Source organism: Molossus molossus, unplaced genomic scaffold (assembly GCF_014108415.1).
Source record: "Molossus molossus isolate mMolMol1 unplaced genomic scaffold, mMolMol1.p scaffold_m16_p_16, whole genome shotgun sequence".
Classification (NCBI taxonomy): domain Eukaryota; kingdom Metazoa; phylum Chordata; class Mammalia; order Chiroptera; family Molossidae; genus Molossus; species Molossus molossus.
This window is the reverse complement of record NW_023425351.1, coordinates 37,658,315-37,802,493: the sequence shown is the minus strand read 5'-3', so window position 1 is coordinate 37,802,493 and position 144,179 is coordinate 37,658,315. Positions and strand designations below refer to the sequence as shown.

Genomic DNA, 144,179 nt, shown 5'->3' with positions numbered 1-144,179 from the left:
GGTAACTGGAGCCAGATTAAGGACCTTGCCTACTGGGCAGTTACCTGGAGCAACCATCTACAGATAGAGTTAAAACATTCCCGGAATAAGCAACTGTAAACTGGGTCTACTTATGTTAAATAAATAATTGCTGGGGTGGGAGACCCTTTATTAGCCTCAAACTATCTTGATTGAACGTTTTTAGGTGGTTGTCAGATAAGATTTTGCAACAGATTTATGTGTGGTTCTAGTGGTTAATTTTGTTGCCTAAGTCATAAATCATTTAATGATTTTTTAAAGAGTTCCGGTTTGGAAAATTGCCCCCAACTCACCCTAAACAACAGAAACATGAAAGCACAAACTCAAACAAACCCAGAGACAAGGATAAGAGCTATATAAAAGTGGGAACTGCTTTTGCTTAAATTTATCGGAAAGTGGACACTGTCCTGGACACTGAAAGTAATTAGGGAAAATTCTGCTTCAGCCTAAAGTGTTCACCAGTACACAGTTTTACCACATTTCGCTAAATAAATACAAAACAAAAGATGTAAAATATTGGTTTAAGGGGATGCAAGATTATTCTCTTGTGTGGGTTCCCATCAGCCTTGGTTGAGCCTGCATGTAATTCTGACTATTTGGAATTAATGAGTTAAAGAACTGAAAGGAGTTTACTTCTAAAAAGTATTTACTGAGTGCCAATAGAAGACATAGTTTCTGCTGTTATCAAGTTAACAAGATCAAAGACAGATATTAAATTTTATTAAAATATTGTTATATAATTCTGTTAGGTGAGGCTTTAGTGTTAATACACTCATGATAAATGTTCTCAAATTACATGATATGTATAGCACACAAATAAAGTACATATTATTATGCAAGGCCATGAGAAATGGAAAAGTTTAGCATTCTTTTTTTTTTTTTTTTATCCTCACCCAAGGACATTTTTCTATTTTTTGTTCAGATAGAGTAGGAGGGAGAGAGAGGAAGAGAGGAAGAGAGAAACATCGACGTGAAGGGACACATCGAGTGGCTGCCACCCGCACGACCCATCCAGGGCCGGGGACAAACTGCAACAGAGGTACATGCCCTTAGCGGGAACTGAACCCAGGTCTCTCTGGACCGCAGGTTGATGCTCTAACCGCTGAGCCAAACCGGCCAGGGCAAGTTTAGCATTCTTAAACAGATTGTATTTACTTTGAGTTTTAAAGAATAAAAATATTATAAATGTAACATACTCTGAATTTTAAGAACAATTCCAAATTTTCATACGGTTTATCTGGGAGACCATCCAAACTTTATTTCTAACTAGCATTGTCCATAAATTAAACATTACTTATAGATTTTTCTAGGGTCAATGTTGGAGGAATGGTCAAAACATTACTATAGACAAAAGTGCTAAAATGTATTTAACACCATGAAGCTGTTAGTCAGAAGTATTTGCCCAAATCCTTTCAATTGTTCACTTGTTTGTATCATATAAATTATTTACATTACTTTTGTTCTGATAAAAGGAACCAGTAATTTTTATCAATTAAATTTTCCTTATTATTCCTGAGTCAGTATTAAACTATTGAACTACCATTAAGATGAATTACTAAAACGCAGTGGTGTTCACTCTGAAACAAGGCAGAATATACATGTGCTTAATCTTTGCATTTAATCTGGAGGAATGTATAAAGGGTGCAACATAGCCCTGGCCGGTTTGGCTCAGCAGTTAGAGCGTCGGCCTGTGGTCCAGAGAGACCCGGGTTCAGTTCCCGCTAAGGGCACGCACCTTGGTTGCAGTTTGTCCCCGGCCCCAGTTGGGATTGTGTGGGTGGCAACCAGTTGATGTGGCTCTCTCACATCGATTTTTCTCTCTCTCTCTTCCTCCCTCTCTCCCTCCTGCTCAGTCTGAAGATAAATGCAAAAATGTCCCCGGGTAAGGATAAAAAAATAAAAATAAAAATAAACGGTGCAACATAGCTCTAAGAACCATGCTACCCTATTATCCTGGAAAGCATAGAAAAGCCTTTATAATTCAGAGATGCAATCACCTGTTAATTTCTCTGGTGGGTGGTTCTGGGTTTTCTGGAGTTAATCAATCTAATTCTCTGACTTGGAAGCTAGAGGCTAGAAGTAGCATGAAATGTACAAGGAAGCCTGGTTTAGGAACTTGGCCATTTCCCATTAGGAATGGACTCACTCAGAGAGATTCCTAAGGATTTTTTATTACTCACATGGAGCTGGAAGGAGAATAATCAGGCAACTTTTGTAGTTGTGAATGGTAAGTTGGGCTTTGAATTAGACCAGGGCTGGAATCCCGATTCTGTACCCAGAGGCTGTGTGAGTTGGGCAATAGTTCCAACATCTTTGTGCCTTTGTGCATATGAATATGTTGTAGAGGTTAAATGAGAAAACATATTTTTAAACCAATATGCCATTAATGTAGTTGTATATTTTTGCTGAAAAACAATGCCTAAAAGTGATAAATATATACACTTAAAAACTTTATTAATTTAAAACGCTTTTTGCATAAGTTATTAAAAAGTTTCCAGGTTAATGTTTCGGCCTTACATCCTTTTCTGGGCCCCTGGAGTTAGTCCCAATTTTCTTCTATTTTTTCACAGAAAGCTCCTGGAGAGCCAGCCCCCTGCCCCTCCCCCTCCCAACACTTCCTCTTTTTTCCCCACTATACACAGAGCCTCCTCAGAGCGGCTGGCTGCCCCCACAGGCCCAGCTGACATGGGCATGGTTGGAGCAATGAGCTGTGCTGGGTGAACCTCAGTTCCCTCCTGCTCCAAAGCCACAACTCCCAGCCCACGACAACGCAGCCCTCTAGTCCTTGGGCTGCTTCTGAGAAGACCATGGATGATCACTCCCGGTCCCAGCCACCGCAGCGCAAATCAGGATTTGGCACAGGTGTCCCAAGCAGTAGCAACAGTGGTAGCAGCAGAAGCAGAGATACCTCTCAAAATGTTACTCCCAAATCCACCACCACAAGCCTGAGGACAGGAGAAGACTCCACCATTCTGCCCAGCCCTACATCAGAGACGGTGCTCACCGTGGCTGCATTTGGTATTACCAGCTTCATTGTCATCCTGGTGGTTGTGGTGATCATCCTGGTCAGTGTGGTCAGTCTAAGGTTTAAGTGTCGGAAGAACAAGGAATCTGAAGATCCCCAGAAACCTGGGAGTTCAGGGCTGTGTGAAAGCTCCTCCACAGCCAGTGGACAGAAAGCATCACCCTCATCTCCGTGAAAAATATCAACATGAGTAAACGTGAAGGAGGCTGCTCAGCAGAGAAGATTCTTTAAAAGCAACCTTGGATCCCTATGAGTCTGAGGATGATATGACTGCCCTGTGACTGGAAGGAGGAAGGCAATGGGATTGGTAGAGACAATAAACCACATATAAATTATTTTATTGTTTCATATCTACTCCCAGTTCTAAAGGATCCTAACATTCCTCTAGATCTGGCAAGCTACCAATATGAGAGACTTTCCCGTATGGACAGCCACTCCAGGAGCTTGGCCAGCTCCTCCCACCTTCTCAAAGTCATAGGAAGGAGAAGTCTATAGAGCAAAAGCAAGGGAAATGCCAAAGTGGATTGGTCCATTCTACTTGGCTTTAAAGTTATTTTCTGGCAAAAAAAAAAAAAGTTTTCAAACAAGAAGCGAACTCCTTTTAAAGCTGTGGCATGAGATGTTTGTCAGTGATTCCAGGATATGAAATACACAGGTGGAAGCTATTTGATTTTACAGAACAAGGTCATTTTATTCAGCAAATGGGAAGACAGGTGTTAAGAACTTGAAAATTGCTTGGCCTACTGACCTCATTTCGCTAAACAGTAATGTTGGCAGTAAGACAGAGGAAGAAGGCTCCTTCCTGGACCTGCTGGTCTACCGAGTGTGTTGACCACTGACGTGCCACTGGATGGTTTCACTTTCAGGATCCCCAAATAAATGAGGCTTAGATTAATCATGAAGTCTCCTCAAGGAATCTGGGAAGGAGTAAGCCCATCTAGACAGTGGGCTGTGCTCTTGTGCTTTTATTACGCTAGATGCACACCTAGAGACAGATCAGGAGGAGCCCAGAAATAAGTATCAGAAGGTAAACAGAAACATGGTCAAATGTAACACGTTTGACACAAAAATCACATTGATTCCCAGAATGACTGAGGGATGCGAGTCAGAAATCAGTCTGAAAGAGGCCTTGACTTAAGCCAGCTGTTCTCAACCTGTGGGTCGCGACCCCTTTGGGGGTCGAACGACCCTTTCACAGGGGTCGCCTAAGACCATCGGAAAACACAATATTTCCGATGGTGATTCATAACAGTAGCAAAATTACAGTTATGAAGTAGCAACGAAAATAATTTTATGGTTGGGTGTCACCACAACATGAGGAACTGTATCAAAGGGTCACGGCATTAGGAAAGTTGAGAACCACTGTAAGCAATCTGGAGCAATTGGCTTTTATTGTTTAATCAGAAATCTTATTTTGAGTGGAAAAAATAATTTACGGTTACATAAATCCATTCTCAGAATTGTGAGAAAAAGGATATTTGTACACTCAGACCTAGGGAAAAATCCTGAGACTGAAAGTCTGTCTCTGTCAGAAGATGGCAGGTAAAGACTGAAGAAAGAGGCTGCCCAGTCTGATAATTAATAGAGTTTATAAAGGGAAATTTGCATAGAAGGCATGTCTTGCATGGTTGCAAGATGAAATAGATCCCTACACAGCCTGGCGGGTGCCAAATAATTATATGGGGTAAAGTAGGGGATAGTCATGGGTACAAGTACATGAATGCTACCGGTTACGGGAAATTATTTGAAATTTGATTGAAATTATCTGAATTTTTTCTCTGTGGATTTATTTTTATTGGGAGATGGGTGTTGGGTAACTGGGAGGTTATGCCCCACCAGGGTGCTGTCCATTCTAATCTTCCTGGAATAGCTTTTGGAGCTTTTTCTTTTTCTTGGAGCTGCTGCTCTTGCTACCAGCAGCCTCTTCAGGTGCACTGCTGAGAGGCTCCTCCTCTGCAGAGAATTTCCTCTTTTTCTTGGGGACACCTCTGTTTCCTGCCTCTTCAGGGTCACTCACTGGTCCCTCTTTGGGAAAAGATTTCTTCCTCTTGAGAAGATTTCTGCTGCCAGTTGTCTCTTCACGATCACTACTAACCAGCCCTTCCTGGGAAAAGATTTCTTTTTCTTGGTTCTCGATAAAGAGACAGGTGGGTCTTCCATTCCATTCTCCTGGAGCTTTTTTCCTTCTCTTTGGGTTTTTCACTTGTCTCCTCACTCCTCTGGTGTCCTACTGCTGTTTCCTGAAGATGCGAGGGCACTGCAGCTAGCCGTGTCTCCTCCAAGCATTTCTTCTCCTGTTTCTCCAGCGTCCTAGCAATCTAAGCAGCCCTTTCTCTGCCGGAACCACTGCCTCCTTCAGTGTCTGAAATCTGATTGACTTTACATCATTGACCAGGTCAGGACAGCAACCTGTTCTAGGAACCAGTTCATAATGGAGGCAAGGAAGGAGAGCTGATTTATGTCAGAACGGACATCAGTTACAATCAGTCTCTAAGGGGGGTTTGCTGAAAGCAATGTCTGTTCTGGCCTGAGTCCAGCCTGCAGGACAGATAGCGGTCATGTCATGAAACAGTTTCTCCTCCACAAAGAACTTTGTGTTGTCATCGAAGGCTACTCCTGGCTGCTTCATGCAGACTTTGAAGGTAACCCTAGGATCTCAGAAATAGGTGCAGCTAGATTGTGTCTTTGGTTGTGTTTTCTGAGTCATTTCCTACGTCTCTTGCGGCTGGTTATCAATGAACTGCATCATTGCTCAGACATGGCATCCTTCAGTCTGTGTTTGAAATGGAATCTACTCAAATATTTGTCCATTGAGTTTTCTGTGACAACACTGTTAAGTGTTGGGGCGGTGGTGCAGAAGATGGATAAAACTCTGTCTTTGATGTCATGGAGCTCATACTCTAGAGATAGTTGAGTACACAGAAAGTTTTTACACTTTAACTTCTCCTTGTCTTCTGATTTACTGTCTACATTCAAAAATTAAGAAACATGTTTTGAGATGTATTACTTGTGAATTAACTTCTTTTGGTACAAATCAATTTCTTTTCCTGGAGTGAATGTAATAATACCTTTTATGACATCTGATGGTTCCTGAAAAATCAATAAAACCAGTCAATGGTTAATGTTTGACTGAAGGTGAAGGGAGAGGCTTCGGAGAAGCAGAGCAGTCAGACGGAGTGCCCTCTGGGGAGATGCTTAAGTCCCAGCAAGAGTCTCAACAGCTGAATGGAAGAAAATAACTTTTAACAAACATTTTGTTATTTACTTACAGAAAGGTAAGGGTTGACACGTCTTAACTGTGTTGATAACCTATTTCTTCAAGAAGGACAAAATAGATCATAGTGCAAGTTACTTAAGCAGTCTCTGGACAAATTTATTCTTTGAGGGGTGCTATGTAGTATTTATGGGAAGGGAAGTTTATTCCTGTATGACAAGTTTTGCTTGCAGAACATAATTTCTTAAGTAGTTTATTTTCATTCATCTATCTTTCATAAATTCATTTGATGAAGTGGCTTTGGTTGAATCGAACTTGATAGTGGAATTGAGGAAAGGTTGAGTTTTGGGAGGTTTAAATGAGTATTACAACCATTCTTTGTGATTCTAGTACGAAAGTACCTAGCCTTAAGATGCTCTGGCTCTTGTATCCTAGAAATTGGGTTTGGAATCTCATTCTCACATAGTGTGTTCTCTCAGATGTGGTCTTCAAAAACAGAGCGTTTATTTCTCAGAGAAGGAGATTCAGATGAGAATTCTTAGGACTGTCTGGGATACGGCAGCGGAGGAGAAATGTATGAGAGGAAAGAAGTCTTTCTTAAAAGTACTAGAATAAGAATTGAAAACAGCGAGAGACCTGCTTTCTTCTTTGGGAAAGCGAGGTGTGATGTGTTTGCCAGTTTCTGGTTCTTCTTTCAGCCTCACTGGTGGATGCACCATCTGCTAATGAGTGATTATTTTGAGATGTCAAGTGACATGCAGCCTATCCGTGCCTTCAAAGGTCCAGTCCCTACCTCTATTTCAGTTTTTTCTTTATTATGGTGACTTTCTGGGAACAGATGCCCTCTGTGATGGGGGATGTGGAGCAGAAGATTGGAAGGACAGTGCATTCTCTGATATTTGCTTGTCTTTATTTTTCTTCAGACACTGAGATAGGAAGTGAGAAATAGTTGGGAAGAAGAACATACACGTTAAGATGACAAGGAAAATGGACGCATTCGGCTTTCATCAGGAAGCAGACTGAGTGTTTTGCTGAGTGAGGGTTTATCATGGTTTACAGTGTACGTAGTTTGTGAGTCTTTAGGGTTGGGCAGTGGGTTAGGCCAGTTTTATTATTTACCAGCTGGCAGGCACTGAGCAGATTGCTTGAACTCTCTGGACCTTAATTTACTCATTTATAAAATGAGATGCTTGCCTAACCACATAGTTGTGAGAGTAAATTAGACGAGCGTGTACAGGAACTCACTGCTGTTCGATTTCCTTTCTATGAGAAAGTTCAAGTAGATGACTCAGGCCGAATTGAAAAGTTGCTGTTTCATTCTCTAGGGGGAAAAAGAACCCAACACCCTATCATGCTGCAATAATTATATCTTTCATTGTACAAGTGAGCTACTAATTCTACTCTGAGGCAGTGGGGTCCAGCAATATAAGAGAATGATAAAACAATTGGGATTTACTTTTTTTTTTTTTAAAAAAGTTTCATTTGTACGTCTTTTGGTGAGGTGTGGTGTGGCATCGGTTGAAACTTGCGAAGATGATCCCTGGGAAAAGTCATTGTTGTTCAAGGTGAAGGTTACATTTTTGGTACCTCCTTATTTTAAATTTTTACAAAAGGCCAACTATATCCTGGCAGCAACTCGACTTCCTGCTCCACTCTCTGGAAAAGAGAGTGTGCACACACTTTTTTTTCCATGTCAAGAGATGACTCTGAGAAGGAAAGTTGAGCATCATCATGCTCCTTTCTCCAAAGGACCACAGATTCGTGCTTTTATGGGTGATAGTTTATTGGGTAGAAATATATAGATTTATTCATTGGCATAAAATCACATTTGCTTAAAAATCCCTGGTTTCATATAGAGCGGGGCTAGTTGTTCTGTAGCCTATTCCTTGATTAGACAAGGAAAGATGTACAGAAGTTTGTTAGAGGAACATCTATCTAACAATGTTCCTTGTGAGAACAAACAGGAATATCTACTTAGGTATAAGAAATATTAATAAAGGTAGTCACTCAAGTGGTTGAGGTGTTGAGGTATTAATTATACTAAAGTTGATTTTTCACTGAAGCATGTGTAACAGACCAAGCTGTGCTTGGTTATTTTGTATGTGGCACGAAGAAAACGTAATTTTTCTTAAAATATTCTGTGAAATGGACATATTCAACTTTCTTTCTTTTTTTTTAATCCTCACCTGAGGCTATTTTTCTATTCAGATAGAGTGGGAGAGAGGGGGCGAAAGGGAAAGAGAGAAACATCGACATGAGAGAGGCACATCGACTGGTTGCCCCCTGCAGGACCCCAACCGGGGCCAGGCATGAACTGCAACTGAGGTATGTGCGCTTGACCAGAATCGAACCCAGGACTCATTGGTCCATGGGCTGATGCTCTAACTGCTGAGCCAAACCGGCTAGGGCTCTGCCTCCCTCCCTTCTTCTTTTCTTTTTTGTTAATCCTCACCCAAAGATATTTTTTCCATTGATTTGAGAGAGACACATCAATTGGTTACATCTCTTATGCGCCCCAAGTGGAGCCAGTGATCAAACCTGCAACCCAAGTACATGCCCTTGACTGGTAATCAAACCTTCAACCCTTGGGTGGGTGTGGGGTGTGGGGAAAGTGTGTGTGTGTGTGTGTGTGTGTGTGTGTGTATGCGCGCGCACGCTCTAACCACCGAGCCACCGGCCAGAGGTCCTTTTTGAAAAATTACCTTTATTGTTGAAAATATTACAGATGTCCCTACTTTTTTCCCCCACTGACACCCTCTTCCCTGCTCTTGCCCCCCCCCCCTCCCCTGCCTTCACCACATTGTTGTTTGTGCCCATTGGTTAAGCATATATGCATATAAGGTCTTTGGTTCATCTCTTCCTGCCCCTCACCCCTCTTCCCTCTGAGGTTTGTCATTATGTTCCCTGCTTCCATGTCTCTTAAAGAACGTATAAGCTAAAGCTGAACACATCTTCCTCTTGTGGAGGGTCCTGTACTTGATCTTAGCAGTTACATCTTCCTCACCTCTCTGAGTTGGGTTCCCTGCACTGTGGGATGACAGTAGGACCTACTTTATAGAATTTTTATGATATTTATAATGAACAAAATAAGCTGACGATCAAAATAGATTCAGAGACGTGAAAGTAGGGAACAGACTGACAAACCTCAGAGGAAAGAAGGATGGGGGAGATGGGAAGAGATAAACCAAAAAACTTATATGCATATATGCATAACCAATGGACACAGACAATAGTGTGGGAAAGGCAGGAGGGGGTAGGGTGGGGAGCAGGAAGGAGGGGTTCAATGGGGGAAAAAGGGGGGAACATCTTTCAACAATAATACTTTATTATTTATACTTATTTATATATATACTTTCAACAATAATAATAATACTTTCAACAATAAAAATAAAAAATTAAAGTTTAAAACAAGAATTGTGATATTTAAATAAAATAAATTGTCCAAAGTGCTTAATTTAAATGCTTACAAATGCTAGCTATTTTTGACATGTTAATTATAAAAAACTAACTCATGCATGAGATTTTGTATGGTATGGTATCTCTTAATAAACTAGAATTCATTTTATTTTTCCCTTTCTCTCTTGCCCATCCCAGTTGTCAGTTTTGATTTAATTATAGAAATCAGAAAATTAACCTGCCATACTTGAGCATGATTGTACATTTTTATCATTAGAATCTTGTCTCAGGGTCACCTTATAAAGGAACTAGTATTATAGAAAGTGTTTGTTTTTGTTTTTTTCCCCTTTAAATCTCAGCCCAGTAGGATGGTATCTAATTTGGATTTACCTCATACTAAATTTCTAGGACCAGAATGTGACAAAATGCTCATCCATACACTTTATAATACATGAAGAAATGCTATGTAATACATGAAGAAACACTGTCAAAAATAATTAAGCCACCTTTTATGAGAAACAGTGGTTCCTACCCTCTTTAGTTCAGGGAGGCCCTTGTGATGTTCTGCTAGACAGGAAGGAAAGAAATTCCGTGGCCGCCTCCTTCCTAGGGTTTCTGAGGTACAAGCCCGCACACCTCAGGGAATTCAGTGCCAACCCAGAGATCTGTAAGACCAAAAGGGGCGTGACGGTCTGAACATTACTTGATGAACAACGGTGTGAGTGCTTTTAATCTTATCTTTATCCATATCTGGTCTTGCTTTATAGTTTATGCTGCTCTTGGCAAATTTTATAGTCCTCTCTTCCTGTACCTTTGCTGTTCTTTGGAAATGCATGGGTCAACTTTAGAAAAGGATGAATTAATTTAATTCTAAGCCCTTAATGGATTTTTTTTTAAAGACAAAAAGGATGAGAGATAACTGACTCAATTTAAGGCTTGCTTTGCTTTTTATAAGGGGGGGGGGGGGAGGGAATCAATGCTTGTGTATTGAGTTACTTGTAAGTTTTGAGACCTGGGACATAAGGATTCCCTGTTCTCACTCAGACAAATGGGAAATGACAGAACTGTCTAAAAATGCCTCTTGGGAGTGTTGGAGCCCACCGGGAGGATCAATCAACCTTCGAGTGGACCCCCTGGGATGCTGTGGGTGCTGCATGTATAATAGCTGAATAAAGCTTGGCCGGCGTAGCTCAGTGGTTGCCAATCCATGCACTAAGAGGTCACTAGTTCAATTCCTGGTCAGGGCACATGCCCAGGTTGTGGGCCAAGTCCCCAGTGTGGGGTGTACAGGAGGTGGCCAATCAATGTCCTCTCTCATCGATGTTTCTCTCTCACCCTTTCCCTTCCTCTCTCTCTAAAAATCATTAAAGAAAAAATAATCCAATAGCTGAATAAAGCTCCATTGAGACGAACTGGGATGGCAACAAATTTCTCAGTGAAAACTAGTTTCTTGGTGTATTAGTTTGCCAGGGCTGCTCTAACAAAGTACCATGGATGAAGTGATTTAAACAACAAAAATTTATTAGCTCATACATCTGGAGGCTGGAATTCTAAAATCAAGGTATCAGCGGGGTTGGTTCCTTCTGGGGCCATGAGGATCTTTTTCAGGCTTCTCCTCCAGGCCTGTCGCTGGCCATCTCCCCCTATGTCTCTCCCCCTATGACTCTTCACACTGTCTTCACTCTGTGCCTGTTTCTGTACCCACATTTTCCTTTTTTTAAAAAAATTAATTAATTTATTTTTGTTACAGATGATTCTTCTTTTTCCCCCACTGATTCCCCCCTCTCCCTCCCTCCCTGCCCTGTCCCCAGCTTTGTTGTCCAGGTCCATTGTTCATGCACACATGCATATGAGTTCTGTGGTTTATCTCTCCCCTCCAACCCCTCTTCTGGGGATTGTCAGTCTGTACCCCACTTCCACGTCTCTGGGACTACCCCATTCTTCAGACTGTTATGTTCATTATATCCCACAAATAAGAGAGATCATATGATACTTGTTTTTCTCTGTTTGGCTTGTTTCACTTAGGATAATACTTTTCAGGTCCCTCCATGTCGTCTCAAAGGATAAGAGATCTTTCCTTCTTACAGCTGCATAGTATTCCACTGTGTATATGTACCACTGCTTTTTTATCCATATGTCTACTGATGGACACTTGGGCTGTTTCCAGATCTTAGTTATTATAAATAGTGCTGCTACAAACATGGGGGTACATATATTCTTTCTGATTGGTGTTTCGGGCTTCTTAGGGTATATACCTAGAAGTGGGATCGCTGATTCAAATGGAAGTTCAATTTTTAATTTTTTGAGGTAACACCATATTGTTTTCCATGGTGGCTGCACCAGTCTGCATTCCCATCAGCAGTGTAATAGAGTCGCCTTTTCTCCACACCCTCGCCAACTCTTGTTGTTTGATGATTTGTTGATGGCGGCCATTCTGACAGGTGTGAGGTGATACCTCACTGTTGTTTTAATTTGCATCTCTCTGATGATTAGTGATGTTGAGCATTTCTTCATATGTCTCTTAGCCAATTGTATGTCCTGTTTGGAGAGTTGTCTATTTAGTTCCTCTGCCCATTTTTTAATTGGGTTCTTTGTCTTCCTTTTATTGAGTTGTATGAGCACTCTATATGTATTGGAAATTAACCCCTTATCTGATATATCATTGGCAATTATGCTCTCCCATACAGTGGGTAGCCTTTGCATTTTGATGATTGTATCTTTCGCTATGCAGAAGCTTTTGAGTTTGATGTAGTCCCATGCGTTCATTTTCTGCTTTGTTTCTATTGCCTTAGGTGATGTATCAGTGAAAATTCTGCTGCGTATGATGTCTGAAATTTTGTTGCCTACAGTTTCTTCTAGGATTTTTATGGATTCATGAGTCACATTTAAGTCTTTTATCCATTTTGAGTTTATTCTTGTGTATGGTGTAAGTTGATGGTCTAGTTTCATTTTTTTGCATGTAGCTGTCCAATTTTCCCAACACCATTTATTAAAGAGGCTGTCCTTACTCCACTGTATGCTCTTGCCACCTTTGTCAAATATTAATTGAGCATATTGCCTTGGGTCCATCTCTGGGTTCTCGGTTCTGTTCCACTGGTCTATATGCCTGTTGTTGTGCCAGTACCAGGCTGTTTTGATTACAGTGGCTTTGTAGTATAACCTAAAATCTGGTAATGTGATCCCTCCAACATTGTTCTTCTTTTTCAAGATTGCTGTGGCTATTCGAGGTATTTTTGGTTCCATATGAACTTTTGAAGTATTTGTCCTAATTCTGTGAAGTATGCCATTGGTATTTTGATGGGTATTGCATTGAATCTATAGATTGCTTTGGGTAGTATGGACATTTTAATTATGTTAATTCTTCCAATTCATGAACAGGGTATGTGGTTCCACTTTTTTATATCTTCCTCTATTTCTTTTTTTCAATGTCCTGTAGTATTCTGAAAATAGGTCCTTTACTTCTTTGGTTAAGTTTATTCCTAGGTGTCGTAATTTTTTTGCTGCAATGGTAAATGGGATTGTTTTCTTAGTTTCTCTTTCTGTGAGTTCATCATTGGTGTATAAGAATGCCATCGATTTCTTGATGTTAATTTTGTATCCTGCTACTTTTCCAAACTCATTTATTAAGTTTAGTAAATTTTTGATGGAGTCTTTGGGGTTTTCTACGTATAATATCATGTCATCTGTGAATAATGACAGTTTCACTTCCTCCTTTCCAATCTGGATCCCTTTTATTTTTTCTTCCTGTCTGATTGCTGTGGCTAAGACTTCCAGTATTATGTTCAATAAGAGTGGTGAAAGTGGGCATCCTTGCCTTGTTCCTGTTCTTAAGGTAAATGCTTTTAGTTTTTGCCCATTGAGTATGATGTTGGCTGTAGGTCTTTCATATATGGCCCTTATTATGTCGAGATATGATCCCTCTATTCCCACATTGCTGAGCGTTTTTATCAGAAATGGATGCTGGATTTTGTCGAAGGCTCTTTCGGCATCTATTGATATGCTCATGTGGTTTTTATTCTTCATTTTATGTGGTATATAATGTTTATTGATTTGAGAATATTGTACCAGCCTTGCATCACTAGGATGAATCCTACTTGGTCATGGTGAATAATTTTTTTGGTGTACTGCTGGATCCGATTTGCTAGTATTTTGTTCAGGATTTTGGCATCTATGTTCATCAGGAATATTGGCCTGTAGTTTTCTTTCTTTGTAGTGTCTTTTTCTGGTTTTGGAATTAGAATTATGCTGGCTTCATAAAACGAGTTTGGATGTCTTCCTTCTTCTTGAATTTTTTGAAATAGTTTGAGGAGAATGGGTGTTAGTTCTTCTTTGAATGTTCGGTAAAACCACCCCGTGAAGCCATCTGGGCCTGGGCTTTTGTTTGCTGGTAGAGTCTTGATTACATCTTCAATTACTTCTGTTGTTATTGGTCTGTTCAAGTTTTCTATCTCTTCCTGGTCCAGTTTTGGGAGACTATGTGTTTCTAGAAATTTGTCGATTTTGCTTAGATTGTCAATTTTGTTGCCATATAGTTGTTCATAGCAGTTAACGATCTTTTGAATTTCTGTGGTGTCAGTTGTTACTTCTCCTCTTTCATTTCTGATTTTGTGTATTTGGGTTCTCTCTCTCTGTTTCTTGGTACATCTAGCTAAGGGTCCATCAATCTTGTTAATCTTTTCGAAAAACCAGCTCTTTGTTTCATTGATCCTTTGAATTGTTTTTTTGGACTCTATGTCGTTTATTTCTGCTCTGATCTTTACTATTTCCTTCCTTCTACTTGCTCTGCGGTTGTCTTTTTGTTTGCTCTCTAGTTCTTTACGTTGTGAGGTTAGATAGTCTATTAGAAATTTTTTTTTTTTTAATCCTCACCCGAGGACATTTTTCCATTTTTTGTACAGATAGAGTGGGAGGGAGAGAGAGGAAGAGAAGAGAGAGAGAGAGAGAAACATAGACGTGAAAGGGACACATCGAGTGGCTGCCACCCGCACGACCAACCAGAGCCGGGGACAAACTGCAACCGAAGCACATGCCCTTAGCGGGAACCAAACCTGGGTCTCTCCGGACCGCAGGCCGACGCTCTAACCACTGAGCCAAACCGGCCAGGGCAGTCTATTAGAAATTTTTCTTGTTTCTTGAGGTAGGCCTGTAGTGCTATGAACTTCCCTCTCAGAACTGCTTTTGCTGCATCCCATAGATTTTGTGTTGTTGTGTGTTCATTTTCATTGGTCTTCAGGAAGTTTTTAATTTCTTCCTTGATCTCCATGGTAACCCATTCATTGTTTAATAACATGCTATTTAGCTTCCATGTGTTCAAATGTCTTTGCATGTTCTTGTTGTAATTGATTTCAATTTTCATGCCATTGTGATCTATGAAGATGCTTGATAAGATTTCAATCTTCTTGAACTTGTAAAGACTTAGTTTGTGTCCTATCATGTGGTCTATCTTTGAGAATGTTCCATGTGCACTTGAGAAGAATGTGTATTCTGTAGTTTTGGGGTATAATTCTCTGTAACTATCTATTAAATGCATTTGTTCTAGTGCTTCATTTAGAGTCTCTGTTTCCTTGCTGATTTTTTGTCTAGAGGATCTATCCAGTGATGTCAGCGGGGTGTTGAAGTCCCCTGCTGTGATTGTATTGCTGTCAATTTCTCCTTTGAAGTCCTTCAGAAGATTTTTAATATATTTTGGTACTCCTATATTGGGTGCATATATGTTTATCAAGGTTATATCTTCCGGTTGGATAGATCCTTTCAATATTATGTAGTGGCCTACTTTGTCTCTAGTTATGGCCTTCATTTTGAAATCTATTTTATCAGATATGAGTATTGCTACCCAGCTTTTTTTTCCTTTCCGTTTGCTTGGAAGATTTTTTTCCATTCCTTCACTTTCAACCTATGTGAGTCTTTTGTTGTGAGGTGGGTCTCTTGTAAACAACATATAGATGAGTCATGCTTTCTTATCCAATCAGCTACTCTGTGTCTTTTTATGGGAGCATTCAATCCATGAACATTTAAGGTGATTATTGATATGTACTTATTTATGGCCATTTTTGTTTAGTTTGGTTCTATTTTTCTTCCTATTCCTCCTGCTAATTACAGCAGTCCTTTTAACATTTCTTGCAGTGCTGGTTTGCTGTTAATGTATTCCCTTAGCCTTTTTTTTTTGGTCTGGGAAGCTCTTTATTTGACCTTCTATTTTGAATGATAGCCTTGCTGGGTAGAGTAGTCTTGGATTCAGATCCATGTTTTTCATGACCTTGATTACTTCATGCCATTCCCTTCTGGCCCATAGTGTTTCTTGTGAGAAGTCAGCTGAGAGCCTTATGATGTTTCCTTTGTAGGTAACCTGTTGCTTATCTCTTGCTGCTTTTAGTATTCTCTTTTTGTCTTTAATTTTTGGCACTTTGATTACTATGTTCTTGGTGTGGGCCTGTTTGGGTTCTTCTTACTTGGGGCTCTCTGTGCTTCTTGAACTTGAATGCCTTCTTCCTTCACCAAATTAAGGAAAATTTCTGTCACTATTTGTTCATATATTCTCTAACCCTTGCTCATTTTCTTCTTCTTTGGGGACTCCCATGATGTGAATGTTATTACGTTTCCAGTTGTCCCACAGTTCTCTTAAGCTATTTTCCTGTTTTTTAATTATTTTTTCTTTTTGTTTTCTGATTGGTTGATTTTTTCTACCCTATCTTCTAATTCACTGATCTGATCCTCAGCTTCCTCTACTCTGCTATTTAGACTTTCCAATGTGTTCTTTATTTCTGATATGTCATTCTTTATTTCTTCTTGGTCGTTTTTAATTTCCAACTGGGTGATTTTCAACATTTCTATGTCTTTACTCATGGTGCTCATGTCCTTACACATGCTGTTGAGCTTCCTCAAGATCATGGCTCTGAATTCTAGTTCTGTTAACTTGCTTAACTGCACCTCGTTTATCTCATCTTTGGTAGAGGTCTCTTGTTCTTTCATTTGGCTTTTGTTTCTGTTTTTTACCATTTTGGCTATCACAGTGGGCTTTGGAGCCTGCCAAATTTTCCCTGTGGGTGTTGGTGTTCTGCTGTTTGTGGCTCCCTCTCCTGAGTTTGGATGAGGCAGGGAGGACCCACGTTAAACACCACTGTCAAGTCTTACTTTCCTGGTTAGAGTTGCTAGCCCAGGGAATGGTAGTTATCCTCTAGCTTTCTTGCCTGGAGCCTATTAGTAGAGGTCACCCGAAGAACCTTGGTTTCTGAGTTGAAGGAAAAACTCCCTCAGGTGCTCAGTGTAAGAGGATTCCCTGAGGGTGGGGCAGATGCTGGTTGTTAATGGGCCTCAATTAGCATTTCAGTTGCCACCCCGTGGGGTTGAATCTCTGGGGGAGGGGCCACCACCTCTCCCCAGGGCCCTGGGAAGGAGTACGATGATCACAGTCCTGGGTGGCTACAACTCAGCAAAAGCTCTCAGTGCCCTCCAAATCCCGAGTGTCCCCACACAGTTCCAGTCCAGTCTGCCCTCCCTCTGCCGGAGCCCAAGGTGAGTGGCTGCTGCTAAGTTAGCCTCTGTCCCAGCTCTGCGCTGTGGAGCCACTTGGGACTTTAACCCGAGGGTGCCGCTCCTAGCTAAGGCCGTCACCCCTCCTGGCCAAGGCTATGGCAGCTCCCAGCCGAGGGCATAGCTCCTAGCTGAGGGCGCAGCTCCCAGCTGAGGCCGCAGGTCCCCGCCGAGGGCACAGGTTCCAGCCGAGGGCGCAGGTCCCAGCCGAGGCCACTGCAGCTCCCAGCCGAGGCCGCAGCATGTCCCAACCCAGGTCGCTGTGGACCATGGGCTCCTGGGCCCCTCTCGCGTCTTCGGAAGCCTACCAGGATTGAGTCAGTGTCCCTGGTTATGTGGCCCTCCAAGCTGCTTTTCGGTTGCCTTTTCCTGATGATTTGTTTTTATTTTCGTTGTAATTCCAGTTTGGTCCTGGGAGATGGTCTGTGTAGCTTCCATTCACTCCGCCGCCATTTTCAGTCTTATATCCCACATTTTCCTTTTTTTATGAGGACATCAGTCACATTGGATTAGGGCCCACCCTAACGACCCAGTTTTAACTTCATTACCTCTGTAAAGACCCTATATCCATATAAGATCATATTCTAAGGCACCTGGAAGTTAGAACTCCAACATATGAGGTTTCATTATTTATTTATTTATTTATTTGAGGGGGACCCTATTCAACCTAACGCACTTGGCTTGGTTAAAAAGTGGTAGACTGCTGAGTTGAAGGACAGAAGGGAAATCAGGAGAGCAGCAAACACAGAAATGCACCTGCTGCAGGAACTCAACCTCCTGGGTGATGCCCCCTGAGAAGGGGGGGCCATGTCAGCATCTACAGAGGAAGAGCAGCCATTGAATGAAAAATGAAAACTTTTTTGAATTTTTGGAAAGATATAGAACAAATAAAGTGATACCAGATGGTACTATGAAGATGCTGATGCCTTCAGAGGGAGAATAATATATCAATAAAAGCAAAGTTGTAGAATTAGCCAGGTGGGGTGCTCTTGGGCAAATCTAACTTCTTTGACCCTCACCTTTGATTTTTGATCTTTAAGAGCTAAATCTGAATAGTACCTGTTTCATGGGGTTCTTATGAGGAATCAATAAGATAATTCATATAGAAGTCTCAGCATATATGTGGCAAATTGTTTCCAATAAGTGTTAGCTGCCTTTGAGTTGTTATTCTGCCTGAACACAGAGTCAGGGCGTGGAGGGGTTTTGCGTGGAGGTGTTTTTTTTTTTTTTTTTTTTTTTTTCCATTTTTTTTTCAGGTAGAGTAGGAAGGGGAGAGAGGAACAGAGAGAGAGAGAGAAACATTGACGCGAAAGGAACACATCGAGTGGCTGCCACCCGCACGACTGACCAGAGCCGGGGACAAACTGCAACCGAGGTACATGCCCCTAGCGGGAACCGAACCCAGGTCTCTCAGGACCGCAGACCAACGCTCTAACCGCTGAGCCAAACCGGCCAGGGCACGTGGAGGGGTTTTGAGTTAAAAGCATCACCCTTAAGCAGCAAGACCAGCAGCTCCAGATGTGAGAGTGATTCCATATTTAGTGATCTACGGCCAAAGCAAGTAGTGGCTTTTCAAAACTTTTTATTTTCCCCCCTAAAAGTTTTGCCCTGTGTTGCTTGGCCTCTCTGATAGTTGCTATAGAAACTGTCTGAATTTAGTCTTTGAATCTGGGGGAAACCCTGACAAATAGTAAAAATTCCAAGCAGAGGATTGGATTACTTATTTCAGGTGGTTGAGATTAAATGTCACTGAATTATCTTAAAAGCTACTCCAGTCCTTTTTCAAGTAGTGGCCATGAAGAACTCGATCAAGTATGTATGGTTTGATGGTTTTAGGCAATTTTAGCTATAAACTATGGCTTCCTGCCAGCTTCTTTATGATCCAGGATGTGCTATTCATTAGTGGAATTATGTCCATGCAAAGAGGCCAAAGTCCTCTTCTGGCATAATCCTAGCATTAATGTAGTTGGCTGCGGGGAGGTTGCTGTGAAGGCTGCTTCTTGAATATTCTCATTACTGGGGCTACAGAAAGCTGGGGGTTGAGAAAGGAGACGCCTATAGACAATGTTTAAGGTTGTGACTAAGCAAACCTGGGTGGCAGAATGAATTTTTATTTGGCAACCACTGTTAGAAATATTAATTCACTAAATCCCATAACTGTCAAAGGTAGATACCATTATTATCCCGGCTTTTACGGATGAATAGACATGAGTCACTGGAGTAGCCAGGATCCAAAGCCAGGGCTCAAGCTCCCAACAATCACATAATTCAGTGGGAGATTTGTCTGCAAACAAATCATGGAACCCTAGGCACCAGAGTGGAGAGCAATGACTTCTGTTTTTCACTGGAAACCCTTCCGTGAGGGATAAGACTACATGTAAATCACAAGATAAAGGATAAAGGGCACTGCTACTCTTACTTTTTAGATTCCATCAAAACACCTCAACCGGTGGCCTGTCTGAACATCTGACTAAAATAAAGCTTTTCTTTTAGTTTCATTTGCTTTTCTACCATTTTTCATATGTATTTGGAAGATTAAAAGTGTTTAAAAAAATCAGTTCAAGGTGAGATGATATATATTAACCAGTTCTTAACCTATTTACCAAGCAGATATTTGTTATTTAAAAATAAAACAAGCCTGCCCTGGCTGGATAGCTCCATTGATCGGAGTGCCATTGAGTACAAGAGGCAATACAGTGATGTTTCTCTCTCATGTCGATGTGTCTCTCGCTTCTCCCTAAAATAATCAATAAAAACATATCCTTGGGTGAGGATTAAAATAAATAAATAAAACAATTCTTTGGTCAACAATGAAAAATGTATTACTTTCTATAAAAACAAATCTTTACATTGCAAGTTAGTTTCCTTTAATACTTTATGTTTATTCTTAGATTTATTCTATATATATTGGACAAATTACATAGGATATCAAGTTTAGACAATCACAGATGTTTTAGAATTTAACAAACATCTGTTGAGGGCTTAATATATGCAAGGCATAGTGTGAAGAGTTAGTTGTAAGAGGTTAAGAAATAATTTTTAAAATCAGGCCTTTGCCTTGAAGGATTTTATTTTCTAGTAGAGGCAATAACACCGATATGTAAATAAACAATGAAAAATAAGATGTAGGCAGGAGGGGCTTTGAGAAGACATGTCTGGCTGGAAGTCAGGAACGAGTTCATGAAGGAAGGAAGATTTCAGTTCCAGCTCCATGAAGGCAGACACCGTACTTCTTGTGTTGGTACCCTACTTCTTAGCACAGGATCTGGAATATTATAGAAGCTTGTTAAAACAATTAATGCTTTTAAAATAAATGAATACTTTGGAACTAGATAAGATATGAGAAGTAGAAGTAGAAGCGAGGACGGATACTCTCAATCCAACTTCGTGAAGCAATATCAGTTGTCCATGGACTCCAGGCGGGGCCTCGTGCAGGTGGGGCGAACAGCAAGTGCCAAAGCTTGGAGACAGGAAAGCCCGGGGTGCAAAGTCCATCTGGGTATATGGCTACTGGGTGTGGGAAGGGAGTGGGAGATAAGGCTAGGAGAGGAGGTTGGGACCAGCATTGGAACAATCTTGTACTGAGGAATAGAAGAGAAAGATCTCCAAATGTGTTATTATTGTTTATATATTTTTACTTCTTAAGCAACTATTGGTGATTGCTGATCATGTTTATTTTTCTGATATTAAAAAAAAACCCCAGTTAGACTTAAGAATAACAACTTGTTCTTTTACATGTATTTTATATTGCAATATGCTAGAACTTGGGATTGTTAATTGTTTCTATGTGTTTCTAAACCACATATGCAGTCTAAAGCATCAGAAATACCTCTTTTGTGTTTAACATTATGAGTCAATTCTACAGTGATGTTTGGACACATCAACCAAATTAATTGTGAGTAAAAACCTAATTTTTAGCCTAGCTGGTATGGCTCAGTGGTTGAGCATCAACCCATGTATCAAGAAGTCGCAAGTTCAATTTTTGGTCAGGGCACATGCCCAGGTTGTGGGCCCGATCCCCAATTGGGAGCATGTAGGAGGCAGCCAATTGATGTTCTTTCTCATCGATGTTTCTATCTCTCTCTCCCTCTTCCTTTCTCTCTCTCTAAAATCAATAAAGGGAAAAATTATTTTAAAAAGCTAATTTTTAAACGTTCAAAGAATTTTACCAGAAATGTTTTAGTCCACGTCATTCCTTATAGCAGTGTTATTTACAATAGCCAAGATCTGGAAACGGCCCAAGTGCCCATCAGCAGATGAGTGGATAAAGAACTGTGGTGCATTGACACAGTGGAATCCCAGGCAGCTGTGAGAAAGAAGGAAGTCTTACCATTTGCAACAGCATGGATGGACCTAGAGAGTATTATGCAAATTGAAATAAGCTAGTCAGAGAAAGACAAATACCATATGATCTCACTAATGTATGGAATCTAATGAACAAAATAAGCAGGAGCCAGAGGACGGGGCATGGGGGTGACTGAATAAAGATGGTGAAGGGATGAACTAAAGAACACATATGCATACCCCATGGGCACGGACAGTAGTGTGGGGAAGACCTAACGAGGGAGGGGAGGCGGGGGTAGGTGGAGATGGGCAAAGAGGAGAAATGGGGAAGTTTGCAATAACGTCAACACTAAACTTTTTAAATACATTGTTTTAGATGAAGCTGCCTATGATCCAGCCAAAGAAAGAAAATCTATCACATAGATGCTACTTAGTAAATGCTTATTTTTTTCTTTACCTCCCAGAGCATTTGGGAGGCTAAAATGTGATAGGACTTTTTACCTTTTAAAGTTAAAATATAATCTATCCAAATGTAAGGCATTAAAATAAATTTCAGGGTCTAGCCGTGGTTGGTTTGGCTCAGTGGTTGGAGCATTAGCTCGTGGACCGATGAGTCACAGGTTTGATTCTGGTCAAGGGCACATACCTTGGTTGAAGTTTGTCCCGGACCTGGTCAGGGTTGTGTGGGAGGCAATAAGTCAATGTGTTCCTCTCATGTCAATGTCTCTTTCTCTCCTTCTCTCTCTATCTGAAGATAAATGGAAAAATATCCCCAGATGAGGATTAAAAAAAATTTCAGGGCCTAAATTTTTAGAGTGGTTAGAATTTTAATAACCATTTTTTATGCTGAGTATACTAATGATATGTTCAATGTATAAAAACTTAAAAAAAAAAAAAGATTAGGTGAACCAAGACCATCTATATCCCCAAAGATAACAAAGTGATTAAAATATTAGTAAAATAAATACATTTTAAAAATTGAGATAAATTGATATGTAACATTATATTAGTTTCAGGTATACAACATAATAATTTGATATTTGTATACATTACATAGTGATCACCACAGTAAGTCTAGTTAGCATCTGTCACCATACAATTATCTCCCTTCATTCATTTTGCCGACCCCCCAACCCCTTTCCCCACTGGGGGAAACTCATAGATACAGAGATGGGTTTCTGTATCTATGAGTTTTGTTTTGTTTTCTTTTGTTTGCTTCTTTTATTTTTTTATATTTCACTTATAAGAGAAATCATATGATATTTGTCTTTCTCGGACTTATTTCACTTAGCATAATACCCTTAACATCCATTCATATTTTCGCAAATGACAAAATCTCCTTCTTCTTTTATGGCTTAGTAGTATTCCATTGTGTGTGTGTGTGTGTGTGTTACAGTTTCTTTATCTATTCATCCATCAATGGACACTGAGGTTGTATTTACATCTTGGCTATTGTGAATAATGCTTCAATGAACATAGGGGTACATATATCTTTTCAAATTAGTTTTTGGGTTGTTTTGATAAATAGCCAGAAGTGGAAAAGCTGCATAAGGTAGTTCTATCTTTAATTTTTTGAGGAACCTCCATACTGTTTTCCCACCGTGCCTGCACCAATTTACATTCCCACCAATAGTGCATGAGTATTCCCTTTCTCCACATCCTCACCAACACTTGTTATTTCTAGTCTTTTTGATAATAGCCAATCTAGCAGGTGTTAGGTGATTATCTCATTGTGGTTTTGATTTGCATTTTCCCTGACAATTACTGATGTTGAGTATTTTTGTGTGTGTCTTTTGTCCATCTGTATGTCTTCTTTGGAAAAATGCCTATTCAGATCCTCTGCCCACTTTTAATTGGATTGTCTATTTTATTTTATTTTTTTTGCTATCGAATTGTTTGAGTTCTTTGTATATTTTGGATATTTACCCTTTATCAAACATGTTTTGCAAATATTTTCTCCCATTCTGTAGGTTTCTTTTTCATTTTGGTGATGCAGTAGTTAATTTTATATAGCCCCACTAGTTTATTTTTGCTATTGTTGCCCTCTGATCCATAAATTCAACACCAAAATTGATGTCAAGAAGCTTACTGCCTGTCATTTCAGGTCTTACATTCAAGTCTTTAATCCATTTTGAGTTGATTTTTATGTATGGGGTCAGATAATGGGATTAGTTTCATTCTTTTGCATGTGGCTGTCCAGTTTTCCCAGTAGCGTTTATTGAAGAGACTGTTCTTTCCTCATTGGATATTCTTGGCTCTTTTGTCATAAATTAATTAACCATATATGGGCAGGTTTATCTCTGGGCTCTCTATTCTGTTCCATTTATCTGCGTCTGTTTTCATGTCAATATAATACTTTTGGGATTACTATAACTTTGTAGTATAGTTTGAAATCAGGGTGTGTGATACCTCCAGCTATGTTCTTCTTTCTCAAGGTCACTTTGGCTAGTCAGGGTCTTATGTAGTTCCATATAAATTTTAGAATTTTTTTGTTCCAGTTCTGTGAATAATACCATTAGTATTTTGATAGGTATTGTATTGAATTCTTAGATTACTTTGGGTAGTATGGAAATTTTAACAGTGTTAAAACTTCTTTTAACATCTTTCACAGAACATCTTTCTATTTATTTGTCTTCTTCAACTTCTTTTATCAATGTTTTATATTTTCAGTGTACTCATCTTTCACCTCCTTGGTAAAATTTATTTCTAGGTATTTTATTATTTTTAATGCATTTATACATGGGATTGTTTTCTTAAATTATTTTTTAATAGTTTGTTATTAGTGTATAGAAACACAGCAGATTTCTGATTATCGAGTTTGTGTCCTGCAACTTGACTGAATTTATTTATTAGTTCTAACAGTTTTTTTTTTTTTTTTTGGTCGAGTCTTTAGTGTTTTCTACATGTAGTATCATGTCATCTGCAAATAGTGATGATTTTAATCCTTCCTTTCCAATTAGGATGCCTTTGATTTCTTCTTCTTATCTTCTACATTGCTTATCTGTTCTACTTTATCCAGTTTGCTGTTGAACCTCTCTAGTGTATTTTTCAGTTCAGTTATTGTATTCTTTAGCTCTGTAACTTCTGTTTTATACTTTCTTATATTACTATCTCTTTGTTGATGTTCTCATCCATTCTCCTCCTGAGTTCAGTGAACATCTTTATAACTATTACTTTGAACTTCAGTAGGCAAATTACTTATATCTATTTCATTAAGGTTTTTAAATTTTTTTTTATTTGGAACATATTCCTCTACTATCTCATTTCACTTGACTCTGTGTTTGTTTCTATGTATCAGAAGGAAGAGCTTTCTCTCCCAGTTAAAACAAAATTCTTTTTCTTTATTGATTTTAGAGAGAGAAGAATGGAGAGGGAGAGAGAGACAGAAACATCAATGAGAGAGAACATTGATTGGCCACCTCCTGCATGCCCCCCTACTGGAGATTTGGCCCACAACATGAGCATGTGCCCTGACCGGGAATTGAACCCCTGACCTTTTGGTGCATGGGTCAATGCTCAACCACTGAGCCACACCAGCTGGGTTCTCTCCCAATTTTGAAAGAGTAGCCCTGTGTAGAAGATGAAAATTATTGTTTAACCTTTCTCAATCTCTTGGTTGTCTTTCTAATCTTTGTGATTGCATATGAAGCCTTATTTATTCTTTTTTTTTTTTTTTTTCAATATTTTGTTCAGATAGAGTGGGAGGGAGGGAGAGAGAGAGAGATATCAACGTGAAACACATAGAGTGGTTGTCACCCACACGACCCAACCAGGGCCAGGGACAAACTGCAACCGAGGTACAGGAACCGAACCCGGGTCTCTCCGGACCGCAGGCTGACGCTCTAACTGCTGAGCCAAACCGGCCAGGGCCTTATTTATTCTTTATAGATCCCAGTTTTATAGGGTGTGCCAAGACCTGTGCATGTTTCAGAGGGAGGGATCTCAGTAAGCACTTAGTTTCAGGCTGAATGGAAACTAGATCCTCAGGCAACAGCTTTTAAGGCATGCAGGTTTATACAGTACTGTGAGACACAGTTGTGAACCTTGCTGGCCTCCAAACCTCTAGAGGTTTCCCCTTGCTGATAGTTTCAAAAATTGGAACTACAGACATGTGTATGAGCTCCTTTCTGGGAGGTACTGGTGAACTGTAGGGAAGCAAGGGCGAGAGCAAAGATGGTGTCCTCCCACCTGTGTTCCCTGAGAGCACTTCTGTGATCTCTAATGTATGGTACACTTGAAGCCTGCTCTTTAGGCTGAAGCTCCAGGACAAGTAAATAGTTATTTTTCACAGGAAGACTCAGAATGAGTTTCAGTCTGCTGTCTTTGTAGTGCCCTGGAGGTGGTTGTCTGCTAATAACTCTTTCTGATTATTTCAGACACGTGGAACTCAGAAATGTGATCTTGTCTGGCCCCCTGAGCCAGGCACTCAAGGTGCATCCACTGAGTGGGCTGCATGCACCTGCTAACCATGGCGGGGCAATGGGAATGGTTGGTGGGGCTGTGGATGTGGCACAAGGGGAGGGTATGTCCACTGGCACTAGCAGGTTAGATGGAGAATATAAAAATGGTGCTCACCAGCAACCCTGTTCTTGGAGAGGGTTTCAACAGGCTACTTACTGCCCTTATGGTCGGTACTTTAAGATTAGCAAATGAATTTTCTTTACATATGGTCTAGGTGCTTTCTAACTTACTGCTTTTGCACTGGGTTTCTGGACAAGTTAGTGTGCTTGTAAGCCCTTTAACAGTGAAATCTCCATTCTCTATAGCCCTATGATTCTCTTGGACATAAACCCCTCTAGTTTTCAAAGTCAGATATTTTGGGGCTCAGTCTCTGGTACAGATCCCAAGGGTCAGGATAGCTCATGTGGGGCATAAGCCCCTCACTGCTCAAGGAGAAGCTGCGTATTTGTGAGAGCTCTTTCGTTTGTGTGTTGCATGCCAGGAATGGGGTTTTGGGCAAGACCACATGTCTCCGACACATCTCAATGTGGCCCTTTTGTCTGGGAGAACTTTTCAGCTGGTCTTCAGGTTCTTTCCAAGGGAACTGATCCATATGTAGCTATAGACATGTGTCCATGGAAGGAGGTGAATTCAGGATCTTTCTACCTTGCCGTTGAACTGCTTCTGAATGTTTTTTGGTTTTTGTTTTTGTTTTTTTAAGTATAATATGATAGACAACAACCCTGCTTTACAGGCCATGTGGAAAATTTATCTCAGGTCTTAAAATCTGTTACGCATAACATGTCTCAGAATGGAAAGTATAATGTCTGTAAAATGTGAGGCCATGAGAGAAACAGAAAAATAATATTGAACGGCAGAGAATCAGGGCAGAACTTTTATTCTTATTTAGTTGGGTTTGGAGTAATAAGAAGTACTGAAGTGTATTGCACAGTTAACAACAATGTTTAGAAGATCAAAGACACAGCTGGTGAGGTCTTTGAATGAAGGATTGTGAACATTCTTGGTTCTTTTAGCTTTGAATCAGAACCACGAAAATTTTAGTATGTACTGGCATTTGCTAAAATATAGCTTTCACATTTGTATAATGAGAGTGAAAATTAGCCCTGGCTAGTTTGGCTCAGCGGTTAGAGTGTTGACCTGTGGACCAAAGAGTTCCAGGTTCGATTCCAGCCAAGGGCACGTACCTCGGTTGTGGTCCCCAGCCCCAGTTGGGGCTGTGCGGGTGGTAACCTATCGATGTGACTCTCTCACATCGATGTTTCTCTCTCTCTCTCTCTTCCTCCCTCCTTCCTTCCCGCTCTATATAAAGATATATTTAAAAATATCCTCGGGTGAGGAATAAAAAAAAAAAGAGTGAAAATTATACTTATTGCCTAACATTTAAGACCCTTAAATGAACATTATAATAAAGTGGAGTCATTAAAGAAATGGAAGAAGCATAAGCTCGATTTGGGATGTTGACCTGTGCATTGCTATGATGAGGCATTGTGAAGCTTCTGGAAGACTGGGTGGTTCCATACAGAGGCAACACTGGCCTTTAGGGATCCCATTCTACTATGTTTGTAACTTGTCTTTTCTGGTTGGAAATACATGATTTCAACAGGCTGGCAATTAATCGCTTTGCTCTCTGGTTTATTCACAGGAGAGTAGTAAAAGAAAACCATGATGGCACAAACCCAGCTGCACTGCGTGTGTCTCCTCACACTTTACTTGGTAAGAGAAGAGGATGTTCTTTCTTTATTTACTAAAATGTTTTCTGCCATTCTTCTATCACATACCAGGGGAATGATGGTTATCACTTTTTAAAAAGTCTATCAAAATGAATTCTCCTACACAGGACACAGTTTGCCCCAGTGTGATATTTTTGATGAAATGGCTACAAGTCCTGTGTCTGTACTTTCTCTTCAGCTCTTAAAAGCCAATAGTACTTGGGAATGATTTAAAACAAATCTATCTACTCAGGTTTAGATTTCTATGTATAGCTAAAAGCACACTGATACAGGCATTACTCTAAGTCCTTTGATCATGCTATTTTTTTTTTTAACTTTGATCATAAAAAATTACCACTAAAACATACAAAAAAGCATTTTATCTATTTGCAACCCTGCTCTGCTCTGTATTTTTCTTCCCATATATATTTTAGTGTTTTCTAGTGAAATTTGTCTCTAGCTATTTGTTGAGCTAACCTTATTGATTGGCAAGCTTCTAGAGGTTGGAACTGGATGAAACCTGGAGAAATACAACCTTCAACCTGATTTTACTAATGAGATTCATAAATGTCACACACTTGCCAATTTGTTATATTATGAAGCAAGATTATGGGGAAGCCTTTGCTTTGTCTTTAGAAGGAAGCTTCTAGATGCTCACACCTCAAATCTTGGTTCTTTTCTTCTGTGACCCAAAAATAACATGTCAGATTTCAAGTCCCAGAGAGTTTCCTAGAGCCACACAGTTCAAAATTTTGACAGTGAGATAGAACTAAAGTTTTGAAACTACCATAGTCTTCCTCCCAGCACTGGGGGCCTTGGGGTGTGGAGGAGCAGATAATATGCAGTTCAACTTGATGGGCCATGTGTGTCCTCTAAGACCAGGGGCTCAAAGCTTGTTGCTAGGACCGCTTAAACTTGACTTCTGTCCCCACTTGACTTCTGTCCTCTTCCCACCCTCTGAAATGTCCTTTGCTATCTATATTATCACAGGGCTGTGGTGAAGTCAGACCTAGGTTCAAACTTGGCACTGTGACTGACCAGTGATAGGAACACGGGTGAGCTACTTAAGTGTTGAACCTCAGTCTTCTGCCCTATGAAAAGGGTGTGATAAGAGTGCTTGCTTTGTAGAATATTGTGGCAGTTAATGAGATAATGCATTTTTAAAGTCCTCAGTTCAGTGACTGGCCCAGTCTAACTACTCAATACATATTAGCTCTTATCATTTCTTCAGTGTTTTAAATATTCAGTGTCTGCACTCATATGGACGCTGACCTCCATGGGGAAGAGACTGTTTTAGTCATCTTTGCAGCCTCAGCACATAGCACAGTGACAGGAATAAGGTAAAAAATAAATACACATTATGGGCTTATATCGGAAACAACAATAGAGCTGAGCAAGAGAGAAGATTCTATCACAATGCCTTGATATCAGCGGGCTCATCTGCTTTGTGTCCAAGAAGAGGACATGCATTTTCCTTCCTGGATACAAGTTGAAAATAAGTTTTTCTTCTCTCTACTCTCATTCCAGTGGGATTTTTACCTATCGTAGGAGATACTGCCTAAACACTGCTGACAGCAAGGGCCGTGCCCAGGAGACAGCCGCCAGCACAGCTGTCTCTGAAGGAGGAAATTGCTACCTGTGTGGTGGGCTTTCAGGGTCGTTGGGGTGGTCACTTCTCTCTCCTGCCTCCACTCACCTTCACTCCCAGGCCCTTTGCTATAAGGAACGAAAGTTTAATTGAAGCTTCTTGCCTTTAGCATAAGGCTTTCATTAGCAGAAATAGTCACTTGAAATGGTTGCCAGTCATGTATTCCATACTGAAAATGACTTCTGTTCTTTTCCGAGAACTGGTTTTCATGAGGGAGTTAGAAACACTGCAGGAATATATTGCAAGTGCACTGAAGAGAGAGTAAGTAAGTAATTCAGGGTTTGGGAAAGGGTGCTGAATGGGGAGGAAGGCAGGGAAATCAAGGAGAACCCACCCATTTTAGAGTTTTACCCAGGACTATGCTTCTTCCAGAAGGAGGAATAATTAGGCATTGATACTATATAGTCAGCACCGAGAACTCCTGCTGGAAAGTGCAGCGAGCGTGGCTACTAGGCAGGCACGTGTCCTTTGATGGCCCAGAAGGCAGGGTAGCAACACGGTTCAGAGGGGGGGGCTTGGTGGTCCACCAGGGCTGGCTCCCTCCTACTGCAGCAGTATCAGCGTCTCTGCTGTGGGCCTTCTCTGGAGATAGTTGCCTGACTGATACTGTTGAGGACCAGAAGAAAGGATGTTTGTGGAGGGTTTCGTCCCATAGCGGCCACACAGGAAACACTCAAAAATGTCCATACCGTTCTCTTTCCTTCTTTCCCCTTTTTGTGCAAGATGGAGGATGTTACTCTCTCCAGCTCCCGCGCAGACCCTCTGGTTCTCTCACATATTTCCGCCACACTGCCCTTCTCAGTTCTGGCCGTTGGCCTGATGACTCATGGTGTGCACGTGGGATTTGAAATCTTTATAGCCTGAACAGCTATGTTACTGGGCAGGAAGAAAGATTTGTTGCCCTGACATAAAATCCCAACTTTGAACCTTGCACTGAGATGTGTTCTCCTTTCCTGATAGGTGAGCCAGCTTGTCCACAGAGGAAAAACACAGGCTGGTTTGTGGGGTTTTCCTGACTAATGTAGTTTTCCTCTAGATACCATCACTGGTGAGATCAACGGAAATGCTGACTACTTGCTGATGTGAATGGAAATTGATGAAGGCAGTTTTCTGTTAAGCAAAAGGCCCACGTAAATCACTGCCTTCATCTTGGAGCAACCGTGGTGGCACCTGGCCAACTGCACTGAGTTCTTGCGCCCCACCTTCCAGAGGAGCTAATGGAGCTGGAGAAGATGTAGAAAAGAAGTGGCGTAATAGGGGCTTATTTTCCTCAGATAACAAGGGGCCTGAAGTGGCAATCCAGAGCAGGTGTAGCAATTCTGCAATATTATCAGACTTGGGCTTCTATCTTTGCTCTATCATTTTCTGAGCTTGTTTTGTCCCCTCATGGTTTCATGATGGCGACCACAGCTATGGACACAAGTCCATTGTCTGAGCAACAGCAGGGAAGTGTAAAGGGTGATGCCAGCCACATTTGTCTTTTTGTTTTTTAATCAGGGAAACAAAAGCTTGACCAGAATCTGCCTGCAGGTTTCATGAACCAGAACTTGGTCACTTGGCCACCCTCCTAGCTGCAAAGGAGTCTGGGAAAGAGAACCTCTGAGAGAGAGGTTAACAATAGCCAGGGACAGCTTATCCAAGAGCCTGCCACAACTCTGAAGGAGAGGAGACCAGTTTCCAAATTCTTCTGCCTTCTCCTTTGTTTTTGTTCCTTTACCTGATAATCAGTATCGACTCAAGATTCAATGAACCAAGGGGTCTAGTGTAAGATCACTTTTTCTCCATCACTCTCTTGTTAATTGTTTTTGAGTTAGTTTCAGAATTTCCATGGCAAGAATATACTTGCTCTTCCAAAAGACGTGGCAAACACATTCTCTCCCCTTCCCACCCATTTCTTACATATTTTGCTTTACCTGTCTAGTTCAAAAACCATTGACTTTCCATATGCTTCTGATTCTAACCTATTTCACTCCTGATTTCCAGCACAAGTAGGAGGTCTGGAGAACCACTTGGAAAGGAGGGGAAACCAGCATTGGGATGGGGGCTAAATCTTTCCTCCCACAGGATGCCCCTCAAAGGGTGGATTTGGGGCTGGCTGTCACTTCCTGTGTGCCACCTGCTCCACTCTGCACCTTCCTTTCAAAGGTGCAGTTGTCCTGGGAACAAAGGCATGGCAGGGGCATGTGCTGAATGCTCCCCACTGTCCCTGGTTGGAAATGGTGGGAGTCCCACATACCCTCCCACACACCCCAGCTGTGGCTGGCTTCCTGCCGGGTTGTCTCTGCTGCTTTTGCTCCATGTGGTGGGTAATGGGCACATATTGTCTGGGAAGGCCAGTTTCCGAGTTGCAGGTTTGAATCCTGCTTCCTGCAACTACCTGGCCAAATTGCTTAGCCTTTCTGCCTCTGAGTCTCACCACCTGTAAAACAGAGCTAACCATAACAATTTACCTCCCTACGGTTGCCGTTAGGACTGTGTTTAGGACAGAGCTCAGCACATACTGACTCACCAGGTGTGAGCTCTTTTAAGTGTTCCAGACACTATTTGCTACTGTTCTAGCCTGAATTTGGGCATCTGCACAGGGCTGCTTGCCTTTCAAGTGCAGGGCCTTTGGATTTTAGAACCATTAAGGGGTTACTGCTAAAATAAACATCTGTACTTTAATTTTTTTCTAAATGAATATAGATTGCTCATCAAATGTTAAAACGGTAAGTTTTTCTTAAGGTTTAGGTTCAAATTTAGATCAAATTTGACTAGAATTTACCATGTTACTATGTTCCAAGCAAGCATTGTACTAAACACATCTGCATATTCTTTTTCCCCTTATAAATTCAATCATCCCTGGGAAGACTGTGAGCTCTAAAGTGCTGTGAGCCTTTCATGAATTTCCTTACAAGCTCGTAGAGGTGCAGGGGGGTGTTTTAAGAAGCTGGTGTAAACCATCTAGAATTCAGAAGGCAGAGTGGCACTGTGGGAAGATCATGAGCTTTCGTTCAGTTAGATCCACGTGTGTGTGCTGTGTCAACACTGACGGATTTTACTCTGAGCAAGTAGCTTCACCTCTCTGAGCCTCGTTTGTAACATGGGAGTTAATATTCTCCCTCTAGGGCCGCCGCTTGAAATGGATAAATGAGAGAAGCAGGCAAGGCTTGGCATAGTAAAGCCTCAACAAATATTAGTCCTCTTTGTGTTTTGGCCAGATTTCACAATGCGTTGAGGCAAGTTAACATTTTATGTTTCATGTATCAGTCCGGGAAGCCATAATGAAATTAGCAAGTGATACAGTCAGAGTAAATGGTGATGCTAATTTTTCTTTTTTAACAGACAACTGGACATGGCCAAGAGGGAATGTTTAGTGGACCCCTGAAGCCCATGACATTTTCTATTTTCGAAGGCCAAGAACCGAGTCAAATCATATTTCAGGTAATGACTACTTTTGATCACTGTCATCTTGATTTCCCATGTTCTCTGAGCAGACTTTTCTTCTTTTCTTCTGTGCAGCAGGAAATAAAATAGAGGCGTGGCAGCTCTCATTATCACGAATAATTTCAGCAGCTAAGTTAAACAGAGGGATGAGTGGCCTTAGTATTGCAAGGTGTTGTACCTGACATCCTCCTTTGGACTTCCTCAACTGTGTCTGGGGCGAGTTCTCCCATCCTGGGAGCAGGGATCTTGGTGCCTGTAGGCTCTGCCTTCCCACCCCCTCCACCAGGGATGGGAGGAGTTTGGGGAGTGGGATGGCCATCGGGCTGTCTGTTCAATGTGCTTACTACGTGAAGCGTTTGAAAATGTGGGTTCTCTGGAGAAGTGCTGGGATGGAGTCTGCCTTGCCAAAGGCCTGTTTTTGTCACCACTGCCTCTGAGCCCAGCCCTGGGCCCTTGCCTGTGGGTTGACCAACCCACTGGGAGAGGCAGTCACCTTCTTTAGGTAGGTAACCAAGAAAAGCATTGGATTAAGGGGTGACCTGCAGGTTGGAGTGAGAGACTTCAGATATAAAGGGCTCTGAAATAGTCCTGGAAATGTACTAGAGAGGGAGAAAACACGTTACTGCATTTACCTGAAGTCCCCCGGGGAAGCCCACTTGGACGTAGAGTGGTTGAAGATATGCTGAGAGGCCTCTGGGGGTTGCCCATGACCCCTAGTCCCCGATATACCAGGAGAGCAAAAGAGGGTTTCTAAACTACCTTCTAAGGCAGATGCCTTCCATTGTTTATTGGACAGCTCTGTCCACCGAGGAGAGGCTGAGAGCGGCTCACGCCCCTTCTCTCATTTGGTGTTAGTGCAGAGGGCCCAGAGTGTGGCTGGCAGGGGTGCACATGTGTCTCTGTTCAGCACTGCCTTGCAGGGTATTACAGAGGTCTTGACCTCTCCAGTTGGAGAAATGCTTTGGAAGTTAAGGCTGATGGGAATTCACTTGGAGAGTACGGGAGAAAAGGGTCGTCCAGCAAAGGCGCAGCATGGACAGCTGCCCTGTGCTGGGAGAGGGCAGAGCACACTCCGAAGGCTGGCAGAAAGCCGGTGTGACTGGGGAGCACAGAGCAAGGAGGAGAAAGCAGGAGAGGAGGCTGCAGAGATAGCGAGGGCCCTGACTCCTGGGCGCTTAGGGTTTCTCCCAAGAGCAATGGGCCCGAATCAAGTTTCCATCCAGGAAAGACTGGAGGGAAGGAAAGAGGACGCAGGGCCGTGGCAGCGGCTCGCTCACGGATCGGCTCCTTTACTTACTTCCTCGGCCTTGCCTGGGGGCACTTCGTTGCAGATTCTCTCACTTTTTTTTTTCATTTCCTTTATGTATTTTATGCTTCATAAGTGGAGAAGAACTTCACGGGCAAAGCACACGCTCATTTTCTTTTATGGACCATGGATGAAGTGCCTTCATGTACAAGGCACTGTACTGGGTGTGGGGATACAAGATGACTCCCAGCCCGGCCGGTGTGGCTCAGTGGTTGAGCACTGACCCTGCACCCAGAGGTCACCCATTCGATTCCCAGTCAGGGCACATGCCCAGGTTGTGGGCCCGATCCCCAGTGGGGGGCATGCAGGAGGTAGCCAATCGATGTTCTCTCTCATGGATGTTTCTATCTCTCTCTCCCTCTCCCTTCCTCTCTCTCTAAAATCAATTTAAAAAAATTAAAAAACAAAATGCACCAAGATGATTTCAAAACCTCCTGCCCCCAGTGAACTCACAGGGTAGGAGAAGAAAACTACCGAGCATGCAAACCCATGCAATGAAATGTTCTGATTGGAGTCTGGTGGGATGCAGAGGGGACAAAGGGCAGGTGAAGGAAGGGTGGCCAGTTTTAAATGATGGTATTGGGTGAGCAGAAAATGTTTCATTAACCCTTAAATTGAGTATTAAGTATTAAAAGATGAGCAGGGGCTCGCACATAGAAACCAGTCCCTGAGTATAGCACCAGAAAAAGCATCAGGGTGTGCCTTTAGCAAGGAAATGCAAGATGACCAGTGGTCCAGGGTTCAGGGTGAGAGGTGGTATGCAGTCAAAGGTGAGGCTGCTGAGATCAGCAGGAGCTGGACTGGCCCTTTATCCTGTGGAAGGCTGCAAGGCACCACTGGGCAGTCAAGCAAGGAGTGCAGGTATTAGATCTGTGGCCAATCTGAGAGTGTGTTGAAGGGGATGAGCCTAGACACGGAAACTGTACTAGTCTAATGGAAGTGATGGAGGCCTATTTTAAATAAGTACAAAGGGTACCAGAGGGAAAGAGATGAAAAGCAATGTAAGGAAGTCTCACCTGTGGGAAATGAATATACATGAACTATGAGTGTATGAAATGAAAGAACAGAGGTGTTGAGAATAACTCTTGGGTCTCTGGCTTGCTTGACTGCATAGTTTGTGATGTTTGTGTGTGTGGTGGGGGATTGGAAAAGTGAATGAATAAGTTTTAGGCTTATTGAGTTTTGAGGTTGTCTGTGGGGCAGCTAGCTGGAGAGGTCCTGGCGGCAGTGGTCTGGAGGTAGAGCGAGCAATCTTCCTCATGTAGGTGCGAGTCCAGTGCTTGGTGTGCCGTGTGAGCCTGTGTTTAGTGAGTTATCTCAGCTGCCCCCAGGGCCAGGCAAGTGCGGAATGAAGCTATATGGAGATAAGAAAACAATAGTAAAAACAATACAGGAAAAAACCCAACTGAGCAAATGTGAAATTAAAAGGGTTCTGATACTTGGCTTTAGCATATGGGACTCCAGGGAGTTGGGACTGTGGCAAACTGAGAGATGGGATTGGATCGTTTGTGCTCCAATTTTCACAAGTCAGTATTTAGGTACAATATTATGGGATTTTAAGATTTTTCAAGAAGTCAGAAAATTTTATATTCATGTAAAATTTCCTAACTTAAGAATATTGATACCGTTTTTTTGTTTGTTTTTTTAAATCATCATGTAAGCTAAACTTAACATATTTCTGGGCCACAGAGTCTGTGGTTACTTCTGAATGAGGTGACTCAAGGGCAGAATAGAGTAGGTAGGTGTTCTGTGATCCAGGCCCACATTCCATTGAACAGAATCAGGACTGCATATAGAGGCAATTCCCAATATACATACAAACATCACAGACCTGGACACTGCTTGACAGGATCATTCAGTAGTCTCTGAGGCTCCTACATAGAATACTTACTTTTGTGTTCTTTTTCCAGTAGTCATGCTGAAAAACTTATCTCTTCTTGTCAGAAAATGATAGCCTAGTGGTCATGGCTGAATGTTTCTTGTTTATGGGTGAGTGTGTTGGGATGGAGGAGTAAGAAATGAAGGGAATGTCTTTCCTAGGATCACAAAATCGTTGTGTTAGAAAAAACCTCAGAGATTTCTGATACCAACTGGTTGTTGCTTTTTGTTGTTGTTAATCCTCACCAGAGGATATTTTTTTCCCATCGATTCTTAGAGAGAATGGAAGGGAGGAGGGATGGAGAGAGAGAAACATCAATGTTTCAGTCACATTGATTTGGTTGCCTCCTGCATGCTCCCCAACCAGGGCCTAGGATCAAACCTGCAACCCAGGTATGTGCCCTTAACCAGGAATCAAACACAGGACCCTTTGGAGTGTGGGCCGACACTCAAACCACTGAGAAACACTGGCCAGGACCCAACTAATTGTTTTACAGATAGAGAAACTGAGGCTTAAATAGGTTAATAAGCTGAGGCTGGAAAGCAGTCGACTTCTAGTCAAGCATACCTTACTCTCTCATCTTTGTATATGAAGATAATGCAGCAAACCGAGCTTTGGTAAGAAGTACCTTTGAGCTCTTTATTACAGTGTTGGAGAAGAGTTGTACATCTCCTCATCCAGCAACATTTGAAATATTTTTGCCTGGAGTTAGAGACACAAAGCAAGCTCATTGCTCCATGAGGTTGATCCTTGGGTTATTAACATATCTTCAAAAAAAAAGAAGAAGAAGAAGAAGAAAAGAGAAAAGAGAATGTCAGTGGTGGTCAAGGGAGTCTCAGTACTCTGCACCCAGTTCTTGTCTCGCTTGTAGGAATGAAATCAAACAAGAGACAACAAATAGCAGCTAAAGCAGGCAAGGATTTATTTGTAGGAAAGAAATATACTCAGATGGGACCTGAGTGGGCAACTCAGCCAGCCAAAACCAAACCAGGTACCTTGAGCGGGCAGCTCAGCTGGCCAGGAGCAAACTGAATGCCCCAATATTTGGGAGTTCAGAAGATTTATACCACTAGGCTAGAACACCCCTAGGCAAGGAGTGAGTCTCCCCTTTCCTCGTGTCTCAAAGTTATAAGTTAGATCTTTAAATTATAAGGCTTTTTCACCTTGGTGTTAATGCACTGGTTAGACCATATCCTGGAGGAGGTTTGAATTTTTCCTACTCACATAGGGCCTATTTTCATTTTGTAATACCTCACAAATACTTTCTCTAAGCCCCAGCTGCCTCTCCCAGCTCATATTTTTCTATCTGCCTACTCTAACAAAAAGAAGAAAAAAAAAAAAAACCTAAATAGCTACAAACTTTTTTTCTTTTTAAAAATCATTTCTTTTCTTTATTCATTTTAGAGAGAGCAGAAGGGAGAGGGAGAGAGAGATAGAAACATCGATGAGAGAACATCGATTGGCTGCCTCCTGTATGCCCCTGACTGGGGATTTGGTCCACAACCTGGGCGTGTGCCCTGACTGAGAATCCAACCAGCGACCTTTTGGTGTGTGGGTTGATACTCAGCTACTGAGCCACACTGGCTGGGCTACAAACTTTTTTTTCACTGAGGATTTTCAACTAGTTCAAGCACAGTAGTCTCAGAGGCTTCTATATAGTAACACAGTACAATAACACAAATCCAAGAAAGGTCAGATTTTTTGTATTGAGATATAACTCACATACCATAAAATCCACTATTTTCAAATATACTATTCAATGGTTTTTAAAATATCACAAAGATATCCAGCTACCACCACTGTCTAATTCTAGGACATTGCATCAGCTTTAAAGCAACCATGTACCATTAACAGTCACTCATCATTCTCCTCTCCTCCCAGCTTCTGGCAAACACTAAGCTACTTTTGGTCTCCACAGATTTGCCTATCTAGATATTTCTTATAAATGGGGTCATATAGCATATGGCCTTTTGTATATGGTTTCTTTTATTTAGCATAATGCTTTCAGGGTCATTCATACAGTAACGTGTATTAGTATTTCATTCTTTTTTATGGCTGAATAATATTGCATTGCATGGATATATCACTGTTTGAATATCCATTTATCAATTGATGGACATTTATGGCTATTATGAATAATGCTATTATGGGCATTCATCTACCACTTTTAGAAAGGATATATGTTTTCAATTCTCCTAGATATATAATTAGGAGTGAAATAGCTAGTCATAGTTTAATTTTTCGAGAAACTGCAAAACTGTTCTTCATTCTCAAAACTATTTTGTATTTCCATCTGTATTGTTCTGTATAAGAGTTCTGATTTCTCCACTTCCTTGCTAGCACTTGTTATTATGTTTTTCATTATAGCTATCCTAATAAGGGTGAAGTGGTATTTCTTTTTGATTTGGGTTTGCATTTCCCTAATGACTAATAATGTTGAGTATATTTTCATGTGTTTATTTGTTATTTGTATTATCTTTTCTGGAGAAATGTTTATTCAAAATATTTCCCTATTTTTTAATTAAGTTATTTGTCTTTTTAATGATATAAGAGCTTTTTATATATTCTGCATACAAGTTCCTTGTCAGATATATGATATCCTCACACTGTATAAATTATCTTTTCATTTTCTTGATAGTATAATTTGAAACACAAAAGTTTTTAATTTTGATTATGTTGTTTATGCTTTTTTTTTTTTTAAATCCTCACCAGAGGATATGTTTTTATTGATTTTAGAGAGAGAAGGAGGGAGAGGGAGAGAGAGAAGCATCGATGTGAAAGAGAAACATCAATTAATTGCCTCCCAAATGCATCCCAACTGGGGATCAAACCTACAACCCAGGAGTGTGCCCTGACTTGAAATTGAACCCGTGACCTTTCCATGAACAGGGCAACACTCCAACCAACAGAGCCACACCAGCCAGGGCTGTTGTTTGTGCTTTTGATGTCATATCTAAGAAACTATTGTTTCATCCAGAGTCCTGAAGATTATGTCTGTGTATTCTTTTCAGAGTTTTATAGTTTTAGCATCTACATTTAAGCCTTTGATGTATTTTTAGTTAAGTTCTGTGTGTGGTGTGAAGTAGGGATCCAACTTCATTCTTTTGCATGTGGATATTCCAGCACCATTTGTTGAAAACACCATCCTTTCCCCCACTGAATTATCTTAGCACCTTCATTAGAAATCTATTGACCATAAATGTAGAAGTTTATCTCCAGACTACTAATTTCATGATATTGATCTATATATCTACCTTTTTAAAAAATAAAAACAAACTGTTTTTATTGATTTTTAGATAGAGAGGAAGGGAGAGGAAGAGAGAGGTAGAAACATTGATGAAGAAGAAGCATCGATCAACTCCCTGGGCATGTGCCCTGACTGGGACTTGAGCTCGTGACCTCTTGGTGCATGGAACAACGCTCAGCCCACTGAACACCAGACAGTCTATATATCTATCTATTCTCATGAATACTGTAGCTTTGTAGTAAAGTTAAAAATCAGGCAATGTTAAATGCTCCAACTTCATTCTTTTCAAATATGGTTTTGGCTATTCTGGGTCTCTCCCATGTTCACATGAATTTTAGGATAAGCCTTTCAATTCTAATAATGAGAAAACTATGATTTTGATAGAGATTGTGTTGAATCAGTATCTAAACTTGGGGAGTATTACCATCTTAGCAATATTAAGTTTTTGAATCCTTGAACATAAAAAATGTTCAGTGTTTCAATCCCATGAAATGATTTTCTATTCATTTAGAGCTCCTTTAAATTATTTCAATAATGTTTTTCATAGTTTTTGGTTTATAAATCTTCCATTTCTTTGGTTAAACTTATACTTAGGTATATTTTATTAAATATCATTTACAGATTGTTATTTGCTAGTGTATACAAATACATTGATTTTTGTATGTTGATCTTTTTAAAAATATGTTTTTATTGATTTTTTAGAGAGAGAGGAATGGAGAAATAGAAACATCAATTGGCTGCCTCTTGCATGCCCTGCACTAGGGATTGAGCCCAAAACCCGGGCATGTGCTCTGACTGGTCATCGAACCGGGACCTCTCAACACTCAGTTCACTGAACCACACCAGCCGGGCTGTATATTGATCTTTTATCCTGCAAACTTATTAGACTTATTTATTCGCTGTAATAAATTTGTCAAGACATTGCAGATTCAGTTCCAGACCACCCCAGTTAAAGTGAATATCACAATAAAGCAAATCACATGAAGATTTTGGTTTTCCAGTACATATAAAAGTTATGTTCACACTATATTGTAGTCTATTAATTATGCAATAGCATTACATCTAAAAATATGCATACCTAAATTTAAGAATACTTTATTGCTAAAAAATACTAACAATCATCTGAGCCTTTAGTGAGTCATAAATATTTGGTGGTGGAGGATCTTGCCTCAGTATTTATGGCTGCTGATTTGACCCTTCCCGCAGGTCGAGCAATGAGGACTCTAGATGGGGAGTGAGCATGAGGAGGGACAAGAGACACGAGAAATGGAGACAAGACAGGGTTCTGATCAAGTCTCGTTTACTCTGGGGAGATCCACAGTATATATAGGGCAAGAAGCAGAAAAACAAGAACATTTGTTGCCAAGCGATAAGTTTGTGGTAACCACCCCAAAGCAATTTCAAGTAAATATCACATAAATATCCCGGGTGGAACAAAAGATAAACAGCATAACTGGCTGAGTAAATGGTTACTTAAAGGAATGCAGAAACATTGTATACAGAGGTATCCTGCTTGGGGCAGGAGATGGCAGAGCAGATTTTAGCAAAATGGATGCCATGCAAACAGTCTCCCACACTGACTGATCAGGGTAACTGTTGCTAAAGGTTAGGTGGCTATGGCAATTAAAAAAAATAAGACAACAATGAAATTTTCTGCATAGATGACTCTTTCACTTAAATACTGAGAGGTTATTGAAGGATTATTTTTAAAAATTATTTATATTAATTTATTTTTGTTACAGATGTTTCTCCTTTTTCCCCCATTGACAACTTTCTCCCCATCCCACCTCCCACCCCCATCCTGTCTATGTCCATTGGTTATACATACATGCATATAAGTTTTGTGGTTTATCTCTTCCCTCCCCCCTACCTCTTCTTCTGAGGTTTGTCAGTCTGTACCCTACCTCTATGTCTCTGGGTCTATTTTGTTCATCAGTTTGTTTTGTTCATTATATTGAAGCATTATTAATTGGCCTAATTTTTTTATTGTTGTATTTTATAGAATAGAGAGGCTCGAGGGGAGGGCAAGAGATGAGATAACAGCCAGTCAGTGGAGCATTCAAAACAAAAACAACATTTATTACTTAAGTTTGCAATCTTATATGGACATGGTTCATGGTGTCTTCCAATAATTACAATAATAATGTCAAAGATTTTTTTTTATCACAGACCACTATAACAAATGTAATAATATCAAAAAAGTTAGAAACATTGAGAGAATTACCAAAATGTAATTCTCATGAAGTGAGCAAATGCTGTTGGAAAAATGGTGTTGATAGACTTGCTGGATGTAGGGTTGTCACAGACCTTCAATTTGGGAAAACACAGTATCCTCAAAACACAATAAAGTTAAGCTCAATAAAATGAGGTATACCTGTATAGATTTCCCTCTAAGTACTTGCTTAATCTGTATCCCATTAGATTTGATATGTTGTGTTCTCACTTTCATTCATCTAATCATATTTTCTCATTTCCCCTTTGACCAGTTGGTTATTAGAGTGTGTTATTTCTATATATTTTCCCCAATTTCTGTTGATCTTCTATTTTTATATACATTATTAAAGTGACATTTTGGAGTCAACAACTATATTCTCCCTTTAATTCCTAGTTTTTACTTCGTGTATTTTGGGGTCTTGGTAGGTACATATATGTTTATAATTGTTATAGTTTCTTGATTAAGTGACCCTTATAGAATGTCTTCTTTTTTTTTTTTTTTGTCTCTAGTAAGAATTTTTGTTTTAAATTGGTATTATTTTAAAGTATGTTTTCCCCTCATGGTATAGATTAATTTCACCCTCATTTTAAAGAATAATGTTTTAGATATACAATTGCCAGTCATTTTCTTTCGGCACTTGGAATATACTGTTCCACGGTCTTTCTGCTTCCATGAGAAATCTGCTGTTTTTTTTTATTTTTTATTGAGGATCCTTTGTATATGATGAATCTTTGCACTTTCAAGATTCTCTCTTTGTCTTTCACATGTTTTATTATGATGTGTCTAAATTTGAATGATGTGTCTAAATTTGGGTCTTTATGAGTTTATTGTATTTGAAGTTTATTCAGCTTCTTGGACATGTAGATTAATGTTTTCTCTCAAATTTGGGACATTTTGGTTATCCTTTGTTGAAAATCTTTCTGCCCTCTTCACTCTTTCTTTCCTTGTATGTCTCCCATTATGCATGTCCATTGTCTCTAGGTGCTGTTCCATTGTCTCTAGAATTCTGTTAATAATATTTATTGATTCTTTTAAAATTTTCTTCAGGTTGTATAATCTCAATTGATCTATTTACTGATTCTTCTGCTTGCTCAGATCTACCATTGAGCCCTTTTTAATGAATTTTTCATTTCAGTTATTATACTTATAAACTCCAGAATTTCTCACTGTTTTTTAAATTATTTTTATGTCTTTATTGATATTCTCTATTTGGTGAGACAGTGTTCTCATACTTTCCTTTAGTTCTTTAGAAATAGTGTTCCTTATTTTTTGAAACTATTTAAAATAGATAATTTAAAGTTTTTACCTATTAAGTATAATATGTGGGCTTCCTCGGGGGCAGTTTCTATTGATTGCTTCTTATACTGTATAAGGGCTTTTCTTTTATTTGCATGGCTCCGAGTCATTTGTTGAAAACTGAACATTAAAAATACTATGATGTGGCAACTCCCGAAATCATGGCCCTTCCTCTTCCCAGGATTTTTTTGTGACGTTTGTTTGTTTAATGTCTTTAAACAAACTAATTGAACTAATTCTGTAAACTAATTCTGAACTAATTCTGTAAAGTCTGTACTCTTTGTCATGTGTGGCCATTGACGTCTCTGCTCAGTTAGATTAGTGTTCAGCTAATGATTGAATTGAGATTTCCTTAAAAGCCTTGAACCAATAAATTTTCTAGCCTTTGCCAAGGGGCACTGCCAAGGGAATATTGAGCACACCTTCAAGGATGTACAAAGTAATTTACAACTCTTCCTTAGCCTTCATTTCCTGCTTCTGCAAAGCCTCAAGGTCAGCCAGGGGTGAGAGATTAGGGCCTTCTAAAGTCTTTCCAGGGCATGTGCACAGCCCTGCTATGAATGTGGCCTTCTAGACTTCCAGGAACATGTTGGAGATTTTCAATGTCCCTGAGGGTTATCTCATTTCACAGCTTTATTTTTTAAGTTTTTTTGTCAGCTTCTTGTTTGCATCAACTGTTATCACTGCCTCAAGTAGCTGCAATATTAAACAATTACTGCTGATTGCTTTTGGCAAATTCCCCGGGGAAGGGGGGGGGTCACTCTTTGCAGTGAGTAAGCTCTGAGTTAGGTTTAAAAAAAAAGTCCTGTGAGTAAGTGTTTCCAGAAAATTTTGAGATAGGCCAGATAATAACAGTTCTTTGAAGATGGGGCATTTGGAAACTCTAAACCCCTTCACCCCCTCCATAGTCCATAGTATTGTGGTTGTGAGGCTGTTGGTTTTCAAGGCAACTACATCTTGAGAAAGCGCAATAGAATTAAGGCAAGTAAAAATAATCACAAAGCTTAGTCTTACTAATAGTAATTTTCTTAAATAAACACTCCTTGAATTTTACAAGCATTTGCTTCTGAAAAAGTTGATATTTATAGTTTTTACCAATTTCTTACTGCTTTTATGAAGGGAAAGTCTTTTTGTAGATCCTTACTCCACCTTTTCCACTGATATACATGCCTTTTACTTAAATACAAAATAATAACACTTTTATTTATTATATAAACAACATCATAACAATAAGCAAACACTCACAAAGAAAACTCTTCTGCAGTCTTCCCCACTTACCACATCAACTGTTTTTTAAAATTCCATTTTTTGCCCACTGACATGAATATTTTTAGTACTATTATAATCATAATCTAGATTTACTTATACTCTCCTTTTGTTACATTGCACCATAACATTGTTTCTTATGCTTTATAATTTGTAGAATGAACGTTTTAATGATTAAAATTCTGTCAAATTTATGTGCTATAATAATTTTATCATCTTTGTTTTTGACCACTTATGTGTTATCAACTTGATTGGTATTATAAATAAGGCTACTTATGCTATAAGCATGTAGTTTAAAAAATATCTCCTTAGCATAAATTTTGTTTAGTAATGTTTGCTATCAAAGACTACATACACTTTATTTTATGCCTCAAGTTACTTCTAAAAGGATTATGCTAATTTACATTTCCATCAATAATATATGTTTCTTTACATCCTTTCCAACATCCTGAAACATTGGCTATTATTCATTTTTTATTTTTTTATCCTCACCTGATGACATTTTTCCACTTTTGTTCAGATAGAGTGGGAAGGAGAGAGAGGATGAGAGAGAGAGAGTGAGAGAGAGAGAGTGGAGAGAGAGGCATAGATATGAAAGGGACATATTGAGTGGCTGCCTCCCGTACAACCCCAACCAGGGCTGGGGATGAATCACAACTGAGGTACATGCCCTTGACTGGAATCAAACCTGTGACCCATTGGTCCATGGGCTGATGCTCTAACTGCTGAACCAAACCAGCCAGGGTTATTATTGATTTTTAAATTGATTAATTAAAATGTACTAAAATTATTATTGAGGTTGAACAACTTTTATGTCTGATTTATTTTACAAACATTTTTTATTCTGTGGTCTTTAAAATGCTATAGCTTTTCAATAATACTATGATAACTATGTATGGTACTAGGTGGGTACTGGACATATCAGGGGGAACACTTTGTAAAGTATGTGATTGTCTAATCACTATGTGCTATACACCTGAAACTAATACAAAATAGTATGGAAAATAATTGAAAAATAAAAAATTTTAAATTTCTAAAATTAAAATAAGTTCTATAGCTTGGTCTATAGTTGATATTTTCTTCACGTCTGAAAAAGTAATTAGGAGATTGTCATATAGAATCTTATCAGGTTAAAGCCACTTTTAAATTGTTTTCCTTAATATTAAAATATCTCTTGCTCAGCTGGTGTGGCTCAGTGGGTTGAGCAACATCCCATGGACCGAGAGGTCCCAGTTTGATTCCCTGTTAGGGAATATGCCTGAGTTGCAGGCTTGATCCCCAGTAGGGGGCATGCAGGAGGCAGCCAATCGATGTATCTCCCTCACATTGATGTTTCTATCTCTCTCTCCCTTCCTCTCTCTAAAAAGTCAATAAAAACATGTGCGTGTGTGTGTGTATCTTACTTGTTGTCACAATATTTAGAAGTACTAAACGATATCTTTTTTATCCTAGCAATAAAGCTACTCTTTTAAATATTTCTTAAAAGTTATTAAGAAGTCATATATTCCCAGAAAAATCTGATCCAGTACCAGTTACAATTTAAAGTATTAATTGACTTTTGCCCATATATTAAAGTATATTGTACATTGTTTCTTGAAGGAAATGTATTTTGAATGTTAGTTCATGTTCAAGCTAACTTTTAGAATGTGTCACTTTAAAAACTCAGAACTTCTTAATCAGTGATTGTACAAATGAAAATACCTGAAATTAGTGACTTTCTACAAAATTGTTTTTCTTACAACTTCATCTAACTTTTCCTTTTTCCCAGTTTAAGGCCCGTCCTCCTGCTGTGACTTTCAAACTAACTGGGGAGACAGATGGAATATTTCAGATACAACCAGATGGACTTCTGTATCACACCAAACCTCTGGACAGGGAAACAAGAGCTGTTCACAAACTCGAGGTGAATTGAGACCAGAAAATGTCACCTAATTCCAACCTTTCTGAGCATCCTTTGTCCAGGAAGTATCACTGACACCTCCTTCCCTTACATAGAACCCTGTTAGGGCTCTCCTGACATTAATGGTATGCTTGGTAAACCTGATGTGTCCATTTTTTACCAGCTACAATGGGGTATGGCAAAGGTCCCTTCTTCCTTAGGTTTTTGACTACAGCAACCTAATTTACATTGCCAAGGCCCACAGATGGCATTACTCGTTCAAGTATGGCATGCTCAGGCACGTGGATCAAAACCAAGCCAACACATCCGTGATTTTCACTGGTACCTGCCTGTGTCTTTTGTGTGGGCTCTGGATCCACAAAGAAGGCAGCATCAGTGCTGGGATGGAGCTTCTTTGGACTTTGCAAGAAACAGAAATAACCAATGGTCAGTTTTTGTGTTTGGTATCTGAATATGCAGGCATAATAAAGAGCTAATTGTGGGGAAATAAGAGAAAGCCAAAAGCTTTCTGTTTGGTGACTTCTACTGTTGGATTTGCAGGTTGACCATTAAAATGCCTCTGTAAGAGAACATCATGACACTTCTATAGCCTCAGGGTCAAAGTGTTCTTATGTCACTGACTCCAGGTATTTAGAAAAGAAGCATGTCTAGTGTCCAGCATACCCCACCACTAGAAAAAGTCATGATAATCCAGGTTTAACTGATTGGGCCCCTGTTTTAGCAGCTCCCAATTTGGGCTTTTATGGGTGTCTTTCTCCCCTACTTTTACCAGGTGTTGGTTCTTTGAGCTCTAATTTACCCCAAGTGACTTTTGTTATGTAATGTGAAGTCCAGTTTCACCAAGATAGTTAGTTTCCTTTCCCTTTCTACATCAGGTCTCAGCCCTGGATGCTCACGGAGCTACAGTGGAGGGTCCAGTCCCCATCACAGTGGAAGTGAAGGACATTAACGACAATCGACCCACGTTTCTCCAGTCAAAATATGAGGGCTCAGTAAGGCAGAATTCTCGCCCAGGTAATAGGAACACCTGAAGGTATTTATGGAAAGATGGAAGGGTATCAGGCAGGAGGGGCAGATTTGTGTGGCTAACAGCTGCAACTGTCATTCATTAAGCACTTACTATATTATTTAAATTTCACCACAATCCTCTGGGAGTTGTTTTATTATCCCTATTGTTCTAGGTCATGTTTCTCAATCTTGGCACCATTGACATCTTAGGCCTGATAATCCTTTTTTTTAAAAAAATCAGGTGCTGTTATATGCATTGTAGGATGTTTAGCAACATCCCTGACATCTACTCACTAGAAGCCAGTAGCAACACCTACCACTAAATTGTGACAACAAAGATGTCTTCAGACATTGCCAAATGTTCCCTAAGGTTTCCCATTTGAGAACCACTATTCTAGAGTGAGCTTTAGAACACCTTAGAGCTCTACAACACTTTAGAATACTCTAGAAAGTGAGCTCATTCTCCCATATCTTCCCAGGACCATGACCTTTTCATGGTCACTGTTGGCTCCTGTTTCTTTTTCTTCTCTTACTTCCAACCCTAGCTGTGACTCACCCATTCACTATGCTCCTACCCTTCATTGTCACAAAAGCCCATCAAGGCATAGGTGTGTGCCACAGACTTTACTGAAGATTTGGGGAGTTGAAGGAGCTTTGCATCAAAACAGTGCACAAAATAAACATGAATATTAGACTTCCAAGTTCTCAGAAAGATTCTTGGCCATTTCTGTCAACTCACTGTCAAGTTTCCCTCTCCACTACTTAATCCTCTCTCTCATTCGTTAATGCCCACTTCCAATAACCGAGGAAACTTTATTATGTAGAGCAATTTTACTCTCTCTGTCCCTAAAATTTCATACTAAAGACTCTCTAACAAGCTCTGCTACATAGGAATCTTCCATATCTTTCCCTTTCTCTCTTCATCAATAGGATCTTCTAGATTAGTGGTTCTCAAACTTTTTGGTCTCAGGGCTCTTGTATTTCCTTAAAATTATTAAGGACTCCCGGCCCCCAGTTGGGGTCGTGTGGGTGGCAGCCAGTCAACGTGTCTCTCTCACGTCGATGTTTCCTTCTTTCTTCCTTTCTCCCTCCTGCTCTATCTGAAGATAAATGCCAAAAAAAAAAAAAAAAAAAAAAATTATTAAGGACTTCAGTGAACTTTTGGATATATCCAGTGTTGTTATATGTGGGGTATATCCAGAAGAGTGCTGGTAAATGTTTAATAGCTCTCTGTCTGGGGGAAAAGCCCTGCCTGTAGCATTTACCAATTTCTGTGGTAAAAATAAAAATATTCCTACAATGGCCTTTCTAAGCTATCAGTGTTGTTAATAATTTGCTCACAAAACTTCTGGAAAATCAACAATTGGCTCTCATGAGCTGGCTCCAGTACATCACTGGTTGTATCTACCAATATTTATATTAGAAATTAAAACTGAGAAACTTTAAAATACTTATTAATTCATTTAAAGTAATAAACATTTTAATAAAAACTATATTTTCAAGTACAAAAAGATTAAGAAGAATGACATTGTTTTCATCTTTGCAAATCTCTTTAATGTCTGAATTAATTGAAACAATTGGATTCTCATGTCTGTTTCTGCACTCCTTCTGTTGCCTGCTGCTGTTTTAGTTGAAGCATATGAAGAAAAATTTGCCTCACACAGATATGTACTTGGAAAAGGGAGGAATATTGTAATAGCATTTTCAAATAATTATGGATACTATACCTAAACTCAACAAGTGGTGGTTTCTTAAAGGTTGATTACAATGTGGAATCTGAAACCATATCACTGCCTTGACACCTAAATCCATTAAATTAACTTGTGGGTTTTTTTGTTTGTTTGTTTGTTTTTTACATGTACGTAAGTTTAGATTCCATTGACCCTAAAATCAGTCTTGGAGATCTCTTGACCATACTTTGAGAAACCTCACCCTAGGGAAAGCAAGCAAAATAAAGATTCATTCCCCCATTGTTATGAATTATGGCATCTTCCCCATTCTGTCTCTGCCACTTAGAAGGCCAAAGTGACTATGGTTGGTTTGGGTTTCAATTAATCTCTCTCTTTTTTTCTGTGTACATTTTGTTAAATAGGGAAGCCTTTCATGTATGTCAATGCTACAGACCTGGATGATCCAAACACTCCCAATGCCCAGCTTATTTATCAGATTGTCATGCAGCTTCCCAAGATCAATGATGTCATGTACTTTCAGATAAACAACAAAACAGGAGCAATATCACTTACCTTGGAAGGTAAGTTGAGTGATACCCTCGCAGGATTGAATTATAAAAAGGGACCCCGATCTGTGTCAGCTTCAGACACATTTCCTTTTCTTTCTTCTCTACTTTCCATAGGATCTAAGGAATTGGATCCCATTAAGAATCCTTCCTATAATCTGGTGGTCTCAGTGAAGGACATGGGAGGCCAGAGTGAGAATTCTTTCAGTGATAGCACATCTGTGGATATTACGGTGAAGGAGAATATTTGGAAAACACCAGAACCTGTGGAAATTGTGGAAAACTCGACTGATCCTCACCCCATCAAAATCACTCAGGTAGTGCCTAAAGAATGCGTAGAGCCCACTAGATAAATGTCCTCACTCTGTAGAAGCACACCCTCATGGTCTTCACGGATACATTTATTATGTACATTTTTACATAGCATAATTATAAAGCAAACTAAATAGACAAAATATTTGTTCCCAAGTCTCTAGAGTTTACCATCATGAGTAAACTCTGGGCTTCACCAAATCAGATTCATCTATATCTATCTATATCTATATCTATATCTATATCTATATCTATATCTATATCTATATCTATATCTATATCTATCTATATCTGTGTCTATGTCTATATCTATATCTATATCTCTCTATATATCTATATCATTTATATCTATAGCTAATTTTTCTATATCTGTATCTATATCATCTATAATCTATCTATATCTATCTTTAAAAGAGAACTTCATCTAAGATTCCCAAAATACAATTGATGTTTGTTGTTCTCTGTGAGTAGTCTGGGATATGGCTGCACTGGAGTGGGTTGTACATGGTGCACATGTCATATATATATATACACACACACACACACACACACATATATATGTATATATATATATATATATATCTATATATATATATATATCATCTATATCTATATCTATCTATCATTGAATTTTGAAAGGCTGTTTTTTATTCTTGTGGGGAAAATCTCTGTCCAGTAGACTCATCTCATCATAGACTGAAGTATATAGACAGGATTGGCCAAGAGTAAGAGTTGAGTAGGCAACTTTTACCTTTGGAGACCACCCTCCCTCAATTCCATCTCCTCTGTGTGCCTCTCCTCTTCATTCACATGCTCCCCCTTCCCACCTCTGTGGCTGATGCTCTCACCCTGAGTTCCCTCCTCCTTTAGCTCTGAACTCCACCCAGATCTGATCTTTCTGGAAAATCAGGAGTTTCCTTGACATGAAAGCTGTGTGTTACTGATAGAGCACTGGATTTGGAAGCAGATGACCAGAACTATGTCCTTACTCCATTACTTTAATGATTGATCATAGAATAAGTCATTTAACTGTTCTTAGCCCCAACCTCTCACCAGTAAAATGGGGATCATAACACCTCTCTGGGTTGTTGTGAAGACTAACTAAGAAGTCGTGTCTGTAAAGGTGGGTCATGGGTATTAATGTTACATGTGAGTCCCAGCCTGTGGTTCCCCTAAGGCTGTTTTAAAATGACACTGCTGTTGTTGAGGGGCCCTGGAATGGTCCATCCCATATCTAATGTATAAACTAAAGGAATTTTTATTTACTGAATGTTGAATTAATGAACTTCACCATTAGAAGGAAAAGAATGAAAGCAAGAGTTATTCTGCTTTGCTAGCTAAGAAGGTGTATCAGGACTCAATGCCACGACAATTGCAGATTTGAGGCCTTTACTAAACTCTTTCTATTTATTATTTAGGTTATCCCCATAAGGATTTGTAAATGCTAAAAAAAATGCATATGCTTGTTTGCTCTTGGGACTGTCAAAGAAAATAAATTCTGGTGTGTCACACCCAATACCTTTCCTCAAAATTCACTTTGGGCCCTGTAGGTGCGGTGGAATGAGCCAGGTGCACACTATTCCTTAGTTGAGAAGGAGAAGCTGCCAAGATTCCCATTTTCAATTGACCAGGAAGGAAACATTTATGTGACTCAGCCCTTGGACAGAGAAGAAAAGGATTCAGTGAGTAAAACCGGGAAGAGTTTCACAGGCGACAAGACCGAGTGCTGTGCTCACAGAGAGCTGAGAGCAGAAAATATTTTACTTAAAAACAGTAACAAAATCCCCCAAACTGTGTTCTGAACCCCAGTACATACATTATTGCTCTCAAGATATTATAATATCCCCACAAATCCAACCTGTTTTTTCCCTTATTTCCCAGTTCTAAGTAAACTGGAAATAAGAGGTTAAATGAAATAGAATTGAAACAGTCATTTTGTTAGTCTTTTAGAGGCAATGATGGGGTCATGTCTTAACTCTGGTCTTCCTGTTGTAGTATGTTTTCTATGCGGTTGCAAAGGATGAGCTTGGAAAACCACTTGCATTCCCACTGCAAATTCATGTGAAAGTTAAAGACATTAATGATAATCCACCTACGTGCCCACCTACAATGCCTGTACTTGAGGTCCAGGAGAATGAAGGAATAGGTAAGAAATGAGACCTGTTCAAAGCTGTATTACGTCTTTCTTATGTTAACTCTGTAATCCTTTTCTCCTCTCTGTCTTGTAAAAAAAGGTGGGCAGGTAAACCTGATTGGTGGTCAGTTATCCATGTCTAGTACAGTATAGAGGTTGAATATACCTTCCGACTCACATAAGTACATTTTTTTTTTTTCTGGCTCAGTTACTACCTGGGTAGTGTTCTTAAATTGGAGCATTTATAACTACCACCAGCACTACTACCACTATTACTGTCCCTACTAATACTGTTACCACTATTAATACTACTACTACCACCCTTACCAGCAGCACTAACACCATAACCACCTATACCACTATGCTGTGTACATATATAAGGTTATCTCATTTGTAAGTTTTTTTTTTTATCCTCACCCAAGGACAGTTTTCTATTTTTCGTTCAGACAGAGTGGGAGGGAGAGAGAGAGGAAGAGAGAGGGAAACATCGACGTGAAAGGGACACATTGAGTGACTGCCACCCACATGACCCAACTAGGGCTGGGGACAAACTGCAACTGAGGTACATGCCCTTAGTGGGAACTGAACCCGGGACTCTCTGGACCGCAGGCTGATGCTCTAACTGCTGAGCCAAACTGGCCAGGGCTCATTTGCAAGGTTTTTACATAGATTCTTATTTTCCCTCTAACAAACTCAGTAACAAATTAAACCTCATCAAACTTGCTAAATGATTTAAATCAGTGTTTACTCCCAAGGTCAGATACTCTGCAATAAATAAGCACAACAAATGAAAATTGACTTTTGACCCTTGATGCTCCCTCTCTAGGAAGCTGATAACAATAGTTCAGGAGGCTTGTAGATAAAAGTTCAAATTCTAGCTATTTTTGTCCTTTTTTTCTTGACTTGCTTTGTTTTCTTTTACTGTGTCTAATGGTCGCTTTAGTTTTGTACAGGGACAACTACGTATGAGAACATTATGATTTCTGGGAGTTTTATGACTTCTCTGGATTCCCAGTTTTAGCCCCACAGTGGGATTGTGGCTGCATGTGGAGAAACCCACAATTCCCATTTTACAGAGCAAGATGACCAGAATCTATCAGACCTCACCCAGAGCTGTGGGTGAAATACTAAGTCACAACCTTTGACTTTTGGAACTCCCTGGACTGAAACACTCACAGGAATAAATACTCAGGGCCATAAACTGCAGCGAGGCAGAGAGAATGCATACCTGTTCTTTGCCCCCATTATCTTTGGGGTCGGTCTCTGCACTTGTTTCATAATATTGCTGAGAAGTCACCCACTACTGGCTTGCCCTTCTTTAGTTATACCGTTTGCCTTGTGTATTAGTGTCTGAGGGTGGTTGTAGCAAAGACCACAAAGTTGGTAGCATAAAACCAACAATTCTTTCACAGTTCTGGAGGCTAGAAATCTCAAATCAAGGTGCCTTCTAGGGGAGAGTTTGTCCCTGCCTTTTCTGGCTTCTGGTAGCTCTTGGCTGCTTATGGTAGCATAACCCTGGTCTCTGCCTCCTACTTCACATGGTCTCTACCTCTGTGTGTGACTATGTGTCTTCTCTTCTTATAGAAACACTAGTCACTAGATTTAGAACCCACTCTAAATCCAGGATAATTTTATCTCAAGGTCCTAATTACATCTGCAAAGACTCTATTTCCAACTAAGGTCACAACAAGTTTTTGAGTGAACCTGAATTTTTGTGGGACACTTTATTATGGGCTGAATTGTGACCCCCTCCAAATTCATATGGTACAGTCCTAATGCCCAGTACCTCAAAGGATGACTATTATTTAGAGATAAGGTCTTTAAAGAAAGAAAGTTAAAATTATGTCATTAGTGCAGGTCTTAAAGCAATATGAATTAATGTTGGCATTGCTAAAACTTGGGAAGATGAGTCTGGCTAATATAAGATACCAAACAGGATAATATAGATATACTAAGGAATAATTCAGTATGTTTTTGAGCTAGACCATAAGACCCCCAAAGGGAAGGGGCATTGCTTTGTACCTCTTTTACCCTACATGTGTAGAATAGACTCAATACAACATCCTGACTGTATCGCTAAGATGGTATTCTTCCAATGAGAGAAAATCTGGACACAGACATGTACAGAGGAATGACCATGTGAAGACACGTGGAGATGACAGCTATGTATGAGCCAAGGAAAGAGGTCTAAAGAAAACCAACCTTGCTGACACCTTGATCTCAGACCTCTGAGAGATCCAGAAACTGTGAGGAAATAAGTTTCTGTTGTTAAAGCTACCCAGTCTGTGATACTTTGTGATGGTGACCCTACAAACCAATATACTACACAATACACTACACTAGGGTTAGAAGAACCAAAATAAATCAAAGGACTTCAATCAGTCATTGAAAGTTATTTACAGAGCTTTCTAGGAACCTGCTTTTCCAGTGGAACCATTTTAAATAAATTAAATTGAGCCTGTAACGGATGAATTTTTTTCTTCTTTATAGGTAACAGTATTGGGACCCTTACTGCCCACGACAGGGATGAAGCAAACACGGTCAACAGTGTTTTACAATACAGAATTTTGGATCAGGTCCCTAAGTATCCCAGAGAAGGACTCTTTGTTATCCAGACCTACACGGGGATGTTCCAGTTAGCCATACAGTCCTTGAAGAAGCAAGATGCTCCTCAGTACAACTTGACGGTAGAGGTGTCCGACAAAGGTTAGTATCACATTTGCTGTCAAGAGTGTTTTCCTTTTAGCTGTGATTTGTTAGGCTGTTCTAATGCCTGGGTGGATGATGGAATAATGCTGTTCAAGAATTCCTGCTTCCTATGTGAAACACACATGCAACACAGAGGCAGCTGGTCCAAGTTACAGCTCAGACAACAATATTGTGGTCCCAGGCCTCCAGGAAGCAGATGCCACGAGGGGATTAAATATACAAGGGTTTTGTGTTTTTTTTTTTAGGGAAAATGCCTATGGAAAAAATAAATGGGGAGAGATACAGAGAAGGCTGGAGAACCATCAGGCTGTAATGCAAGCCTGAGCCTGAGTGAAGGAGGCAGAGAAGGAAGCTGGTGGGAGTATAATAGACCACTGAGCAGACAAAGTTTGGCAAGGTGGCTAGGGAGTCCGAAATTGGACGCTGAAGGAGTCCAGCATCTTTAGGAATGGGCCTACCTGAGCGTGCCTGCCTTCTTCAGTCATTGGCCGGGGGCAGCCATGGGACGCAAGGCCTCAGTGCAAACGTAGTGATGGATTACAGGGTGCATCGTCATTTAATATCCCTGTTGTTGGAGGTTGGCAAGGCACGTTGTTATGGCCACCATAATCATAAACAAAAAAATTAATTGCATTTTCTAATTTTTTCATTTGGATTCAAAGGATTCTACTTATGAAAGTGGAGGAAAAATGCATCTTTTGGGAAGTTTTGTCTTCTCTTATTAGCATCTAGTTGGTCTCTTGACAATATCAGGAGACATTCTTCCATACTCCTTATACAATTTCAAAGCAAGTAGTTCTTGATTTTTGTTAGGTCACAAGACCCTTTGAGAATCTGATGAAAACTATGCATTCTCCAACAAATCCACCCATTCTCAGACAAATGTGCACAAACACAGAAAATACATGTATTCAGAAACAGAGTTATTTTAGGTGCACACACGTTTCCTGGTTAAGAATCTTTCCTTGAATTAGAACCGAATCTTAGATTAACAAATAGTTTAGTAAGTGTTATGCTAGGAGTGCTAGAAGGCATAGATTATATAGGTACGGAGGAAAAAGGGCATCATTTACACTGCGCTTCACATTTTTTCCCCTTTACACTGATGTTGATATACTGAACGGAACTGGGGTTTAATGTTTGAAATTTAGTAATGTGGCAAATATTAGGGGCCTAACATTTGTCTAGCATTATGTTAAAAAGTACAACAAAAGTGATAATGAATATAATAAATCTCGATGAGTTAACAATCTCATGCTAATAGCCATCCATTCTTTGATCATTGACCTTGTTTGAGGCACCCTAAGGTATTGAGGATATATCCGTATATAAGACCCTTTGTCCTCAAGGAGCACTCATGATAAAGGAGATGGACATATGAATAAATACATTGCAAGAAACATGTATAAGGTTGCTTGTGAAGGAAATGAGTGACTCAGTGAAGGAAGAGAAAGGGTAAGGCCTTTTGGAAGAGGTGAAAGAAATCCCATGTGCAAATGCAAGGGACCCAAAGCAATTTAAGGCTATAAGAGCATAAAGTGGAAATCAGATTACATATTGTCTATGTACATGAATGCAGCTATGGAAAATGTGTGTGTGTGTGTGTGTTGATGGAATTAAACATTCAGGTGTACACTACAGAAAATTAGAGACTAAGCTGTAATTAGCATAGCTTTACATAAAATCAGGGAGGGCTCATTACCGCTGGAGACCCCCTTCTGGTCCTAATGAGGTTTGTGCAGAGCAGGGAGCTGGTGAGTGCAGGTCCTGGGAACCCCCAACCTTTAGCCATTCTTGTTGTCTACAAATGTTCTGGGGACTACCCCCAGCTTTCATCAACTTTCACTTATTTATACTTCGGTTATTATTAGATTACATGCTCAGGGTATTGAGCAGCAGCTCTGCAGTAAGACTGCCTGAATATGTTTGTTAGGATCCCAGCGGGAAATAGAGGGCCCCCTCCAAAGGAGTAACCGAAACGAGTTAAAAGGAAGGATTATTGTAAAGGTTGTGGGCAAGGTGGAGGGAGCTAACAGGCAGAGGGAAGCACAGTGGACAGCCAGCCTTTCCTACCCTAAAGTGAAGTGCTGAGGGAAGGGAGCATTCTGGAAGTGGCAAGCCCTGTGCCCGTGACTATACACAAGGTGGCCGGCAATGGGGAACGCCACCAGACCTTTCGCCTCCTGCCCTTCCTCCCACTGCTTGCCAGTGCTCCTATTGGCACGACCCAACTGTTACCCAAAGGGCCGGAATGCCCACTGATGCAGTTCTTAAGGTGGGCCACCCAGACACAGCGCAGGGAGGAGGGCGGAGAGGGGGTAGAGGACAGAGGGAGCACGTGGCTTTAGATTCTGGCTCAATCGCTAGTTAGTTGTGTGACCTTAGACAGGTTACTTAACTTCTCTATCCCTTGGCTTCCTCATTTGTGAATGAAATGAGTGATAATAGTACCTACATCATAAAGTTAGTATTAAGATAAAATGAGTAATGCAGGTAACACACTTAGTAAAGTGCCCAGTACCTAGGGAGGGCTAACAATTTGTAGATGTCAAGAACCTTAGTTCCTTAGTTATCCAGAGTTTATACATGAGCTTACTGGAGCACAGACACCTGAGTGACACAGTCAAGCTCTCACACATCTGATAAGTGACAGAGCCAGAATTTGAACAGTGGGATTCCAGAGCCCTGATTCTTAACCTTTATATGATACAGTACGTCATCATTATTAGAACAATGGTGATTCCGACAAAGAACCTGTCTTTTTTTTATTCTCGATATTTCCCTGGGCACCCCATTCCCGTCCATACTCCATGCTCATCTCAGACATGGGTCAAACCTGCTGTCTCTCACTAGGTCTTTGAATTGTCAAACCCATCCCTCAAAGCCGGTGATATTTCCCCAGGGTTCCATGAGCCACCTCTGCCCCTGTCTTGCCTCCAGCAATCTGGGCGGTCAGGCCATTTGAAGGGGACTGATTGTATCACTTCTTCCCTTACTTGGAGGGAAGGAAGCAGGTACCCTGACCCTTCCCACCAAGGGGAGCAGAGGAGATGTAGGACAGTAAGTGCTGGGATACTCATAGAAGAAAAGAGCCAGCTGGGATGCTCAAGGAAGGTTTTCTGGAGGCATCGTTTTGCACTGGGCTTCGAAGGCTATGTAAATTTCAGTAGTTAGAAAAAAGAAGCTGCTTCACAGGGAAGGAATAGTCTTGCTCCAGAACAATCCTTACCCTGGAGGGGGCAGGTGGTGGGGAGTAGGAAGCCCAGGTAAACTTCTTTCAGGACTTGTTCAGCCTCCCTGCGGTGAGCTGCTTATGTGTGCAGGTGGGGAACAGAGATCCTGTTTCCACACAAATTGCATGTCAGTAGCAAAGTTGTGACTATGGCTGTCACTTCACTTGCCAGTGTTTTTCTTGCAGGTTTCTGATGTTAATGCATGCTTTTTCAGTGAAAAGTGTTTGTGCTATGACTTTGATTTTCAGATTTCAAGACCCTCTGTCATGTGCAAATCAACGTTATTGATATCAATGATCAGATCCCCATCTTTGAAAAATCAGATGTGAGTAGTTGTCACCCGTTGTTTTTTCTTTACTTTGTTCATATTACTTGATCCCTACTCTTGGAAAAAGATACAGACAATTGTTAGGAAAAATGCCAGACTTCACAGGTAGCCTTAGTCAATACATTAATAACAAACCCAGACGCCTTCTTCAGTGAAATTCTTGAGGGAATATTCATTATTATAATATCTGGGAATGTCTTTTTTTAAAAAAATATTTTTTCTTTATTGATTTTAGAGAGAAGAAGGGAGAGAGAGAGATAGAAACATTGATGAGAGAGAAAATAGATTGACTGCCTCCTGCATGCCCCCCACTGGGAATTGGACCCACAATCTGGGAATGTGTCCTGAACAGGAATTGAACCCGGCAACCTCTTGGTGCATGGGTCGACGCTCAACCACTGAGTCACACTAGCTGGGCTGGGAATATCTTTTTTTTTTTTTAATCCTCACCCGAGGACATTTTTCCATTTTTGTTGTTGTTGTTGTTCACGTAGAGTGGGAGGGAGAGAGAGGAACAGAGAGAGAGAGAGAGAGACATCGATGTGAAAGGAACACATCGAGTGGCTGCCACCGCACAACCGACCAGGGCCGGGGACAAACTGCAGCCGAGGTACGCGCCCTTAGCGGGAACCGAACCCAGGTCTCTCAGGACCGCAGGCCGATGCTCTAACCGCTGAGCCAAACCGGCCAGGGCGGGAATATCTTTTTTATAAACTTCTGCCAATGGTTCATTTATTCCAAGGGCTGCTTAATAGCTTCAACCACAATCTTTGTCAAATTGAAAGGAGTTGAGTAGCTACTTGCAATTTGTTATTATATATTTTGTGTGTAGTAAAATATGAATTAATGCTAGGTTTCAAGCAAGCATTTTTAGTAAAATGTTTAATATTTGGAATATTAAATTGATAATTTAAATTCATTTTGCAATATTTGGATAAGAGAAAAGGAGAATGGGGAAAAACAGCAACACCTAATCTCTGGCTTAAGCCAAAGAAAAATGTGCTCAAGATATTTGCAAGAATTAGGAACACTGGGCGAAAAAGCAGGAAAGAAAAAAAGATCAGTTGAGGAACATGTTTACTTATTGTTGATGTGGACTTTAAACTTGAGGGTAGTTTAATCACTGCTCCCTTAAAAGGGATATCTTCATTTAAGTATTCTGGAGCAGAGAAGAATCTGTTTTACTAGTTTGTTTGAAGTCAGTTGTGAAGCAGCCCATAATCCTGTGATGATGTTAATCATGGACTAATTAAAATAATGTATGTAAAGTACCTGCCACATTATAAGTACTCAATATATAGAATTTACTTATATCATCACCAGTAATAATTATGGTTATTAAATGTGTTGGACGTGGGAGTGGGGATCTGTTTTAGAAGCCAAACAGTAGCTCTCTGAGATGTTGTGTTTCTGGGTACAATGGATATCAGTCTACGAGTATGACTGATGTCATAATCAACTGCAACATATTTATCAATAAGAAAAACATGCTTGGTGAGCACTAATGTGAACTATGACTTGTGTCCATTCTGAAGGTACAGAGACAAGTTAGCTCTTTGACAATTAATTATTCTTGACAACAATGTACATTCTCATTGTTTCCTTCTTAGTATGGAAACCTAACTCTTCCTGAAGACACAGCTGTTGGGTCCACCATCTTAACCATCCAGGCCACCGATGCTGATGAGCCATTTACTGGGAGTTCTAAAATCCTGTATCGAATTACACAGGGAGACAATGAGGGGCGACTGGGGATTGTCACAGATCCCCAAACCAACGCTGGATACGTCATAATTAAAAAGGTAAATGGCCCCTTAATGGAATTTGTCATTTTTATTGATTAATTTACTTATGACTATGCAAGGACCTATAAGCAGAGGTGATTCATTAGCAGTGATCTCTCAGTCACTCCTGTCTTCTTGCAAGACAAAAGGCCAGGAATCTAGTTCTGAGTCTATCATTAACTGACCAAGTAAGCTTTGTGGAGGGAGGGAGGACTGCCATATAAAACACATAAAATACATGATAAACAATTTTTAGTGTATGTACATCCCATGTAATATTTGGGACACACACTAAAAATTATTTGTTGTTTATCTGAAATTCAAATGTAATGAGTTGTTCTATACTTTTCTTTGCTAAATCTAGGTGGAGGATGTGCTTAGGGCTTTACTTTTCCCTTTGCAAATGTGGGGTATTAGACTGGATGAACCCTGTGAGCCATTTAAGCTATAGACCCCTTATTCTAAAGTGCCAACCATAGATTCCTCTTTTAAAATGACTGAAAATTGGTAGATATCCTTTCAAGGTCTAATAGATAAGTTTATCCTTTTATCTTTTCTTTTCCCCCAACCCCTTACTTTCATCTTTTATAGTATTGCTAAGTCCACTGGCTCTTACTTTGTCTCTCCCTCTGTAAGGACCAGGCAGACCAGAGCCAAAGTCTTACTTACAATAGTACTTTCTTCTTTTTACAGGATCTTCCCATTTCTCCCTAAGTCTACTCCTCTCCCCCACTCTGTAACCTACATCTTGACCCTATTCTCTGTGGCTGCCTCATCTATGCTTTAGAGCATGTAAATGGTCTACCAGATGACTCAGTGGAAAGCAGCACTCAATGTCATCCAACATATTTAGAATTAAAAGGGATCAGGGTGACAGCAAAAGAGATTCTGCAAGCCTAGTTGAATGCTGAAGCTTTGCAGTATAGTGTGCTGGAAGGCTGAAAAAAAAAGGGGGGGTGGGGCTCCGGAGGAAAGTTTTGAATCAGAATAAAGGAAAGCTGAACTAAAGGCTTTTAAAGACAAAACAGAATAATTTCACAGGAAATGGGTAGCAGCGCCAGGAGAGTGCCAGTGCCGAGCGAGCCCTGGGGCAGTGTCAGATCCTGATCTCATCACTGCCTTTGACAGAAGGACTCACTGGGCTTCAGCATGGAGGTCTGTGTGTGGACCAACTCAAGCCATTAGCATTCTGGGTCAGTCTGGCGTTCGGAAAAGGTGCCACTAGAACTTCCCCTGTGGTTCATGCTGGAGAAAAGGAACCCTAGAGCAAAGGATGAAGGAAAGGGCATTGTTCCGAGTCTGCACTGATGCTCCGACTGCGTTTCTTCCGTTCTCTCCCAGCCCCAGAGCTCTCTAGGGATCTATGGGAAGGTGGAGGCCTGTCCATCTCAGTACGAATTATTCCACATCAACGTTTTTTCATGGTGGCTTGTTGTGAACCAACTTAAGTTAATTAGCCATTTGTGCCTAATGGGCACCTTTCAGGAGATGTTGGTAACCTCAGTGATTAGTGATAAGTCAGGGCTGTGAGCTTTCTTCCACACAACCTTGAGGAGGTATATTACAATAGAGCAGGCATGTGGCCAAAATCATTGTCAAATTCTTATTTTATTTTCGGTTGTATTCCAAGTGTCTGACATATAGCAGAGGTTTAATAAATATTGGTTGACTAAATAATTAAGTTCTTTCCCATATACAATTGTTAACAAGCAAACACAAAACTGATCATCCAACTTGTGTTTTAGACTTGTGAAGTCCTGCTTTCTGTCCCTCCAGCACTGTGAGAGCAGCACTCTAGTGAGAGGATTCGTCTGACTGTCCACAGAAAGGCGGTCCTGGGCAGACCAGGAGTGCTGGGCCTCTGGAGGGTATAAGCTGCTGGACGAGCCAGATACTTACACTCATGTTCATGTGATGACTGAGAGATGATATATATATATATATATATATATTTTTTTTTTAAGAAGTTTTGCTTTTTTTTTCTTTATTGGTTTTAGAGAAAGAGAAAGGGAGAGAGAGATAGAAACATCAGCAGTGAGGAAGAACATCAATTGGCCACCTCCTGCATGCCCCCCACTGGGGATTGGGCCCACAACCTGGGCATGTGCCCTGACCAGGAATCAAACTGATGACCTCTTGGTGCATGGATTGATGCTCAGTCACTAAACTACATGTCTGGAATACCACTAATGTCACAAAATCTCTTTGTAAGATCACTTGCTGATTAACAAACTTTCTACATAGTGCTAACTCAAGACTTGTAGTGGCTGCCTCGGGAGTATGGATCTCTGATTAAGATCTTTCAAATGCTAAGCGACGCCACCCCTGAAGTGTGGATTAGGATATACCAACTGCCGCTAGTATATATGTGTTTATGCTGGCAGATATATGTATTTATATTGATTTTGGTGTTTTAAATAAATTAGACTTAGGCTTACTTCTATTTTCCTATCCATTTAGCTGTCAGGGGACTAACATTGATTCTGAACCATCATGTTAATCATTTTTAAGTGTTTAATTTACATTTTCTAAAATAGTGGTAAAAATCATAACATGAAATCTACCTTTTAAATTTTATAGTGTACAGTATTGTTAACCATATACATATTAGCGTTTCTCAGATCTCTAGAACCCTTTTATCTTGCATGAATAAAACTCTATACACTTTGAACAAGCAACTCCCCATGTCCCCTCTCTCCAGTCACCCCTCTTTCCTTTCCTGTACATTTACTATTCTAGGTACCTCAAATTAGTGGAGTCGTACAACTTTGTCCTCTGACTGACTTATTTCACTAAACATAAAGTCCTCAAGGTTTTCCATGTTGTAGCATATGACAGGATTTCTTTCTTTTCTTTTCTTTTTCTCTTTTAAAGGCTGCATAATTTTCCATTGTAAGTACATACCACATTTGATTTATCCATTCATTTGTCAGTGGACGCTTTGGTTGTGTTCACCTCTTGGCTATTGTGAATAATGCTACAGTGAACATGGGAGTACAGATATTTTGTTTTCAGTTCTTTTGGATACATATCCAGAAGTGGGATTGCTAGATCACAGAGTAGTTCTAGTTTAAAATTTTTGAGGAATCTTCATGCTGTTTTTCCTATAGCTGTGGCACCATTTTACATTCCCACCAGTGGTGCCTAAGGGTTCCAATTTCTCCACATTCTCACCAACACTTGTAATTTTCTTTCTTTTTAAAACAATTTTATAATGGCCATCCTAACAGGTGTGGTTTTAATTTGCCTTTCTCTGATTAGTGCTATTGAGCATCTTTTAATATACCTGTATGTCTTCTTTGGAAAAATGTCTATAGAAGTCCCTTGTCCATTTTTAAATCAGGTTACTTGTGTTTTGTTATTAAATTGTATGAGTTCCTTATACATTTTGAGTGTATTAACCCCTTATCAGATATATGGTTTGCAAATATTTTCCCATTCTGTAGGTTGTCTTTTCACACTGCTGGTTCTTTCCTTTGTTGTGCAGAAGCTTTTTAGTTTTATATAGTCCTGCTCTTGTACTTTTGCTTTTCTTGCCTTTGCTTTTGGCGCCATATCTAGAAACTAAGTCTCTTAATCACAGTTCTATCAGCAACTGTTCAACTAAATTACGAATGTGCTAATTGTAGGTAAAATTCTCTGAGAAACCCATACCCCGACTGTAGCTCATTTTACTTCATGAAGCTCTCCTTTACTTTTCACACTGATTATGAGGGAAGCAGAAATAAGTCCCAGGTACAGATGAGGTTCAGGCCCACAGCAAGATATAGTCAGGTCCAGCTGGGTGGCTCAGTTGGTTGGAACATCATCCCATACACCAAAAGATTGCAGGTTTAATCCCCGGTCAGGATATGTACCTAGGTTTCGGGTTCTATTCCTGGTCGGGGCTTGTACAGGAGGCAACCAGTTGTTGTTTCTCTCATATAAATGTTTCTCTCTCTCTCTCTCTCTCTCTCTCCCCCTACCCCTCTCTCTAAAAATTAATTAAAACATATCCTCAGGCGAGGATTAAAAAAAAAAAAAAAGATATGCCCAGCCAATGTGGCTCAGTGGTTGAGCATTGACTCATACACTAAGAGGTTGCCGGTTCAATTCTCGGTCAGGGCACATGCCCAGGTTGTGGGCCAGATCCTTAGTGTGGGGCATGCAGGAGGTGGCCAATCGATGTTCTCTCTCATTGATGTTTCTATCTCTCTCTCCCTCTTCCTTCCTCTCTCTCTAAAATCAATAAAGAAAAAAAAAATATATATATATATAGTCAGGTCCCCTGGAGATGGCAAAGCTGGGCTCTTGACCATAGGCTTCTGGCTTCTCTTGGGAAATGATTTCTGTTGAGGCCTGGTGTTGTCCTTACTATCTCTGTGACCCTGCCCAAATGACAGAATCCCTCAGGTCTCAGTTTTCTGATCTGTAAAAATGGGTAAAATGGTAGCACCTTCATTAGGATGTTGAAGGATTAACTGTAAAAATGCATATATTGCTCTTAACACAGCACCCAGCAGATAGTAAACTTAAATGTGCAGCATTATCTTAATTTTGATAAATTTGAACTAGGGCAGAAGCCAGGATTCTGTCTGTGAAGAGATGTGCTTGCCCCTCTTGCCAAGGACGCCAAACTTGCCTAATCCCAGGGTCAAATGGTACCCACTGGGGACTGCTAACTCAGCCTCTCCAGGGAAGGACCTGGAAATCAGTAATTTTAACAAGACAACGGCAAAAGGGGGAAAAATACACTCTTGTTTTTCTCCTTTAGTCTCGTACTACTCCCACACTGCACTTCTGTGAGTTTTCCACATATCAAGTAATTCTCTTGCACCAGCCTGATGCACGGCAATTCAGCTCAGTTCTGGCACCATCTATGTGGAAGCAGCACAGACCCCGCAGGTTAAGGGCTCAGTTCCACAAGACTGCCCCTACTTCGGAAGCCAGTGGAAAATCCCAGGTTGTCACCTATGCTTCTGACCGACTGGTTTTACATCAGAGGTTCCTATGACTCCCTCCTCAGGTTCCATCATTTTCTAGAACAGCTCATAGAACTCAGAGAAACACGAACATTCACTAGTTTATTATATGTTAAAAGATATGATAAAGGATACAGGCAAACAGCCAGATAAAGAGACACAAAGGACAAGATCTAGAATGGTCCCGAGTGCAGGAGCTTCTGTCCCTATGGAGCTGAGGCAGGTGTACTCTCCCAGCACGTGGATGTGTTCACCACCTAGAAGCTCTCCAAACCTCATACTTGTGGGCTTTATATGGAGGCTTCATCATGTGGACAGGATTGATTATTAACTCATTCTCTAGCCTCTCATCTCTACCCTGGATGGCATAATTGGGTTGAGCTGAAAGTTCCAAGCTTCTGATCCTGGTTTGGTCTTTCTGGTGAGCAGTACCCATCCAGGAGCTCACCAAGAGTTGCCTCATTAGCACAAAGACATTTCTATTACTCAGGAAATTACAAGGGATATAGGAGCTCCGTCTCAGGAACTGGGGTCAAAGACAAAATGTTAGAACAAAGGATGCTCTGAGTGCTCTTATCACTTAGAAATTAGAAAAATTTTAAGGTGCTTCTGTGCCAGGAACTGGGGGCAGAGACCAATATGTGTATTTTTATTATTTCACATACCCCAAGTGATGCGTAGGATTAAACACGTTTTAGAAATGCTGCCCTACTCAGTGTTGACAGCCACCCCAAGCTCTGGCCTGTTGTGTGGTGGATTATGATACTCTTGTGAGGCCAAGCAGGCCGCAGGAGCAGGAAGACTATTTCTTTGAGGCCTGGCAGCTCATCGACATCTCTCCTGGGACTCCATTTCTTGAAGTTCGAGGTTTTCTTTTAGCTTTAATATTTTTAAATGCAAATTTTGTCACTTCTCCATTATAGCTGGCCATTTTGAATTCTCAGTACAGGACCTATTTTTCAACTAGCCCAAGTGTCATCTGGAAGCTAATACACACACTTTTTTCTCATCACCAATCATTGGTTAAAATGTTAAATATCCCCCCTTGCAACTCCTCCCACCTCGGCACGTTTATCTCTGCCTTCAGGTTGAAGCTGAATCACTAGGTTTGGCCTATTAAACAATTGTGTGCAGAAAAGGAACTGCAGCATGAGCAGATTTTTCAGCTTATTCGATGACTGTATCTCCTAGACAGACCTGAGGCCATCCAAGAGGCCGTGATGGGTGTCTTGACTTGGTTTTGAAGGCATATCCCTGAATTATGTCAGATGATACACATGGTTTGAAAAGACTTGTCCTTGCTTAAACTCTGCTGATTATCATTAGCTAATTTGGTATCTTTCATTTCTAATTTTTTCCCTGGAAGACTTGGCTCAGCGTTTGTCCTGGTGTGAAAGTTAAGCAGATTGATCAAACAGGCTGCTCCTTTTTCTACGTGTTCTATTCAATAAGGTTTAAGAGGCACTGACACCTTTCCTAACTGGTCTCCCTGCCTGGGTCTGGATCACCTCAAATCCATCCCTCACATGGCTGCTCCCAGAGTTATCTTTCTAAAACACTAATCTGACCTTGTCAGTCTGGTGCTTACCTCCTCTCTCTGCTCCTCAGGAATAAAGTCCCAACTCTTTAGCCTGAGGTACATGGTCTCTTCCACCACTTCTTTCTACTCTCAGCCTTACATGTTCTGTTCTGGTAACACAGGCTACTTCTCATTTGCAGACATACCATTTTATTTCTTTATCCCTCACCTCTTGGAGCCACAGTGATGGGATGGAAAGGTGGGGAGGAGACTTAAGACCTGTTTGGTGGTGAGGATGAGATGTGCCTCTTCTGCCCGAGCACACAGACAGCTGTGCTGCCTGCCTGAGCCTGGGCATGGCTGGACCAGCAAGGAACAGAGAAAGTGTCCTTTGTCCTCCATTAGGGCTTGCCTGGTGACGTGGGCTGGGAAAGAATTCACAAAGAAGGAGAGATGAAGCAAGGAAATGTATTTTACTTTCCAAGGGAGGAACGGGCCAAGGATCGATAATACAGGCCGGCAAAGAACAGTGACTTGCACTTTTAAAGACCAAGCATTGTTGTAGCTAAGCGACAAGGAAGGGAGGGAGCTGTGTTAAGTTAGCGGTTCAGCTGTAACCAGATGCTGGGAGTTATCTTGAAAAGTTATAGTTTGTTTGCTTTCCAGGAGGCTGTGAGGTAGAAATACTGATATATCTCATTGGCAATTTCCCAACCCTGTAAAACAAGCTTAGAACAAAAGCTATAAAGAGTTCAAAGAGGAGAGGCCTGTCTGAATGGGGGTGGGGGTAGGGTGGGGATAGGGAAGGAGGAGGAAGCCTAATTAAACTTCCCACTAACCGAAGACTCCTAGTGCAATCATCCCGGAGCTGTTGAATCATCAGGGAGGTGGGGAGTGGGGGAGGGAGAGCGCAGCCTTGTCTGGTCCCACTGTTTGAAAGCAGGAGCCAACAGTCTCAGGATTTAATTACTAGGTGCTTCTCATAAATTGGGGAAAGCCCACAACAAAGAAAAGGAGAGGCCTGATTTCTGTCCTTTCATCCTCATCATGGGTTTGCTCTGGGGGCTGCTTTCTGCTCCATCTGCCAAGATTTCTCAATTTGATACCTTCGTCTTCATCCCCTGAAAGGAGGACTGGGTTTCTGGGAGTCAGAAGCTTCAGCTTGCTCCCTCTCACCCCCACCCCCAGGTGAGGAGCCCGATCAGACCACGTGGCAGTGATCACGAGGTCATCGCGGGTCGTACCCTGCAGACAGTGGTGCTTATCTCTGTGAATAACCGCTCTCTTTGCACATCTCAGCTGGCTTATAATATTTTATATCCTGTATATTTATGTTCTGTCAATCGCTTCTTATTTTCTATTTCCAATGACTTTGCATCTTCACATATAATTTTTTCTCTTCCTATCATACTTTTTTTCTGAGCGATCTTTCTATCGTACTTTCTATTGAATTAGAAATTGAATTGTGATGTTGTGTGTGTTGCGTGTGCATGGAGGACAGGGGTTTCTAGAAAGCAGAAATCTTTGTACTCTTCTCTACTGAGGCCCTTGAGGGTTCAAGAAAGACCAAGGCCTTCTCGTCTTTATGTTTCTGACTGATATACTATGGGTACTGCGTGTCAAGGAAGAGATGAGAAGCAATGATGAATATAACACAATTTCTCCTCTCAGAGAACTTATGGTTAATGAGAATCTGAAATAGATAATGAAAAAATTAGAATCCTGGTCAGGTACTGTGATATTGCAGAGGACGTGGAGTTCATCCATTTGGGGATGAAGGTGGGGATCAGGGAAGCCAATCTGGAGAGGACAGCGTTGAGCCAACTTCTGACTTGGGGAGAATTTTTTTCAGATGTCAAGGAAGGGTAGGCTGAACTAATGCAATCATGTGTCAAACCCTCCATGAGTTTTTCTCTTCACAAATGGATATTACCATTTCTGTTTAATCAATGATATAAATAGGTGTAAACTAAAGTGAAGGGATTGACAGCTCACCAAGAGGTCCTGGGTCCTCCAGGCATGGAATAAAAAATAAAATAGTGTAGCTTCCATGATCCATAATGTACCTTTTGGGCTTTACTTTGGTTCCTTCATCTTTTTGAGGTCCTTGGCATCACTGAGACTCTGACAATGCTACATATACTTTCCCTAGAAAAAAATCTACATATGCACATACATACACTATTCTGATTTTGGCTTCTAGAGGTTCACAGATCCCCAGACACCCTTTCATCCTAGTTAAGAAGCCCGACTTTATGGGGTTGTTCCACTCTGCAGGATTAGAAAATTTCCCCCTTAGATCATGGATTCTGTGCCTTGAGGGAGACCTTAAAAGTCCCATAGCACCAATTACTTAAATGATATTTAAGTCCTTCCGATGCTGTGCTAGCCTGTCACATGTTATTTAAGCCCATTCTTGAAATCTTCCAGAGTTGAGAACTTACTTTGTTTGAAGTAACTCTTCCTGTCTTGGGTAGACCTAACTGTGAAATTCTTCCTGACACTAAACCAAAATTAGTTTCTTGATTTTTTAAATTTTTGGCCCTGTCTGGAATGACCTGGAACAAGAGCAGGTCACCTGTTTTTCGATCATCTCCTCTAACCTCTTCCACTCTCCATGAGTTTAAGGACTTTTATTTTGGGGTTTGGATCCTGCGGTTCCTCTAAAACCATTTTCTATATAATGTGGAAATTTCTATCTAAGCATTTCCCATGCTGTATTCGGGGAACTCTCTTGGAAGAATCAATAAGTTTCTGCTGAATGAGTGAATGAACTGTCCCAGGGTTAAATACATTTGAGGAGCTGCATTGATTTGCTCTTCTAGGAGAGTCTGAATACATATTAGCACATTAAAAGCTCTGAAAAGTCCTGCAGCACAGACTTTTTCATGACTCCATTATCATTCTGAGAAGTAGGTATTTGCTGGCACTGACTCACGAACTGCTGCTCTGTGAGAGTTTTTATCTTTTTTTTTTTTTAAATCCTCACCCGAGGACATTTTTCCATTTTTTTGTTCAGATAGAGCAGGAGAGAGAGAGAGGAAGAGAGAGAGAGAGAGAGAGAAACATCGATGTGAAAGGACACATCCAGTGGCTGCCACCCGCACGACCAACCAGGGCCGGGGACAAACTGCAACTGAGGTACGTGCCCTTAGCGGGAACCAAACCCGGGTCTCTCTGTACCGCAGGCCGACGCTCTAACTGCTGAGCCAAACCAGCCAGGGCCTGTGAGAGTTTTTAAAGGAGAGTAGGGAGCCCTGGCCAGTTTGGCTTAGCAGTTAGAGCATAGGCCTGTGGTCCGGAGAGACCCGGGTTCGGTTCCCGCTAAGGGCACGTACCTCAGTTACAGTTTGTCCCCGGCCCTGGTGGTAGCCACTCAATGTGTCCCTTTCACATCAATGTTTCTCTCTCTCTCTCTCTCTCCCTCCCACTCTACCTGAACAAAAAATGGAAAAATATCCTTGGGTGAGGATAAGAAAATAAAAAAATAAAGGAGAGTAGGGAATGAGTCTTTTAAGAGAGCTAATCATCCCCAAGATAATTTTCTCTGTTTTTTGCCCTACACAGCCTCTTGATTTTGAAACAGCAGCCGTTCACAACATTGTGTTCCAAGCGGAAAACCCTGAGCCTCTGGTGTCTGATGTACAGTACAATGCCAGCTCTTTTGCCACATTCAATCTTTTTGTGACAGATGTGAATGAAGCACCTCAATTTTCCCAACGAGTATTCCAAGCAAAAGTCAGTGAAGATGTGGCTGTAGGCACTAAATTGGGCAACGTGACTGCCAAGGATCCGGAAAGTCTGGACATAAGGTAGAGAACAGGGCTGGGCAAGCCTGGCTGTGCGGTGACCAAGGCCGGTGGGATGGAGGAGGGGCTGGGAGGGGCGCAGGGCCTGGCCTGACTCCGAGCTCTCTCCCATGGGAGCAGCCAGTGATTCGAAGCCATGTCCAGTGCACATGGTAAACTTGTCCTTGGTGGCTGCAGGGGTCAGTACCCTGGGTGGGGAGCAGGGGAAATCCAGGCTCAGGCGGGCGGAAAGCATGTCAGGTTCTCTTTGGCCCACTCACTGCAAGTCCCACTGAGAGCTGGTAAATTTAGGAGATGGGGGTCTAGAGATGGGACTGCCCAAAGCCAGATCCTGTGTCGGAACCAGTCCCAGGGGCTGGGGTTCGGGGGAGAGTTCCAGCCCAGCCCCTAAAGCTGACTGGAGGTCTAGAGAGAAAGAATGAAGCAAAAGCCCAACTGGGCAGACTCAGCCACCTGACAAGGTGAAGGGCATCTTCTGGATATAGAGTGTATAGGTTCCTTGACTCCCCAGAGAGCAGGTCTGGGGTAACAAGCCTCATTCCAGAGTGTACCCCTGGAGAGGCTAGTGTTCAGTCTGAGGTGGTTAAACAAATGTGTAAATCTGCCCATCTTAGCAATTCTCAATTTTTTTTCAACGCAATAGGATTCACACACATTTGTCTTAAAAATATACAATGATAATTAATTTGCCCAAGAGATACACGTATGTGTGTGTACATATATCTGTATTAATATATATAACCTCTTTAAGTTCACATAGTTAATGAGCACATAGTCAGGACTAGAACCCAGATCTTTTCCTTCCATTGTATAACAGCCCTACTGTGTAAGGCATGACAAAGAGTTCAGTATGACTTAAACCAGTACATACGGTTTTGATGACAATTCCTAAAGTTTCTCTAAATAGTTGAAGGGAATCTTGCCTTCCAATGAGCTGTCATTTAGGCCCTTGGAATCAGTTCTAAGACCTTTTTCTGATTGTCAAGGAGTAAAGTTCTCAACTATCTACCTTACCCCTTCTCTAGTTTTATAAAAGGGAAAGACCAGTGGAGGCTTCACTGTACAGTTTAGTATAGATACACTCTCTACATCAGAGTCAAAGATTCTGATGGGAACACGTTTGTAATTTTACAACCATTTATTGTTTAACCAATATTTTTTTCTCCTTCATGAGAATGCTGTAAAAATCATTAGTCAAAGACAAGTGAACAAAAATTTGAGTTTATGAATGGCGAAAACACAAGCATTTAAGAAAATTTCTCAGATAGATCAAGGAAAAGATATAATGTACACACTATTAAATTGAGATTAGAAAGATGAGGAAAAAGACTGAGAAGGGAAGTGTCCTGTAAGAGACGGTCTTGGAAGACGAATAAAAAGAGTGTTTTCAGCCCTGGCCGGTTTGGCTCAGTGGCTAGAACATCAGCCCATGGTCCAGAGAGACCCTGGTTCGGTTCCCGCTAAGGGCACGTACCTCCGTTGCAGTTTGTCCCCGGCACCGGTTGGAGTTGTGTGGGTGGCGACCACTTGATGTATCTCTCTCACACCGATGTTTCTCTCTTTTCTCTCTCCCTCCCTCTCTCCCTCTCACTCTACCTGAAGATGGATGCAAAAGTGTCCTCAGGTGAAGATTAAAAAAAAAAAAAGTGTTTTCAGAATAAAGAGTAATCAGCAGTTCGGATGCTAGTATTTATTAAGTTGGTTAGAAATTAAGATGACTCCAGAGTATTTGGCCTACATAAGTTAATTCTTCTCTTTCTCTTAGCTCCCTTTCATTGTATTTACCACATTTTATTGGAATTATTTATCTCTTTGTCTGTTTTCTCTACTGGCCTAAGAGCCCCTTTTTGTAATCTCCTGTCTTGGTTTACTGCCTGGTATTTGCTAAGCACTCAGTAGATGTCTGTTGAAGAGAGAATTCGCTGGGCCCCCAGCAGCCTCTGAGTATCCACCCATTCACGCAACATCTCCACCAGTGGGTGTTCAAGTTTTCTTAGAAGGGTGGTTTGCTAGTCAGTTTAAAAAGATACTTTCAGGTTGTTTTCATTAGAATTCTTTGATTGCCAGAAAAATTGAATTGTTTTTCCCCAGAGTTTGTGATTATACATTTTCTAATAAAACAAGTACAACTAGTACTTTGTAAAGATGAGCAAATGCCCGTTTTGAAGATAGGTGATACGCAAATAAAACAATAATATTAAATAATGATCTTTTAAATATGCTGTAAGTAATATGCAAGGGGTATTATTGACATAATAGCATAGTGATGCATAAACTATCTTCACATTTTTACGTAATGTAATGAGGGCTTTTCTTTTGCTCTTTTCACCTGATGAAGTTATTCACTGAGAGACGATGAAAGAGGTTGGCTTAAAATTGACCGTGTCACTGGCGAGATCTTCAGTGTGGCTTCGCTGGACAGGGAAGCTGAAAGTCTGTATCGGGTACAAGTGGTGGCAACCGAAGTAGGTGAGCAAAACTAAAAGTAAAAAACTATTAGGGAATACATCAGGAGAAATAGGCGGGAGGGAAAGTGAGCGGGAAGTTCACTGGGTCAGATTGTCAGAATATTTTATAGTGGAAAGACAGGAAGGATACAAAAGTAGAGGGAACTTCTTCCTGGTTTTGTTCAAGATGAGAACTACCTGTGCCCTGAGTACCTGCAGCGTTGCCTGCACAGGCTGGCTAGGGTTCGTGGGTGCTGCTCACTCTGGTTTCCCGAAGGGGCTACAGCTCCAGGAAGGTTCCCATGTGCCCACTGAACTACCCACCTTCTCCAAAGTGTTTGGAGGTGTCTCCCAGAATCTTGGTCAAACCACTGCCTGGCTCCCCTACACCCGTTACTTTCTTCTCCAGCCTTAAATGGCAACACCTTATCCTTTTTGAAACAAAAGTGTTATTTGGTGTTCTCACTTTGACATGTGCCACAGTCACCTGAGGGGCTTGTTCAGTGCAGATACCGGGAATTCACGTAGCAATTCTGATTCAGCAAGTTTGGGTGGCCCTGGGTATCTATCTGTGTTTTGATGAAATAGGGTGAACTTTGGAAAGACTTATTATTTAGATAAGAAAAGGATGTTTGAACTGCCCTTATGTAATCTTTACATCTCATTTGATTCAGTTGTGGTGATGTATCTCACCCACTAGTTCTAAATGTGGAGTTTCAGGGAATTTAAAAAATTAAAATTAAACTCACGGAAATAGTAGGCTTACCAGTGATAAGAGTGATGATTAAAACATTGAATTTCTTTGCATTTAAATGGAATGTTTCAATTTAGAGTAGGAATTCTATTGATCTTATGCTGATTAGAGCCTCTAATAAGTAGGGAGTCACTATATCTGCTGGGTTTACCAAAAAATGAGAATTGAACTTATCATAATAAATACAGTTTTAGACCAAAAACTAAACTTTCAAAATGGGAGGCCCAGGGTTGGGAGCTGGAGTGGGGAACATTTTAGTAAGTGGGAATCATAAAAATGTTCCCCTCATGAGAAAAGATGAATAAAAACAAAAGAAGCCAATCAATGCCAAGGAGAGGGGAGGTACGGAAAGGTGGGCCGAATTTGGAAGAGATGCATGTGAGCGGATGGTCAGCCATTGGCTCTCTTGCTTGTTCCTAGTTCTGCACATTCTGCTATCACATTGCATACATTTAATTTGATTTAACAGCTCCCGATTAACCAGGAGGAAGCTTCTGGCTGGGCCTTCATGCTGGGCATTCTGTTACAACAGACTGTGGGGGCAACACTTCACTTTGTATGTGTCCTAACGTCCTTTCACATTTAGCAGATTTATGAATCACAGCTAGGGTTCGCAATCCTGTTCCAATTTGCCATTGTCAGCCCTGAAATAATGCGAATCGATTAAATGACCTTAAGAGCATGGTGGCTTTTCCTCCTTTGGTTAAATGTAGTCAGGAACATAGAAGACAGTTGAAAAGAAAAGCAAGAAAACGGGGTTCACTGGAATTGAAGCAGGTTGGAGCCACACATGTTAGAAGCGGTATCTGATTGAAGTCAGGGAGAATGAGAACAATGTTTTTACACTGCACCAACAGCCATGTTTTAAGAACTCGGTGTGATAACTGACCACTGATACAACCCTATGGGTAGGTACTGTTAATGACCATATTTTATGGATGAGGAAACCAATGGTCCTGAGCAGTTAAGCAGCTTGCTCATGATCACTTAGCTACCATTCAGGCTACAGAGTCCACATTTTTCACCACTCCACCAGAGTTAGTAACTATTGTGTAGCCCTTCACTCTTTTCTAAGAACACTGTATTTGGGGTGTAATACACGTGGCTCACTCACAAAGCCACGTGTATTACAGCTGAAGAAATGGCGCTTAGAAAACATAACGAACATGCCTAAGTCAGTGCTGAAGAGCAATGAAAGGCATGAGCTCTGATGCCAGACCTGGGTCGGAAGCTTCTCTTGCTGTATGACCTTGGGCAAGTCACACCACTGCCCTGAGCCGCAGCCCTCTATCTGTAAATGTAGATGAAATCTGAGCACATCAGTCTTAGTTATTATCATTTCCTGGTTAAAAATGAAAACACGTCTGATTCTAAAAGCCTGACATCTTTCTACTACCTCAATATAGCCAACTACTTGAATTGTAATTCAAAAAAGGAAAATATTCTTTCTTATTAAGAGGAAATGAGAGCGCCGATCCTCTGTTCCAATCGCTCCATTCCTTAGGCGGGTCCTTCCTGAGCAGCACAGCAGCTTTCCACCTGAGCCTGACGGATGTGAACGACAACCCCCCGCGGCTGGCCAAGGAGTACACCGGCCTGTTCTTCTGCTACCCCCTCCGAGAACCTGGAAGTCTCGTTTTTGAGGCTACTGATGATGATCAGCAGTCATTTCGGGGTCCCCAGTTTACATTCTCCCTCGGCAGTGAAAGCTTACAAAATGACTGGGAAGTTTCCAAAATCAATGGTGAGTGGTCACAAGTACATTGAGGAAAAACACGGATGGGCCATGACATTAGCTTTTATTTGCCTTGGTGTGCTTACAGCACTGGGCACAGAGCATTCTCTCGTGCTCCCAGAAGGAACTTGATGCTTTGGAAACTTGCACAGGGCAGCTCTCTCGAGGGGAGAAGCCCTGGCTTTGGAGGGAGGAAAGATTGTTAGCACACAGCCATCCCCATAGTTGGATAACATGAGCAGCTTTTGCAAAATTACGAAGGGCAGCTGAGAAACAGATTTCATAATGATTTTTTTTAAAATAGCTTTATTGAAATATAATAGACATACAATGAACAGCACATATTTAAAGTATACAATTTTATAAAAATTGACACCTGGCTATACCATTGAATGCAGTCAGCACAATCAAAATAAGAGTATTTCCACCGACCCAAAGTTTTACCTGCTGTTACAGTCCCTGTTTTCAACCTGCCTTTCTCTTCCCCTGTCACCTAGTGACCACTGATTTGCTTTCTGTCCACCATAGATTAGTTTGCATTTTCAAGAATGTAATCTTTTTTCACCTGGCTAACTTCACTTAGCATATTTATTTTGTGTTTTAGTCATGTTGTTGTGTGTATCAATACTTCTTTTTTTTTTAATCCTCACCTGAGGATATTTTTCCATTGATTTTTTTAAAAAATAGAGTGGGAGTGGGGGAGGGAGGGAGAGAGGGAGAGAGAGGGAAACATCAGTGTGAGAGAGACACATAGATTGGTGTCCAGACCCGGATCGGGGATGGAACCTGCAACCCAGGTACGTGCCCTTGACTGAGAATTGAACTCATGACCCTTCTGTGCGCTGACAGCCCTGCTTTAAGAACTCAGTGTAATAACTGACTGCTCATACAACACTATGGGTTGCATTTTCATTTTTAGCAGTGTTTTTTGCAGAACAAATTAAAAATTGTTAATCATATATTTTTTTCCTTGTGCAGTTTGTGACTTTTTTGTATAATGTTTAAGAATTTTTTGCCAAGCTCAAGGTCTCTAAAATTTTCCTGTTTTTCTGTTCCCCAAGGGTTTTTATAGTTTTAGCTTTTCATTTAGCTCTATGATCCATTTCAAGTTAATTTTAGAATATGGTGCACGGTAAAGGTTCAGGTTCATTGTTTTTAATATGGTTATCTAATCGTTCTAACACTATTGAAAGTATCCTTTTCGCATTGAATTGCCTTGGAAGCTTTGTCAAAAATCAGGTGACCATACATACACATATATATATAGATCTATTTCTGGGTTTTCTTTTCTGTTTCATTAATCTCTTGGTCTATTTTTATACCAGTATAACACTCTATTGATTACCGTAGCTCTATAATAACACTTGAAAGCAAGCAGTGTGAGTTTTTTCAACTTTGTTCTTTTTCAAGATTATTTAATCTATTATAGGTCTTTTGCATTTCTGTATACATTTTAGAATTTAGCTTATCCATTCCTACCAAAAAAATTATGGGTATTATGATGGAGATTGTGTGACTCTATCACTGAATTTGGAGGAGAATTAACACCTTAATAGAACTAAATTTTCTAACCCATAAACATGACATATGTCTCCATTATTTAGGTCTTTCTTAATTTCTCAGAGCAATGTGTTTTAATTTTCAGTGTACAGTCCTTGCAAAATTTTCCCTAAGCATTTCATATTTCCCCCTAAGCATGGTATTTAAAATATTTTAGTCTTTAAGCAATTTCAGGCTATAGGAATATAATTGATGATTTTTGTGTATTGTTCTTGTATTTTATAACATTGCTGACCTCATTATCAGTTCTCTCTTTTTTTTTAGATTCCACGGATTTTCTACATAGACAATTATGTTGTCTGTGAATAAAAACAATTTTATTTCCTTTCCCATCTGAATTTTGCTCTATTACTGGCTAAAACCTTCAGTACAATGTTGAATGAAGGTAGCAAGAGAAGAAATACTTTGGCTTGTTCCTGATCTTAAGGAGAAAGCATTCATCTTTCACCATTAAGTATAAAGTTAGCTTTAGGTTTTGTAGATGGCTTTTATCAGGCTGAGGGATTTACCTTCTATTTCTAACTTGTTGAGAGGTTTGTTTGCTTTTTAAAAATTAAGAATGGGTGTTAAAATTTTCAAGTGCCTTTTGTGCATCTATTGAGATGATTGTATGGTTGATTTGTGTGTGTTTTTGTCTGTTAGTCAGTTAACTATATCAATTTTGGGTCTTAAACTAGTTTTCTGATCCTGGGATAAACATTTTTAACATTTTTTTTATACTGTTGATTTGACATGATAAAATCTTAAGAATTTTTACATCTATATTCATGAGACATATTAGTCTACGTATTTTTTGTAGTGTCTTTGTCTGGTTTTGATGTCAGAGTACTGCTGACCTCATTGAATGAATGAAAAGTGTTCTTCTCTTCAATTATCTGGTACAGTTTGTGTAAATAAAATTTTTTTTCTTCCTTGAAATTTGGTAGAATTCACCAGTGAAGTCATGTGGGCCTGGGGTTTTCTTTGTAGAAAGTTTTATCTACAAATACAACTTCTTTAATAGATATAGGGCTATTCAAGTTATAGACTTTTTCTTGGCTGAGCTTGAGTTTGTCTCTTTCAAATAATTTGTCTATTTAATTTGATTTGTCTAATTTATTGGCACAAGTTATTTATATTACTTTATTATTCTCTTAATATCTGCAGACTATATAGTGATATCACCTCATTCTGATGTTGGAAAATAATGTCTCTTTTCTCCTCCTTGATCAATCTGGCTAGAGGTTATTAATTTTATTGATATTCCCAGAGAACCACCTTTGATTTCATTGATTTTTTCTCTACTGTGTTTTTGCTTTGTATTTCATCTCTTAGATATATATGATTTTCTTTATTCTTCTTATGCTGTATTTAATTTGTTCTTGTACTATTTTCATTATGGTAGAAGCTGAGGTAATTGATTTGAGAATTTCTTTCTTTGTTAACATAGGCATTTGGTGTTATAAATTTATCTTTTAGTGTCACCTTAACTGCATTCCTCAGAGTTCGATGTATTGTGTTTTCATTTTCATTCCATTTAAATACCTAATTTTTAAAGATTTTTTTTCTGTGACCCATGAGTTATTTAGAAATGTGTTATTTTGTTCCCAGATATTTGGGTATTTTCTTTATCTTTCTGGTTACTGATTTCTAACTTAATTCCATAGTGACCAGAGAAATTTCACTTGAATATTTTTCAATTTGTTGAGACTTTAAAAAATTTTTTTTCACTACATTCAAGATTTCTCCACTGTGTTCTGGATTGCATTTTTTCTTTTTTGTTCTCTTGCATATAATATATATTTTTTCTCTGGATGCTTTTAAGATTTTCTCTTTTATTACTAGCTTTATGCAATTTGATTATTATGTGCCTTGTCATAGTTCTGTTTTTATTTTTTTCTTTTCCCTGAGATTTTCTGATCTTCTTGGTTGAGGATTTAGTTTTTAGTTTTTATTAATTTAGGAGGGTGGGGAGGAATTAACAATGATTTCTTCAAATATTTTTTTCCTTATAATTCAGTGTTCATGGCAACTTTATAAACATAATAACTGGGAATAATGATAACTAACTGACTATTTAGTATTCATTTCTACAGAGAAATCATGAATTGAGGACTTGAACAATGTTTCAGTCCTTTTAGACATTATGGAAGGTACATGTGGAGTGGTGATACTTTGGTAGTGTAACTCAGACTTGCATTTAACCATTTCCCTAACATCCTTAGTACCTGATACAAAGATGAGCTTGATTCCTGCTGATCTGGGGTCTGAAGTTGTGTTTCTTGTAATTTATTTTACCTCTGTTCTGACAGGAACTCATGCCAGACTCTCCACTAAGCACACAGGCTTCGAGGAGAAAGTTTATAATATCCCCATCCGCATCAACGATGGTGGTCGGCCACCCTTAGAAGGGACTGTCTCTCTACCAGGTAGGTATTTTGCTGCAGGCAACTTGGGATAATGTCTGTTACCATGGGTAGTTTGAAAGAATTCTCATCTTTGATATGAGATTCTGCAGCTGTTCACTTAAAAAATTAAACTATCTAATACTGCTCTGCTTTTCAGTTACTTTCTGCACGTGTGTGGAGGGAAGCTGTTTCCGGCCAGCAGGTCACCAGGCTGGGATGCCTACTGTGGGCATGGCAGTTGGCATACTCCTGACCACTTTTTTGGTCATTGGTGAGTAAAATATCTCAGATTCAAGGATTTCTGTTCTGGTCCTCAGAAACATTAGATCGCCTAAGGGTCTCTCTTAATGGGTTGCTCTGGTGCCTGCTTAAATGGCAACCTAGGCCATCGCCAAGAATATAGCTCACCAGTAAACCATACCAAATTTCCTATTTGGGAGATGCTATTTTAGTACCACCCTCTCCCATCATTGTCTTATTGGTTACTTTGGTAAATATAAGAGGATTTAAGGCATAAATGATTATATTTTATGCCTAGTTACTAAGCATTTGTGGTGGAGAAAGAAATGCAGTGGCTGTGGCCCTGCTATGTGTCAGGCACTGCGCTTGGCATGGGGGACACAACAGTGAACAAGACATGATAGAACCTACCCTCACAGAGCTTATGATCTAGTCTGCCACGTTGGAATAGGTAGAAGTCGGCCTTCCAGGGGAGATGCTGGCAGAACTGAAATGTTGCAGAACTTCCCTTTGTGTATTTCCATGACTGTGGACCATAAATGTGTTAACCCACAGTCATTCCACTACATTACAGGCTTCATTCTGTTTTGGCTCCTGGCCTGGCTAAGGAGCACAATCCCTATTCTAGCTCTCTGCTGTTTTAGTAAACAGCTCAGTGCCCACTACAGTACTTACTCTCTTTCAACTTAACCACAAGTTAAATAAATACTTCATCAATTCATGTGCTAGGTGTTGGGATTTACATAGTTTCATGCCTTCCTCTTTGACAGAAAAGGCTGAGATTATTTTAAGTATTCTTAATTATTCTCTCAACATCTGATCTTTTCTGCCACCACCCAATATGTCACTTGGACTCTGATTCACAGCACTAACAGGGATCTAATTTCCTACCATCCTTCCATTCAAACTCCTCATTATTATGACCTGGAAGGGCCTTCATGGCATGGCCATTTTCTATCTTAATATGTTCATGGTGACTTTCATGTCTCCCTGAGGACCACATCTGGTGCACACCTTTCATACTAATTGAGCTGGCTTTTTGAGGTCCCACTCACTTACCAATCTCCCCTCTACCTCTATGCCTTTTCTTATTCTATTTGACCTCTCATCTTGAAGGATGTCTGAGGATTCCTTCAGTTCACCAAACAGTTATTTTCTAACATGACCATTTAATCTCATAATTTTACTACAGGTTAAAGATTGGGTGAATTTGATGATACATAGAGGTAGAGTAATAGGATCTTATCATTACATATCCTTATTTTTTTCAAAATAGGATTGAAGTTATTGCAAGATTCTTTTTAAAAATAACAATAGAATAAAGAACATGTATTATCTTTTTTAATATTCTTTTAAAAATATGTTTTAAAATTGATTTTTAGAGAGAGAGATAGAAACATCGATGTGAGAGATACATCGATTGGCTGCCTACTGCACACCCTACTGGGGATCAAGCCCGCAACCCGGACATGTGCATATATTATCTTTTATGAAAGTATAGTTGACATACAATACTGTGTGAGTTTAAGGTGTACAGTATAGTTATTCAACAGTTATACACCTTACAAAGTGATCACTGCAATAAATCTAGTAACTATCTGTTATCCTCAAAGTTATTATGATACTAGTGACTATATTCCCTATGCTGCACATTGCATCCCTAAGACTTTATTGTTGTTGTTAATACTCACCTGAGGATATTTTTTCCATTGATTTTTAGAGAGAGTGGAAGGGAGGGAGGGAGGGGGTAAATAAGAAGAGGGAGAGAGAGACATCGATGTGACAGAGACATTCATTAGTTGCCTCCCACATGCTCCCTGACTCAGGCAGGGGTTTGAACCTGCAGTCCAGGTTTGTACAACCCAAGTATGTGCCCTTGACCAGGAATTGAACCAGTGACCCTTCAGGTGTGTGGGCCGATGCTCTGACCACTGAGCCACATCAGCCAGAGTTGTATCTCTTATTCTTCTTTACCTTTCTTGCCAATTCATCCATTCCTCTATCCTCTGGCAACCATCAGTTTTCTCTATTTATCTATTAGTCTGTTTGTGTTGTTTGTTTGTTCATATGTTTTGTTTTTTAGAATGTACATATAAATAAAACAATATCATATTTGTCCTTCTCTATCTCACTTAATTCTCTTGGCTTAGTACTCTCTAGGGCTATCCACATTGTCACAAATGGCAAGATTTCATTTTTATGGCTGAGTAATATTTCATAGTATATATATAGCACACCTTTTTTGTCCATTTCTTTATCAATGGACACCTAGGTTGCTACCATATCTTGGCTGTTGTGAAAAATACTTCAATAAACATAGTGGTGCATATATCTTTTCAAATTAGTGGTGTTTTTTTTTCCCTTTGGATAGCTACCCAGAAGTGGAAATGCTGTGTCATGTGGTAATTATATTTTGAGTTATTTGAGGAATCTCCATACTATGTTTCACAGTGGCCACACCAATTTACAATCCCACCAACAGTGTATAAGAATTCCCTTCTCTCTCTATCCTCTCCAGTACATGTTATTTATTGTCTATCTGATAGGTGTGAGGTGATATCTCACTGTGGTTTTGATTTGTGTTTCCCTGATGATTAGCAATGCTGAATAGTTATTCATATGTCTGTTGGTCATCTGTATGTCTTTGGGAAAATACCTGTGCATGTCCTCTGCCCATTTTTTAATTGGAATGTTTGTGGGTGTTTTTTTTTTTTTGCTATTGATTTCTTTATATAGTTTAGATATTAACGCATTATCAGATATATCATTTGCAAAGATGTTCTCCCATTTAATGAGTTACCTTTTCATTTTGTTGATGGTTTCTTTGCTGTGCAAAAGCTTTTCAGTTTGATATTGTTCCATTTTCTCCTTCTCCTCCTCTTCTTCCTTCTTCTTGTTCTTTCTCCTCCTCCTCCTTCTTCTTCCTCTTCTTCTGCTTTTTTTTTTTTTTTTGTCCTTGCTGGGGTTACTATATAAAAAAATATTATTAGCCTGGTGTCAAAAGGTTTACTGCCTATATTTTCTTCTAGGATTTTTATGGTTTCTGGTCTTAAATTTAAGTCTTTAATCCAGTTTTAGATGATTTTTATACGTGGTATTAAAAAGTGGTCCATTTTCTTTTCTTTATTATTATTATTTTTTGCATGTAGCTATCCAGTTTTCTCAGCACCATTTGTTGAAGAGATTGTATTTTCCTCATTGTATATTCTTGCCTCCTTTGTCATATATTAATTGACCATATAAACATAGGTTTATTTCTGGGCTCTCTATACTGTTCCAGTGTCTGCTTTTGTAACATTACCATACCTTTCCGATTAGTATAGCTTTGTAGTATAGTTTAAAATCAGGGAGCTGGATACCTCCAACTTTGTTTTTGTTTCTCAACATTACTTTAGCTATTTGGGGTCTTATGGATTTCCTACACATTTTAGAATTATTTGTTCTAATTCTGTGAAAAATGTCATAGTTATTTTGATAAGGATTGCATTGAATCTGTAGATTGCTTTGGGAAGTATGGACATTTTAATGATGTTTATTCGTCCAGTCTATGAATATGGAATATCTCTCCATTTATTTGTGTCCTCTTCTATTTCTTTAATCAATGTCCTATAGATTTCAGAGAATAAATCTTTCATCTTCTTGGTTAAGTTTGTACTTAGTATTTTATTCTTTTTAATGCAGTTGTAAATGAAATTGTTTCCTTGATTTCTCATTCTGATAGTTCGTTATTAGTGCATAAAAAACAACTGTTTTCGTATATAATATTATATCCTACAACTTAATTCATATATTTGTTCTAACAGATTCTGGTGGCATTTTTAGAGTTTTGAAAATATAGTATGTCATCTATAAATAGTGACAGTTTTACTTCCTCCTTCCCAATTGGGGTTCCTTTATTTATATTTCTGGTCTGATTGCTGTGGCTAGGACTTCTTATACCATGCTAAATAAAACTGTTGAGAGTGGGATTCTTTGTCTTTTTGAACTTGGAGGAAAAGATTTAAGCTTCTCACCATTGAGTATGATGTTAACTGTGGGTTTGTCATATATGGCCTTTATTATGTTGAAATATGTTTCTTCTATACCCACTATGTTGAGAGTTTTTAATCTAAAATGTATATTGAATTTTGTCAGATGCTTTTTGTATATCTATTGTGAGGATTATACATTTTTTTATCTTTTTTGTTGATATTGTTTATCACATTATTGATTTGCAGATATTGAACCATCTTTGCATCACTGGACTACATCCCACTTGATCATGGTGTATGATCCTTTTAATGTATTGTTGAATTTTATTTGCTAATATTTTGTTGACGATCTTTGAGAATATCCCCTGTGCACTTGAGAAGAATGTGAATTCTGCAGTTTTGGGGTATAATTCTCTGTAAATATCTATTAAATCCATTTGATCTAGTGCATAATTTAAAGTCTCTGTTTCCTTGTTGATATTTTGTCTAGAGGATCTATCTAGTGATGCTTTGATTGTATTGCTGTCGATTTCTCCTTCAAAGTCCTCCAGAAGTTTTAAAATATATTTTGGTGCTCCTATATTGGGTGCATATGTTTACCACAGTTATATCTTTCTCTTCGATAGATACTTTCAACAGTATGCAGTGGCCTTCTTTGTCTCTAGTTATGGCCTTCAATTGGAAATCTATTTTTATCAGATATGAGTATTTCTACCGCAGCTCTTTTCCTTTCTGTTTGGTTGGAAGATTTTTTTCCATCCCTTCACTTTCAGCCTATGTGAGTCTTTTGTTGTGAGGTGGGTCTCTTGAAAACAACATATATATGAATCATGCTTTCTTATCCAGTTGGCTACTCTGTGTCTATTGATTGGAGCATTTAATCCATTTACATTTAAAGTTATTATTGATAGGTACTTATTTATTTCCATTTTTATTTATTGTGGTTATATTTTTCTTCCTATTTCTTCTACTAATTAAGGCAGTCCTTGTAACATTTCTGGCAGTGCTGGTTTGGTGCTAATATATTCCCTTAACCTTTTGTGTGAGTGTGTCTGGAAGCTCTTTATTTCACCTTCTATTTTTAATGATAACCTTGCTGGATAGAATAGTCTTGGATTCAGATCCTTGTTTTTTATTATCTTGATTACTTCATGCCAGTCCTTTCTGGCCTGTAGTGTTTTTGTTGAGAAGTCAGTTGATAGACTTATGGGGGTTCCTTTGTAGGTAACCTGTTGCTTATTTCTTGATGCCTTTAGGGTTCTCTGTTTGTCTTTAATTTTTGGCATATTAATTATTATGTGTCTTGGTGTGTGCCTGTTTGGGTTCTTCTTACTTGAGACTCTCTGTGCTTCTTGAACTTGAATGCCTTCTTCCTTCACCAAGTTAGGGAAGTTTTCTGTCACTATTTCTTCAAATATATTCTCTAACCCTTGCTCATTTTCTTCTGAAATTCCTATGATGCAGATGTTGTTATATTTCATATTGTCCCATAGTTCTCTTAAGCTGTCTTCCTGTTTTATCATTGTTTTTTCTTTTTAGTTCTCTGATTGGGTGTTTGTTTGTTTTTTTCCCTGTATTCTAATTCACTGATCTGACCCTTGTCTTCCTCTACTCTGCTGGTTATCTTTCCAATGTATTCTTTATTTCTGCTGTGTCATTCTTCATTTCCAATTGTTTAGTTTTCAATGTTTTTATATCTTTACTCATGCTGTTGAGCTTCCTTATTATCATTACTCTGAACTCTACCTCTGATAACTTGCTTAATTTCATTTATCTCTTCCTTGGTACAGTTCTCTTGTTCTTTCATTTGGGATTTGTTTCTTTGTTTTGCCATTTTGGCTGTCTCAGTGGGGTTTGGAGCCTGCCAAATTTTCCCTGTGGGTGTTGGTGTTCTGCTGGTTGTGGCTTTCTCTACTGGGTTTGGATGAGTGTTGGAGGACTCACATTAAACACCACTGTGAAGTTTTACTTTCCTGGGTAAATTTGCAATCTCAGGAAAGGTTCAGTTACCCTCTACCTTTTTGCCTGGAGGCTATTAGTCTTAGTTACTTGATGAGCCTTGAGTTGTAGCACTGAACTAAATGAAAAAAAAATCCCTCAAGTGTTCAGGGTAAGAGCATTTCCAGCAGGTGGGGCAGATGCTTGCTGGCTGTTAATGGGCCTCAATTTGCATTTCTCTGGCTTGGCAGGGTGGTGTTAAATTCCTGAGGGAGGGGTTGTTGCTTCTCCCTGGGGCTCTGGGAAGGGGCTCTTTGAGTATGATGGCTACTATCCTGTGAGGGAGTGATTCAGCACAATACTTCCATTGCCCTCCCAGCTCTCCAAGCTCCCAAGTCTCCATACAGTTCCAATTCAGTCTGCCCTCCCTCTGCCAGAGCCCTAGGTGAGTGACTGTAGCTAATTTAGTGCTCTGACCCAGCCCTTTGCTGCTATGGAGCTGGTTTGGTATTTTAACCCCGAGGAAGCTGCTCACAGCTAAAACAGCTGCTGTCCATGGGCTCCCAGCCCACCCTCTCATGTCTTTGCAGTTCCTACCAGGATCAATTTAGTGTCCTTTTTTTTGTCCCTGATTATACAGGTCCTCTCCAGCTGCTTTTCTGTTGGGTTTTCCTGATGGTTTGTCTTTATTTTAGTTGTAATTCCAGTTTGGTTCTGGGAGATGGTCTGTATAGCTTCCATTCACTCTGCCACCATTTTGGAATCCCTTGGGACAGCTCTTTTTTATTTTGAGTCTGGCTAAAGTTTTATCAATTTTCTTTTCAAAGAACCACCTCTTTTTTCTTTCTTTAAATTTCTATTTCATTTACTTCTGCTCTGGTCTTAATGATTTTTTTCCTTCTGTTTTCTTTGGGTTTGTTCTTCCTTTCTTAGTTTATTTCAGTTTAGATTTATATTTTTTTTTACTTTTATTTGGGATTTTTCTTTCTTTTTTTTCTTAACTAGGCCTTTATAGCTATGAACTTCCCTCTTTTAACTGCTTTTGCTGCATTCCATAAATTTCAAAAAGTTATGCTTTCATTTGTCTGAAGATAGTTTCTAATTTTCTGTTTAATTTCTTTTTTAATTCATTGGTAGTTTAGGAGCACGTTGGTTAGTCTTTATGTATTTGTGTTTTTTCCAGTTATTTTTCCCCCTGTAGATTTTTAGTTCATGCCATTGTGGTCAGAAAAGATGCCTAATATGATTTCAGTCTTCCTAAATTTATTGAGACTTGTGACCCACATGTATTCTATCCTGAGGAATGTTTCATGTACACTTGAAAAGAATGTATATCTTGCTGTTTTGGGATGGAATATTCTGTATATATTAGTTCATGTGGTCTAATGTTCCTTTAAGGTCAAATTTTCCTTGTTGATTTTCTCTCTGGATGATCTATTCATTAATGAAAGTGGGGTATTAAATTTCCTACTATAATTGTATAACTGTCCTTTTTTTATGTCAATTAGTATTTATTTACATATTTGGGTGCTCCTACTTTGGGTGCATAGATATTTACAAGTGTTACATCCTCTTGTTGGATTAATCACTGTATCATTATGTAATGAATAGCCTTCTTTGTCTAATCTTACAGTCTTTGTTTTAAAGTCTATTCTTTCTAAGTATTGCTACCCCAGCTTTCTTTTAATTTCCATTTGCATGATATGTCTTTTTTCATCCCTTCCCTTTCAGTATGTGTTTATATTTAGATCTGAAGTGAGTCTTTTGTAGACACCATTATGTGTGGGTCTTGATATTTTATCCTTATGTCTTTTAATTGAAGCATTTAGTCTATTTATGTTCAAAGTAATTATTGATAGGTATGTGTTTATTGTCATTTTGTTAGTTGTTTTCTGGTTATATTTGTAGTTCTTCTCTGTTCCTTTCTTTTTCTCTTCCTTTCATCCCTTGTGATTTGATGAGTTTCTTTAGTGTTATGTTTAGATTTCTTTCTCTATTTTTTTTCTGTTATCTATTATAGGTTTTTGGTTTGTGGTTACCATGAGATTCATATATAACAGTTTATGTGTACAAACAATCTATTTTAAGTTGATGATTGCTTAAGTTCAAATGCATTCTAAAAGTACTACATTTCTATTCCCCACCATTTTATGTTTTTGACATTATGTATCTTTATCTGTGTGTTTGTGTGTGTGTGTTTGTATCTCTTAACTAATTATTGTTGGTATAAATGATTTTACTACTTTTGTTTTTTAACCTTTATATTTGCTTTATAAGGTTCATCCACTACTTTTAGTACATGTTTGCCTTTGCCAGTGAGATTTTTCCTTTCATATATTTTCTTATATCTAGTTTTGGCCTTTTCTTTTATGCTCAAAAAAAGTTTCTTTAATATTTCTTGCAATACCAGTTTAGTGGTAATGAACTCTCTAGCTTTTGCTTGTTTGAGAAACTCATTTTCTCTCCTTCAATTCCAAAAGATAACATTGCCTAGTAGAGTATTTCTTGATTGTAGGTATTTCCTTTCATCACTTTAAATATATTGTGTCATTCCCTTCTGACCTGCAAAGTTTCTACTGAAAAATCAGCTGATTGTTTTGTGGGGGGTTCATTTGTATGTAATTTCCCTCCCTGTTGCTACTTGTAAAATTTTTCTCTTTGTTTTTAACTTTTGACATTTAAGTATGATGTATCTTGGTGTGTGTCTCTATGGGTTTATCATGTTTGGGACTCTCTGTACTTCCTGTACTTGAATATCTCTTTCCATTGCCAGGCTAGGGAAGTTTTCAGCCATGATTTCTTCACATAGGTTTTCTGTGCTCCTTCTCTTTCTGCTCCTTCTGGGACCCATACAATGCAAATGTTAGTAAATTCTATGTCCTAGAGGTCTCTTATACTCTTCTGATATTTTTGATTCCCTTTTCTTTCTGCTGTTTTGATTGGGTGATTTCCACTACTTAGTCTTCCATATCACTTATCTGTTTTTTTTCATCAGCTGATCTCCTGTTGATTCTCTCTAGTGTATTTTTCATCTCAGTTATTGCATTCTTCAGTTATGATTGGTTCTCTTTTATATTTCCTTTTTTTTTTTTAGTTAAGTTCTCTTTGTGTTCATCTATACTTCTCCCGAGTTCAGTGAGCATCATTATGATCATTACTTTGAACTCTATCTGATAGATTGTATATCTCCATTTCATTTAGTTCTTTTTCTGGGGTTTTATCTTGTACTTTTGTTTGTAACATATTCCTCTGTCTCATCATTTTGCCTAAATATCTGTGTTTGTTCTACATATTAGGTAGATCAGCCATGTCTTGCAGTTTTGAGAGTGGCTTTATGTAGAAAGTGTAATATGAGACCCAGGGGCATATCTCTTCTGGTCACCAGAGCCAGGGGCTCTAGGGGTATCATATGTGGGCTGCACACATCCTCCTGTTGTGGTTGTGCCATACTGTTGTGGGAATGCTGTTGGCCAGGGCTGGCCACTGGACTTGTTGGCTGCAAGGCCGAACCACAATTGCTATGATTACACTGGTATATGGGACAGACCCCTGACTCATCTGCTGTGGTGTTCAGCCATGACTGCTACTGTACCATGTTGGTCTCTTGTGTGGTGGCTATGAAGCCCAGCCTCTGCTTTTGTGGGTATATTGGTGTTTAGGGGCTAGCCCCCCAGATTGGGGCACTGCTTTGGAGGGGCTCCAGGGCCATCAGGGACCACCTGCCAGGTTCCTTGCTTTAAGTTTTGAAATGGGTCTCTGAGCATCCAGTTTTTTTCTGCCATCATTCCTCCTCTGAAATTACTGCCACATTAATTTTTTTTTTAATCCTCACCTGAGGATATTTTTTCATTTATCTTTAGATAGAGTGGGAAGGAGAGGGAGAGAAACATCAATGAGAGAGACAGAAACATCAATGTGAGGGAGACACATGAATTGTTTGCCTCCCACATGACTGTAACCAGGGCCAGGGACCAAACCACAACCAAGGCATATGCCATTGGCTGGAATCAAACTCATGACTCTTTGGTCCACTGACTGATGCTCCAACTGCTGAGCCAAACCAGCCAGGGCTGCCGCGTTAATTTTTTTAAAACAACTCCTTTTCCATATTGGTCTCTGATTTACAGTGCATATTTAGTGTTAAAATGCACAATGTAATATTTTAGAAGTTCAGAGGTGGGAGAAATCTGAAAGGTTAGATGGTCTATTCAAACTGGAACCACGAGGAAGGTCCCAAAGAAAATGTGATGTTTGATGTGGACACAGTAAAGGTAGGTGAACATGTCTGAAAACAGCTTTCTGGTTGTTCTGATTGGACTATTTCTTCTATGGAAAGGGACAAACGACTGGAATCAACATTTATTAACTGTATATAAAGCTCAGGAACTCTGTTCGATGCTTAAACACTTGGTTTTCAGAGTAGTACAGGTATTAGGTTCTATATTCCTTGATAGACACCAAGCCACAGCCACCAGCTTAGATATGATTTGGGAGTTGGTGCATACTTTCTGACAATAAGATCAGCGATGAACTTACTTATCCAAGAAGGCCAAGGCCTGGAGTCCTTTATTCACCAGGACAATGAAATTTTGTTGAACCACAAACATAAATGAAATTATATAAGTCACTTTTTCCTACCAGGTTACTACTTTATCAATGAATGTGATAGTGCATTTTAAAATTCCATCTATTTGACCCTGATTTTCTCTTTCAGGTATAATTTTAACAGTTGTATTTATTCGAATAAAGAAGAATAAAGGCAAAGACAATGCTGAAGGTGCTCAGGCATCTGAAGTCAGACCTCTGAGAAACTGAATTTGGAAAGGAATGTTTGAGTTCGTGTACCAAGTGCCATTTCAGTAACACAACCATTTGATCCCATGATTTTGCTTTTCATCCAACAAATGCACTGCCATTTTTTACAGATATACTTCTTGCCCTTTAATATTTTATTACTGTTAGTTATTTTGTGTGCTATAGATATTAGAGATATTTTCCATTTTCTTGTGACACTTTTCCCCTTGGCAAAAGCCTTAGCAATTTACCCCAAAAATAAATGTATGTATTTTTTTTCCCTTTAGGGAAAGGTGAGATGATGACACAAATGTCTGTTTATTTTTTTTCTTCATCAAGGAGATTTATCAGTTATCCACCACAGAACTTCCTGGATTCCATTTATGCTTTTATCTATCCTTTGTATTTCACTAATTTAAAAACATTTGTTGGAGAGAAAAAAAAAAACAAAGTGAAGTTTTATTAAAAATGAAAAGGTGAACCTTGTCCCTTGGTTTGAACAGAAACTCTTTGGTGTTATTAGTCTTCTCTAGTTCAGTGTGGCTTATGCCACTCTTCATGTGAAGCTTTCCCACTTGGGAATGTCACAAGCCCACCACAGACCACACAGAGGCCCACTGCAGAAACCAACCGCTGCCTGAATTGACTTGCTGCCTACTACACTTACATGCTGCGCATGTTTTCTTTATGTGTTATCAATAAAGTTTTGGTTATTGTATATTTAATTTGTGGAGGAAAATAAAGAAGCATGAAAGAAGTAGTAACAAAAATCAAGAATAAATGTTGGCTGTGGTTGTTTTTGTTTTGTTGTTCAAATCTCTCTGGCTCTGCTTCCTTGTTTTTTGTTTTTACTTAAAGCTCAATGAATTTCTGCTGCGCACAAAGAAAAGAGTAGATATTTGCTTATGTTCCTTTTCATGTCCTACAGTTAGTGCACATTTGACCTCCCCAACTAGTCTGGGACATCTCAGAATTGTCTCAGTGTGAGTTATAGTTAGGGTTAGAGTTTGGATTAAGGTTAGGTTTAGGGTTAGAGTCGAGTTAGGCTTTGAGATTAGGCTTTGGGTTTAAATTAGGATAGTATTAGGGTTAGCATTAGGTTAAGGGCTGGGGATAAGATTAGGTTTAGGGTTAGGGTTAGGTTTTGAGTTATGTTTAGGCTTGGGTTTAGAATTAGAGTTAGGTCAATGTTAGGGTCAGGGTTGAGATTATGATCAGAGTTAGGGTTAATGGTAGAGTTAGAGATATCTCTGAGGTTGGGTTTGGATTTAAATAAGGGATAGTGTTAGGGGTAGGTTAAAGAATAGGGTTAGGACTGGTTTTATGTTTTGAGTTCATATTATTTTTAGGGTTAGGATTAGAGTTAGTTGAAGGTTAGGATTGGGGAAAAAAAAGAATCCTTTCAATGCCACTATGACAAGTTTTGGCTTATAGTGGCTCTCCCATAATTTTTTGAAAAAGGAATAAAAAATAGCTAATTTATTTTGGCCAATTATGCTGTTACCATTGACGTGCCACCCATTTGATGAAATTGGTACTAACTGTAACTCAGTCTTTGTGTTCACTTACAATATACACAAAGATTTCTTATACTTCCACTTCACTGCCTTCATTTCCCTACATACAAACCCTGATTCTTCACTCAAACATCCTCAGAGCTGTCTGTAGTAGAAAGTGAGGCGTGTGAGTGACAAAGCCCCCAAGAATTTCCAGATGGCTAAACAATAGCTGTGAGACTGGGAAGGTCTCAGGGGTGGGGTTGTGAGGTATTGGTGGGAACTCTTGTGAGGAGCTTTGTAAAAAGTCTCAGGGGGTTTTAGGGAGCAGATTAAGGGCGAATGTCTCAGGGACCTGGAGGGGCATAGGTAACCCATAGGCAAGAAGCTGAGCTACCTCTGAGATATTTAATGCAAGAAGGAGACAGTTTGTTTCCAGGGTTTTGTGCAATGCTATCTGCATCATGGAAGCTTGTTAAATGTAGAACCCCAAAAGATAAAATATCTTACAATTCAACTTTGAAAAATCATTTAAATTATTATTATTATTTTTTTTTTATCCTCACCCGAGGACACCCTTCCATTTTTTGTTCAGGTAGAGTGGGAGGAAGAGAGAGAAACAGAGAGAGAGAGAGAGAAACATTGATGCGAAAGGAACACATCGAGTGGCTGCCACCCACACAACCGACCAGGGCCGGGGACAAACTGTAACCAAGGTACGCGCCCTTAGCGGGAACCGAACCCGGGCCTCTCAGGACCGCAGGCCGACGCTCTAACCGCTGAGCCAAACCGGCCAGGGCAAAAAATCCTTTAAATTATTTTTAAATGCACAGTTCAGTGGCAGTAACTACACTGACATTGTTGTGTAACCATCACCACTATCCATTTCGAGAACTTTTCACCTTCTCAAACGAAACTCAACCCATTAAGCAATAAACTCCCTATTCCCTTCCTCCCTGAACCCCTGGTAACCACTATTCTATCTAACTGTCTTTATGAATTTGACTATTCTAAGCACCTGATGTACATACACTCATGTGTTATTTATTCATAAAATCAATGTTTTTAGATAGGTTTTGAAATAGCAACCAAGTAGCAATTGGAAAGAGTAGCAATCAAACCCAGACGTTATCTCAAGAGGAGACTATTTCGAGGCAAATGCTATTTTTTATTTTGTCTGCATTCACGTGTGTCACACACTGTATACAGTTAAACGTATATTTTACACATATGGGAAGATAACTGCACAATGTATACACAATGCACATGTGTTCCCCAAACACCATACACACTGGCATCGCTCCCACGTTTCTCCTCACAAAAGTCTATCTCATTCTGACCGAGTCCCAGGAAGTGTGACCAGGTGGCGACTGGCCAGCTGCTCTCAGCGGATGCGTGTTAGAATCACCTGGAGGAGTTCAAAGAACGCCAAACTCACTCTAGGACCCTATCCACCACTGAATTGGCATCTCTTGGTCAAGGTCTCTTGCTTTAGAATTTTAAGAAATCTCCTTAAGTGATTCTAATGTGCAACACAGCTAAGAACTCTTGTTCCAGACAGTCCCAGGGGACAAAGTTAGTACCAGGCTGCTGTGGAATAGGATTCATTTTAGGATCTGACTTAGCGTTATTTTTCAGAACAACATTGGCTCCCCAATCCTCTAAACTTTCTGGGCACCTTTCACCCTAACTGGTTCTGCACAGACACAATCATGGGCCATGGCCCAGAGCTCAGGGAACGTACAGGGCCCACTGTCAGGAGCCACTTCATGCCCACAGGGATCCTTCCACTGAGAGCGGCCTGGCGGGGGGGCCCAGTTCTCGCTGCCACCACGTCAGGATCTGCGAACTCCAAACACGAAGCTGAGAAGAAAGGAGCTGGTTTCTCCTGCAGGAGAGCGGCCCCCTTTGTAAGCCAGAGCTGAGCAGGGAGCAGCAACTTTTCACCATGGATGCATCACTCAAAATTACCCTAAAAATACATGTTTGTGTAAAGCACAGTATCTGACTTGTGCTGGTGCTTGGAGACTTAGCTATTAAAAGGAATATTATTGATAATGTGAAACACAAAGAATATTTTTTGTAATAAAAACCATTACTTCCCATGTTATTGTTTTTTTTCTTTCTTACGTACTAGCATGATACAGGCTCCATTTGACATTTCAAAACGATCTCCTTAGTATGTGCTGTGCGTTAGTCATTTGTAAGCCACCTGGGCTCTTAGGACAAGGAGGATGGCCTCCTGAGATGGTGGATAATTAATTCTAAAGCTAAGGGGCTGACTATGGAAAACAATATGGTGTTACCTCAAAAAATTAAAAATTGAACTTCCATTTGACCCAGTGATCCCACTTCTAGGAATATACCCTAAGAAGCCTGAAACACCAATCAGAAAGAATATATGTACCCCCATGTTTGTAGCAGCACTATTTACAATTGCTAAGATCTGGAAACAGCCCAAATGTCCATCAGTAGACATATGGATAAAAAAGCAGTGGTACATATACACAATGGAGTACTATGCAGCTGTAAGAAAGAAAGATCCTTTATCCTTTGATACAACATGGAGGGATCTGGAAAGTGTCATCCTAAGTGAAACAAGCCAAACAGAGAAAGACAAGCATCGTATGATCTCACTTATTTGGAATATAATGAACATAACAGTGTGAGGAATGGGGTAGTCCCAGAGATGTGGAAGTAGGGTACAGACTAACAATCCCCAGAAGAGGGGGTGGAGGGGAGAGATAAACCACAGAACTTATATGCATGTATGCATGAACAATGGACATGGACAACACAGCTGGGGACAGGGTGGGGAGTGGGGAATCAGTGGGGGAAAAAGGAGAAACATCTGTAACAAAAATTAATTAATTAAATAAAATAAATAAATAAATAAAGCTAAGGGGCTGGCCTGGAGTCCAGGTCTAGTAATGTCGATGCTCAAGCACAAGTCATACTTGAGGCCTCCATGAGTCATTTGTTTCTAACAGTCATTGGTTTCTTTGGGCAGGAGCTAAAGCCTGCGCTGTTCTCATGTGACCCTCGTCCTGGGAGGCAGCTGAGTGAGCAGTGAGGCAGGAAGGGCACATAAAGAAGGGGCGGGCTGTAGACGCCCATGCTCACGTGACTGCGAGGGAGCATTTTCATGTTTTCCTTTGCAACCATGGGGCTGATGTGTAAGTCCAAGATTTGAAAGGCTATGTTTGGAAGGAGGGGAGGCTGTGCATAGGGGAGGTGGGAATAAAAATAGTGCTGTGTTTACCCAGCATTTGTCATTGCTGTCTTGAATTTAGCAAAGGATTGGGAGGAAACAGCATATTTTTGGTAACAGAAGATAAAACTGGGCCCCTTTGGCTCCTGGCCGAGAAAAGATCCCAAAGGAAGAATTTTCTGTGGCTGTGCTCAGGCACAACCAAAGTTAGGCGTGCCCTTGGTTGGTAGTGGGCACAAAGAACCAGGGAAAGTTTCTCCAAGTGGCTGGGTCCACTGTGGGGCAGGAGGGGAGAGGCCCTGCTTGAGGTCCCCTTTTTTCAGTGGGCTCTCAGACAGCCTTCCTGTGGCCTGTTACAGGGGAGGGCTTTCCCTGAGTAAGCAAGTGTAGCCTGGTGCTTGGCTCCCTGACATTCTGATGCAGTTTGTGCCAAATGTGGGCACTGGGATAAGGCTTCCATGGGGTTGAAATTCTTCCTACTGTTCACATCCTCTCCGCTCAGCTGCTTCTCCTTTGGCATGTTGCCTGGGTCCATGTACGCTCTGGTGTGTTTTCTAGGATCCTCCCAAGCAGCAGAGACCAAGACAGAATTAGACAAGGAAAAGATTTATGGAAGGAAAGGCCTGTGAGGGATCCATGTGAGCCCTGGACCGAGGTGGAAGTTTGGTAGCAGCTAAAGGAGAGAAGGAAGGAGGGTTGATAGGAAAAGTCTCAGGCCATTGCTTAGCTCTGAGAACGTCTGAGTTGAGCAGATGCTGGGTCCTAAAGCAAAAATTCTCTGTTAGAGGAGCCCATGTGGGCAGAAACCACCTGAGTTTACAGTGCTGGGCCGCCAGCTGGGGGTGTGGCCCAGGAGGTCAGCAGCAGGGATGTCGTGAAGCCAGATCTGAGCCTGTGCCCCATGGCTGTCCTAGTTTTCTCTTCTGCTCTTTGATATGCTTGTCAGATATTTATTGAGCCCCACCATGGCCAGATATTGAATTGGTTGCTGGGAACACAGATAACAGTAGCTAATGATTCTACAAGGTTTACAATGTGTCAAGCACTATTCTAAATGCCTGACAATACATTGTCATTGAATCCTTGCAACAACTGTATAAGGAAAATACAATTATTATTATGTCTATTGTATGGCTCAGAAACTGTGATAGAGAACGGGTGAATGTGTGACTTGCTCAAGGTCACATACAGAATACATGACCCAGCAGTGTTATTGTAAAGTCCATGCCCAAAGCTACAGTATTTACCTAACCTAAGGTGCCATCTCTTATAAGATGCATAGATGTTTCATGTGGCACTAAGAATTTAAAAAATCACTGCCAATTAGCTTCACCATGCCACATTAGTAAAATGCATCCTGAGTTTCAGATGTTCAGATGTTCTCATGGACCCCACAATTGCGTAAGGGAGGCAGACCTGGACAGTTGTCATGCAATGTGGTACATATCAAGTGTCAATAAGTGGAACACATGCCCTGCTGCTGAGTCAGCTCTGCTGCCTGAGGTGTCTGCCAACCTCTCACAGAGCGGGTGGCACCCAGATGCATCTTTGGGTTTCTCCAAATAGAGAAGGGAAGGATTGAATTGGGAACTTTTAAGTATTTTAAGGGCCATGGTTGGTAATGCTAACAATAACGTACCAATCACGAATCATTTATTAAATGCTCACCACGTGCCAGGCATTGTGTTATGGGCTTGTCGAACATCATCCCATTTACTACTCACAGAAACCCTATGAGAAATCACTCTTTTTAGGCTCATTGGAGGAAAGGAACCTGAACTCAGGAGGCAAGCTGATTTACCCTGCAGTGCACAGCCAGTGGATAATGAGCCAGGAGAAGAATCCCCGCAACCTGGCTCCCGACTTGCAGATTATCCACACTGCTGGGCCACGTCTCAGAAGCGAATCAGTTCTATAACACTGTATTGTATAATTAAAATTTTCTAAGAGAGAAGAACAATATAAGTTCTCAACAAAAAAAGAGAAATATGTGAGATGATGGATGTGTTAATTACTCGATGGGGGAATCCTTTCACAATGTATATGTATATCAAATCATTTTGTACACTTTAAATATCTTACCATTTTATTTCTCAATCACACCTAAATAAAGCTGATAAAAAGAAGTGAATTAGTGATGAGGCATGCACACCAAAGTCCTTCTCATCCACCAAGCTCTCCATTTCCTGGGAGAAGCATGAACGAGGGCTGGACATCGTCAAGCACAAAAATTGAGGTGAAACCTTTGGGAGTCACAACTCTGAACTTGGATGACTCCGGGTGAGATGTTCTGGAAGTGTTGGTGCAAAACTGGGACCTTGCAGTCATTTCAACTGTTGATATTTGCTAAAAGTTCACTCTGAGCTAAGCTGTGTGCTGGGCATCAAGGGGCCTATTGAAGGAAGTCCTGGGCTGACCACCAAATCTTGACTCAATGAAGAATAACATTGGGTCCCTTTGTTATTCCTGATCCTGCCTGATCAGGTGCCTGTTTTCTCTGACGTTGTGACCTACCTCCTCTTCCTTGCTCACCATGCTCTAGTCCTCTGACCATGTCCTTGAGAAGGCTGAACTTCTCCACATCTGCTCCTTTACAAATGCCTCCACCTGGCAGGTCCTCCCACCTCGGCCCCTTTTATGTGGCCTTTCTCTTGCTTTTCTCTCAGTGGAAAAGGCTGCCTCCTCCAAGACGGCCTGCCTGTTATTTTCCATGATAGCATCTGTTAATTTCCTTTCTAGCATGTTTCATAGTGTGTAATTATGTCATTTGTTAGTTTGCATTTCTAGGGGCAGAGCCTTGTTCACTGTTGTGTGCTAGCATTGTGCCTGGTGCCCAGAATATAGTAGACACTCCATGGTCAGAAGGACAAGTGGCTTGGCTTAGAACCTAATTATGAAGCCAAGATGTACATCTCTGACACGGGAAATAACTGCTGAACTACTCAAAGAACGAAGGGCTTGATGTGTGTGAAACTGACCAGGAGACGTAAGTGCTGAACAGGATGGGCAGAATTCAGGGAATTAGTGATGGTCAAAGAGGTAAAGCAGCTGAGAGAGAAAATCCAGTCAGTGGGAAGACAAAATATGCTTTTTCCTTCCTTGCAGGTTTGAAGCACCTCCGTTTTCAGTATCTGAAATCACCCAAGCTTTCCTTACCTCCTGAGCTCTCCTACTCATTGGAGCATGGGCTACGGCCATGACGGCCAGTGGTCAAACTCCTCTCCCCAGAGTACTTTGGTGGGCTTCTTTGGGCAGCCAAACACAATATTGAGACTGAACTCGGGGGAAACCCTTATGGATGCTGACCTCACTTTTACTGTGCATCACAAAGCAACTCCCACTCTTCAGAAAGCACCTCAGATGGCCATAGTTTAGAACCCCTTCAAGGATTTTAGAAGTAGAGATAGATCTCACCAGTTATAGTCTCTTCGGTCAGCTGTTCCTGTCCCCACCCTCACACACAGATATAAGAGAGCACATTGTTTGATCCACTTACTTTTGCATGTACTTGCACAATTTTGAATTTCATGGACTTCCATACTATATATTTTGAAGGTCAAGATATTACCATTTTATACATGTTCTGCCTGTTGTTCAACAGCATTTATTTATCTTACTTGTCTGGAAGGAAGTTTGTTATACTTGTCTCTCCACAGAGTATCAAGTTAGTTTTCATTATTTTTCCATGTGTTCTGTTCTTCCCATTTAACCCCCATGAAGCACACACTCTCGGCTCCTTGAGGGCAAAAGACCAAGTCTTATTATCATTATAACGCTGCTGCCAACAAAGAATCTTCAATAAAATAGCTTCTTGGTAAATGTTAAATTAAATTGAAGGGTTCCAAGACCTTCTAGAGGTTCAGTGATTTGCTCTTTTTAGCAGAGCAATTTGCCCCAATTCAATTGAGCCGAACATTATTGCCTACTAACCATATAAACCAAAATCAGTATCCTCCTTGTCAATGACTATTAAAGAGCAGATATCTCATTTTAGCCTTAACTGATCTGTGACTTAATTTGGGAAGCCATTCCTTACCCAAGATTAGACATGATTTAACAAGAGTGAACTAAAAATAACTTTCTGCTATAACGGAACAACAATTTTTTTTTTTTTAATCTAAGCAAAATTCTTTGCCACAAATCTCAACCCTTTAAGAAGCTTCTAGCTATCTCAGAATTTGAAGGGAACATTAATTGCCACATTTTGGCCAAGGACAACACCATGCAATGGAGCTAGGAATGAAGTCATTTGGGTCTGTGTTTTCTGGAATTCTGCCCTGAATAGTTTTCTTCTTGACATTATGCCTTGTTCTTTAACACAGCTCGACACTAGTAATGTGCATAGCTCTTTTATAAAATCATGCTTAAAATATAAAGGAAGTATAGAAAAATTCTGAGAGTGAGGGAAGGAGAGAAAATTAAGGAAAAAAGCATTTATTGTAGTCTGTTCTACTAATGAGAGCCTTAACTATAAAGTCATCTTGGTGCATTCTGATTTAGGACACTAAATATTTGCTCCCTGATTTAGGACACTTTAAACTTAGCTAAAGATAAACTTTACTGGATTAACACATTATGCACTTAATTCACAATTACTATTAATTACTTTTAAAATTCTTAACAAGAGAGCAGGAAGTAGTGGTAACAACCACTACAGCCTTTATTCATGCAGTTTTCTTTCTATTAATCTTACTCAGCAGAATCCTGCCAGGTCTTCAGAAAGAATTTTAGATGTTCCCAGACTCCAGGTTCCAAAACTCTTCCACCAAATGATTAAGTAAATGTTTGTAATAATATGTATCCTCCTTGGACTGCTCTTGTCTCTGGTATTTTACCGCAATCAGGGACTGATTATAAGATCAACTGAAAAACATTTTAGAGAAATTAAAGGTATGAAAAGGCCTTTGTGAGGCCAGATCTTTGGAGCTACAGAGACTTGGTAACGGCTCCCCCACAGCTGGGAACAGTCAGCAAGAGAGTGACGCAGAATTTATAAATCATGTAAGAGTTGTGATGCCCTGGAAAAAGCTCTGAAATGTTTCAATCATTAAATTACTCAACTGAAATTACTTTCAGATGAGCAAATGTAGGACAGATATTACCAGCTCTTTTAAACTACATCACATGTTCCAAAAGCAACATGAAAAACAAGAAAGCAGAATAGTCTGTTTGTATCCCACCTCCTCATGCAGGTGATTCAAATTTAATACAAGGAAAGTGAAATCAAAAGAAATCTCCAGTATGTCTGCCTTCACAACCAGTGATGTGAACAGACCAGTGATTCAAAGAAGTTTAATTTTTGAATGGTTATGCCAAGTAGAGTGGTTAATGTCAGAACACGTAATACATGGTAGATGCTCAGTTAATGTCTATTTGATTGATACATAAATACATGGATATATGACATCTCATGATGTCCTTATCCATGGTTTCACTTTTCATGGTTTCGGTTACCTGTGCTCAACCATGGTCTAAAAACATTAGATGGAAAATTCCAGAAATAAAAAGTTCATAAGTTTTAAGTGATGCACCATTCTGAGTAGCATGATGAAATCTCATGTAATCCATCCCACTGTGATGTGAATCATGCTGTGATGTGAATCATCCCTTTGCCCGGTGTATCCCCACCATATACGTCGCCTGCCTGTTAGTCACTTAGTAGCCACTGGGTTATCAGATGGTTATCAGAGAGAGAGGGAGAGACTCTTACTGTGCCTATTTATAAATTAAACTTTTTCATAGGTATGTCTGTATAGGAAAAAACATTGTATAAGTAGGGTTTAGTACCATCAGTGGTTTCAGGCATCTATTTGGGGTAGTGGGGTGTCTTGGAATACATGGAAAAGGGGAAACTACTGTAAGGTGAAAACTTGAAAGTTTGACTCTAGAGTAAGACTGCCCTATGAAAGAGAATAGAAACAGTGACCAAAAAAAGTGAGAGAAAAACTTGCAGATCAAAGTGTCGACAAAATTAGAGAAGAAAATTATAGACTGAGCAGTCCACAAGGTCAACTGCAGTACAATGATTCAGAAATAGGACTGGTAAGTGGCAAGCAGATTTAACAACAAAGTGGTCATCTGGATGATAATAGTTGCAATTTACATATGAAACTAATTCAGTAGGTAGCCTTTAAGATTGCCCCCAATTGCTGGCATTCACATCCTTTTGTAATCCCTACCACAAGTGTGGACTAGATTTAGTGACACCAGCAAATAGAATCTGGTAGAAGTGAAGAATGCCACTTCTGATATTAGGTAACAAAAGGACTGTGGCTTCTCTCTGGGGCTGCCTCTCATTTTTGCTCTTTCATTTGCTTGTTTGGAGGAAGCCAGCTACCATACAGAGAAAGCCAAATTACAAAAAAAAATAAAAAATCCTGATGTTTTCTGCCAATCGCCAACAGCCATGTGTATCCAAGTACATTCCTGCAGTCATTTACTATGTTAGTACTATGTATTAATAAACATGGCTTTTTTTCACTTATCTTAAGAAGTACTTCTATGTTATTGCTGAAGTTCAGATTGTAGCCATTCTCTCATGTAACAGAAAAGGGTGGACGCCATATGATGGACAGAGAAGACATCTTTTCTTTATTGTATTTTATTTTAATTAATTAATTTATTTTTGTTACAGATGTTTCTCCTTTTCCCCCCATTGATTCCCCCTCCCGCTCCCTCCCCACCCTGTCCCCAGCTTTGTTGTCCATGTCCATTGTTCATGCATACATGCATATAAGTTCTGTGGTTTATCTCTCCCGCGCCACCCCCTCTTCTGGAGATTGTCAGTCTGTACCCCACTTCCACATCTCTGGAACTACCCCATTCCTCAGACTATTATGTTCATTATATTCCACAAATAAGTGAGATCATATGATACTTGTCTTTCTCTGTTTGGATGATACTTTCACTTAGGATGATACTTTCCAGGTCCCTCCATGTAATTTCCAAGGATAAGAGATCTTTCTTTCTTACAGCTGCATAGTACTCCATTGTGTATATGTACCACTGCTTTTTTATCCATTCGTCTACTGATGGACATTTGGGCTGTTTCCAGATCTCAGCTATTGTAAATAGTGCTGCTATGAACATGGGGGTACATATATTCTTTCTGATTGGTGTTTCAGGCTTCTTAGGGTATATTCCTAGAAGTGGGATCACTGGGTCAAATGGAAGTTCAATTTTTAATTTTTTGAGGTAACACCATATTGTTTTCCATAGTGGCTGTACCAGTCTGCATTCCCACCAGCAGTGTACTAGAGTCCCCTTTTCTCCACACCCTTGCCAATACTTGTTTGATGATTTGTTGATGGTGGCCATTCTGATAGGTGTGAGGTGATACATCATTATTGTTTTAATTTGCATCTCTTCTGATGATTAGTGATGTTGAGTATTTCTTCATATGTCTCTTGGCCATTTGTATGTCCTGTTTGGAGAGGTGTCTATTTAGTTCCTCTTCCCATTTTTTTAATTGGGTTCTTTGTCTTCCTTTTGTTGAGTTGTATGAGCACACTATATATATATTGGAAAATTAACCCCTTATTTGATATACATTGGCAATTATGCTCTACCATACAATGGGTTGCCTTTCCATTTTGATGATTGTATCTTTTGCTGTGCAGAAGCTTTTTAGTTTGATGTGGTCCCATGTGTTTATTTTCTCCTTTGTTTCTCTTGCCTAAGGTGATGTATCAGTGAAAATTCTGCTGCATATGAGGTCTGAAATTTTGTTGCCTACATTTTCTTCTAGAATTTTTATAGATTCACGGGTCACATTTAAGTCTTCTATCCATTTTGAGTTTATTCTTGTGTATGGTGTAAGTTGGTGGTCTAGTTTCATTTTTTTGCATGTAGCTGTCCGATTTTCCCAACACCATTTATTAAAGAGGCTATCCTTACTCCACTGTATGCTCTTGCCACCTTTGTCAAATATTAATTGAGCATATTGCCTTGGGTCCGTTTCTGGGTTCTCTATTCTGTTCCACTGGTCTATATGCCTATTCTTGTGCCAGTACCAGGCTGTTTTGATTACAGTCGCTTTGTAGTATAACCTGAAATCTGGTAATGTGATCCCTCCAACTTTGTTCTTCTTTCTCAAGATCGCTGTGGCTATTCGAGGTCTTTTTTGGTTCCATATGAACTTTTGAAGTATTTATTCTAGTTCTGTGAAGTATGTCATTGGTATTTTTATGGGGATTACTTTGAATCTATAGATTGCTTTGGGTAGTATGGGCATTTTAATGATGTTAATTCTTCCAATCCACAAACAAGATATATGCTTCCACTTTTTTATATCTTCCTCTATTTCTTTTTTCAACGACCTGTAGTTTTCTGTGAATAGGTTCTTTATTTCTTTGGTTAAGTTTATTCCTAGGTATCTTAATTTTTTTACCGCAATGGTAATTGGGATTGTTTTCTTAGTTTCTCTTTCTGTGAGTTCATCATTGGTGTATGAATGCCATCGATTTCTTGATGTTAATTTTGTATCCTGCTACTTTGCCAAATACATTTATTAAGTCTAGTAAATTTTTGATGGAGTCTTTGGGGATTTCTACATGCAGTATCACGTCATCTGCAAATAATTACAGTTTCACTTCCTCCTTTCCCATTTGGATTCTTTTTTTTTTTTTCTTCCTGTCTGAATGCTGTGGCTAAGACTTTCAGTACTATGTTAAATAAGAGTGGCGAAAGTGGGCATCCTTGTCTTGTTCCTGTTCTTAAGGGAAATGCTTTTAATTTTTGCCCATTGAGTATGATGTTGGTTGTAGATCTTTCATATATGGCCTTTATTGTCTAGATATGATCCCTCTATTCCCAGATTGCTGAGTATTTTTATCAGAAATAGGTGCTGGATTTTGTTGAATGCTTTTTCAGCATCTGTTGATATGATCATATAATTTTTGTTTTTGTTTTTTGTTTTTTGTTTAGTGGGAGGGAGGGAAAGAGAGAAAGAGAGAGAAACATCAATGTGAAAGGGACACATCAAGTGGTTGCCACCCACACAACCCAACCAGGACCGGGGACAAACTGCAACTGAGGTACAGGCCCTTAGGTGAAACGAACTCAGGTCTCTCTGGACCGTAGGCAGACACTCTAACTGCTGAGCCCTACCGGCCAAGGATGATCATGTAATTTTTACCTTTCATTTTGTTTATGTGGTGTATCACATTTATTGATTTGCAAATATTGTACCAGCCTTGCATCCCTGGGATGAATCCCACTTGGTCATGGTGAATAATTTTTTTTGAGGTATTGCTGGATTCGATTTGCTAGTATTTTGTTTAGGATTTTGGCATCTATGTTCATCAGGGATATTGGTCTGTAGTTTTCATTCTTTGTAGCGTCTTTTTATGATTTTGGAATTAGAATTATGCTGGCCTCATAAAATGAGTTTGGAAGTCGTCCTTCTTCTTAAATTTTTTGTAATAGTTTGAGGAGAATGGGCATTAGTTCTTTTTTGAATGTTCGGTAAAACTCCCCCATGAAGCCATCTGGGCCTGGGCTTTGTTTACTGGGAGAGTCTTGATTACGTCTTCAATTTCCTTAGTTGTTATTGGTCTGTTCAAGTTTTCTCTCTCTTCCTGGTCCAGTTTTGGGAGACTATGTGTTTCTAGAAATTTGTCCATTTCACTTAGATTGTTGAATTTGTTGCCGTATAATTGTTCATAATATTTGTTAACAATCCTTTGTTTCTGTAGTGTCAGTTATTATTTCTCCTCTTTCATTTCTGATTTTGTGTATTTGTTCTCTCTCTTTGTTTCTTGGTGAGTCTAGCTAAAGGTCCATCAATCTTGTTTATCTTTTCAAAGAACCAGCTCTTTGTTTCATTGATCCTTTGAATTATTTTTTTCGTCTCCATGTCATTTATTTCTGCTCTGATCTTTACTATTTCCTTCCTTCTACTTGCTCTGGAGTTTTCTTTTTGTTTGCTTTCTTGTTTTTTTAAGTTGTGAGGTTAGATAGTCAATTAGAAATTTTTTTGTCTCTTGATGTAGGCCTGTAGTGCTATGAACTTCCCTCTCAGAAGTGCTTTCACTGCATCCCATAGATTTTATGTTGTTGTGTCTTCATTTTCATTGGTTTCCAGGATGTTTTTAATTTCTTCCTTGATCTCCATGGTAACCCATTCATTGTTCAATAACATGCTATTTAGCTCTATGTTTTCAAATGCCTTTTATGTTCTTGCTGCAATTGATTTCAATTTTCATGACATTGTGATCTGAGAAGATGCTTGATAAGATTTCAATCTTCTTGAACTTGTAGAGTCTTAGTTTGTGCCCTAACATGTGGTCTATCTTTGAGAATGTCCCATGTGCACTTGAGAAGAATGTGAATTCTGCAGTTTTGGGGTGTAATTCTCTGTAGATATCTATTAAATCCATTTGATGTAGAGCTTCATTTAGAGTCTGTGTTTCCACGTTAATTTTTTGTCAAAAGATCTATCCAGTGCTGTCAACGGGGTATTGAATTCCCCTGCTATGATTTTATTGCTGTTGGTTTCTCCTTTGAAGTCCTCCAAAAGATTTTTAATATGTGTTGGTGCTCCTATATTGGGTGCATATATTTTTACCAAGGTTATATCTTTCTGTTGAATAGATCCTTTCAATATTATGTAGTGGCCTTCTTTGTCTCTAGTTATGGCCTTCGTTTTGAAATCTACTTTATCAGATATGAGTATTGCTACTCCAGCTTTTTTTTTGCTTTCCATTTGCTTGAAAGATTTTTTTTCATCCCTTCACTTTCAACCTATGTGAGTCTTTTGTTGTGAGGTGGGTCTCTTGTAAATAATATATATGTTGTCATTCTTCATTTCCACTTGGTTGATTTTCAATGTTTCTATATCTTTATTCATGGTGCTGATGTCCTTACTCATGCTGTTGAGCTTCCTCAAGATCATGGCTTTCTTATCCAGTCAGCTAACCTGTCTTTTTATGGGAGCATTCAAACTATTCATATTTAAGGATGATAATTGACATGTACTTATTTATTGCCATTTTGTTTAGTGTGGTTATACTTTTTTGTCCTATTTCTTCTACTAATTACAGCAGTCCTTTTAGCATATCTCGCAGTGCTGGTTTTGTGTTAATATATTCCCTTAGCTTTTTTTTTTTTTTTTTTGGTCTGGAAAGCTCTTTATTTGACCTTCTGTTTTGAAAGATAGCCTTGCTGGATAGAGTAGTCTTGGATTCAGATCCTTGTTTTTCATGGCCTTGATTACTTCATGCCACTCCCTACTGGCCTGTAGTGTTTCTGTTGAGAAGTCACCTGATAGCCTTATGGGGTTCCTTTGTAGGTAACCTGTTGCTTATCTCTTGCTGCCTTTAGGATTCTCTCTTTGTCTTTAATTTTTGGCATTTTAATTACTATGTGTCTTGGTATGGGCCTGTTTGGGTTCTTCTTACTTGAGACTCTCTGTGCTTCTTGAACTCGAATGCTTTCTTCCTTCACCAACTTAGGAAAGTTTTCTGTCACTATTTCTTCAAATATATTCTCTAATCCTTGCCCATTTTCTTCCTCTTCGAGGACTCCTATGATGAGAATGTTATTACGTTTCCAGTTGTCCCACAGTTCTCTTAAGCTGTCTTCCTGTTATCTAATTGTTTCTTCCTTTTGGTTTTCTGATTGGTTGATTTTTTCTACCCTGTTTTCTAATTCACTGATCCGGTCTTCAGCTTCCTCTACTGTGCTGTTTAGTCCTTCCAATGTGTTCTTAATTTCTGTTATGTCATTCTTCATTTCCACTTGGTTGGTTTTCAATGTTTCTATATTTTTACTCATGGTGCTGATGTCCTTACTCATGCTGTTTAGCTTCCTCAAGATCACGGCTCTGAACTCTACCTCTGATAATTTGCTTAGCTGCATTTAATTTATCTGATCTTTGATAGAGTTCTCTTGTTCTTTCCTTTGGGATTTGTTTCTTTATTTCACCATTTTGGCTATCTCAGTGGGTTTTGGAACCTGCCAGATTTCCCCTGTGGGTGTTGGTGTTCTGCTGTTTGTGGCTCCCTCTACTGGGTTTGGATGAGCCTGGATAGGCCCATATTAAACACCACTGTCAAGTCTTCCTTTCCTGGGTAGATTTGCAAGCCCAGGAAAGGTTCAGTTATCCTCTCGCTTTTTCCTGGTGGCTAGTAGTCTCAGTTACTCAGTGCCTTGAAATGTAGCTCTGGTGTTCTGCATAAGAGGATTTCCAGAGGGTGGGATAAATGCTGGTTGTTAATGAGCCTCAATTTTTATTTCTTTGCCTCACCTGGGAAAGGCTGAATCTCCAAGGGGGAGCGGCTGCTGCTTTTGCCCACAGCTCAAGGAAGGAGCACACTGGTCATTGTCCTTTGTGGCTGCAACTCAGGAAAAACTCTTAGTATCCTCCAAATTCTGGGTGTCCCCTCAGAGTTCCCACCCAGTCTGCCCTCCCTCTGCTATAGACCCCAGGTGATTGGCTGTGGCTATTTTAATGCTCTGTCCCAGCTCTCTGTGCTGTGGAGCGGGCTTGGTCTTTATTTCCCAAGGGCACTGCTCACTGCTAAGACTGCTGTTGTCTGTGGGCTCCCAGCTCGCCACCCTATAATGCCTCTGCAGATCCTACCAGTGTCACTGGTTATATGGTCCTGTCCTACTGCTTTTCTGTTGCTTTTTTTCTGAGGATTTGTCTTTATTTTAGTTGTAATTCCCGTTTTGTCCTGGGAGATTGTCTGCGTAGCTTCTATTCACTCCACCTCCATTTTCACATCCTCTGTGCCTATCTTATGTGCAGCTGGGTTGCACAGGCCTTTCTGGTGCTCCCGTACCCTGCAGGTTCCATGGGTAACTGGATCGCACAGTCCCTTTGGGGACCCGACTCTATGCCTATGTTATGGGCTGCTGGGTCACACAGGCCTCTCTGGTGCTTCAGCACCCCACAGGTCCCACGGGTAACTGGGTAGCACAGTCCCTGCTGGGTCACACAGGCCTCTCTGGTGCCCCTGCACCCTGCAGTTCTCGTGGGCGGGCAGCTGGATCGCACCAGTCTCTCTAGTGCTCTGGCTTCCCCCTGCTCTTGTGGGCTACTGGACCTCACAGGCCTCTGTGGAGCCCCAGGTCCCACCACTGGTGGCTGGGGAGTGCTGCTGCCCTGTGGAGCTCAACTCCTGCTCAGCTTTTGCTGTAGTTTTTGGGGATGGGTTTCAGCTGCTGGTCTGTGCTTCTGTTGCCTGGGGATGGATGTCTGCTCCCCAGCCTCTGTTGCTGGGGGTATATCTTGACTCTTATCAGGCTGCTACTATGGGAGATGGTGCTGGGCTCCAGGCTGTCTGTGGCTTCCACGACCTAAACCTTGAGAGCTCCACTACTGTGCACCGGTCTGTGTTGACACAGAGTGTCCACTGGTCTGATGGTGCCAGGTGTGCTGGTGGGCTCATGTGACTGGGCCCTAGCTGCTCCCACTGCCTCCTCCCAGGGAAGACCCGGGATCTTCCAAAATGGTGCAACCTTCCTGTGGTGCAGGGAGAAGTGCCCTGAAGGGCCGCTTACCACAGTAACTGGCTGCTCTGTCCACAGCACAGGAACCTTCTGCTCCACGGCTCTGCACTGCTCGGGTTTGGTTGTCCACCTTCATGTCCACTCACACTCGCTCACACACTCGCTCACTCTCTCACACACTCACCTTCCCTCCAGCTCTGCCCGCTGCCATCTTCCTTAAAAATAATCAAGACATCCTTTCTAAATGACTGAGCGGAAAAGATGGATGTCTTCTCACATTCAGTTTACTCTCTGGTCTCCTAAATCATGGTTTTGCCTATTGCTTCAAGGTCTGTTTGGAAAATTCTAATCTGATTTAACAAAATAATGACTACAAATATTCCAGAAATTATAATCTTTAATAATGAAATGTTTTAAAGTTGCTTTCTCTTTTAAGAAAAAAATACCTGAAGAAAAACATTTTAACAGGATTAACAGCCATTTATATGTGGTTATTTTGAGTTAAGAAATGTTTTGATGTGACTGCGTTGCCCCAGTGTTCTGATGCTCATCAAAATGAAAAAAATTACTGTTTTTTTTCAAAATGCCCATAATATATCCAACAGATTAGAGGATCTCCCTACCCGGATCCGCCCCTGTCCTAGACCATTTTAATTCTAATTTCCCATTAGAAGTTGAAGATGTGATAAAATTTTGGGATGAGGTAAATATGACAACTTCACAGTATTGTAGAGAGATTTTTAAAAGGTAAAATTTTGCCCAACTGGTGTGTCTCAGTCGATTGAGCATCCTCCCATGGACTGAGATGTCCCAGTTCGATTCCCAGTCAAAGCACACACCTGGATTGCGGGTTTGATCCCCAGTAGGGGGCATGGAGGAGGCAGCCAATCGATGTTTCTTCCTCACATCAATGTTTCTATCTCTCTCTCCCTTCCTCTCTCTCTAAAAAAATCAATAGAGACATATTTAAAAAATAAAAATAAATAAAATAAAAGGTAACATTTTAGTGAGGTAATTTGGGGGAACATTAAAATGATCTGATTTTCAATACAGGCATTTTAAAATGCCAAGTAGTTGGAGGCATAACATTATTATTAATATCTCTTTGCCTTTGTGACCTTTACTACAAATTAGCAGTCTCTACTAAGATAACTCTATGGAAATGTGGTTTTCCAGTTTTAACTATAGATTAACAGCACTCATGTAATCTATGTGCCATCAGTGGGTTCCCTGGAATGCACCATAATATAGTGGTTAAGAGTACAAGGTTTCTGTTAGAACACCATCTACTAGCAGCATGGCACAAGAAAAAATATTTAATACTTGAACCTTAGGGTTTTCTTTTGGATAATAAGTCTAGTAATAGCGTTTGTGTAGATTAAATAAAATGACGTAAATGAAATCCTTAGCAGAGCTCCTGATACAATATATTATATATTAGTACTGTTATCAGAAATTGATATTTAAAATGGACCTGGGAAAGTGATCCCATTAATAATATCATAATGTTAATAAAATATAGATAATTATGCCAACATTAATATTCTTGGTTTCCAAACATGGCTGCATATCAAAAATCACCTGAAGAAACTGCACCTTCCTTTGAAGATGGAGTAAATTGGTCTGGACATAATTTCAGACTATAACCAATGAGAACATTGGATAAAATAGATGAAAATTATTTTTATACATTGGACAACAGGAAGCATATGACTATAATTCTTGAGAGAAGGGAAAGAGACAAGGTGAGATCTGTGAATTTTGTTAATGACCCAGCCTTCTGCCCAAAGGCAATTTATGAAGCACTGACACTGTAAGAGGGAATCCAAAGAAAGTTTGGTAGACTTGCTGAATTGAAAAGATGAACATAAGTGTTTGGGGAGGCTGAGGGGCTGCACTTGTTGGACAGACTTCTAGAAAGGAGAGTGACACACACCAAGCACATTATAATTAAAATGGCCAAGATTAAAGACAAAGAGCGAATCTAAAAGGCAACAAGAGACAAACAGTCAGTTACCTATAAGGGACTTCCCAAAAAAACTGTCAGCTGATTTCTCAATAGAAACACTTCAGGCCAGAAGGGATTGGCATGAAATATTCAAAGTAATGTAAAGTTGGAACCTGCAACCAAGACTGCTCTATCCAGCAAGGCTACCATTTAAAATTGAAGTTGAAATAAAGGGATTCCCAGACAAAAGTAGAAAAAAGAAGTTTATTACCACTAAACCAGCATTGTAAGAAATGCCAAAGGGACTCCTTGAAGAAGAAGAAGAAGAAGAAGAAGAAGAAGAAGAAGAAGAAGAAGAAGAAGAAGAAAGAGAGAGAGAGAGAGAGAGAGAGAATTACATATATATAGAGAGAAACATAGGTATAAAGGAAAAAATGGCAATAAATAAGTATTTTTCAATAATAACCTTAATGTAAATAGATTAAATGTTCTAATCAGAAGAGATTGAGTAGCCAAATGGATAGAAAAACACAACCCATATATATTCTGTCTACAGGAGACCCACCTCAGAACAAAAGATACACACAGGCTAAAAATGAAGATGTGGAAAAAATATTCCATGTAAATGGAAATAAACAAACAAAAAGCTGGGGTAACAATACTTATATTTGACAAAACAGACTTCAAAACAAAGGCCATAAAAGAGACAAAGAAGGTCTCTACATAATAATAAAGTGATCTATTTAACAAGAGGATATAACTCTTATAAACATATATGTACCCAATATAGGAGCACCCATATATAAAAAACAAACAAATAGGACTTCCGGTCAAGATGGCGGCGTAGGTAAACGCGATATCGCGTCCTCCCACAACCACATCAAAGTTACAACTAAACTACAGAACAACCATCATTCAAAACCACCTGAAATCAAGCTGAATGGAAGTTGTACAACTACGGAATTAAAAAAAAAAAGCAGCCACATCCAGACTGGTAGGACAGGCGGCACGGCGGCGCAAGGGGTGGCGGCAGCGCGGCGGCAGCGAGATGGGCTGGTCCCACGCCCAAGCGTGGTGGATAAAAATCAGGAGGCTCCCGTGGCTGGGAAGGTCCTTCCTGAGGACTGAGGGGTCCTCGTCCCACACCAGGTGCCCCGCTCAGGGTTCCAGTGCCAGGAAGAGAAGTCCCCATAACTTCTGGCTGGAAAAACCAGCGGAAACGTAGGCTCAGGGAAGCTGACCTGGATGGAGCCCCAGGCAGCTCCCTAAAGGGCCCGCGCACAGACTTATCGGACTCTCTCCCTCTAAGCTCAGAGGGGAGGCAGCTCGAGGGGCACCAGAGACACACAGGGAAGACTGAGCTGTTTGGCACTGGAGTGAGGGCTGGAGAGGGGGCTTCCTCGGGACAAACGTGCTGTAAGAGGCCTTTGTTCCTTTGGTGAGCCCTTCCCGGGGGCGGCAGACAGTCTCCATATCTGGGACTCCAGCAACCTGGCTCACACTGGTAGCCCCGTCCTGCTGACTCCCTGAGGCCCCACCCCGCCCCGCCCCACACAACTTTCAAGCCCACCCAAACTGTTGCCACTTGCTTAACCATAGGATTGGCCGGTCTTGGATCCTGCTTCAGGTTTTTCCTAAATTCTTTCAAACGAGCAGCATCGGGTCTCAGCGAGCCCCATACCTCTCATTAAGTAATACACTGAAACAAACACAGGGAGGCAGCCAAAATGAGGATACAAAGAAACAGGTCCCAAACGAAAGAACAGAACAAAACCCCAATAAAAGAACTAAGCAAAAGGGAGATAAGCAACCTAACAGATACTGAGTTCAAAATACTGCTTATAAGGATGCTCAATGAACTTAGTGAGAACCTCAGTGAACTTAGGGAGGGCCTCAAGAGCATAAAAAAGGACCAGTTAGAAATCATGGATACACAGTTAGAATTAAAGGAGGCATTAACTGAAATAAAGAATAATTTACACAGCTTCAATAACAGAGTATGTAAATCCAAGGAGCAAACCATCGATTTGGAATATAAGGAAGCAAAAAATGCCCAATCAGAACAGCAAAAAGAAAAAAGCATCCAAAAAAATGAGGATAGTGTAAGGAGCCTCTGGGACAACTTCAAGCGTGCCAACATTCGCATCTTGGGGGTGCCCGAAGGAGAACAGAGAGAACAAGAAATCGAAAACCTGTTTGAAACAATAATGGCAGAAAACTTTCCTAACTTGGTGAAGGAAACAGACATACAAGTCCAGGAAGCACAGAGAGTCCCAAACAAGATGAACCCCAAGAGGCCCACACCAAGACACATCATCATCAAAATGCAAAAGGTTCAGGACAAAGAGAGAATCTTAAAAGCAGCAAGAGAAAGGCAGCTAGTTACCTACAAGGGAGTTCCCATTAGGCTGTCAGCTGATTTCTCAAAAGAAACTTTGCAGGCCAGAAGGGAGTGGCAAGAAATATTCAGAGTGATGAAAACCAAGAACCTACAACCAAAATTACTCTATCCTGCAAAGCTGTCATTTAGAATCGATGGGCATACAAAAACTTTCCCAGACAAGAAAAAGTTAAAGGAGTTCATCACTACCAAACCGTTATTATATGAAATGATGAAGGGTCTTTTTGAAGAAAAAGATAAAATGTATGAACAAACAAAATGGCAATGAATACATATCTATCAAGAATGGAATCTACAAACAAAATGAACAGGAAGAACAGAAACATTCTCATAGATACAGAGAACATTTTGTTGGTTGCCAGTTGGGAAGGGGATTGGGGGAATGGGTGAAAAAGGTGAAGGGATTAAGAAGCACAAATTCATTGCTAGACTGACAAACCTCAAAAGGAAAGGGGTTGGGGGGTGGGAAGAAATAAACCAAATAACTTATATGCATAACCAATGGACACAGACAATAGTGTGGGAAAAGGTGGGAGGGGGGCGGGAGTGGGGAGGAGGGTGCCAATGGGGGGAAAATGTGGAACATCTGTAATATATTTTACATTCAAAAATAAAGATTTGAAAAACAAACAAACAAACAAACAAAAAAACTCTTGATAGACTTTAAATGAGAGATCAACAGCAATACAGTCATAGTAGGAAACTTTAACACCTCACTGTCATCAATGGGTAGATCTTCTAGACAAAAATCAACAGAATACAGAGACCTTAAATGACATACCAGATCAGATGGATTTAATTAATATTTGCAGAACATTTCATCCCAAAGCAGCAGAATATACATTCTTCTCAAGTGCACATGCAACATTCTCAAAGATAGACCACATGTTAGGATACAAAATAAGTCTTAAGAAATTCAGGAAGTTTGAAATCATATCAAGCATCTTCTTGGATCAGAATGCACAAAACTAGAAATCAACCACAGTAAAAAAAATTCAAAACATTAAAACTCATGGAGGCTAAACAACATGTTATTAAACAATAAATGGGCCACCAATGAGATCAAAGAAGAAATAAAAAATTACCTAGAAACAAATGAAAAAGAACACAAAACAACCCAAAATCTGAGAGGAAAGTTAATAGCATTGACGGCCTACCTTAAGAAGCATGAAAAATCTCTAGTAAACAATCTAACCCAACACCTAAAATAATTGGGGGGAAAAATAGCAGGAAAAGCCTAGAGGAAGTAGAAGGAAGGAGATAATAAAAATCAGAGCACAAAAAACAATACAAAAGATCAATGAAACCAAAAGTTGGTTCTTTGAAAGAATAAAGACTGATGAACCTTTAACCAAACTCATCAAGAAACAAAGAGAAAGGACCCAAATATATAAAATCAGAAATGTAAGAGGTAAAGTAACAAATGACATGACAGAAATACAAATGATTGTAAGAAAATATTATAAACAACTATATGCCAACAAACTAGACAAACTTGGCTAAATGGACAAATTCCTAGAAACATGTAATCTTCCAAAACTGAATAAAAAAGAAGGAAAACACCTGAATAGACCAATAACTACTAATGAAATTGAAGCAGTAATCAAAAAACTCCCAGCAAACAAAAGTCCTGGACAAGATGGCTTCACAGGTGAATTTTTTCAAACATTCAAAGAACTAACACCTATCCTCTTCCAACTATTCAAAAAAATTCAAGAAGAGGAGAGATTTCCAAGCTCTTTTTATGAGGCCACCATTATCCTAATACCAAAACTGGAAAAAGACACAACAAAGAAAGAAAATTATAGGCCAATATCCCTGATGAACATAAATACTAAAATCCTCAACAAAATATTAGCAAATTGAATCCAGCAATACATTTTTAAAAAATCATACACCATTATCAAAGGCAGTTTCATTTTTAATTTTTTTGAAGATAATCCGTACTGTTTTCTACAATGGCTGTACTAGAGCGCATTTTTATCCCAGGGATCCAAGGTTAGTATAATATTTACAAATCAACAAATGTGATACGTAACATAAACAAAATGAAAGATAAAAATGCACTCTGGTACAGCCATTGTAGAAAACACAATGGATTATCCTCAAAAAATTAAAAATGAAACTGCCTTTTGACCCAGCAATCCCACTTCTGGGAATATATCCTAAGAATCCTGAACACCAACCAGAAAGAATATATGCACCCCATATGTTCATAGCAGTGTTATTTATAATAGCCAAGATCTAGAAACAGCCAAAGTGCCCATCAGCAGATGAGTGGATAAAAAAGCTGGGGTACATTTACACAGTGGAATACTACATGACTATTAAAAAAAAAAAAGACAGCCCTGGCCGGTTTGGCTCAGTGGTTAGAGCGTCGGCCTGCGGTCTGGAGAGACCCAGGTTCGGTTCCCGCTAAGGGCACGTACCTCGATTGCAGTTTGTCCCCGGCCCTGGTTGGTCGTGCGGTTGGCAGCCACTCGATGTGTTCCTTTCACATCGGTGTTTCTCTCTCTCTCTGTTCCTCTCTCTCCCTCCCACTCTACCTGAACAAAAAATGGAAAAATGTCCTCGGGTGAGGATAAAAACAAAAACAAAAACAAAACTCTTACCCTTTGCAAAAACATGGGTGAACCTGGAGAGTATTATGCTAAGTGAAATAAGCTACGCAAAGAAAGACAAATACCATATGATCTCACTAATATGTGGAATCTAATGAACAAAATAAACTGACAAACAAAATGGAACCAGAAGCATGGATATATGCAACACAATGGCAGGTGACAGAAAAGAAGGGAGTGGGGGTAGGTAGATAAAGAAGGTGAAAGGACTACCTAAAGAACATATATGCATACCCATGGAAACTGACAACAGTGTGGTGAAGGCCAATGGACAGGGAGGAGGGTTGGTTGGAGGTGGGCAAAGGGGGAAGGGGTAAATGAGGAACATCTACGATGGTGTCAACATTAAAATTTTTTTTTTAATCTTCACCCGAGGACATATTTTCCATTTTTTGTTCAGATAGAATGGGAGAAACATTGATGTGAAAGGGACACATCAAGTGGCTGCCACCCACACGACCCAACCAGGACCAGGGACAAACTGCAACTGAGGTGCGTGCCCTTAGCGGGAACCGAACCTGGGTCTCTCTGGATCGCAGGCTGATGCTCTAACCATTGAGCCAAACCGGCCAGGGCAACATTAAAATTTTTTAATAAAAAAAAGAAAGAAAGGAGGGAGTAATACAGAAAAAGAACTACAAAAATATGTGTAGGGCTTACCTTAAATCTTTGCTGAGTAATATGCTCTGTGTACATAAAGTGTGAGATATTACAATGCTGGGGACAAAATGACCACAGTGTTACAAGCTGAATAATTCTCAAAGCTCACACAGGGAGGGGAAAGATTTGAGGTCTGACCTATGAGACTAATAAATCATCTTTTTTGATCCTCACCCACGGATATGTTCTTACTAAATTTTAGAAAGAGAATTGGAGGGAGAGAGAGAGAGAGAAATATCAATTGGTTGGCTCCCATATATGTCCCAACTGGGGATTGAACCCACAACCTTATGGTTTGCAGGATGATGCTCCAACCCACTGAGCCACATGGCCAGGGCTTATGAATCCTTTTTGATCACCCACAATATTTAGTGGAAGACACAAAAGAGTACATCAAAGAAATAGGGCCCTACCAACATGGAAGTAGGGAACAGACTGACAAATCTCAGAGGGAAGGGGGTTGGGAAGAGATAAACCAAAGAACTTACATGCATATATGCATAACCAGTGGACACAGACAATAGTGTGGGGAAGGCAGGAAAGGGGTGGGAGCAGGGAGGAGAGGGTCAATGGTGGTAAAAAGGAGGAACATCTGTAACACTTTTAACAATAAAGATTTTAAAAGTTGCTATTAAAATAGATATTTGTTTAAAATGTATAATAGCATAAAAAGGTAAGTAAAATGTAGAATTATACTATTAAAAATGAAAGAAAGAAAGAAAGAAAGAAAGAAAGAAAGAAAGAAAGAAAGAAAGAAAGAAAGAAAGAAAGAAAGAAAGAAAGAAAGAAAGAAAGAGGGCTCTATCATTTTTGAAGTAAAGAATACTATAGATCCACCTTAACAGAGCTTAAAAGCTAGCTTCAAATGAATTAAAAGGATTAGCAAATAGCTGAACTGGTTGCAACATAAAGCCCAATACTCTTTAAAAAAATACAATAAAATCCAAATACTCAACAAAATAACATTCACAATGCCCAACACTAGTAAAACATTGTTAGGCATGTTAAGGAAAAAAACATGATGCATCAGTTGGAGTGAACAGAAACAGATCTGAATATGACATAGATAAAGGAACTAGAAGTCAAGAATGTTAAGACAGCAATTATAACTATATTTGAGTATTTAAATGAAAAAAATATATAGTGAGGAGATCGATAGAAGATATAAATAAGAATCTAAATAGAAATTCTAGAGATAAAAAACACAATGTCTGAAAAAATTTTTAAGTTCAGTGATTGGTATTAATAGCCAATTAGCCACTACAGAAGAAAAGATTAGTGAACTAGAAAACATAACAATAGCATCTACCCAAACTGAAGAGCAGAGAAAAGTGAACAGTTCAAGAAAATGAAAACACAAGCCACAGACCAGAAAAAAATATTTGTAATAGACATATCTGATAGGGGATTGTTATCCACAATAAACAAAGAACTCTTAAAAATCAAATAAGAGCCCTGGCCGGTTTGGCTCAGCGGTGAGAGCGTCGGCCTGCGGTCCAGAGAGACCCGGGTTCGGTTCCTGCTAAGGGCACGTACCTCGGTTGCAGTTTGTCCCCGGCCCTGGTCAGTCGTGTGGGTGGCAGCCACTCGATGTGTTCTTTCACGTCGATGTTTCTCTCTCTCTCTGTTCTTCTCTCTCCCTCCCACTCTACCTGAACAAAAAATGGAAAAATGTCCTCGGGTGAGGATTAAAAAAAAAAAAAAAAAAAAAATCAAATAAGAAAATGAACAACCTGATTATAAAATGTGCAAAATACCTGAATAGATATCTACTAAAGATGCTACATGAAAGACAAATAAACATGAAAAGATGTTCAACATCACATGTCATTAGGGAATTACAAATTATAACCACCCACTACAAAAAAATTAGAAAATGTTCTGAATTAAATAAAAATAAAACCACAACATATTAAAATGTGTGGGATGCAGCTAAAGCAGTTTTTAGAGGAAACTTTATAGCTCTATGTGCTTATATTAGAAAAGATGAGGACCTACAATTAATCATTTAAATGTTTACCTTAAAAAAACAAGAAAAGAAAAGTAAATTAAACCCAAAGTAAGTGGAAGAAAGAAAATAATAAATTAAAAGCAGAAAGCAATACATTAGAAAACAGGAAAAAATAGCAAAAATCAATTCAAAAGCTGATTCTTTGAAAATATCAATGAAATTGATGAACATTTAACTAGACAGACAGAGAGAGAAAGAGAGAAAGAGAGAGAGAATACAAATTACCAGTATCAGAAATAAAATAAAGGTCATCACTACAGATCTTACAGAGATTAAAATGACTAATAAGGTAATGTGATGGACAACCTTTTGCCAACAAATTTTTTCAACTAAAAAATTTAGATGAGCCTGGCTGGTGTGGCTCACTGATTGAACATCGACCCATGCACCAGGAGGTCACCAGTTCAATGCTTGGTCAGGGCACATGTCCAGGTTGTGGGCCCAATCCCCAATGGGGGGTGTGCAGGAGGTGGCCAATCGATGTTCTCTTTCTTCGATGTTTCTCTCTCCCTCTCCCTCTCCCTTCTTGTCTCTCTGAAATCAATAAAGAAAAAATATTTTTAAAAAAATTTAGATGATATGGATAACTTCTTTGAAAGATTCAAATTACCAAAACTTACTCAGGAATAAATAGGTGATTTTTATGAAGTTAACCTAGTACTAATCCACTCAATGGTAGCATTGATTTGGATTCGATTTTATCTAAATATATCAGTGGATCAAAATCAGAAATGATTTGAGCAGAATTAGATTGTCCAAATAAAGCAACCCACTGAACAATGAAATGTATAATTGTAGTTGATGACTACATCACCAAACAAATTTCCAAATATTTTTTATTGTCTTGACTGAAGAAGTTGAGTCAATTGTTTAGGAGTTTTATAAACACATTCTTCAAGATTCAGATGTAGACACTGTGGGTTGGCTTACTCAATACCCATTCCCAATCACCTCTCTCTTATTTTTTAAGCTTTCCTTGCAGCTAGGTAAGGGTGGCCATGCACTACCATTCTGGCAAATGAGTTATAAGTAGATGTCTTCTAAGGTGGCAGGAGGTGGAGAACACCTTAATAAAAGAAGATAAATGCGCCCTGGCCGATTTGGCTCCGCGGTTGGAGCGTCGGCCTGCGGTACAGAGAGACCCGGGTTCGGTTCCCGCTAAGGGCACCTACCTCGGTTGCAGTTTGTCCCTGGCCCTGGTTGGTCGTGCGGGTGGCAGCCACTCGATGTGTCCCTTCACATCGATGTTTCTCTCTCTCTCTCTTCCTCTCTCTCCCTCCCGCTCTATCTGAACAAAAAATGGAAAAATGTCCTCGAGTGAGGATAAAAAAAAAAAAAAGGAGATAAATGTTAAACAGCCATCTTGCAAATAAGGAAATTGCAGTTATAATAGTTCTAACATTATTGAGCTGTTGAATCAATAATGGTAACAATGGTTTCAGTCTTGATTTTTCTTGTTATGTAAAAAAAAAAAATCCCTACTTATTTAAACACTTGAAGTTGAGTTTTTATTTACTTGCAACCAAATATAATCTTAAGAGAAGACTAAAACACATTTATAAATACCTCCATTACCAAGGAAGCAACTAAGGCAAAAAGGGAGGCATCGAGTCAGCACTTCCCTTGACTGTCTATAAAATCTTAGAACCATTTCTTAGCACCAATGAACCTGAGTTAGACATGAATATATTAATAATAATAATAATGATAATAATAACAACAATAGCTATCTAATGAAGATGGTGCTGAGAGAGAACTAATAAGTTTCAAAATTCCTTTTGGCCACTGAAAAAAAGACAATATACCAGTACAGAAATTCTTACACATCAGAATGTTAAACCTAGGCTGTGATTCTCCATGTGGCATAATAAAACTTTATTGAGTATCAGTTTAGCATGAATATAAAAAGTCTTGAAATATTGTAGAGTCACATATACTGAGAAGGAGTCAGCTCCTAAGAGGGCCAGGAAAAGTAAATTAAGCACTTTTAATGTTTCTCCAACAGAAGGCTGTGACAATATTTCATATGAAGGAATTTTGCCTCTGTGATTTGTTATGCAAATCCCATGACTGTGGGGAGAGCTCACAGATTTCACAAGAACGCTAATTCCCAAGTAAAACCATGCGAGCCGTCTGGGCATGTAAGCAAACGGAGCAAGACATACCTGTGCACCTCTTCCAGTTGAAAAGAAAAGGCAATGAGATTGAAATCCACATAAACATGGTGCCTTACTTTCTTCAAACATGGAGTTCTGTTAGATCACTATTCCAACGTTTTTTGTTTTTGTTTATTTTGCATAAAAAGAGGGGTTCTGGCATCACTCAGCTCCCCCACTTACCAGTTGGCTGTGTTGACACTGGGAAAGTAACTTAAACAAGCTGTGCCTCCATTTCCTCTTTTGTAAAAATAATAGCCTCTCAATAATTAATAATAATAATAATAAATATTTATTGAGAATTTACTGAATATAAAACACTATTTTAAGCACACTAAATATGTTAAATTCATTTAATCTTCACAACTCTGCCACAAAGACTCTACTATTATTATTGTATTCTAAGATAAAGAAAAACATGACGAAATTGAAGAAAGATTAAGAACGTTTTCTGAGGTTACACAGCTGGTATGTGTCAAAGATTACACAGAGGGTCACTGTCAGAATTGAAGGTGATACTGTATGTATGTAAAGCCCTGCCTGGCACATAGTAGATATGTGCCCTAATAAATGCTATTTTCTATTTCTGGGCCACCTTCTGCCCATGATGTCATCTTAGAAATCTATTAGAGGTGATGAGTGGGGAAAGTAGCACAAATGAGAGCATTAAATCTTTCTATTGAAAACCAAGTTAATGGAATAGTAACTTGCAAGGGTAAGACAGTGATAGGCGTTTCTTAGGAAGCCATTGAGAAGGCGCAGCCAGCACAAGCCAGCTCTGAAGACAGTGCTAATGGGGAACTAAAGTCAAGCTGGAGAGAGGAACAGCTGCTGAATGCTCACGATGGCAGAGGAATGATCAGAGAATGGAAAGGGGGTAACCCTGCAACACGCACTTTTCCATTCCTTTTAAAAATAATCTACAGTGGTCTAGTACTTCCGTTTCGTAACTAGAGAGTCATTAGCTATCTTTTTGTCCTGTGGATAACTCCACTCTATTTATAGGACTCTTAGAATATATTTTTCCATTCTCCAAGTTATACTCAATGCTAATCCACCTCTTGATTCATCTTTTGCCAAGATGAACCGTATTCATCTTTACTTGTATTGCCTCCAACCATGTTTAAAGTTTCACAGAGTTCCTATTTTCTCAAAGATGTTACCTACAATGAAAACGATTTTTTTCTTAAACTTCAATTCCATGGAAATAATTTTGTTTTTTTCTTTCTTTTTTTGCAACTCTCCAGGATAGCTTTCTGTTCTTATATTTTTAAGAAATGGGACCTTTGGGAACTGTCCTGTTGATCTGTGATGTCCTCAGAGAAATGATTCCTTCCTATATTGGAGGCTTTTCTTTCTCCCAGATCTATACCCTTGGCTCCATCCTCTCCTTCTTTCATCTTGAATCTGCTCTTTCATTTACACCATTATCCAGCTCTCCCTTTCCTACACCTCTTTTTCCTACAATCTCACTGACTTCCTGTCTCTTCTGGTCTTGCTAGTATCTTTAGCTGTCTTCTTATTTTCTTCCTGCAGTGGCCAATTCTCTCCGGCAAGTGGTATCACTTAGAGTTCAGCTTTGCTACTGCCTTGGATCTACTGTTGCTGTGAAAAATGGGTTCTTTTGTGGGTTGTGAGAAAATAATTTCAAAGGCACAAGCATGGAGAAGTTGAAATACAATGGCAAGATTTTATTGTGATTTAGGAGGTGAAATGTATGTGGAAGAGGCTCCTTAAAAATAACATTTTTTACACAGTTTTTTCATGTGCAAAGTGCTTTTCTGACACATGATTTTAGTCATTCTGATTCTTAAAAGAATCAATGTATTGTCTCCATTTTATGGATGGGGAAACTGAGCCTCTGCAAAGCAATAGGACTTGCCCAAACTCTCCCAGCTAAGTAGTAAAGCTAGGATTGTGGTGCTGCTACAAAAAGCTAGGAAAATTCCAGGACAGGTGGAATAGGGAAACTGAGGCAGGAAAAATAAACAAAGCCCAAAGGCTTTGCAGGCCACTTGTAGCAGGACCTAATCTTGAGAACAAAGCAGTGAGAGGAGAAGGAGGAATTAGAGACCACTTAGTGCAAGTCATCCTAAAGCTGTTAAAACAACAGGGAGGAGAGAGAAAGAAGGGTATAGTCTTATCTTATCTCACAATTTAACAACAACAACAAAAAAACAGCAGTTAGGATTTAATTGCCAGGTACTTCCCATAAATTGTAGAAAAGCCATAACAAAGAAAAGGGGAAACCTTCAGAGTTCATCTGTACCAGGATATCTAGCAAAGAAATTAAATTTTTAAAAAAAGAAAGAAAAACCTGTAGACAGGAGGGTATATAAGGCAGAAACCCCCCACCCCACTCACTTTTTATATTAGCTGGGAGTCCATCTGCAATTCATAAGCCAGATGTATAGATTTGCTTGTTTTGCTTCATTAATAAATGTGCATGCTTTAATTTTTAAAAATAAATGTACTTGCTTTATTGTTTTAATAAAGTCACTTCATCACAACATCATCAAGATCTCTCACATAAATTCATTTATATAAGAAGACAAGGATTGAGGTTGGGGACAACCTGCTCCCTCTGACTTAGCCGGCTGTCCTGTAATACCTACATGTCACAGTGCCCTGGCTGCTTAGGAGGCTTGCCTCAGATTTTCACTAGCTCCCTTTGATCCTGTGGCCCCCAGCAGGGGCTGGATCATTGTTCCCATGGCTCTTGTTCCAGCCATGAACAGCTCATTCTCAGATTCGTTAGCAGGTTAGAGCTTGGCATTAGAGTCAGAACTCACTTTGAATTCTGCTCTCCCACTCCTGAGTGAGTTACTTCGCTGTCTGAGTCACAACTTCCAAGTGGGAAAAATAATAACAGTGTATGAGTTAGGATGCTTTTGACTGCAAGTAGCAAAACAACCCAACTCAAACTGGCTTAAGCAGTAAGGACATTGATTATCTTACACATCAGGATGTCCAGAAGAATTCAGATCTCAGGGCTGTTTGATTCAAAGACTCCATTGTGTCATCAAGGAAGCTGGTCTTGCCCTGGCCAGTTTGGCTCAGCGGTTAGAGCGTCGGCCTGCGGTCCGCAGAGACCCGGGTTCGGTTCCCGCTAAGGGCACGTACTTCGGTTGCAGTTTGTCCCCGGCCCTGGTTGGTCGTGCGGGTGGCAGCCACTCGATGTGTCCCTTCACATCGATGTTTCTCTCTCTCTCTCCCTTCCTCTCTCTCCCTCCCACTCTATCTGTACAAAAAATGGAAAAATGTCCTCGGGTGAGGATAAAAAAAAAAAAAAAAAAAAAAAAAAAAGGAAGCTGGTCTTCCCTTCTCCCAGCTCTGGCAACCTCATGCTGGTTCTGCCCAAACGGTTAGCTATCCAGCTACAGCTGATCAAAGATTGAGGAGAGTTTTCTAAGTTCCCCAGGAGCTTCTCCTCTCAACTCACTTTCCAAATAAGAGGAATGCATATGGCCGTTCCTGAACCACTGGGAAGAGGATGGAAATTACCCTGAAATGAATCAGCCCATCACTGGAGTAGGAATGCAGTTGGTTTTCTCAGGGCTGCACTGGGGAAGAACAAAACTGTGATTTAGTTAGAAGAAAAGAAAAACTGGAAGCTGTTTGGGCAACCAAGAATTTCTTTCCTCTGTCAGGACTCCATCAGGGTGGTGAGCGGGTTAAAGGAAATAAGATAAGCCCTGGCCGGTTTGCTCAGCGGTTGGAGCATCAGCCTGCAGACCAGAGAGTCCCGGGTTCAGTCCCTGCTGGGGGCACGTGTCTTGGTTGCAGTTTGTCCCCCAGCCCCAGTTGGGGTCGTGTGGGTGGTGGCCACTGGATGTGTCTCTCTCACCTCAATGTTTCTCTTTCTCTCTTCTCCCTCCCACTCTATCTGTAGATAAATGCAAGCAATGTCCTTGGGTGAGAATAAAAAAGAAAGAAAGAAAAGAAGGCAATGAAAAGGGAAACACTCATTCCCTGAACTCTCTGCTCACTGAGTCCTTCTGTACTGTGACTGTGTTGGAGGGATTTCCCACACCAAGCAATTCTCTAAGTCCCCATGACACCAATGGGTGTCCTGCAAATTTATCCACCTAGAGATAGCATCAGATAACACAGGTTAAGGGCTCACAAGTCTGCCTCCCACCACTTCAGATGCCAGTATCTCTGACTGGCTATAAATCAGAGGTTGCCACAACCCTCTCCACGGATTTGGGCCAAAAATGTGGAAGTTTCTGGTACCAAATAGACTTTTAAGCAGTGGGGACCAAAAAAAAAAAAACCCTTTAAATCACAACTACAGAATTCTTCTTAGGAACAATATTCTTTTTTTTTTTTTTTTATACCTGTTGGTAATTTATTTTTATTTTTATTTTTTATTTTTTGTGGTACGTGCCCCTAGCGGGAACCGAACCCAGGACTCTCTGGTCCGCAGGCTGATGCTCAACCACTGAGCCAAACTGGCCAGGGAGGTCACAGGTATTCTTAAAGCAGCCCTGTGGGTCTCTTGCTGCAGTTTCTGTGTTTGAGGAGCAGAGAGACTGGCAGAAGTCCTCAGAGGTTGTTCTATAGTTATAAGAGCTTGACCTAGCAGCCAGCAAGCGCTCTGCCTTCATCACCACCCCCAAGGCCCTCTCTTCTCTTTATCTCTAACTATCTCCAGCAGATGAGTCCCTTTTGCAGAGGTGTCCTGTGCAAGACTGCAAGTGCAATAGAGATAATATTTTGAAAATATTAATCTGATACAGATTTCATTCATTTATAGTGTTTGAGTCATAAGTCTGAACATTAGGCTTATTACTCAGAGAAACAGGATGGTTGCTTCTAAAAATAGCAAAAATGCTATTTTTCATAGCCCATTCTTGGATGTGGGTTTTCACAGTAGAACATTCTGAAGCAAAATTGGGTTATATTTTACAAGGCCATCTGGCTCAAATGCCTGCTCTTAAGGAGACACATTCTTCATGTTTCTCAGTGAGGGCAAGAGAAAACAGCATCACATAATAACTCCCTGATAAAGGTCTTCTTCTACACCCACATTAGATTCCTTCACCCTTTATTCTGGTCTCATTGCTTTTGTTGTAAATTCTCCTCACCTGTCTTTGTTTTCTCTTTGTCTACCATTTTTTCAAACTTCCTTCAAAATGCAACTCAAAATTGATCTTTAGGAAATCTTTCTTGAATAGCATTGGAATATACACAGTGATAAAGGACAAAATTCAACCAAGTCAATTTTAAAAGATTTAATTGGTCTTATAAAGCTATTCATGGATCAGGAAGTATCGCCTCTTGCGACTAGAGGGACACTGTGAGTGTTGTGCAAAACGGAAGGATGTTATAGGCAGAAGGAGGGTGGGGCAAGAAGATATTAACCAAAGAAAAGAAAGGATTGTTTCATTCCAGGACATCTTCTCTTGGGGAAAAGGAAGAGCAGGGATTTTATCAAGCAAATTACCTCACTAACGCTAATCAAGAAATTTCAGATTAACTGTTTAAAGGTCACATTCTTGGGAGAGGTTGAATACTGCAAGTAAGTTTTGATTTCCTGTAATAGGGGCAAATAATTCCTTTTTTTTTTGCCTGTCATTTCTCTTTTAAACAAGAGTTATTTATGTATCACTGCAGATTTAGGAGGATGTTTGAAATAAGATGTTAATATTATAGCTGTTTAGTTCTGCAATAAGTATCTATTACAAGGACACCAATATAGTAATTGTTGTGAGAAGGAGAAAACAGTGTACATGCAATCCAACCTTATTAATTGGACCTTTCATTTATCAAATGGTTGTTATTTTAGAGGGTACAGTTACGTCAGGTGACAAAGACAAAGGTGGTCAGAAATGTGTTGCTTCCTTTTAAAATCTAGCAAAACACATCAACCAACCAACCTACAAAAATTTCATCAAGATAAGTTACTTTCCATTGTTCTCCTGTGAGCAAGTCTCTCTGGCCCTTGAAGTTGATCAACATGGTGCTATCACATTCTCATAAGTCTTTTTTTTTAATCCTCACTTGAGGATGTTTTTCCATTTATCTTCAGATAGAGTGTGAGGGGGAGAGAGAGAGAAACATTGACATGAGAGAGACACATCCGTTGGTTGCCTCCCGCACAACCCCAACCAGGGCCAGGGATCGAACTGCAACTGAGGTACATGCCCTTGATTGGAATCAAACTCACAACTCTGGTCAATGGGCCAATGCTCTAACCACTGAGAAAAACCAACGAGGGCCTCATAAGTCTTTTGAACTTGTATAACACTATCAAGTAGTATTGGTCATAGAGGCAATAATCTTTTTCCTAATCTAACTCATGGTTAAGAGCAAACCCTTACACCTGAAGAAAAAAAAGAGTGTATTTTAGGCAATGCACTATCCGGAACACATCTTTCTTGGTCCTAAAGTCCATGTCGCATAGTCATTAGCTTCCCGTTGGGGTGCCCACTTAGATACAGTTAATGAACATTTGTTACTCAATAAATAATTTTATAAGTATATATTCTTCCTAATATCCCATTCTCTTGGTCTTTTCAATAGTCTCAAAAATATACAGATTCTATAAAATTAAAATATGACACCATCCATTTCTAAAGCTAACATCAATATATATTATACTACTTCAGTTAATTCAGAGAATTTACTCACCAAAACCAGAGGATAAGAGGGGTAACTTGAAACAGCTGAGATTACGAGGTACTGAATTATCAGATAACGGAGTTTTGACTGCAGTTTGATAGAGCTTCCATTCCAGACATTAGTGATCCGACTAGCATTTCTGGATTGGGTACCTTCTTTTAGATAGACTTCATTTGTCATGCCTATAAGATTTTCCAAACCTTTGCCCCTCTACTAAGACTGTCTATATTTATTTACTTTTGAATCTTCACTTGAGGATATGTTAATTGATTTTAGAGAGAGAGGAAGGGAGAGAGAGAGAAAGAGAAACATTGACGTGAGAGAGAAATACTGATCAGTTGCCTCCTGTATGTGCCCCAACTGGGGATTGAACCCACAACCTAGATATGTGCCCTGACTGGGAATTGAACCCACTGCTTTTTTGGTGTATAGGCTGATGCTCCAACCAAATGAACCATCTGGCTGGGGCTTTTTTATAATATTTTAATTTTCTTTTTCTTTTAACCAAATCCTTTATAGGAACATGTCCTCAGTTTTAGAATTTAAGGGCTTAGGGCCTAGGGTGGTACATTAGTAAAGAATCAAAAGGTTTGTTTATACAGGTTTCTACCCTAAATTTTCTATCACTAGTGCAGGGAGGGTAACTTTCACATGGAAGATTTATTTTTTTATTTTATGGGGACAGAGAGAGGACGGTCAGAGTGTTCTTCTTACACTGGCTGTTTCTCAACAAATTTTTCAAAATAATCAATATGCTAGTTGGTCATATTTCAGAGTGCCCTGCCCTGAGCCCCATCATTGACAAATAACTGCCACCACCGAGACTGCAGTAGAAATCTGAGACAGAAATAGCAGCATACGAAGTTATTTGGAAAATAATTCCCCAATCCAAATTGTATTCTTCTATTATTCTTCATTTTCTATCAGAGCATTTATAATAGTACTAATGATGTGTTTGAGTTTAAATATTATTTGTTAATATTCATCTCCCCTAACTATCAGGAAGCTCCAAGAGGGAATAAACCATATCTTTTACTATTATTATTATTATTATTATGATTGTTGAGGTATTACTTACCTATATAACCCTGGCCAGTTTGCTCAGCAGTTAGAGCGTCGGCCTGCAGTCCAGAGAGACACGGGTTTGGTTCCTGCTAAGGGCACGTATCTCAGTTGCAGTTTGTCCCCGGCCCTGGTTGGGTGGTGCGGGTGGCAGCAACTCGATGTGTCCCTTTCATGTTGATGTTTCTCTCTCTCTCTCTCCTTCCCACTCTGTCTGAATAAAAAATGGAAAAATGTCTTCGGGTGAGGATAAAAATATGTGTGTGTGTGTATTATATATATATATGTCAATTAATTTTTATGTGCATTTACATCTATGTATCTACCACCCAGGCCAAAATATAGAACATTTTCACCACTCCAGAAAGTTCTTTTATGTCTCTTCTCAGTCAATATTCCCCACTTCAGATGTAACCCCTATTCAAACTTGTATTGCTATAGATTAATTTTCCCTGTTCTTGAACTTCATGTAAATTAAAACATGCCTTATGTATACTATTTTATGTCTGGCTCTTTTTTTTTTTACTTAATATAAATGTTTTTGAAGTTCATTCATATTCTTCTATGTCTCCAGCTCTTTTTACCAATGTATAATATTCCATTATAGGAATATACCACAATTTATTTACCATTCTCCAGCTGACAAACATTTGACGCATATCTAGTTTTAGAAACAATGAATAAAGCTGCTATGAGCAATCTTGCAGAAGTCTTTTTGTGGCATACACATTCACTTTTTTGTTTTTGCTAAGGGTAGAATTGTATCATTAGGTAGGCATATGTTTAACTTTAATAAATACGTTTAAGCAGTTTTACAAAGTAGCTGTATCATTATACACTCCCCCCAGCAGTGATTGAGAGTTCTAGTTACTCCACATCCTTGGCAGCACTTGGTTTTGTCAGTCTTCTTAGTTTTAACCATTCTGTTCAGTGTGTTGTGGCATCTCATTGTGGTTTTAATTTGTATTTTCCTGATGAGTTATTATGTTGAATAAAAATCTCTCTCAATGTGACCCTTCTTGCCCCACAATTTGTAAACAGAACTATTTGTTGGTTGAACAGAAGTTAGTATGGCTAAATACAAATGCAGATATAATGGAACTTATATTTCCTATATTCTGCTGGCCTGGTTGTTTACATGATTGAGTTTTGGAAGATTATATGTCTCTATAATTTGTCAGTTTTGCCCAGGCGGTCTATTTTGTTGGCATATAGTTATTTGTAATATTTTCTGATAATCATTTGTATTTCTGTGATATCAGTTGTTACTTCGCCTGTTTCATTTCTGATTTTATTTATTTGGTTCCCATGTCTTTGTGTCTTGATGAGTTTGGCTAAATGTTCATCAGTATTGTTTATCATTTCAAAGAACCAGCTCTCAGTTTCATTGATCTTTTGTATTGTTGTTTATTTTTAGTCTCTATGTCATTTATTTCTGCTTTGACCTTTATCATTTCCTTCCTTCTATTTACTCTGGGCTTTTCTCGTTTTTCTCTTTCTAATTCCTTTAGTTGCAGGGTAACATACCTTATTTAAACTTTTTCTTGTTTTGAAGTAGGTAATGCTATGAACTTCCTTCTCAGGACAGCTTTCACTGTGTCCCATATATTTTGGATTTTTGTGTGTTTGTTTTTATTTGTTCCCAGGAATTTTTTTATTTCTTCCTTGATCTCATTGGTAACCCATTAATTGTTTAATAACATGGTTAGCCTCCATGTCTTTGAATGTTTTTAAATTTTTTCTTGTAGTTGATTTCTAGTTTCATGTCATTGTGGTTTTAGAGGATGCTTGATATGATTTCAAACTTCCAAATTTGTTAAGGCTTATTTTATGTCTTAACATATGGTCTAATTTGAGACTATTTCATGTGCACTTGAGAAGAATGTATACTCTGATGCTTTGAGATAAAATGTTCTGTAAATATAAAATTAAATCAATCTGATCTTGTGTGTCATTTAAGGTCTTTGTTTCCTTGTGGATTTTATTGTTTGAAAGATCTATCCAGTGATGTTAGGGAGGTCTTAAAGAGCCCTACTCTGACTGTATTACTGTCAATCTCTCCCTTATAGTCCACAAAGAGATTTTTAATGTATTTAAGTGCTCCTATATTGGGTGCATATATGTTTACAAGGGTTATATTTTTTTTGTTGGATTAATCCTTTAATATTATGTAGTGACCTTCTTTGTCTTTTGTTATGGTCTCTTCTGAAGTCTATTGCTATCCTAGCTTTTGTTTGTTTGTTTGTTTTCATTTGCATGGAAGATTGTTTCTTCATTCCTTACTTTTAGTCTGTGTGAATCTTTTGTTCACAGGTGGGTCTCTTGTAGACAATATATATATGGGTCATGTTTTCTTATCCATTCATCTACCTTATATCTGGATATCCATTTACATTTAAGGTTTTTATTGATAGGTACTTACTTATTGCCACTTTTGTTTTATACCTATGTTACCCCCCCGCCCCCAACAATTTCTTCTTCTCATAGCTGTCCCTTTAACATTTTTTGCAATGCTGTTTTTGTGGTAATGTACTCCTTTAGACTTTTTGTTTGGGAAGCTATTTATTTCACCTTCAATTTTTAAATGATAGCTTGCCGGATAGAGCAGTGTTGGTTGCAGTTTCTTGCTTTTCATTACTTTGAGTACTTCATGCCAATCCCTTCTGGCCTGAAATATTTCTGTTGAGAAATCAGCTGACAGTTTTATGGGAGCTCCTTTGTAGGTAACTTTCCATCTCTCTCTTGCTACCTTTAAGATTCTTTCTTTGTCTTTAACATTTGCCATTTTAATTATGATGTGTCTCAGCGTGGGTGGGTTCCATTGGGTTCATCTTGATTGGGACTCTCAGTGCTTCCTGAACTTGTATGACATTTTTTTTCACCAGATTAGAAACATTTTCTGTCATTGTTTCTTCAAACATGCTCTCCACCCCTTGCTCACTTTCTTCTCTTTCTGGTATCCATATAATGTGGATGTTGTTGAGTTTCATATTGTCTCAAAATTCCTTTTACCTACCTTCCTGCTTTTTAATTTTTGCTGCTCTAATTGGGTAGGAGTTTTTTTCTACCTTGTCTTCCAAATCACTGATTCAATCCTCTGCTTCATTCAATCTACTTCTAATTTCTTTCAGTGTATTCTTAATGTCTGATATGGTGTTCTTCATTTCTGACTCGTTCTTGTTTATGGCTTTTATTTTCTTTTTTATGCTGTTGTAGCTTTCACTAAGTTCCCTGAGCATTCTTGTAACCATTACTTTGAACTCTATTTGATAAATTGCTTATCAAATAGATTAAAAGGAGGATAAATTCCTCCTTTTCTTTCATTTGGGCATTGTTCCTTTGTCTCCCCCTTTTAGCTCTCTCTTTAGTGTTATTTTCTATGAATTAGATAGAACTGCTATGCTTCCCTTGTAAGGTGGCCTTATACAGTAAGTCTCCTGTGGGACCCAGTGGTGCAGTCTCTTTTGTCTCCTGAGCTGGATGCTCTTGGAATGTCACTGATGTGGGTTATTTGGACTCTTCTTTTGTAATAGGGTCTTGGTTGCTGTTGTCCTGCTTATGGGTGGGATCTCCCTTCAGGCTGGCTGACATTTGAGGCTCAACCCTGACCATGTTGTGTGAATTGTCCAGGTGCTTGCACCCCAGCTGGGCTTTCCTGCTGCCTCCATGCATTCCCGCTGCATCAAGTCCTGGGATGACAGAGTAGGCTCTTCTGCAGACCTGCATTCCTGTGGCTTATTTCTAGTGTTCTCTTCCTCTCTGTCGTGGTCAGAAGTTCATGATTTCCCAGTTGCAGCAGTCCACTGAGCCAGTACTGTCCTAACCAGTGAATTCTCCTTGCAGGTTTGCCAAACTGTTGGGGCTAAGAAAAATTAATAACTTTTTCCACACCTTCTAAGTTCTTCTAGCTGGGCTAATAATCAGATTAATACAGACATTAACAAGAGAATATAAAAATTTTAATACATGTGCCTGCGGAATTCATAAAACCATGAAATTCTATGCTAAATACTGTATATGAAATAGTTAATCCTCCCAACATCCCTATAAGGTACATACTTATACCATCTCTGAGATAGTTGTAAGATTTTCCATTCAGAAGTTTACAAGGTGTTTTTTTCAATGCATTGCAATTTTAAAATTCTATCTCTAGGGTTCTTTGAATATTGAATGTGAAAACAAAAGCCACCGTGCTGCACATGGATCACAGAAGGATGGAATCAAATCACATGTGTAAGGAGAGTAGTCAGATCCAGGGCCTGACCTAGCAACCTACTTACCTGCCTGCTTACCCATCTGATGCCACCTCAACTCCAAGTCTGGTACTGGTCTTGTAAAAAACTCAAAAGAAGAATGAGAGTGAGCTGCTACCATGAATCAGAAACAGACCAAAAAGATGAAAACACCTTCTGAGGGCACATCCTTGGGGCCCAGTTGCTTTCTGTCCAGAGAGTGACAGGAAAATGATGACTTCCAGATGTCTTCCTATGCCCTCATGTTGACATTTCTCAGAGTGAATACTTCCCATCTGAGTTCTCTCAAAACATAGGCTCTCTCTTTCTCAAATGCTTCTCAGGGATTCTTGAGATTATTGCAAGATGTATTCCTGCTAGTCTAGAAATAATCTGTTCACATCTAATGCCTGCTAATAATTGAGACTTGGGTCTGTGAAGCAATCTTGGACCATGCCATAACTCTGAAAAATTCTGCCACAGTGGCCCTTTGCCTGATACAATGACTGTCTAAAAATGATGCTTTCGCCCTGGCCTCGTTTGGCTCAGCGGTTAGAGCGTCGGCCTGCGGTCCAGAGAGACCCAGGTTCAGTTCCTGCTAAGGGCATGTACCTCAGTTGCAGTTTGTCCTCGGCCCTGCTTGGGTCATGTGGGTGGCAACCACTCGATGTGTCCCTTTCATGTTGATGTTTCTCTCTTTCTCCCCCTCCCACTCTATCTGAACAAAATATGAAAAAAATGTCCTCGGGTGAGGATTAAAAATAAAATAAAATAAATAAATAAATAAATAAATAAATAAATAAATAAATAAATATGATGCTTTCTTTTTAGTCTAAAAAATGATATATAATAAAAATGTTGTGTTTTTTTTTAATTTGTATTTTTTTATCCTCACCCGAGGACATTCTTGCATTTATTTTGAGATAGAGCCGGAGGGAGAGAGGGAGGAAGAGAGAGAGAGAGAGATCGATGTGAGAGAAACACATCAAGTGGTTGCCACCCACACGACCCCAACCCGGCCGGGGACAAACTGCAACCAAGGTAAGTGCCCTTAGTGGGAACCGAACCCAGGCTCTCTGGTCTGTGGGCCAACCCTCTAACCTCTGAGCCAAACCGGCCAGGGCCAATAAAAATGTTTTAAATAAAAAATATATATATGATTGCCCTGGCCGGTTTTGCTCAGTGGTTAGAGCGTCAGCCTGTGGTCCAGAGAGACCCGGGTTCGGTTCCTGCTGAGGGCATGTACCTCGGTTGCAGTTTGTCCCCAGCCTTGGTTGGGTCGTGCGGGTGGCAGCCACTTGATGTGTCCCTTTCACGTCAATGTTTCTCTCTCTTTCTCCCTCCCACTCTAGCCGAACAAAAAATGAAAAAATGTCCTCAGGTGAGGATAAAAACAACAACAACAACAAAAAACAATATATGATCATTTTATAAAAATTAAGATTCGTCAAATAAATGAAAACAAGAAACATCCACACACCTGCTTAATTAATACACTAGTTTATATCCTGAATCTTTTTGTCTCTTTTTACAGAGGGTCATACAATGCAAATTATTTGTGATTTGGTTTTTGCTGTGGAATCTAATGAACAAAATAAACTAACGAACAAAATAGAAAGAGGCATGAATACATGGAATAGACTGACAGCTGTTGTAGGGGAGGGGAGAGGAGAGACTGCATAAAAGAATTGAAGGGATTAGCCAAAGAACATACATGCTTAACCCATAGACACAGACAACAGTGCGGTGATGCCCAGAGGGAATGGGAGGAGCAAAAGCTGGGTGGAGGTTGGCAAAGAGGGGGGAAAATGGGGTATCTATAATAGTGTCAACAATAAAAATAAAGTTTAAAAAAAAGAATATAAGTAAAATCATGCAGGATATAAAAATAATAATAATATTCAAGTAAGTGTTTTCCCATGTCTGCAAATACACTACTAAAACTCAATTATATAACAGCATAGTATTTCACTGTGTAGGTGCAAATACTTTTACGTCAAAGTAAAACAAAGTGAGTTTGGAAGGTGCCATATGATCTGATAACTTCACTCTAAAGCAGACACTGAAATACTTGGTTGGGAAACTAAAAAAAAAAAAAAGATATTTTTTTTCTTTATTGATTTTAGAGAATGAGGAAGTGAGAGGGAGAGAGAGATAGAAGCATCAATGAGAGAGAACATTGATTGGCCGCCTCCTGCATGCCCCTCACTGGGGATCGGGCCCACAACCTGGGCATGTGTCCTCACTGGGAATTGAACCGGTGACCTATTGCTGCATGGGTTGACACTCAGCCACTGAGCCACACTGGCCGAGCCAAAAAAAAAAAAGATTTAAATGGTGTAAGTTGACATCACATCAGGTTTTCTGTAACAGATGGCTGGTAACTGATTCTGCCTTTGTGTCTGGTATTTGGTTTTGTTATTCTGATCTGTAAACAGGTTTCCAGGGAGTAGGTAGACTCCAATTCTGACTGGGTAAGTCAAGCCAGGGTGCATACCAGGGGTCCTCTATCACTGCCCTTTGGCTTTTTAGTCATATGGGACTTGGCAATGAGTCATCTGTGGTACTGTATCGGCAGGGGTAAGACCCTGTGACTTTAATCCCAGTTCCTCTGTGGGAGGGAGTCCGTTTCTGTCTGAGAGCTCTGGTCTGTCTGTTCTGTTGGAATGCTCTCTGGGAGTTCTCCTCTGTCTGAAATTGGCTTCTTGCTTGTTTTCTTATCTTTTGAAAACTTGCTTTGTAGATGTCGGTTTTGTTGCGCCTTGGTCTCGGTTCCATCAGAGAGTCCATGAGGTGATATTTTAGCTAACTGGTCAATTTAAGTCAATGATTAATTAGAATTATTTGGCCAAAGGTCTGGTAAATAGGATAAGATCTCTTATGTGATTGCTGTCATGTTGTTACATCATGAGGATTCTACTCAGAAAGGATCTAAATTAATAGTTCAGAAGGAAAGCACTCGGAAACCTCCCCTTTAAGACAGTAAAACTCTGAAAGAAAAAGATGAAGAAATAAATCTTTTAAATGCTCCAAGTCCTCCACCTAGGGACTGAAGCTGCAGCTGTCCCAGAAATAATAGGGGATTTAATACCACTCCCTTGCGCAGGCTGCTGAAGCCGCAGAGGGCCACTCCCCACCTCACTATAAAGGAAAATTGTGGTGCTTTTATGTACAAATGACGACTTGGTACCTTCTCCTGCCTCTTTTTCAGCCTCCTTAAAGGTTGCCAAGGACACTAGATAATTAGACAGCTCACGTTTAAGCACACTAAAGGAATGCAATAGTCACCAGGAATCCAAATGGGTTACTTACGTTTTATTGATGTCCTTTCAAGTTATTAACGTAAAATATAAGTCTCTTTTGCCAGAATTTGCAGGAATAAGTTTATGTTATTTATCTCTGTTCCAAAATTTGTCAGGAAAATGGCTTGGGCAATAATTAGTTTCAAAATCTCATAAAATTGTTAAAAACTAATAAATAGATGTAACTTAAATGAAGGGGTTTGGTAAGACTTTTCAGTAATAATTATATATATCTAAACATTGTTTTCCAAAATCTTTGGTGAGTTGGAACTTTGAAATTTTGTTGGGTTAAATAGTAAAAATTATTATTATTATTTTTAAATGCTCACCCAAGGATATTTCTTCAAATATCTTCAGATAGCATGGGAAGAGGAAAAAGAGAGAGAGAGACATATTGATTAGCTGCCACCCACACAACCCCAACCAGGGCTGGGGATGAACTGCAACTGAGGTACATGCGTTTGGATGGAATCGAACATGAGACTCTTTGGTCCACAGGCCAATGCTCTAACCGCTGAGCAAAACCAGTCAGGGCTAAAAATTATTAAATATAATAATATGAATATTTTGAAATAAGATACTGAAAAAGTAATTGAATTAATTTGGCTTCTGATTGCAGAAAAACTGGAGGTTGGATTTGCATCTGTTAATGAATATATTAAGTATATCTCTTGAAAATATAAACATGAAAGAATCTATTTCTAGGAGTTATGAAATATGTCCATAAAAGTATCATTCTAAAGAAAGTGAATTGCTTACTTTCAGTTGTCACGAAAGAAAATTAAGATTTCTAAGAGTTAAGGATTATAATTAAGTTGGAAAGATCTTATATGGGGTTAGTAATAGAAGATATAAAATACAAAATTACTAGTTGAAAAAATAGCAAAAAACGTTCTACAGCTAGATATTTCTCAATGGGTAAAAAGTTTATTTTAAGTCTTGAAAAACAATTATTTCGATAAACTAAATGAATTTAATGGGGTAAATAAATGTAGAGATAAAAGTAAATTAATAGCCCTGGCCAGTTTGGCTCAGCCCTGCCCCCTTCCCTCCCTCCCACTCTGTCTGAAAATAAATGGAAAAATATCCTCGGGTGAGGATTAAAAAAAAGTAAATTAATACAGATTTTGGTTCTTTTTTAGTCTGTTAAAAGGGAAAAAGTTTTTCCTCTATCTGCCTAGAAAGCAAAGGTTCTATGTATTATTAAAGTAGTTATATGTTATATTTTGTTAATCAAGTACTTGATTACTTAAAAACCCATCTTTTTAATCCTAACAACTAAAGTTTTGGTAGCCTATGTTTGTGTTTAATACCTTTTGTTGTCACTTTGGATGACTAAATAATGTTTCATAATGATATATGACCTTCCCAGGGTTTCCATTTTAAGAGACATTTTCTTGACCTAGAATTGGCTTTGGTCATTCCACTGGGCCCCTGGAGTGCCCCAAAGAGTTGTTCTCCCTCTTTATGAAAAAAAAATTGTAAACTAATTAGGCCTATTTGATATGCTTAAAGTACATGAGAAGCTTTGTCAAATAAAGAAATAATAACTATGTTCTATCTGAATGTACATATTATTAAAATGGATATTTTATAGATTATATTTCAAAATCTCCAAGAGTCTACAAAGTCTATGTAACTAGCTAGTTAAGGAATGCCAGCCAGGGGACCGGAGCAGGAAGGGGAGATTGATTCTGGACCGCTGTTAGCATACGTGGTGCCCTCATGCACTTTAGAGGAAGGTGTGTTTTGGGGCCGGTGGAAGGCGAAGGCAGCCCTCTAGGATGATGAATTGGAAGGAAGTGCCACTTTCGGGCTAATGCGGTTCCAGCCAGGTCAAGGCTTGGCAAGTGAGGCGTGGACTAGAATGAAAGCCTCTCTCCATCCACACTAAGGTGCCTTGTTCAAGACACAGACAGACTGACACGGCAGCGAGACCCAGCCTCTCTTCTGCCCCATCCCTACCTCCAGACACCATCTCACTATTAGTGGCTAACTACAAGTATTTTGAGTCCAGAGAGACTCAATTTACCTAAATGGACCATTTAAATGACCAGAATGCACTAAGCTTTAAGTTGAGATAGCCATATGATTAAACTTTTTATCTATTTCAAGAATAGGGACTTGGAAGAAAGGCCAGGTTGGTGATAAACTAAAATTTTGGGTAAGTTGTTTGCAAAGACGGCTGTAAGCATGCCTTCTACCCCTTTATGCACGCTACTCTGCAGTGGGATCTCGCCGTTCCTCCCATCCAGAGGAGTCCGTTTCTCCACCCTTGACTCCGGGCTTGGCCGTCTGACTTTCTTTGGCCAATGAGATGACAATAAACATGGAGCAAGAGAGGCTTAAAATGTGCTTGTGTACTGGGCCTTTCCTTTTCTTTCATCTGGGAACCATGAGAACAAACCCTGATGAGCCTGTTGGAGGATGAGATACTATGTACAGAGAGGCCTGAGAATTGCAAAAACTTTCGGCATGACCCACCCCTTCCAAACCCTGGCACTAGGATACGTGACCAAACTCTAGTATGGTTTCTAGCTGCCCCAGGCCCTCGCTGAGTTCCTGTCTAGGAAAACAAAGAGCTGCCAAAAATGTTACTGCTTGTTCCAGGAGATACCTGAAGGTAGGTCTCTGGCCCTCCTTTCTTGGATAATTTATTTTTTAATAAAATTAAAAATTCTTCCCCTGTCCCTTTCATTCATGGAGGGTTTTGGAAACAGTTCTTTGGGACACAGGTTGCTTAGGTCCAGTCCAAAATACCACCGTCAGGATGCATAGGACCTCTGCTTCCAGTCTTGTGGGAGGTGGAAGCCTCACTTTGATAACTGCCAGGTAGCGGACACAGATGGCCTAATCACATTTACATGGACCAACCTTCTTACACACTTTTGGTCATTTCTTACTTCCCTGCTTCCGCATGAGTCCCCTCTTGCTCCCCGTCCTGACTCCCTCTTTCTGCCTTTAAAATGCCAGTGTAAACCAGAATTGAAAGCTCAGCTCTTTCCTCTACTGTACCAATTATTGAATAAAGTCTGTTTTTACCACTTTTAACTAATGTCTGGCTTTGTTTGTCTCAACAGGCCCCAAGCTGTCCCAATAATCCTTGCTTTTCCAGCTGAGATGAGTAAAGCTATCTTAGACCATCTAACTCCAATGGAACTAGCCAGATGAGAATAACCATTCAACAAGTAATAAATATTTTCTGTTTCAATCCACTAAATTTTGAGGTGGTCTATTCCATAACAGGAGCAAACTAATACTATTTAAAAATTATGAGATTTTTCACATCTGCAACGCCCTGCCTGTGCCCACCACGGACCCTGTGCTCCCTTTCCAGCCCGGGGACTCAATATGGTTCTCTGAGGACCCTGACAAATGGTGTCTTTTATGCAGAAGACCGAAAAATGAATGATGTCACTCCTGACCACCTCAGCAGTGGCGATCCCACAATTTCAAAAAAACAAAAAGGGGGGAGATGTGGGGTTGGGGGTTAAAAGATGGATGATGCGTAACTTTGTGTTAATGCATTCTCGCTGTCTGGCCAGCCCAGGTGCAACTGAGTGCTTCATTTGCCTGTGAATAAGATAAGGTTTGCATGGGTGGACTAATGGGTCCTAGGACTCAAGAATGTCTGTGCTTGTTATCTTTTAGTTTCAACGTCTCTTTCCGCCATAAGAAGCAAAAGACAAAACTAGGCTGTATAGTTTACAGAGATGCCATCTCAAGGAGATAATTTACATAAATCCCCTTGTAACCTGGGGGTACCAATCTGCAAATAAATGGGACTTCGTCCCAAGATCTGGAGTATTTGCCACCTTGCAAAGCAACTCCTCACTTTAAAAAAATAAAAATTATGAGTTTTTTAATGCAACTCAAGTTATAGAGCAAGTTAAATTTGTGACTCTATTCCACTTGTTATAATATTTTGTGAGATGATTCTAAGAACTGGTTAACTTAAAAATAGAAAAGCTTTTCAAAGTGAGAGGCAAACAAGTGAGATCAATATAAATAATTACTTGAAATAGCACTGATTCAGGCAGAAACCCAAATAGTGTTTCTAGGAGATAAAGGCAAGGGTTATTTATGAGAAAGGGAAGGGAGACAATTAAATCAACAGAAGGAAGGCATTTCTATTGGTGCAGATAACATAACATAGTGATGTTAATTCTAAAGAATATTTTAAATTTTCAGTCCAGTAGTCAACAGTCTACTATTCATAATAACGTCTTTCTTGTTATCTTTGCAAACAGTTCTTTGGGTCACAAGGTTGCTTAGGCCTCATTCAAAGGTTATTTTGCCTTGTTTTAACACTCCAAAACTTGGGGTATAAGATGTGCAAGGCAGTTCCTCTGGCATGGGAGCTCCAGCTCCATTGAAAGTGGCTGTTTATATTATTGTTTACACATCCAACTAAAAGTGTGCAAACTAAATCCACTTGTGTGGTTGGATTACATAACAAAATGCAAGGTGAATCATTTCTTTAACCCATTAATTTAAACTACACTCTGTGGTGAGAAGAGATTAATCCATGGATAGAGAAATAGTGTGGTGAAGGTATGGGGAGTTAGTGGGAGCGGGGAGGAAGGGGGGTCAATGGGAGAAAAAGGGGGCAAACATCTGTAATACTTTCAACAATAAAGATAAATTTTTAAATGAAAAATAATACATAATAAATAAACTACATTCTGTGGTTACAACAGACAAAAAGTTCTCTAGGGGAAAAATAAATATCCACCCTTTAGGTGAAATGAATTGGCAGCAGGACGAGCATTCCAGGTGCCTACCTAGACTGTTCAATTATTTCAACATTTCTTCAAGACTCTTACAGAGTAATGACACAGTGATGTGTTACAATCAGGTGAAGAACATATAGTAATTAATTACTATAAACTTGTTACTAGTATATGTTTATACTGCCAGTTGCTAACTTAAAAATTAGAGTGGTCTTCAGTCCTCCCAATAAAGTGGTTGTTCTAACTCACTGCATCTGGAAGTGCTTTCCAGAGTGTGTGAGAAGAACGGAGTGGCAGAGAATGCAACAGGAATTGCACGTTGCTACATAGGACCTATTTGTTTCATGTGTCAGGGAACTCACTTTAGAGATGCAATTTGGCTCCGGCATAAAGGCATCTGGGAGATGTTGGACTCTCTGTTTTGCCTTCCGTGACTGTTTAACTCTCTGTAGCCTCAGGCTTGGCTGACTACCAAGAAAGTCAGAATGTAGCCCAAAGATAAACGTCACACCCCCAGGAAGGAGGCTAATGAATGTATAGACTGTGGATAACTGCCTGATGTTATCTGTTAACTTAGAAAATGAATTGCTTAGACTTCCGGTCAAGATGGCGGGTAGGTAAACGCTGTATCACGTCCTCCCACAACCACATCAAAGTCACAACTAAACTACAGAACAACCATCATTCAAAACCACCTGAAATCAAGCTGAATGGAAGTCCTACAACTACGGAATTAAAGCAGCAGCCACATCCAGACTGGTAGGAGGGCGGAGGCACAACGGGCTGGTCCCACACCCACGTGTGGCGGATAAAAATCAGGAGGCTCCCGCAGCTGGGAAGGTCCTTCCTGAGGACTGAGGGGTCCCCGTCCCACACCAGGTGCTCTGCTCAGGGTTCCAGTGCCAGGAAGAGAATCCCCATAACTTCTGGCTGGAAAAACCAGCGGGAACTGAGGCTCAGGGAAGCTGACCTGGCTGGAGCCCCAGGCAGCTCCCTAAAGGGCCCGCGCACGGACTTATCGGACTCACTCCCTCTAAGCTCGGAGGGGAGGCAGCTCGAGGGGCACCAGAGACATACAGGGAAGAACTGAGCTGTTTAGAATTGGAGCGAGGGCTGGAGAGGGGGCTTTCTCCAGGACAAACGTGCTGTCAGAGGCCTTTGTTCCTTTGGTGAGCCCTTCCCTGGGGCGGCAGACAGTCCCATATCTGGGATTCCAGCAACCTGGCTCACACTGGTAACCCCGCCCTGGTGACTCCCTGAGGCCCCACCCCGCCAAGCTTTCAGGCCCACCCAAGCTGTTGCCACTTGCTTAACCATAGGATTGGCCTGTCTTAGATCCTGCTTCCGGTTTTCCTAAATTCTTTCAAACAAGCAGCATCTGGTCTCAGCTAGCCCCATACGGCTCGTTAAGTAATACACAGAAACAAACACAGGGAGGCAGCCAAAACGAGGATACAAAGAAACAGGTCCCAAATGAAAGAACAGAACAAAACCCCAGGAAAAGAACTAAGCAAAATGGAGATAAGCAACCTAACAGATGCTGAGTTCAAAATACTGCTTATAAGGATGCTCAATGAACTTAGTGAGAACCTCAGTGAACTTAGTGAGGGCCTCAAGAGCATAAAAAAGGACCAGTCAGAAAAGATGGATGCATAGTCAGAAATGAAGGAGGCATTAACTGAAATAGAAAATAATTTACACAGATTCAATAGTAGAGTACATAAATCCAAGAAGCAAACCATCGATTTGGAATATAAGGAAGCAAAAAACGCCCAATCAGAACAGCAAAAAGAAAAAAGAATCCAAAAAAATGAGGATAGTGTAAGGAGCCTCTGGGACAACTTCAAGCGTGCCAACATTCGCATCTTGGGGGTGCCAGAAGGAGAAGAGCGAGAACAAGAAATTGAAAAACTGTTTGAAACAATAATGGCAGGAAACTTTCCTAACTTGGTCAAGGAAACAGACATACAAGTCCAGGAAGCACAGAGAGCCCCAAATAAGATGAACCCCACGAGGCCCACACCAAGACACATCATCATCAAAATGCAAAAGGTTCAAGACAAAGAGAGAATCTTAAAAGCAGCAAGAGAAAGGCAGGTAGGTACTTACAAGGGAGTTCCCATAAGGCTGTCAGCTGATTTCTCAAAAGAAACTTTGCAGGCCAGAAGGGAGTGGCAAGAAATATTCAGAGTGATGGAAAGCAAGAACCTACAACCAAGATTACTCTATCCTGCAAAGCTGTCATTTAGAATCGATGGCCATATAAAGAGTTTCCCAGACAAGAAAAAGTTAAAGGAGTTCATCACCACCAAACTGTTATTATATAAAATGATGAAGGGTCTTTTTGAAGAAAAAGATAAAATATATGAACAAACAAAATGGCAATGAATACATATCTATCAACAATGGAATCTACAAACAAAATGAACAGGCAGAACAGAAACATTGTCATAGATAGAGAGAACATTTTGTTGGTTGCCAGATGGGAGGGGGGTTGGGAGAATGGGTGAAAAAGGTGAAGGGATTAAGAAGTACAAATTCATTGCTAGACTGACAAACCTCAAAAGGAAAGGGGTTGGAGGTGGGAAGAAATAAACCAAAGAACTTATATGCATAACCAATGAACACAGACAATAGTGTGGGAAAAGGCGGGAGGGGGTCAAGAGTGGGGAGGAGGGGGTCAATGGGGGAAAAATGAGGAACATCTGTAATACATTCTACATTCAACAATAAAGATTTAAAAGAATAGAAAATGAATTGCTGTTTCTGGTGGTCTATGTGACTACCCACCATATGTTTTTACTATTAACTCCCTACAAAAAAGAGACCTTGTCCTGGAAGGAGTGTGGATAATTCCCGACTGACCACCACTGGGAGCAAGTAGCTGCTTTGCGTGTGTATGTAAGAGTCTCCTATTAAAGCTCTTATGAATTTGAATAAGGCTGTGTGTCAGTTCCTCAGAATTGATCCTGAATTTAGACTTTTGGGGCTTTCCCCCAACACATGTCATATAGAAAAAAAAAATGATTAAGAACTTTGGTCTGGTCTAACTGCCATCTACCAACCAATTGACTGATATACCAACAGCAAGGTGAGAAGCTCTCCCTTGGTGCTGACGAATGTGTGTCATTTTCTACAAGGCTGGGTACAGTCTTATTCCTCCAAAATATCCACTTGTACTGCAGGTGAGAAAGACTTTAACTGTTTTGTTTTTTAGCAGAATTTACAAATGCAGTAAATTTAAAAAAGAGTATCTTGAGTATACATTTACAGATTCTTTAAATGTTTGCTCATAAAATTGGTTCAGTTAAAAATACATCATGGGACTTGAACTAGTTGGTGAGGAGAGAAGGGGATGGTGATGGAGAGTAAAGACTTAACTGCCTTGAGGTGCTTAGTAGGCGTCTGTGAGGGAAACACCTTTATTTATGACCTGGAATATCAGTGCACTGATATAATTTATGAAATTAACCAAATTTGGAAAGTGTTAGTGACATAGATAAAATGGTTCAAATGATATTGAAGATGAAAGAATTCTGTACAAAAAACAAAAATTATTTTCCACTTCAGGAAAGATATGAACCAATATCTGAAAGGCACATTGATCTGAAATGCTGACTTTGTGGATGGGAAAACCCCCAGAAATTGGCAACTACAGGAGATTATTAATAAATTTATGCATTGGCATAAAATATTTAATTTGTAAGCCACTTGCTTTCTATTTATGAAGGTTCTTTATGGCATTGCTGGGAAGCTTACCACCTTCAAAATTGAAAATTATATTTGTCTAGTGTCATTTTCTATGATTATGCTACTCTCTATGTATTAAGAAAGCTATTAACTTGAAATACATTTATTAAGCACCTAGTATTTTTCAGCTACTGTGCTGCATGAGAAAGTAATTGTCATGTAGTATAACTAATGCTGTAAGAAGGCCAGATAAAAACTTCTATGGAGGAAAAAATGCTTTTGTATTCATCCTATTTTAATTTTTTACAAACATGATCCTGTTAAGCAATTATGGTTCCATTGCATAGTCAAGGAAATTGAGGTATAAAAAAAGCTGATTTAATTTGGCCGGTGTGGCTCAGTGATTGAGCGTCGACCCATGCACTGAGAGGTCACCGGTTTGATTCCCGGTCAGGACACATGCCCAGGTTGTGGGCCTGATCCCCAGTGGGGGGCATGCAAGAGGCGGCCAATCAATGTTCTCTCTCATTGATATTCCTATCTCTCTCTCCCTCTCACTTCCTCTCTCTCTAAAATCAATAAAGGGAAAAAATATTTTTTAAAAATAAAAGCTGATTTAACATCATTTTTATTATTCCCATTGTCATCTTTATAATACTTATTGAGCACTTGCTAAATGGTTAGGCTTGACATTTATTTACTCATTTAATGTTCACAGTAACTCTGAGGATTACAGAGATTCATTCATTCAACATTGAGTACCTACTGTTTCCTAGATACTGGGAACACAAGGATGAGAAAGATGTGGTACTTGCCTTCACAGAGAAGTCACTTGCATAAGACATTGGAAGTAAAAGCAGAGCTGGAGATTTAAATACAGACCTATCAGGCTCCA

The 144,179-nt window shown here is 39.8% G+C and overlaps 1 protein-coding gene and 1 pseudogene across 1 annotated transcript; both read left to right on the top strand.

Annotated features, from left to right (window-relative positions):
• Window positions 1-3,274, top strand: part of LOC118631439 — a 3,628-nt pseudogene extending 354 nt beyond the window's left edge.
• Window positions 3,275-27,590: 24,316 nt separating this feature from the next.
• CDH17 (cadherin 17) lies at window positions 27,591-89,700 on the top strand. The gene is made up of 17 exons (XM_036264345.1): window positions 27,591-27,641; window positions 32,610-32,708; window positions 45,689-45,823; window positions 46,696-46,834; window positions 48,921-49,079; window positions 49,182-49,381; window positions 50,927-51,058; window positions 51,372-51,522; window positions 54,001-54,216; window positions 57,701-57,777; window positions 59,391-59,582; window positions 69,612-69,856; window positions 72,192-72,322; window positions 74,559-74,798; window positions 78,641-78,757; window positions 78,894-79,007; window positions 89,600-89,700. The coding sequence occupies exons 1-17, from the start codon at window positions 27,591-27,593 to the stop codon at window positions 89,698-89,700; spliced, it is 2,499 nt and encodes an 832-aa protein (XP_036120238.1).
• The last annotated feature ends 54,479 nt before the right edge of the window (window positions 89,701-144,179 follow it).

Excerpts from the sequence above, each read along its gene's own strand:
- CDH17 (XM_036264345.1), top strand. The coding sequence starts at position 27,591 with ATGATGGCACAAACCCAGCTGCACTGCGTGTGTCTCCTCACACTTTAC. Across the intron at positions 45,824-46,695 it reads GAGCTGTTCACAAACTCGAG|GTCTCAGCCCTGGATGCTCA; the intron begins GTGAATTGAGAC and ends TTTCTACATCAG. Across the intron at positions 54,217-57,700 it reads GGTAGAGGTGTCCGACAAAG|ATTTCAAGACCCTCTGTCAT; the intron begins GTTAGTATCACA and ends TTTGATTTTCAG.